At 44.8% G+C, this 144,179-nt stretch overlaps 1 protein-coding gene across 7 annotated transcripts; it reads right to left on the bottom strand.

Moving 5' to 3' along the window:
* Positions 1 to 32,068: 32,068 nt before the first annotated feature.
* KLHL5 (kelch like family member 5) lies at positions 32,069 to 108,526 on the bottom strand. Of its 7 annotated transcripts, none has more exons than XM_044298305.1 (11): positions 108,433 to 108,526; positions 70,618 to 70,800; positions 68,904 to 69,040; positions 60,105 to 60,301; positions 55,372 to 55,584; positions 53,914 to 54,100; positions 48,683 to 48,907; positions 48,359 to 48,521; positions 45,396 to 45,608; positions 43,605 to 43,776; positions 32,069 to 34,584 (listed from the first exon to the last, which is right to left on the bottom strand). In XM_044298305.1, exons 2-11 carry the CDS (start codon positions 70,758 to 70,760, stop codon positions 34,528 to 34,530), a joined length of 1,707 nt encoding a protein of 568 aa, XP_044154240.1. In that variant the 5' UTR covers positions 70,761 to 70,800; positions 108,433 to 108,526; the 3' UTR covers positions 32,069 to 34,527. The 7 variants fall into 7 exon arrangements, with proteins under 7 accessions (XP_044154240.1, XP_044154248.1, XP_044154216.1 ...); XM_044298313.1 differs by having other exon boundaries at positions 70,618 to 70,803; positions 108,433 to 108,515; XM_044298281.1 differs by having other exon boundaries at positions 70,618 to 70,803; positions 108,369 to 108,494.
* Between the last annotated feature and the right edge of the window lie 35,653 nt (positions 108,527 to 144,179).

Here is a 144,179-nt window from a genome sequence, read left to right as displayed (position 1 = left end):
CTATCCGGCCTTTCCGGATAACACGCCCCTTTGTCCGGTGCTTTGTTTGCAGGAATATTTGAGACGCACGGCTTCCTTGCGTAACCCGCTTTTCCCACAACTTTTTGTTTCTTTTCGCAGACCTTTCCGTCCGGTCACCGCTGTCACCTTATCCCGTTGGGTCAAGTGGATTTTATCTCTGGCCGGTGTGGATACGTCTATTTTCACAGCGCATTCGGTTCGGGGAGCCGCGGCTACCTCCATGACGGTCGCCGGCGCCCGCTTAGAGGATGTACTTCGGTTGGCGGATTGGTCTAGGGCTTCGACATTTAGGGAGTTCTATTTCAGACCGCCTCCTCATGCTTTTTCTTCTGTGATGTCGTCGCTTTAAACTTGCAATACGAAGCCTCCGTGTCTTGTTATAAAATTGCATGATTTTCCTATTGTATGACGTAAAGTCATGATTTTATTAAAGACACAGAGGCGAGTATTGCCCACCCTGTTTTTTCTTCCCCCCCTTTTTATGGTTGGATTCGGAAATTCATGTTCTCATATTCTTTGTTGAATGTATTTATATTATTTGTTTACTGTCTATTATATTTGTTCGGTGCTTACTCCTTTGGTGTTTTGTATTTGATTCCTCTCACCACATGATTGGATATGATTCAGTTTCCACGTATTACCGTCTTTTATTTCTGCTGTCTTCTCAGGCTGATTCCTGGTCTTCGTTCGGTCTTGGTTCCGAGAAGTTCGTCGTCCGGCTTGCCCGCTGTTCCGGTTCAGTTCTGCGGTTCAGTTTCTAATTCCGCGGATCCCAGTTGGAGTTCGTTTAGAGGTGTTTTCGGTTTCGTGTTCATTGACTGGTCACATCAAAGAAAGAGGAAGATGTGTGGAAGGAGGACCTATTTATGGACTGTTTATGGGAGGGGTTATTGGGGGGTTTGCCCTTAATTTTCATGTTAACTCTTTGCTGCTGGGTATGAAGTAAAGAAAGTGTGATGCAATACTCGCCTCCGTGTCTTTAATAAAATCATGACTTTACGTCATACAATAGGAAAATCATGCAATTTCATATTTTTCTCTGTATGGGTGATACAGATTTTGGACTAGAGCACCTGTTCCCTGTCACATAAGAGTGAGCTATTCCAACCAGCTTTTTTCTCAACATTTGATTTTATTCACCCTAATTGGAATTTAGCCCCTCCTATTGTGAACATGGATGTGTGGAACCATATGGAACACAAGATAAAAAAAGTGGATACATTTATCTTTGATGTTTCTGAAGGCGCGGATTCATCACAAACTAGAGAAAAATCTACATCTGAAATGTTTAAAGAACTTGAAAATTTACTGCTAAAACAACTAAGACAGTACTGGGAGATAAAATCTTTAAAACAGTATTTAAGGCAGAATATAATACCAATTGGCTTACAACTGACTAAGATACCAGCTCAAGATCTATGGAGTGAGGAATTTAATTCAGAATGGGATAGTTTTTTAAATACACAATCACAGGCATTAATTGAATTAATTATTAAACGCAGAACACAAATTCTAGCCACAATAGTAGAAAAAATTAATCAAATTAAAATGAATATGGAACATCTACCAAAAGATGATACATATAATAGTTGGCAAGAAAAAATCTGCAGAAGTTTGGATAAAACTGAACAGGATATTATTTTTAAAAAGAGTAAAAAATTACGAAAAATTAAAAAAATCCTACACACAAGAAAATAAATCTAAACCAAACGAGATAGTATCAGAAGTACTAAATACTACTGAAATAATCTTGGGAGATAAACCAAGATATAATATACCAGTGAGGAATCGGTATGAAAATCTCGCAGAACAATCTTTTTTAGACCGGACCCCGCCCCATCACTTAGCACGAATAAGACAAAGACGATCAGTGTCACCAACCCACAGAAAAACACCACCAAAACACCCATACAATCTGAGGCACAACAATACACAAGTAGAAAACCAACACCAACAGAAATATCCACGAACATCGAGATATGCAGAACAGCAATTTATGACACCAATACACAAACAACACTATCCGGAACAGAAAGACTTAAGAAAACACGGAGAGGAAGGAAGAAGACACAAATATTACAGAAGGGATTATTAATAGAACAAGATAACATTATCAATTTAAGCAATGCAAATCTCACACAAGCACAAATATCACTCCGTCACAAAGGGCTTAAATTTGCGCCCTCTGCGAAATTTAATAAATTCGACACCTACATTGGTATACAAAAGTTCATAAAAAATCTCTGCCTAAAGAAATATTTTATGAAAAACATTATAGTCCCACAGATACAGATGAATGATAAATTCCCACATACGGCTTTAAAAAATAAATCAAAAAAATTCCCCAGAAGTGAGATAGGTCCAGAAATATCTGGATTTCAGAAATGTTTTGAAATGGACCTAAGGAAACTCAAAGAATAACGAACATATAAAAATAATTTATCTAAAAAAGAAATACTGGCTGTGAGAGAATTGCAAGATAAATAAGAAATCACTATAAAACAATTGCTAAAATATAGCAATAGAGGGTTACAGTTGGGAATCCTAACTAAAACAGAATTCTATTTTATTATGGGAACGCCGGGCAGACTCCCGGTCTTATATTGCCTACCCAAGGTGTACAAGGATCCAGTGAGTCCCCCCGGGCGCCCGATAATATCTGGCATCGGATCCCTAACTGCAAACCTGTCAAAATATATTGATTCTTGGCTACAACCTCTTGTCAAAAAAACTGAATCATATTTAAAAGATACAACAGAAATTATAAAAGTTTTAGAAGAATTAACAGTGGAAGATGATTGGATCCTAGCAACATTGGATATACAATCACTGTATACAGTGATCAATCATGATCAAGGTATCAGTGCTCTAAAAACCCATCTGGAAAAAGAAAACTTCAAACAAGAACAATTGGAATTTATAACAGAAGCGGTGAGACATATATTAGAGCACAATTACTTCTTTTTCGAGAAGAACTACCACCTCCAGATCACGGGTACAGCCATGGGCACCAGGTTTGCCCCCAGTTATGCAAATTTATTTTTAGCATACTGGGAAAATATAATCATTAATCCCAAAAAAGGAGGGGGCAGCCTGGTGCTCTGGCGAAGATACATCGACGATGTTATCCTGATCTGGAAGGGAAGTGAAGCTACCTTACAAACATTTATTTCGGAATTGAACAATAATATTTATAATTTAATCTTCACAGCCAATATATATATATTTTTTTTTAACAAATCTTTATTTATCACGACAAGCATGGTAAAAAAGACAAGAACAATATGCGGGCAATAGCCCAACAATCGAGGAGGCATATACAGTACAGTGATGTGATGTGAATATAGGTACAGTAGCGAAAGTGAACAAGCAGTAAGGAAAATGATATTCGTTAGGCAGACCTGACATGAATAGTAAGTGTGATCTATAAGAAGGGTCAAGATCCCGTCAGGGCATGACCAGCTCTGTCAGCAAGACAGGAGTAGAGCAGGCTAGAACAGCAAAATATTAGGCAAATGCTGAGTGAGACATAACTCTTAACAAATTAAGCAAACATGGCATACAATATAGGATGCACGACACTAATGGGTATTTACTGAAGGGGAGATGTGAGTGCAGAGTCCCCCGTAGGGAGGCACATGCTCCCCGATTCCGTCTCCAACCAATTCAACCACGGTCCCCACATACTGCTAAATTTGTCGTGCGAGAGGGTCTCCCAACTGGTTAGTTCTTCAAACCTGCAGATCTCGTGAACCTTTTGAGTCCATTCCTCAATTGAAGGTACTTGTGTCGAGAGCCAATGTAGAGGGATCAAAAGTTTGGCAGCCGACAACATGTGTGCTAATAGAGAATATTTGTGCAAGGGGAAATCCTTTGAAGGCATATTGAGAAGAACCAAAGTCGGGGAAAGTGGAGGGGCCGAAGGGCAAATTTGCTGCAATATCTTACTAAGCGAAGTCCAGAACTGGGAGACCCCCCGGCACGACCACCATATATGCGAGAGTGTACCAACTTCTTCGTGACATCTCCAGCAGGCTGGGGATGTGAGAGGATCCAACCTATGTAGCACCTCCGGAGTACGGTACCATCTCGTCAGTAGTTTAAAGGAATTCTCCTGGATTCTAATGCATCTGGAGAACCCGTGAGAATTCCTCAGTAGTGAGGAGACAGACTCATCCGATAAGGTTATACCCAGATCTTGCTCCCACCTCCCAATGAAGGCAGGTCTACTAGGTGCGCCCTCCAGCAGCAGTTTGTTGTAAATTAGAGAGATAATTTTCCTCGCCGGTTTGGACGAGGCTACAAGAGTGTCGAACCAAGAGGGTACAAAATTTCTGTTAGCTATAGCAAGGTACTTTTGGCATATAAATGAAAAATGAGAGTAATGCAAAGAGGTCCAACTCAAAGCCATCCGTGATGCCCGGAGGTCCTCCAAGGATGCAACTCGCCCATCTCTCACAAAGTCCCCCACAGCAAATGCATCAAAGGCAGGCCATATTCCCATGACATCCGAATAGTTAGAAGACAAGCAGTATGGCAGCAGGTGCATGGGGAGATGGGGCGAGGGACCAGGGAAGAAACAGAACTTCTGGGCTACAATGTTCCAAGATGTTAAGAGACCTTTAAGAAGAGGTGGTGCGTCTGGACAATGCGCAGGACCCCGTCCAACCGTTCAGAGGCGGGCAAGTACATCCGGAGATATTAGTTGGCGGGCAATTTGGCAACCCAATTTTTTAATGTTGATGTTTAGTAATTCGCTCAGTAAACGGAGTTGAATTGCCCTATAGTATAGTCTGATGTCTGGCAAACCAAAGCCGCCTCTGTGTTTGGGGAGAGTTAATAGGGCATGCGCTAATCTCGGACGAGCCCGCCTCCAAATGAAGCCCGAAATAATCCTGCGCAGGTCCAGGAAGTAAGAGTCGGGCAAATAAATAGGTAAAGTCTGAAGTAGAAATAGCAGTTTGGGAAGGATAAACGTTTTAATTATATTTTTCCGCCCCATCCAAGAGACAAATGGAAGATCCAAATGTTTCAATTGTTCTTTAATATCAACCAGGAGAGGGACATAGTTTAACTGAAAGGCCTGATCTATACGGGCTGAGATCTTCACCCCTAAGTAGGTGACAGAGGTTGACCATTGAAAGGGATGATCACGTGACAGCAATGAAATGGTTGCATCAGGGACACAGACCCCCATAGCTGTGCATTTCGATAGATTTATCTTGAAGTTCGACAAATGGCCAAAAGACTCGAAAAGACCTAAAATAGGTGGAAACGCCTTTACAGGGTCCGGCAGGAGGAGCAGCATGTCATCAGCAAAGGCTGCGACCTTATGAGTCGACGTGCCCTCCCTTAGCCCGGCAATGTCATCATCCTGCCTGATAGCCTGCAACAGCGTCTCCAGACAAAGAATGAAAAGGGAAGGAGAGAGGGGGCAACCCTGCCTGGTGCCATTGGCGATGGCGAACGAAGGTGAAAGTATGCCATTGACTCTAACCCTCGCGTGGGGTGAGGAGTACAGGGACAGCACCGCACGGATGAAATGAGGAGGGAATCCAAATTTGCTCAAAGTGGCTTCCATAAACTCCCAATCCACCCTGTCAAATGCCTTCTCGGCATCAGTACTGAGAAGGGTAAGCTGCGTGTTGTTCGCCAGGGAGTATTCTATGGCTTGTAACACCCTATAAGTGCCGTCCCTGCACTCCCGACCCCCACGAAACCGGCCTGCTCACCACCTATCAGTCTCTGGAGTAATGGGTTTATTCGATGAGCCAGAATCTTTGCCCATAATTTAGTGTCTGCATTTAGCAGAGATATGGGCCTATAACTGGATGGAAGAGACAAATCCTTCCCCTCTTTAGGGAGTACTACTATGTGCGCCTCCAAAGCCTGAGTATTCATAGCGGCACCAGAAAGCAAGGCATTAAAATAGTTAACAAGTTGGGGGCCTAAAACCGGGAGAAATTTTTTGTAGTACACTATTGGAAACCCGTCAGGGCCCGGGCTCTTTCCCTGGGGGATGGAGGCGAGGGTTTTCTTAATTTCTTCAAGTGTGACAGGAGTTAATAAAGTATATTTTTCAGATTCTGACAGGGCAGGTAAGGTAAGAGAATCTAAGAAGTCAGCAACTTTCTTTGACCTTTCGTCTATTGCGTCGGGAGATACGCTCGAGCGAATATTGTACAAAGAGCAGTAATATGCAGTGAAAGCTTTAGCAACATCTGAAGTGTCAGAAACTAATGTACCTTCAGCGTTCCGCAGGGAGCTAATGTGTGTTTGCTCTTTGCGCTTTTTAATCAGAGCTGACATTATCTTATTTCCCTTGTCGCCATGGACATACTGTTTATGACGTAGTTTTAAGTAAGCGTTCGTGGCCTTGGCGTTTAAAAGGGTTTTCAGTTCGTTTCTCAATGATAAGAGGAGTTTATGATCCTGAAAAACCTGTGATTTTTTATGTGTACATTCTAATGCTGCAATTTTAGATAGAAGGGAGTTGATGTCCGCAAGACGCTTCTTCTTCAAGAAGGCCCCAATCGAGATCAACTCCCCTCTAATCACAGTTTTGTGGGCTTCCCATATGGAGGCGGGAGATGCCTCTGTGGCCGAGTTGGACTGGAAATAATCTCTAAGTGAGCGTGAGAGAGAATCCATTTGTGAGGGTGTATTGAGAAGCGTAGGGTTCAGCTTCCATGTCCATTCTCGTGAAGCGACCCCGGGCAGTGACAGGGACATAACAATAGGGGCGTGATCAGAGACTGTAATAGCATGGATATCTACCCCGTGCACCTGCTGCAAGTACCTGTCCTGGATAAAGAAGTAGTTGAGCCTCTGATACGATCTGTGTGGGTTAGAATAAAAAGTAAAATCTTTAGCATCTGCATGGACGGACCTCCAGACATCACACAGGTTAAGGTCTCTCAGGCGACTCTGAAGACTCCCCAAAGCACGATATGATATAGCTGATCTCCCCGATGAGGCATCTAAAATAGGATTAAGAGTGAGGTTCAGATCACTACCAATTAACAACACACCTGTATAAATTGCAGAGATATTTCTAACGATCTTGGTGAGCCAGGGTACAGTTTGCTTATTGGGAGCGTATATGTTGCACAAAGTGACCGCCACATTCCCAATTTTACAGCTAAAAAAAATATAGTGACCCTCCGGGTCTGCAACTATACAGGGGTCAGTGAAAGGGACATTCTTATGTATCCCAATACTAACCCCCCTAGAGGAGCTAGTGTGACATGCATGAAACCATTTGGAATAGCTGGATCTGGATAAGTTAGGAACATGCCCTGCTCTAAAGTGGGTTTCTTGGAGTAAAATGATATCAGCCTTATGTCTCCTTAGTATTTGGAATACCCGACTACGCTTAATAGGGTTGTTACACCCGTTCACATTGAATGAGGCTATATTGATAGTCAAGGCCGCCATATCATAAAATTACTAGATAACCGCCCGTACCAGCAAGATATGTCCTCGATAAGACTAACTGAAAGGAAAAGGAACAAACAAACAATACCACAAGGATGTGGACAATAATAAACATAAACTTGGATCGAGTATGAATATGAAGCGCTCTATAACGAGCGTGAGAGGGGGGGAAGTAAGGACTCAAAACCTCTAGCCTGATCTGCCCAAGTTGCCAAGCATTCCAGACAGAAGCACATAGAGTGCAAGTAAGGAAATGGTCTAATCCCGTGCAGGGAAAATATAAGGTCGGCAACAAAAAAGGAGGGGGAAATAAGAACAAGTATGTGGGGAGGCCTGGAGGTAAAACATTAGAAATAATAATGGAAGGAAGAAAAGGAAAAGGGGGGGGGAAGGAAAAAAATAAAAATAAATATATATATATATATATATATATATATATACCCCACATTCAAAAGGGAAGTTACAGGAGGAAAAGGGGAGGGGAAGGAATAAAGTAAGCATATAGCCTAGTACGCAAAGACATAGCATTATGGAGCATTATAACCAATTAGTGTGGGCCGAGAAAACTGGCCCAGGAAACGTGGTCACAGGGATCCGAGTAGAGAGGGGACAACAGGGATGAGGAGAGAGACAAAAAGGGCCTCACCCCCACACCCCCGTCCCCGCCAGTGACCAGCAAGTAGAAAAGAAGAAACTAAAGTGGCCATAAAAAGGGGCCTCAATCGTTAGAGTCCAACCGCGCCATTCTGGGTTTCTTGGGTTTCTGTTTTCCAACGGTGGTCCACAAGTAGGGAGTTGCGGGGTCATGCCGTCTTGCTGGACTGGAAGCCATGACGGAATGTCGATCGGCGGAATCTGTAAGGCATTCCAGAGCGCCGGTAAGTCCTCGGGTGAACGGACCGTAATGCGCCTATTGCCAGATGTGATCTGAACACCGAAAGGGTAAAGCCACTTGTACGGAATCCTGGCTGCGCGCAAAGCCTCTGTAAGGGGCTTCAATACTCTTCTTTTTTGGAGAGTGGAAGGAGCGACATCTTGGAACAGCTGTACCGTGGAGTCTGCAATTTTTACTTCTTCCAATCCCCTGGCCCTGTTTAAGATGGCGTCGGTGTCCCAAAAACTTAACAGGCCGCAAATAATGTCTCTCAGATTATCCGCTGGAAAAGGCTTGGGACGAAGGGATCTGTGTACTCTCTCTACTATGATATTTTTGGCGCGCTCCGCGCCCAGGAGGTAGGTGAATAGATCATGCATGGCCGCAAAGAGATTCTCTTTATCCGCAGCCTCTGGAAGGCCTCTCACACGGATGTTTTTATGGCGGCTGCGATTTTCCTGGTCCTCAATTAATAGCAGGGCCATATTGATAGCTTCTGCATGGGAATCCAGAGTTTTAGCAACGGACGCCGCTTGTGAAAAGAGCGCGTCCTGTGATTGCTCCAGGGCCTCCACCCGATTGCCTATATGGCGAATATCCACTTTGATGGACGACAAGTCCGCAGCGATCGGGGCTAAGGCTCTCTGCAGGGCCATATCAAAATAGTCTTTAGAGAGGGGGTCGGACTCACTCACCCCGTGTTGCGGCCGGCCATCTCCTTCCAGGGGCAGAGAGCATTCTCCCTGAGCAGCTTCCAGTCTGCGATTCGGCGCTTTCGGCGCCATCTTGTCCTCCCTGATGGGAGGATGTGCCGCCCGCTTGTGAACAAATTTCTCCATCTTGCTCTCCGCTCGCTCTTTCGAAAAACCTCCGGCTAGTACTCCTGCACCAGGCTTTGGCTGGATCTTGACCATGGCACGGGAATTAGAGTGCTAAAGTGTCTGAAAGCAGCTTGGTGGCGGGAGCGCTTCTCTCAAGCAGCCGCCATGCAGCACGGTCAGGCTCCGCCCCCTTCACAGCCAATATTAACAAAATAGAAACTGAATTCTTAGATTTGAATATCACTAAAAAAGAAAATAAATATGTATGCCGAACTTTCCAAAAAACAACAGCAAAAAATGGGTATATATTATACTCAAGTTGTCATTTGCCACATTGGCTAATGAAAATACCATTTGGACAATTCCGTCGTATAAAAAGGAATTGCACTGAAGATTCACAATTCCAACAGGAAGCACAAAAACTAAAAGACAAGTTTGTGGAAAAAAGCACTCTTAAAAGGTCAATGAAATACCTAGAGAGACCTTCTTCAGGAAAAAATCCTGAAAAACCCATAAAAAATGATGAGGAAACTAAAGAAAAAAAGAATATGGATTTTAGGATCATAATTCCTTTTTCTTCACAACACAAACAAATTGAATTAATTATAAATAAATGTTGGCACTTGCTATCACAGGGCAAGATAATTGGTCCTTCACTACCTATTAAACCCCAAATCACTTACACAAAAGCACAGAATTTAGGATTAAAAATTGCACCTTCTATTAAGCACAAATCTAAAAATCCGTCCCTCAACAGTTGGATAAGCCTGAAGGGGTTCTGCAGATGTGGAAAATGTCAGGGCTGTAAAATAACTAAATTTCCGAAAAAGACCACTGAAATCAGCTCATCGCAAAATACATTTTCCATGACTATAAATTTTTTTCTTAATTGTAACACCTCTAGTGTAATCTATTTGATCCAATGTCCCTGCGGAAAGCAGTACATTGTTAGAACAAAGCGGTGCATGAAAACTAGAATAAGTGAACATATACGAAATATAAGAAATGGATACATCAAACATTCACTGTCAAAGCACTTTAAAGATTTCCACAATAAAGATCCGAAAGGTATGTTCTTTATGGCATTGCAAAAAATTGATAAACATTGGCGTGGGGGAAAACATATAGAAAAATGTCCAGAGCCAAATCTAGACTCATCTTTGATTTTGGCAGCCTCATCCCAATGGGTTTAAATGCTGAGTTAGAAATTTTCGTGTTTTTGTGATTTTTGGGGTTGTGTGTTTGTCATCCGATGGAGAGTCTCATGGTGGGCTGGTTATCAGCACTGGGACTCTCCCTTGGAGACAAGCACACACCCCCATATCATCATGCAAAATAAAAGCAAAAATAGTGAAAGAATACTTCTATCATATCAAGAATTTATTAATCTGTTGCAAACAAATATATATCCACTGCAATATCTACATTCCACTATGGTATTTAAATTTTTAGATTTCATGTTGTATTCAATTTTATAAGCATTTTTAAAGTTTTTAAAGCATAATATTATTGCTACAATATTTATTTTTTATGGGATAGATTGATCGCAATATGACACACATTGTAACCAAAAAACGCATCAATAGCGGAAAAACCGCAACAGAATCGCAAGTAAAACCGCATGTCTAATAACAGGGTTAAATTCCTGAACTTTTGATTACCAAACCCGCCCTACACCTTTGGGTCATTATGGCGGTCTATAAAATAGTTGGTCCAAAAGTGGGAGATCAGCTGCCACTGAGGAAGGGGTAAGAGGTCCCCGAAACGCGTCTGGCGTAACCAGCTGATAACTCCCACCGGACGAATAAGAGGCCTCTATACAGATGATTTTTTAAAATCCAACAAATAATCGGAGCGCTCCAAATAAGAAGAAAAATTCGGATCCCATTTTCTACATCGAGTTCCCGCGATACTTTGCTGCAAGATACAAGTTTGCTTTCTGACACAGACCACGTGATATGCTGGCGTCCGCCTGAACAGCGTGGAGAGACAAACACAGCAGCAGCTATTATGTCGGGCATGTAATGCCGCATCTTGGGATACGAAAATTCTAATCCACCCAGGAGCAGGTAAGACCTGTATAGGTGGGCATCATAGTACAATTGCTACTTGTTTTCACTACCGTGGATAGAAACAAAGGTCGGGACACTGAATTGCAAATCATTGCTACTATATTCAGGACTGCTCCTTCCATCTAAGGACTTTTTGGGTTACAAGCATCAAGTGATAGTGATATGAACATATTTCATGCAAACTTTTGAACCAACAAATTTAGCCAGTCCTATCAGGAAGTTATCTTTATTTGCATATTTAAGAACCATTGTGCATTTTTTCAATATTTAATGTGTGCCAGCATATACATGTGTGATTGATTGTTTCATGATCTTTTAATAGTCTACAGTATTTTATGGATATTGATTTCGTTATTAAATTGAGTGTGATCACTATATATTGTTCATTTATTTATAACCACACATACAGAGTGCCAGTCCGTAACTTATTAGTAATTTCATATTTTTCTCGGTATGGGTGATACAGATTTTGGACTAGAGCACCTGTTCCCTGTCACATAAGAGTGAGTGATTTGATAGTTCTATTGAGTTTAATATTATTTATTTGCTAAATTAATGGTTTTAATGTAGATTACAGAGTTATTGTCCAGTGTTATTTTTTTGTATTACTATAGTGTATGTTGTTGCCTCATTGTTGGCCCTTTTAATGTTTATGTACATGTTATTGATACATATTCATATTGCTATGTGCGCATATTTACCCTCCTGGAGGGGGCTGGTGATCAACTCCTCTTCCTCCGAGTCCTGAGATGGGGTGGTGCTGGAGGGTACAGCACTTTCCACCTCCTTCACTTCTCCCACATCTGGTGGGGGTCCCTTAATAGGCTGGGAGGGTCCGGCCTCCTCCTCCTCTTCCACCTCTTCCTCCTCAACCTCCACGGCCTCCGCCGATCGCCTTCTCCGAATGGAGGAAATAGGAACTTCTGTGATCACAGAATGTTCAGAGTTTAGATACACAACTCCAAAATCTTAAGAACATTAGATATAAAGAAATTCCAATATGGCAGGATCTATATATAATTGCAGTGGCTGCCAGCTTTATGTCGCATAACTCAATAAAAAATTAACAGTATGAAAAAAGACATCCCCTCCACAGTGTCTTGATGAAACAATAGGGCGAGAGGAGACCCATGAGATGGGATTCTCTCCTGAGTGTATCATAGGATGATCTACTTCTCTACACCAGAGTCGGCTACTTCTTAATCCCATCACTAACACAATAGAACAAAGGGACAAATAAACTAACACATTCATTGGGAGTCTCAGAGCAGAGTTAACCCTTATTGCGTTTATGGATTCACACCATGCAACTTTAATGGGGAATAGGAAAGATGTGGCCTGTAAACTATACCAAAAAATCATGGTTTATAGTTCCCTCTAACCCAAATAGGTCAGAGTGGGGGTCTCCATGTCCTGGGTCCATAGCCCGTAGGAAGGAGGCTAGCCCTCAGAATTCTACTGCAGACACAGTGATGGTTCAGTCCATCACTTGTCTGGCACAAAGCCAACATATCACATCACCCAAAGAACACCATCCCCACAACGAAACATGGTGGTGGCAGCATCATGCTGTGGGGACGTTTTTCAGCAGCCGGGACTGGGAAACTGGTCAGAGTTGAGGGAAACATGGACAGGGATATTTAATCTTGAGCAAAACCTGTCCCACTCTGTGCGTGATCTGAGGCTAGGACGGAGGTTCACCTTCCAGCCGGACAATGACCCCAAACACACGGCTAAAGCAACACTTGGGTGGTTTAAGGAGAAACATGTAAATGTGTGGGAATGGCCTAGTCAAAGCCCAGATCTAAATCCAATAGAAAATCTGTGGTCAGACTTAAAGATTGCTGTTCACAAGCGCAACCATCAAATTGGAAGGAGCAGAATCAGTGTTGCAAGGAGGAATGGGCAAAAACCCCAGTGGTAAGATGTGGGAAGCTCATAGAGACTTATCCAAAGCGACTTGAAGCTGTGATTGATGCAAAAGGTGGCTCTACAAAGTATTGACTTTAGGGGGGTGAATAGTTATGCACATTGACCTTTTCTATAATTTTGTCCTATTAGTTGAATGCTTTACAATTAACCAATTTAAAAGAAGGTCTAAGTTGTGGGCATGTTCTATATATTACATGATAAAAATCCTCAAACAATCCATGTTAATTCCAGGGGGTGAGGCAACAAAAAAAAGAACGAAGTCAAGGGGGGTGAATACTTTTGCTTAGCACTGTATACATTACAGAGTGTTGGCAAAACATCCAAAAGTTATTTACGCATGTACCTGGGCATTTTTCGTCCCGGATTCTATTTATAAACCGGGGCTGTCTTCTCTTCATGTCTGACCATTTTTTTATAATGGCCAGACGGCGGTGTTTTACACCCGTTTTGCGCCACATTTCATAGGCCAGCTCCCGCACAATTCTCTGCTTCTTGGCATGGGACCTGGTGCGGTCATAACCCCGCCCCAACATCCGGTGCAAGAGAAAAATGCAAGCATATAATGGCAATTTTTAACAATAATAGTATTGAAAATAATTTACTCAAGTAAACTGCAAAAAGTATTTAATGCTTTGAGTTGGAAATATTAGATTTAGGATGCCTGCACACAGGCGTGTTTTTTCAAAACTACAGACTGTACAAACACGTCCTGCACAGTGGACAAGCGCACGGCGTCATTTGTTGCTATGACGACGTGCGCTTCCGGCCACCACCGCTGTACTGTGATACACTTGTATAATCTATATAAGTGTATTAATGTAAAGCGGTGGCGGCAAGAAGCGGACGGCATCATAGCGAGCCAGCAACCAATGATGCCATGCACTCGTCGACTCTGCAGGACGGCAGCCCGGGTTTTTACGGTCCGTAGTTCTGAAAAAACACGCCCGTGTGCATGCGGCCTTACTGTTACGGTTAGAAGACGGGATTGTATTACGACTGTAAGTGGGTGGGGTCTGAGCTATCAGAAATTGTCCAGCTAAGCAGAGATGTACCTGTCTAGTGAAGTGACGGTACGGTATGGGGTGTACAGCTGGTTCGCCTCCCCGGGATGCACCCTGGGTAACTCTAAATGAACCAGCAAAAACTGGTGGTCTGACAAAGAAAGCTTCTCCTGAGTCCTGACCAACAGGACACTAATTATAATCCATAGACTTTGTGTGTGCGGTATATAGTGTGTGTGTGCAGTATATAGTGTGTGTGTGTGCGGTATATAGTGTGTGTGCGGTATATAGTGTGTGTCTGCGGTATATAGTGTGTGTCTGCGGTATATAGTGTGTGTCTGTGTGTGTGCGGTATATAGTGTGTGTGTGCGGAATATAGTGTGTGGCATGACAATGGATGTGCAATGTGCATGTTAAATATATTTCTCTGCTTTCCATACAAATATGCTACTAACATAGTGGGTGTGATGTCACAGGAATACATAGGGCAAAAATCAATAATATCTAATGAGACCTTATAAAATGTGAAGTTTTGTGCACTTTAGAAAAATTTGATTCGCTGTAGTTCGCACTGGCGATTTTTTTATAACACTCTTTATGCATATAAAGCGATTGTTCGGACATGCAGGTGAAATGTAATCAAATGCACTACTTTAATGTAAGATTACTTACAGTCACCAGGAGATCTTCCTCTTGGTCGTTGAACTTTGTTCCAACCATCGCATCCATCTAATTGCTAGTCGGTGTAAGCCAGTTGCTGTACGCCACGCCTTCCTAGCGCATGTGCTCTTGTGATAAAAAATTTCCAAAATTTCGCCGACAAAAAAAAGAATGCTCGTCGTTCACAAATTCGCTTAATACTTCGGGTAGGTCGGTGTCCATGTTGTGGGACTATGTGTGAGCATCTACTAAGTATTTTGTGGCTGCAAAAATGACATGGAGGTTTTTCATGTTCGCCTGCCATTAAAATGAATGGGACCCGCCGCGAAACTGCGGTTCGCGAACATTTGAGCGAGTTCGCGAACCGTCCCATCAGATGTTCGTCCATCACTAGACAAGACTATATAAGAGTTGAGTTAAAGAAAAAACAAAAATCATGCAGTCACCTTTATAAAGTTGCTTTATAGACAAACATTTACTATTAACTAGAGTTGAGCGAACACCTGGATGTTCGGGTTCGAGAAGTTCGGCCGAACATCCCGGAAATGTTCGGGTTCGGGATCCGAACCCGATCCGAACTTCGTCCCGAACCCGAACCCCATTGAAGTCAATGGGGACCCGAACTTTTCGGCACTAAAAAGGCTGTAAAACAGCCCAGGAAAGAGCTAGAGGGCTGCAAAAGGCAGCAACATGTAGGTAAATCCCCTGCAAACAAATGTGGATAGGGAAATGAATTAAAATAAAAATTAAATAAATAAAAATTAACCAAAATCAATTGGAGAGAGGTTCCATAGCAGAGAATCTGGCTTCCCGTCACCCACCACTGGAACAGTCCATTCTCAGATATTTAGGCCCCGGCACCCAGGCAGAGGAGAGAGGTCCCGTAACAGAGAATCTGTCTTCATGTCAGCAGAGAATTAGTCTGCATGTCATAGCAGAGAATGAGGCTTCACGTCAGCCACCACTGCAACAGTCCATTGGCATATATTTAGGCCCAGCACACACACAGGCAGAGGAGAGAGGTCCCGTAACAGAGAATCTGGCTTCATGTCAGCAGAGAATCAGTCTGCATGTCATAGCAGAGAATCAGGCTTCACGTCAGCCACCACTGCAACAGTCCATTGTCATAAATTTAGGCCCAGCACCCAGGCAGAGGAGAGAGGTCCCGTAACAGAGAATCTGGCTTCATGTCAGCAGAGAATCAGTCTTCATATCATAGCAGAGAATCAGGCTTCACGTCACCCACCACTGTAAGAGTCAATTTTCATAAATTTAGGCCCAGAACCCAGGCAGAGGAGAAAGGTCCCGTAACAGACAATCTGGCTTCATGTCAGCAGAGAATCAGTCTTCATATCATAGCAGAGAATCAGGCTTCACGTCACCCACCACTGTAAGAGTCAATTTTCATAAATTTAGGCCCAGAACCCAGGCAGAGGAGAAAGGTCCCGTAACAGACAATCTGGCTTCATGTCAGCAGAGAATCAGTCTTCATATCATAGCAGAGAATCAGGCTTCACGTCACCCACCACTGTAAGAGTCAATTTTCATAAATTTAGGCCCAGAACCCAGGCAGAGGAGAAAGGTCCCGTAACAGACAATCTGGCTTCATGTCAGCAGAGAATCAGTCTTCATATCATAGCAGAGAATCAGGCTTCACGTCACCCACCACTGTAAGAGTCAATTTTCATAAATTTAGGCCCAGAACCCAGGCAGAGGAGAAAGGTCCCGTAACAGACAATCTGGCTTCATGTCAGCAGAGAATCAGTCTTCATATCATAGCAGAGAATCAGGCTTCACGTCACCCACCACTGTAAGAGTCAATTTTCATAAATTTAGGCCCAGAACCCAGGTAGAGGAGAAAGGTCCCGTAACAGACAATCTGGCTTCATGACAGCAGAGAATCAGTCTGCATGTCATAGCAGAGAATCAGGCTTCACGTCAGCCACCACTGCAACAGTCCATTGTCATAAATTTAGGCCCAGCACCCAGGCAGAGGAGAGAGGTCCCGTAACAGAGGATCTGGCTTCATGTCAGCAGAGAATCAGTCTGCATGTCATAGCAGAGAATGAGGCTTCACGTCAGCCACCACTGCAACAGTCCATTGGCATATATTTAGGCCCAGCACACACACAGGCAGAGGAGAGAGGTCCCGTAACAGACAATCTGGCTTCATGTCAGCAGAGAATTAGTCTGCATGTCATAGCAGAGAATGAGGCTTCACGTCACCCACCACTGCAACAGTCCATTGGCATATATTCAGGCCCAGCACCCAGGCAGAGGAGAGAGGTCCCGTAACAGAGGATCTGGCTTCATGTCAGCAGAGAATCAGTCTGCATGTCATAGCAGAGAATCAGGCTTCACGTCAGCCACCACTGCAACAGTCCATTGTCATAAATTTAGGCCCAGCACCCAGGCAGAGGAGAGAGGTCCCGTAACAGAGGATCTGGCTTCATGTCAGCAGAGAATCAGTCTGCATGTCATAGCAGAGAATCAGGCTTCACGTCAGCCACCACTGCAACAGTCCATTGTCATAAATTTAGGCCCAGCACCCAGGCAGAGGAGAGAGGTCCCGTAACAGACAATCTGGCTTCATGTCAGCAGAGAATTAGTCTGCATGTCATAGCAGAGAATCAGGCTTCATGTCAGCCACCACTGCAACAGTCCATTGGCATATATTTAGGCCTAGCACACAGGCAGAGGAGAGGTTCATTCAACTTTGGGTAGCATCGCAATATAATGGTAAAATGAAAATAAAAATAGGATTGAATGAGGAAGTGCCCTGGAGTCCAATAATATATGGTTATGGGGAGGTAGTTAATGTCTAATCTGGACAAGGGACGGACAGGTCCTGTGGGATCCATGCCTGGTTCATTTTTATGAACGTCAGCTTGTCCACATTGGCTGTAGACAGGCGGCTGCGTTTGTCTGTAATGACGCCCCCTGCCGTGCTGAATACACGTTCAGACAAAACGCTGGCTGCCGGGCAGGCCAGCACCTCCAAGGCATAAAAGGCTAGCTCTGGCCACGTGGACAATTTAGAGACCCAGAAGTTGAATGGGGCCGAACCATCAGTCAGTACGTGGAGGGGTGTGCACACGTACTGTTCCACCATGTTAGTGAAATGTTGCCTCCTGCTAACACGTTGCGTATCAGGTGGTGGTGCAGTTAGCTGTGGCGTGTTGACAAAAGTTTTCCACATCTCTGCCATGCTAACCCTGCCCTCAGAGGAGCTGGCCGTGACACAGCTGCCTTGGCGACCTCTTGCTCCTCCTCTGCCTTGGCCTTGGGCTTCCACTTGTTCCCCTGTGACATTTGGGAATGCTCTCAGTAGCGCGTCTACCAACGTGCGCTTGTACTCGCGCATCTTCCTATCACGCTCCAGTGCAGGAAGTAAGGTGGGCACATTGTCTTTGTAGCGTGGATCCAGCAGGGTGGCAACCCAGTAGTCCGCACAGGTTAAAATGTGGGCAACTCTGCTGTCGTTGCGCAGGCACTGCAGCATGTAGTCGCTCATGTGTGCCAGGCTGCCCAGGGGTAAGGACAAGCTGTCCTCTGTGGGAGGCGTATCGTCATCGTCCTGCCTTTCCCCCCAGCCACGCACCAGTGATGGACCCGAGCTGCGTTGGGTGCCACCCCGCTGTGACCATGCTTCATCCTCATCCTCCTCCACCTCCTCCTCATCCTCGTCCTCCTCGTCCTCCAGTAGTGGGCCCTGGCTGGCCACATTTGTACCTGGCCTCTGCTGTTGCAAAAAACCTCCCTCTGAGTCACTTCGAAGAGACTGGCCTGAAAGTGCTAAAAATGACCCCTCTTCCTCATCCTCCTCCTCCTCCTCCTGGGCCACCTCCTGTTCCATCATCGCCCTAAGTGTTTTCTCAAGGAGACATAGAAGTGGTATTGTAACGCTGATAACGGTGTCATCGCCACTGGCCATGTTGGTGGAGTACTCGAAACAGCGCAACAGGGCACACAGGTCTCGCATGGAGGCCCAGTCATTGGTGGTGAAGTGGTGCTGTTCTGTAGTGCGACTGACCCGTGCGTGCTGCAGCTGAAACTCCACTATGGCCTGCTGCTGCTCGCACAGTCTGTCCAGCATGTGCAAGGTGGAGTTCCACCTGGTGGGCACGTCGCATATGAGGCGGTGAGCGGGAAGGCCGAAGTTACGCTGTAGCGCAGACAGGCGAGCAGCGGCAGGATGTGAACGCCGGAAGCGCGAACAGACGGCCCGCACTTTATGCAGCAGCTCTGACATGTCGGGGTAGTTGTGAATGAACTTCTGCACCACCAAATTCAGCACATGCGCCAAGCAAGGGATGTGCGTCAAATTGGCTAGTCCCAGAGCTGCAACGAGATTTCGCCCATTATCACACACCACCAGGCCGGGCTTGAGGCTCACCGGCAGCAACCACTCGTCGGTCTGTTGTTCAATACCCCGCCACAACTCCTGTGCGGTGTGGGGCCTGTCCCCCAAACATATGAGTTTCAGAATGGCCTGCTGACGTTTACCCCGGGCTGTGCTGAAGTTGGTGGTGAAGGTGTGTGGCTGACTGGATGAGCAGGTGGAAGAAGAGGAGGAGGAAGCCGAGAAGGAGGAGGTGGCAACAGGAGGCAAAGAATGTTGCCCTGCGATCCTTGGCGGCGGCAGGACGTGCGCCAAACAGCTCTCCGCCTGGGGCCCAGCTGCCACTACATTTACCCAGTGTGCAGTTAGGGAGATATAGCGTCCCTGGCCGTGCTTACTGGTCCACGTATCTGTGGTTAGGTGGACCTTGCTACAGATGGCGTTGCGCAGTGCACACTTGATTTTATCGGATACTTGGTTGTGCAGGGAAGGCACGGCTCTCTTGGAGAAGTAGTGCCGGCTGGGAACAACATACTGTGGGACAGCAAGCGACATGAGCTGTTTGAAGCTGTCTGTGTCCACCAGCCTAAATGACAGCATTTCATAGGCCAGTAGTTTAGAAATGCTGGCATTCAGGGCCAGGGATCGAGGGTGGCTAGGTGGGAATTTACGCTTTCTATCAAATGTTTGTGAGATGGAGAGCTGAACGCTGGCGTGTGACATGGTTGAGACGCTTGGTGACGGAGGTGGTGGTGGTGGTGTTGGTGGTACATCCCCTGTTTGCTGGGCGGCAGGTGCCAACGTTCCTCCAGAGGCGGAGGAAGAGGCCGAGGCGGCAGCAGCAGAATAGGCCGAGGCGGCAGCAGCAGAAGAGGTAGCAGGGGGAGCCTGAGTGACTTCCTTGGTTTTAAGGTGTTTACTCCACTGCAGTTCATGCTTTGCATGCAGGTGCCTGGTCATGCAGGTTGTGCTCAGGTTCAGAACGTTAATGCCTCGCTTCAGGCTCTGATGGCACAGCGTGCAAACCACTCGGGTCTTGTCGTCAGCACATTGTTTGAAGAAGTGCCATGCCAGGGAACTCCTTGAAGCTGCCTTTGGGGTGCTCGGTCCCAGATGGCGGCGGTCAGTAGCAGGCGGAGTCTCTTGGCGGCGGGTGTTCTGCTTTTGCCCACTGCTCCCTCTTTTGCTACGCTGTTGGCTCGGTCTCACCACTGCCTCTTCCTCCGAACTGTGAAAGTCAGTGGCACGACCTTCATTCCATGTGGGGTCTAGGACCTCATCGTCCCCTGCATCGTCTTCCACCCAGTCTTGATCCCTGACCTCCTGTTCAGTCTGCACACTGCAGAAAGACGCAGCAGTTGGCACCTGTGTTTCGTCATCATCAGAGACATGCTGAGGTGGTATTCCCATGTCCTCATCATCAGGAAACATAAGTGGTTGTGCGTCAGTGCATTCTATGTCTTTCACCGCTGGGGAAGGGCTAGGTGGATGCCCTTGGGAAACCCTGCCAGCGGAGTCTTCAAACAGCATAAGAGACTGCTGCATAACTTGAGGCTGAGACAGTTTCCCTGGTATGCATGGGGGTGATGTGACAGACTGATGGGGTTGGTTTTCAGGCGCCATCTGTGCGCTTTCTGCAGAAGACTGGGTGGGAGATAATGTGAACGTGCTGGATCCACTGTCGGCCACCCAATTGACTAATGCCTGTACCTGCTCAGGCCTTACCATCCTTAGAACGGCATTGGGCCCCACCATATATCGCTGTAAATTCTGGCGGCTACTGGGACCTGAGGTAGTTGGTACACTAGGACGTGTGGATGTGGCAGAACGGCCACGTCCTCTCCCAGCACCAGAGGGTCCACTAACACCACCACGACCATGTCCACGTCCGCGTCCCTTACTAGATGTTTTTCTCATTGTTATGGTTCACCACAACAACAAATATATTATTTGGCCCAATGTATTGTATTCAAATTCAGCGGGATATAAATTTGAGGCCTAGTATTTAGGCGCTGGGTGACCGGTATGGATTTAGTGACAGAATTAGACTTGGAAATGCACAGAAGCGTGTGTGTGAAGTTATTCTGAATGACCCAATGTGCACCTTGAATATTATATACCCTTTTTGGGATAGATTTCAAATAGCTCTGATATAGCAGGAACCACTAAATTATGAAATTGCTAAATTGGGAATTGTACTTCAACCCAGAACAAAAAATGTGCTTTGACGGGCACTAAATAACTTTCCCAGCTACAACAGGACAGCGGTAACGAGAGATTTAGAGGGATTTAAATTTGAGGCCTAGTATTTAGGCGCTGGGTGACAGGTATGGGTTTAGTGACAGAATTAGACTTGGAAATACACAGTAGCGGGTGTGTGTGAAGTTATTCTGAATGACCCAATGTGCACCTTCAATATTATATACCCTTTTAGGGATAGATTCCAAATAGCTCTGATATAGCAGGAACCACTAAATTATGAAATTGCTAAATTGGGAATTGTACTTCAACCCAGAACAAAAAATGTGCTTTGACGGACACTAAATATCTTGCCCAGCAACAACAGTACAGCGGTAACGAGAGATTTAGAGGGATTTAAATTTGAGGCCTAGTATTTAGGCGCTGGGTGACAGGTATGGGTTTAGTGACAGAATTAGACTTGGAAATACACAGTAGCGGGTGTGTGTGAAGTTATTCTGAATGACCCAATGTGCACCTTCAATATTATATACCCTTTTTGGGATAGATTTCAAATAGCTCTGATATAGCAGGAACCACTAAATTATGAAATTGCTAAATTGGGAATTGTATTTCAACCCAGAACAAGAAATGTGCTTGAACGGACACTAAATAACTCGCCCAGCTACAGCACTAGGGACAGATTTAGCTGGATATAAATTTGAGGCCTAGTATTTAGGCGCTGGGTGACCGGTATGGATTTAGTGACAGAATTAGACTGGGATATGGCCAAAAAATAAACAGACTATTGCTGGTTAAATGCACTTGGTGTGACAGCTTCACCCTGATGTAGGCTTTAGCCAAAAAACAACCACACCATTGAGGGTTAAATGCACTTGGTGACAGGCGCAGCTTGCCCCTGATTTTGTATATGGCCAAAAAATGAACAGACTATTGCTGGTTAAATGCACTTGGTGTGACAGCTTCACCCTGATGTAGGCTTTAGCCAAAAAACAACCACACCATTGAGGGTTAAATGCACTTGGTGACAGGCGCAGCTTGCCCCTGATTTTGTATATGGCCAAAAAATGAACAGACTATTGCTGGTTAAATGCACTTGGTGTCACAGCTTCACCCTGATGTAGGCTTTAGCCAAAAAACAACCACACCATTGAGGGTTAAATGCACTTGGTGACAGGCGCAGCTTGCCCCTGATTTTGTATATGGCCAAAAAATGAACAGACTATTGCTGGTTAAATGCACTTGGTGTGACAGCTTCACCCTGATGTAGGCTTTAGCCAAAAAACAACCACACCATTGAGGGTTAAATGCACTTGGTCGCAGCTTGTGCTGGCGCACCACAAGACACAAAATGGCCGCCGATCACCCCAGAAAAATGAGACTGACAAACGGTCTGTGCAGCCTAAAAACAGTGAGCAATTGAGGATCAGCAGCTCAATGATCCACAGCTGCAGATCGATCAGTTAATCAAGTCCTTTGGAGGAGTTAATCTGCCTAATCTCGCCCTACTGTCGCAGCCGCAACCTCTCCCTACGCTAATCAGAGCAGAGTGACGGGCGGCGCTATGTGACTCCAGCTTAAATAGAGGCTGGGTCACATGGTGCTCTGGCCAATCACAGCCATGCCAATAGTAGGCATGGCTGTGATGGCCTCTTGGGGCAAGTAGTATGACGCTTGTTGATTGGCTGCTTTGCAGCCTTTCAAAAAGCGCCAAGAAAGCGTCACAAAAGCGCCAAGAAAGCGACGAACACCGAACCCGAACCCGGACTTTTACGAAAATGTCCGGGTTCGGGTCCGTGTCACGGACACCCCAAAATTCGGTACGAACCCGAACTATACAGTTCGAGTTCGCTCATCCCTACTATTAACCCATGTGAAGGATTTCTACTGAGAATACGGAATAAGATTTTGTAAATGCTACATATGCACTTTTTAGCTATATAGCCTTCTGACTGTGTGGATGCAGGGCCTGCGCTTAATATGTGTACAATATATGTGACCCTCTATGAAAATAAATATGGGATCAGCCAAGCAGTAAGTCGTATCCAGGGTGCAGTGACATCAGACTGTTCTGCGGATACTATATCTCCTTATGGAGAGCGCCAAATCAGTGTGAGGAGTCTTATAAGCAAGCCAATGTTCCTCTGGAATTTTGTGAGCAAAGGAGCTCTTAGCAAGGTGTGCAACTGATGCCACCAGATGTAAGGCAGCTATCCTGTAAGTCAATGTTTCACCTTTTGAACAGGCCTTGAGACATGACTTGGAGAATAATTAAGCCAGCACCTCATCTGCAGACAGCTGTTTCGGGGTGATTTCCCCTCATCAGTGCAGAGAATACTGTCTCAACTGGGTTAAAGGCCAAGGTCAGGATTCGGGGGATACTATATCTCTTCTAATTAGCGTGAGGAGTTGGCCTCTCACGCAGGTAAGCCAGTACGTACTCCCTGCTCTACACTGATGAGGGGCAATCACCCTGAAACAGCTGTCTGCAGATGAGATGCTGGCTTGCTAATAGCTCATTTGCATACCTTCATCGCAGACTGTTGCCATGATGTCACGTTCCAAGGAACGAGTCTATAGCAACAGACCATAACAGCCCACCGAATAGTGAGTGCACATTACGTGGTCAGTGTAGATTCACTGCTAGTAGCTGACGATTATTGCGAATTTTCAATAAATTCAGTTGAAGACACTACTTTCCAATGTCTAAGTCAACGAAACCGAGAAGGTCGTTGAGACTTCTGAGAAGTAAGTGTAAAACGAACACCAACCTCCCTGACAACAACTCATCCCCATGTTATCCTATTATTTTAGCCTGTTGTCCATATAATGGCCACCAATAGACGTCTAAGAAAATTCAGACATTACTTCCTTTGTCACAAATGTTTCCATTTTTCTTAGTTGAGACTAAGAGGAAAAGACGTTTGGAGGACTTGGAGAATTTGGAGCCTCCTACAGATCATCGACCTCCTACTAAGTATGATACTAATGAAGGTTCCTGTGTCTATTAATTGTTTTTTTTATTTTTTTTTATGGGACTTTATTTTAGATGTTAAGCTTATTGCAAATGGAAAGGACAATAAGGGTATGTCCACACGAGGTGGAAAATACAACAGAAAAGTCCCTGAGAGCATTAACTGATACTGCAGATTAGAAATCCACCGGTCCGTTCACATTGAAATCTGCAGCATGTCACTATGTCACTTTATGCTGCAGATCTCCACAGATTTCACCCTTTGCAATAAAGAGGCTGAAATCCACAGCCATTTCCACTGCAAAAACACATATAATACATGTGATTTTTGCTCTGGAGCCACAGTGAACTTTTCTTCTGTATTTTCCATCCTGTTTGGACGTACCCTAAAAGATAAAATATAAAACAGACTCCAGCTAAAAACAGCTCCCGCTAATGTTTGAGTTCCTCACCTGCCCATTGTAAAAGTTTTTGTTTGCCGTCTTCATAAGTATAATCCAAATGGAGGTTTCTATATTGTACTGGTGAGATAATCCAAATGGAGGTTTCTATATTGTACTGGTGAGATAATCCAAATGGAGGTTTCTATATTGTACTGGTGAGATAATCCAAATGGAGGTTTCTATATTGTACTGGTGAGATAATCCAAATGGAGGTTTCTTTTTTGTACTGGTGAGATAATCCAAATGGAGGTTTCTTTATTGTACTGGTGAGATAATCCAAATGGAGGTTTCTTTATTGTACTGGTGAGTGGTTATCTACATGATAATAGCCAGATCTGGGATAGCACATGTCAGGCTCCAACTTGCTGCCCCATCTTCAGTCATTTACCTCTCCAGCCTAGATGTCAGTTGGCAGAGGCACCTGCACTGTCATGAGCCAACCTAGCACTGCTTGTGTATGAAAGAATAAAATAATATGTCAAAAGAAAAAGGCTTATTATTGGACCAAACAAAGCATGTTTTTTTTTATATATTTCAAGCCCTTTTATCATTGGTTTCCTTAGTAAAGTCAAATGGATTCTGGAGGTTCCAAATAATAGTAGGGGTTAGGAAAGTTCAAAGGTAACTCTTGGATGTTTTTCAATAACCACCATATTTTACCATCCCTTCACAGACTAGAATTCATGGCCTACCTTGGGCTGATGCCTACAACAACGGCAGAACAGCCATCAGATGATAAGGAGCCAGTGACTACAGAGAAGGAGCCAGAGACTCCTGGAAATGAGTAAGTAAAAAAACATATGTTCTAATGGTTGTTTTTGGCATTTTCATCCTTACAAATGTGTATAAAACATCGGTATTATTCAAATTTAGACCCAAAAACCCAGAAGCAAAGAAGACCCCAGATAGAACGGAGGCAGCAATGGCCTTTGTGGTAACAGGACAAAATAATGCCAAAGTGAACCCACCAGAAGCTAAGAGAAGAGCCGCCCAGAAAATGTCACCATACTCTGTGTGGGAAGAGCATAATTATGTGAAAGGGAGGACGTAACAACACAACGTAGGTGATACAGGGTAATGATGATGTCTGATAGTGAAAGTCGGTGGCAGGAGGCATGTTGTCTTATCTCTCACCTCCAATGATATCTGGGGCTTATGTTTAAACCATAATTGTTTTATGGAGTTATCTAATTCTTATTTTCTAGATGGAGATACTGAAACCCAGTAACATCAGGGGTCGGAGATAGCACCAAGCTGTATACAGCTTTCTCATCAGCATTATTTATTTATTTCATGTTTAATAAAGTTTGTTTTGTTCACTTTTGTGTAGTTGTGTCTCTTCTGTATCTTAAACTATAAACCTCATTACTTCATATCGAAAATATCATCGAGTGCTTAATAGGAAAAAAAGATTAGGCCTCCTTCAGATGGGCACGTTGTGCCTGTGTCCTATGTGCTGGATTAGTCACTGGTGTTACATCTCGAGTAAGGCTACTTTCATTGTAAGTCATGACGGATCTGTTTGGCTCTGCATCGTCAGACGGTCCCAAAAATGCTGCAAGCTGCATTTTAGTGACCGTCTAAAAAACGCAACGGAGACCAAATGCAGCCAAATTGATGCCTTCTGAACGGATCCTTATCCATTTAGAATACACTTGGCCTGAACTGATCAGTTTTGGGCCGCTTGTGAGAGCCCTGAAACGGATCTCACAAGCGGACCCAGAAACGCCAGTGTGAAAGTAGCCTTAGAATAGTTACACCAGCCTAAAGAAGGTCTAATTTCTTTTTAGCTTTTCACCCCTCGTTTGATATATAATGAGACACCATACTGAAATTAGTGTAAAACCTAAAGGGGGGAGTGACACAGAAAGTGGAGAAGGGGGGAGAGATAGAAGGGTTATGTATGTCCATGAAGCTGGTGATTCTGTGACCAAACGGTACCTCCACAGCTAAAAGCTACTTCTATAACATACTTACTATCTGGATTCAGCTGCATTAAGGGAAAAAAAATGGTCACAACTGGGTGACATAGGAAGATGATGCAGAGACCGAACAAACGGTGTTCACTGGACACTGAAGTTTAGTTAAAGGGGCTTTCAGGAGGTAACTATTGATGACCCATCTTCAGAATATATCAACAATTTCAGATTGGTGTGGGTCTGATCCCTGCCACTCCCGCTGGAAGGGGCTGCGGCACTCTTCAGAAAGTGGTCACATCCATAGTTCACATTGGCCGGCTCTCCCACTTCACAAGCCCCAAACTCAGAGAGAGTCGTCAGCTGAGGAGAGAGTGAGAGCCGTAGACTACAGCAGCTCACACCACAGCCAAACCTAAAGTAGCTTATTATGTTGTAACACTAGGTAATATGCAGCACTCCTATCTCGCCCCACAGATTTCTCCCATATAGAGATTCAGATGTCTGCCAGGGTGACTGCCAACAAGGAGTTGGAGATGTACCTGTCCCGGGATCATACATAAACATACATTGATTGGGTTTTTTAAGCTAAAAACAAGAAAGGATTGCCCCAAACTGTTGCACCCCTTGGTCTCACTGGAGTACTGTACTTCTTTATTGGGGTGTATTATATCTGTAAAGGATAATTTTGACCATAATTATGTTTTATCCAATAAGGCCACTCGTTTTGTCTTCTGTCAGCCATCCAAAGTGCTGCAAATGGTGGTAAAATCAAGGCCTTTGGATAAGAGATCATGACATGACATCATTTCCCAATGATCATGTAGATTGTCCTCAATAAATAAAGCAGTATCCAACACTACGGTGCTAATGATCTGCTGCAAATGTTGTCCTCTGGATAGTCCTATTAATTACCTTAATTACATTCAGTCAGATGTTGTATCCCGATAGTTTCCACGTGGATTGTAAAAATATACCAGTTCCAATCTCATGTTAGAACATGAGCTGTAATTATTCAGATGCCAAATTGGCTGATAGCGGATATAATAGTGTTAGGACAGTGTATTGTTACTTACTGTACCCACACAGTATTCTTCCGGTCCTAGCATTAGTTCTGAGCATGTGCTGTGTCAACACTTGACCAGAATGCAAAGGAAACTACACTCAGATGTATCACGGTCAAACTAACATAGTAAGTAACAGGGAAATTATGGATTTTATATAACTGAAACAAAAATCAAAGTGCATAATTTTTTATTACAATATATTATTTCAGAATAGAAAAAAAAATGTGTGAAAATGCACATAGTACTATATCAGGAAGAAGATTGAGAGCTGAACACAAAGTAGCACAGACCATCAGAAGGTACTGCACCTAAATACATAAAACCACATGAGCCATAACACTGTCAGGGTGCTGCCACGCTTCATGGCAGTAGAGCGTTTCGGATGCAGCCAAAAAAAAAAAATACATATCCGCAAACGTAAACTACATTAATTGAAACATTGAGTCACCGTGAAAATGCAGTGCAATCTGCAGGCATCATGTTATAGGGCAGGATCATATATGGTTTTATGGGAAAAGATTCAGTAAAACTTGTAAATTATACATTTATATCTCTGCTCTTTTTATGCATCAGCCATGTGGGCGGTCCTATTTAGTGATTGACAGCCTTCCCTATATGTTTAGTTGTATACAGGACCGCCCACATGACTGATGCATAAAAAGAGCAGAGCTATAAATGTATATGTTAAAAGTTTTACTGAATGTCTACCTATAAAAATATGTATCAGTCTGCTCAGCTCCTCCTGCTCTATAACATGCTGCCTCAAGATTAGGGTTCATTCACACAACCGTTGATTGGGTCCGCTTCTGAGCCGCACTTTTTGAGGCTTGGATGTGGACCATTCACTTCAATGGGGCTGTAAAAGATGCGTGCAGCACTCCACATGCTGTTCGCAGCCGTTATTCCACGGCCCTGCAAAATTGGGCAACGCTCACGTGCGGCATCCGTGTTTTGCAGATCCGTAATTTGCGGACCACAAAACACAGTACGGTCATGTAGCCTTACACTGCATTTTCATGGTGACGGGTTCACTTTAAAGGATAACTGTCACATTTAGAACCTAATTTCAATTTTCATATATGTAGTTGCTAATAACATGATATTGCAGAATCAGTTACTATTAGACTGACTTACCCCATATTTAATAAAATTCAGCCCTTAGCAACCAGTCTGCATAAAACTGCAATCTCTCTATTCAGTTAAGATGGCCGCCACTGCCCTGACCCTGAGGCTAATACCGCCTGCCCTCACTAGCCAGTAACAATAGCCCCCCAAAAGTGTCAGTAATCAGGGCTCTAAAAGTAGGCAGTACAGGGAACAAAAATGTGGAATTAAGGGGTAATTGAATACAGAGTGAAAAGTTGAAATAGGGCCACCAAGGAGATATTAATCACCACAATCCAATACAAAAAAAAATAAAAAAAATACGACAGTTACCCTTTAATGTCACTCAAGTTTTCGTTTACCGGAAAGAAACGCAGCATAAACTCCGATTATGTTGTTGAAAAAAAAGACAGGCGCTTTTTTTGATAATTTTTTTTTATCACATTGAAAACACAGTACTGCTGCGACTTGGGGGAGCACCCCTAGAGAAGCAGACAAGGCCAGTGCACCTGTCACACCAAGGAATGGTGTTTAGGTTGTTAAACTGAACTTACAAAGAAGCCATTATCATAAGGCCAATGCTGTGTGTAATGACAGAGGAAGGCACACAGTGCAATACACAATTACCACACAAAAGCTCTGAACCTGAATAATGCACATCATATGCCTACTAAAACAAGTTTAGACCTACTTGTTGACCAATAAAATAAAATACACAGAAATAAAATAGAAAATACAAAAGGCAGAAGGTTGGTGACCAAAACTTGACAGATACCACGAGAATCAAAAGGAAAAAGTGGGGTTAGTTTTGATAAATTTTCTATATTTTTGGTTGCGCTAAATATAATCAACTTTAAATATATCTGTGAAGCAGAAACTGCTCCTATTAGGTGATGTTCAACAAAAAATATTCAACATTTTTTAAACCAGCACCTGAATCTGAATACTGTTGTAATTGCATGTAACTAAAAATGTATTATAGCTACGAGTTATTCGCTGGAATCTATCTGTATAGCGCCATCTGCTGTTTGGTCTTTTCCTAATTTCTCTGTCCTGCTTATAGAGATGGAAGCACATGCTCAGTTCCATCCTTCAAATGCCACCAGCTTTAGTAGAAAGGATACGACTCCAGAAAAAGTGCACGCCCCCTAAGCTGCATCTTGAAATAAATCTAGCAGAGCAATTAATTAGGAGATCTCTGGATCCATGTGAGATACAGGGCTGGTTCTAGGGTTTTTAGAAAGAGACTCTCATGTACTATATGATGCCCGATTTTAATTTTTTACATTAATCATGGGACAACCACTTTTAAATTAAACAATTTACACTGTTCGGCGAGGAACCCATACTAATTGACAAAGGTAGACATCCTCAGGCAAAATGCTCACCCCCTCTCCATTTCTGCAGTTTCCCTCAGGAGTGCTGCACAGATTATACTTTTCCATAGCTTTAATAACTATTTTCTTACAGGACATGGAGGAATATCAAAGATGCCAATAGTGAGTGACTGAGATGTAATGTGAAGATATTGGGCCCCAATTACCATGTGTCTTAATACCGTTGTCTTTAAATGTGGCAGAAGAGCCTTTGGATCCTCTTGGGCACAAAGCCCAGGACAACTGCTACCTCTGCTGCACCCCCTATAGCAACTCCCTGTTTTTGAAATTTGTCAATGATGGAGATTTTCAACTAGTTCTTGAAGGTTTCGACAGGGAATTAAATTCTCTTTGGTTTAGGAATTGTGCCAGATCCAGTCTCAGACTCCAACTAATGGCATCTTCTTACTTGCTACCAATATATGTCAAAAGATCTTTAGAATAGTTGTCCACTTTAGACAATAACTTGTAGGAGGGTGATGTACTGGGGTCCAAGATCATCTGCACTGGTCACCAAGCTACAGATTTACAAATATATGTCCATATAGTTGCCTTCATGTATGAGATGGACACAAAAGCTCAATGTACACAGCTTAAAGGGGTTGTCCCGGCTCAACCTTTCATGGCCGAGATGGGAAAAACCCACAGAAAGTGCCAGCCCTGGTTTGCGCTCTGCTGTTTCAATGACTCCCACAGCAGTGGATGGGATTATCAACCTCTCGGCCATCTCTCCAAAATACTAGATCCCCGGGCCAGTGTTTACGGAGTTGTTCCCATCTAACCCAAGAATGGCCAAGTTGGGACAACCCCTTTTAAATACCAAATTTTCAAGTAAATTACAAGACTGTATACTTCTTAATTATGTATTTTCGTATGGTGTTTTGAGATTATGAATAGATTTGAAATAATTTAGAGGCTAAGAAGAAGAATTTGAAAAAAAAAATCCAAGTTATACAAAAACTACAAAGAAGGAAGGAAGAGGAGCTGCACAATTTTATTTTCCCTGCAAAATGACCGTGACAGAAAAATCACTGAATCCCAGCAGTCAATGGGATCTGTTTTGAGCTGCTGGTGTTCGTCATGTGGTGCATTCTGGCAACGCGGTTATTTTCATTTTTCTGTTCCTATACAGGAAATATGAGCCCAAATGTGAACCAGGACTTAACGAGATGTCTACAGGTAGAACAAGTACTGTATATCTGTCGGCATGAGCCAGTATCCTCACCTTATGGGAGAACTTTACTTAAAGGGTTTCTGTCACCAGATTTAACCCTATTAAGCTAGCTGATATTAGCGATGTGCTCATGTCAGCTAAACCTAACTAGCCTATTCCTACTTTTATCTATGCCCCCATTACGCCAGAAATGTAACTTTTATAATGTGCTAATTAGCCTCTAGGAGCAGGGGGGCATTGTTCCTGCTCCTAGAGGCTCCGTTCTCCCACCTTTGTCGCCTCCCTCCAAGTCCTGATTGACAGGGCCAGGCAGCGCTCGCATCCGTCTGCCGGCCCTGTGCTCTGGTGAAGTCTCGCGCCATTCAGCATTCGGCGCAGTGAGGGAAGGACTCTCGCAGGCTGCCAGCTTCCTCACTGCACCTGTGCTGTTTCACCAGAGCACAGGGCTGGCTTACCGATGCGAGCATTGCCTAGCCCTGTCAATAAGGACTTGGAACAGAGCCTCTGGGAGCAGGAACAACGCCCCCCCCCCCCTCGCTCCTAGAATATAATTAGCACATTATAAAAGTTATATTTCTGGAGTAACGTGGGCATAGATTAAAGTAGGAATAGGCTAGTTAGGTTTAGCTGACATTAGCACATCGCTAATGTCAGCTAGCTTAATAGGGTTAAATCTGGTGACAGAATCCCTTTAATAAAACATAAGATACCCTGGAGATAATGCACGCTTTCTAATGAAATAAGGACAAAAATAAGACAGCAGTATGATGAGGCAGGCTGATGGTGGAGGAGAGCCAGCGTACATGTCATCTGCCAACTATTTTAATTAGGCCTTATCCAATCTGGGACACGGACCATCTTGGTCACACAAAGTGATGGCACTACTGCCACCAATCTTCTTCATTCAGCAATGTGTTCAACTAATCAGTACAGATTTCCTATCCTCTGCTATTATAAATCACTTTTCCCTGTAAAAGTATGCAATCATTACCCTATGCTAAGTGAATAACTAATCGCTACCCATGCATACTGCACAGCCCGATAGTTGGGCAGATTATCGGGGATGAACCTTCCTGCGAACGCTCGTTTCTAACAACCTGCCCGCCTAAAGATGCAGCCAATCACCCGAGCAAAACGCTAATTCATCGGGTGAACCTGTCATTCTTGCAGGCAAGTAAACTATCGTTTCTGGGCAGCAAATCATCAGCGATCTGCTGCGCTGTGTAGTTCTGGAACTGACTTCCATCTCTACTGATAGGCAATCACTTGTAAACGAGTGGACCACCTCTTTAAATAATTATACAAATTTAATGTCTACTTACTAATGTAATGCAATCTTGGGAGAATATGGCAAAGGACTGAATGTATAGAAGCCAACAGCTCCTCTTTATGGCATAGCTTCTAGCCTACAGCCTCAACATACGTTACACGTTATATATAACAAACATCTCTAATATGCAGTTACTGGATCTATTCTTGTGAAATTATAAAATATTCTTAGGTTCAGGTCCATCTTTGGAAATACTCAGTATAGTAGTGCATGTTTCAAAGGTTTTAACTGGGCCAAGTCAGGAGCTCAGCTTATTTTTCTAGGACAGTGGATCACCCCCACAAACATTTATCACCTATTCACAGGATAGGTGATAAATGTATGATCAAGGGGAGGCTCACCATCGAACAGGAATATGGGTGTCCCTCAGTCCCCTGTGTGAATGGAGAGGTAGTTTGCATGCATGACTTCAGCTCCATTCTCTGTCTACAGGACTGCCAAGTACAATGCTCAGCTATCTCCAGCAGTCCCATAGAAGAGAATGGACTGGTGACCACGCATGCGTAGACCATACCATTCAAACTAGAAAAGGAGCCCCGTTCTTTTGATCAGTGGGGGTACCAGAGGTCAGACCTTCAGCGAACCTACGTTCATCATTTATCCTGTGGATAAATGTTCATGGGACAACCCCTTACATTTGAAAATATTTTCCTACTTCATTCTACTGGAGTCTACTTCCATTTTCTGGCTACAGCTTTGGTACTATTAACAGGTCAATGTGTGCAGTCCCCTGGTGTGCAAAACCATATGGTTACAGGAGACCTTAGCAATTCTCCTTGTAGGCTTTTTTCTGGATGTTACTAGAGATGGCCTTTCCTCTTGATAGGCCATCAGTATCTGATCAGTGGGGGTCCGACATCCCAACTAATAAGCTATTCTGAGGTAGCTTGGGTGTCGGAAGTCTGATCCAGAAGTACATATTGAGTGAATGGGAGCAGAGCTGCAGTTACCAGCTTCGTCTAGGTCTAGCACCTGAGCTACCACAAAACAGGTGATAGTGGAGGTGTGGAGCGACGGATCCCTGCTGATTACATATTAGTGGCCTATTCTGAGGATTGGTCATCTATATTAAAATCCAGAAAAACCCCTTTAATTCATGTGGCCTCTTTCGGTTTCGGTCTACTGCACATTTATACCTTTTGGGTTTTGGTTTTAACAATTACCGTGAAATTCCAAGGGATGACATTCAACCACATATTTCATAAAACATTGATCTGTGAAAATCACAAATTAGGAATTAAAAAAGAAAAGAAAAACACTTTGGTCAAATAAAGGCAAACAAATAATTAACACCACCAGGTAAAACAGTTTTTTCCTTCAGTTTTCACTCTTTGCCATTGTTCCTTAGCATACCATGTGCACTTAGTGTCCTGGGGATCACCAATCCTAATGTGGGCCCCTACAAACCTTCAGGAGCCCTGATTGCACTTGCTTTGATTCCGCAAGAAGCGATAGCTTTGCACGTGACTGTGTAGATAGAAGACATAGTAAAAGTAATAACATACTTCAATATTCTGCTTTTGATAGATCAGTACAAGACTGGTTCCACGGTTTGACCTGCAAATCTGCCTTAACATGTATAAAACATCTCTGTACGTTGGTCCGATATAATGAGTTAAATACTCTCTCAACATCCATAAAGCGTGCAGGTAGAACGCAATAACTTGTGATAAATAATAGTAGTATCCATCCATAATAAAGCCATATGCTCTATAAATAAGTCGTCATTGTGTAGCTCTTTGGGATTGTGACAGTCTGTGCAGGTAACATATAAGACTTGAGCGCTATAGCTTCACGGTGACAACACACGCCCCAGCTCTACCAAGGCACAATGGTGCAACCTGTAGGAGCAAAGAGAAACTCATGTGAATCTGTGGATGTCAAATAAAAACCAATACTAAATAAGTAAAAGTAGGTTTCCCGTTTAGAAAACTCCTTTATTAGGCCTCATGCCCACGGCCATCACTTGAATAGGTCCGCAATCCGGAAGGAGTGCTTCCATGGGTTTTCCGTCCGTGCCTCTGTACTGCAAAAAAGTAATGCATGCACAACTTTTTTGCGGTACGGACCTTCGGATGCGGATTGTGGACCCCATTGAAATGAATGGGTCCGCGTCCGTAGACAGCGGCCACACGATTGATGCCTGTGCATTGCGGACTGCTATTTGCAGTCCGCAGCACAGTCAAGGCCGGCGCATGGTCGTGTGCATGAGGCATTAAACTGCAAGCCCACAGACATCATGTACATTTTTCCTCGCAGCTCTGCATTGTATCCCTTGTTTTTGCTCCTGAAAATTTATCAATTAATTATTTGATAACTGGGCGTTTCCAACCCCCTTATCAAAGGGACATGTCCCTGCATGCTTCAGCATTGGTTGCACACTCTCAGACTGCATAGGGACATGCAGGGAAAATTGTAACACCAAGTTGTTAATTTACTTATACACAGTTGAAACCAGAAGTTTACATACACTAAAAATACACATATGCATGTTTTTCTCAATATCAGACATGAAATCAGAATAATGCTTTCCTGTTTTTGGTCAATTAGGATTACCATAATTATTATTATTTGCCAAATGCCAGAATAATGAGAGAGAGTGTTTTAAGGCATTTTATTACTTTCTGCAATGTCAAAAGTTTACATACACTAAGATTACTATGCCTTTAAACAATTCTGGACTGCCCATATGATGAAGTCATGTGTTTGGAAGCTTCTGTTAGGTTTGTTGGCAACATCTGAGTTAATTAGAGACACACCTGTGGATGTATTTAAATGCACACCTGAAACACACTGCTTCTTTGTGTAGCATCATGGGTCTAAAGAATTGAGCCAAGATATCAGGAAGAGAATTGTGGACTTGCACAAGTCTGGCTCAACCTTGGGTGCAATTTCAAGATACCCGAAGGTGCCTCGTTCATCTGTACAAACAATTACATGCAAGTACAAACAAGATGGGAATGTCCAGCCATCATACCGCTCAGGCAGGAGAAGGGTTTCTGTGTCCCAGAGATGAACATGCTTTGGTCCAACACATGCATATCAACCCAAGAACAAAAGCAAAAGACCTTGTGAGATGATGGCAGAAGCCGGTAAGATTGTGTCAATATCCACAGTGAAACAAGCACTGTATCAATATGGGAGGAAAGGCCACTCTTCCAGGAAGAAGCCATTACTCCAAAAGAAACATAAAACAGCCAGATTAATGTTTGCAAATGCACACAGGAACAAAGACCTACATTTTTGGAGACATGTCCTGTGGTCTGACACTAGGTCTGAAACTAAAATTGAACTTTTTGGCCATAATGACCATCGTTATGTTTGGAAGAAAAAGGGAGAAGCTTGGAAGCCTAAGAACAGCATCTCAACTGTGAAACACGGGGGTGGCAGCATCATGTTGTGGAGTTATTTTGCTGCAGGAGGGACTGGTGCACTTCACAAAATAGATGGCATCAGGAGGAAAGAAGATTATGTGGAAATACTGAAACAACATCTCAAGATATCAGCCAGGGAGTTAAAGCTTGGGCGGAAATGGGTCTTCCAAATGGATAATGACCCGAAGTATAGTGCCAAACTGGTTACAAAGTGGCTTAAGGATAACAAAGTCAATGTGTTGGAGCGGCCATCACAAAGCCCTGATCTCAATCCTATTAAAAATGTATGGGCAATGTGGATTTCCACCCTGTATTTCACTCTTTACAATGACTCTGCAGTAAATCCACAGCAATACATCTGCATGCAACACATGAAGAATTTGCCGCTGTGAGAGATGGGAATCCATTTTGTCTCTGAGTACAAAGGGTCTTGGTGAAAAAATACAGAATGCTGACATGGCAATCACATGCCTCACTATCTGTGTCCTGTTCCCTGAAAATAACATTTTGTTTCAGTTTCATGACCTCATATAATAACTTTTCTTGAATTTGGTTTTGCGAATAAGATATGCAAGCTGTCTTGTGCCTTTGGATGACAGCCAATAAACTTGCTATAAGGAGTGTGTGTTTTGAAACAATAAACAGATTACTTGATTCAGTTTTCTCTGTGCGCACAAAAAACTCTGCAGTCTGATTTGGACCCCGGCAATCATAGGGAAGGGCCGATTGCCCTAACACCACTGTATGACAAGGTTTTAATTGGTCCTTACCCTTTAATTCCATGTAATGTAGTTTGGTTAGAGATGTCTGATACCTGGTCGTGTTCCTGAAGAATGAAGTAACTGTACATGTGTACTGCCCTTTAGGTGGGGCTAGGAGGGGCCAAGAGACTAAAAAACATTTAGCTGTGGAACAAAGAGCTCAGCTCCATTGAGGACATCATCAGGATAAGACATGTCTTGCTACCAACACCTCTCTTTGTATCATATGGGCGTTGGCCGAGTGCCATGTTGGGAGCTGGTTGAAGTGGAGCTTGCTCATTTGTTTTGAAGACTTTAGGTGACTGCTACTTTATGTTACCTTTAAATATATATATATATATATATATATATATATATATATAAGAGATAGAACGTGATGGCGGCACTGGACAGTAAAAGCCGACGGGTGCTAGGTCCAGGGATATGGCTGCTTACCCCATAATGATGATGAAGAAAACCGGACAGCACTACAAGTAAAAAGCAATTGGTGTTTATTCACCCATGTGGAAGGCAACGTTTCAGCTCAGACAAAGAGCCTTTTTCAAAAGGCTCTTTGTCTGAGCTGAAACGTTGCCTTCCACACGGGTGAATAAACACCAATTGCTTTTTACCTGGAGTGCTGTCCGGTTTTCTTCATTATATTATATATATCATTTGTACTTTATCACTTTATTCAAGTCTTGTGATGAAAAGGTAAAGTGACATCCTGTAATGGTGCATCAGCCTGTGATTCAGGAACACTGCAGTCCTCTTTACATTTCATCTACTGTCTGCACCAAGAAGGAATGTTTCTGGCTCGTCAGGGGAGGTGACAGATCCTCTTTAACATGTTTTAGTAACTACTTGCATTCCCCATGTAATAACAATTCTGGAGCACTTCTATTCTTATGACTGCATAATTCCCCATTCCTTTAATATTTCTGCTAGAAGTTATGAATTAATTACCAGCAGTTTGCAGTGAATGTCAAGATAGGTGTTACCAGTTGGTGTGTCCCTGCAGAGTCTGACACTGGCACCACTGATTGGATAATATCAGACTGTGTAAGGACACATTCTCTAATGGTAACACCCAGCTGGACCCTTATTAAAAACTGCTAGCACTTCATTGATAATTTGTAGAATGAATAATAAATGAATCACACAACATAGAGTCATAAGAATAGAGGCTCCAGAACGGTTATCACATGGGGAATGCAAGTAATTGCTAAAACAGACGTGTCAGGAGAGGTGATAGGCCCTCTTGAAGTGCACCTGCCATGCATTTACCCATGAAGGATGTGCTCATAGGGGCCTCTGTAGATATCAAGTTTAACTCCTTAAAGGGGTTGTCCGGGTTCAGAGCTGAACCCAGACATACCCATATATTCACCCAGGCAGCCCCACTAAAATGCTCCGATGCTCTTCTTTGCCCTGCGCTAAATTGCACAGGGCAAAGGCATTTTCAGGAGATCCGCTGATGTACAATGTAGATTGTAAGCCATCACGGGCAGGGCCCTCTCTCCTTCTGTACCAATTTGTAACTCATCTTGTTTATGATTAGTGCAATTGTCTGTATTATGTATGTGCACCCCTTATCATATGTACAGCGCTATGGAATGAATGGCGCTTTAATAATAAATACTAATAATGTACCGGGCTCTCCATAGGGCTGCCAGATGGAGGCTTCCACCCAGCAGTGAGCCCGGTGACGTCACAGGCACTGATGGGTGGGCTTTAGCGCTGCCTTAGGCTGCTTTCACACTAGCGTTCGGGTGTCAGCTCCGTTTGAAGGGGCTCACGAGCGGACCCGAACGCAGCCGTCCAGCCCTGATGCAGTCTGAATGGAGCGGATCCGCTCAGACTGCATCAGTCTGGCGGCGTTCAGCCTCCGCTCCGCTCGCCTCCGCACGGACAGGCGGACAGCTGAACGCTGCTTGCAGCGTTCGGGTGTCCGCCTGGCCGTGCGGAGGCGTGCGGATCCGTCTAGACTTACAATGTAAGTCAATGGGGACGGATCCGTTTGAAGATGCCACAATATGGCTCAATCTTCAAGCGGATCCGTCCCCCATTGACTTTACATTGAAAGTCTGGACGGATCCGTCCGAGGCTATTTTCACACTTAGCTTTTTTTTGCTAATATAATGCAGACGGATCCGTTCTGAACGGAGCCTCCGTCTGCATTATTACGATCGGATCCGTTCAGAACGGATCCGATCGAACGCTAGTGTGAAAGTAGCCTTAGCCTGTAAAGCGGCTAGGGCAGCCCTAAAGCCCGCCAATCAGAGACGGTGACTGTAACGGACCGTTTCCGTGGACAAGGGGTTAAAATCCGTTTAGGCGATATGCCCCTTTCCGAGAGACAGGCACAGCTACTGCAGAACACCAACCTCCCGAACTGGATACAAAATAGCACTCCAAACTGGAACCTCGCAAGTAGCTGCCGGCAGACGAACAGGAAAAGCGTATCCGTCAGCTTACACTCCTGGCAATCAGTCTCCAACAGCATACAGGGAATCCCCCCAATAACGAGACAAGGCTCCGTCTTGAGGGCCAAGCAGTGCTCTGACTGTACTTCAAGTACAGCCTCTTTTATTGATAAAAACCAAACATAGTACTGCCCACAGGGTTTTGAAATCCAACCAATCAGTAATTCACAACACACACAATGTAAATACAGCAACCAATCGTTCCCGCCCCCTAGAGGACCAGAAGGGAGACTGCGACACAGAACAGATACAACATATCCCCACAATGCATCATGGTTTCCTTCTCTCTGCCTGGGAGACGACCGAAGACAATCCAATTATCTCTCAGGACAAAGGGGAGATCGCCAATACACATGTGGAGACGACAGGATAGACATCACCATTTAAACACACAATGGGACAATGGGACAATAGAACCACACCCAGCATATTCCTCCCAAGCTGACAAGTTACACTTATTATAAGTTGTTACAACTTTGTGAGGTTACATTGTCCATACATATAACTTACATCAATTTAAACAGTATAACTTGGGGGACAAACCTATCCAAAATTCCCTGGAATAGGTTCAGGGGTTTAAAAGTTACTATGGGCCATAATCCTGAGGCAAGAGGCTTTTAAACAGCCCCCTCCAAAACCCAGTGGCGAGGTTGGTTTCGCCACACATCTTCCCCCCCCCCCGGGAAGACTAACCAGATACCTGACCTCACGCCGGTCGGTACCTGAGTTAGTCTGGCAGGCCACCCACAACAAAATACTGGACCTGCTGAATTTCGTAGCCTGTCTCTGTCCAGTGAATCCACCAAGATTATATTTGTAGCTGGTACTCCCGGTCTCTGAGTTGCTCCCTGGCTTGGAGTGGAGGTTGCTTTGTGGGCAGGGATCTGCGGTACTCTGCCCTGGTGCCAGCACTACCACGGAAGAAGCCTGGTTGGAGTCTGGTTGTTGGAGGGGGAAACCGACTGTCTCCCCTTTGGCTAAACAGCCCTGTTGCTGGGGGACAGGACCGACTGTCCCTACCCCCTGTGCTGTAAGTGCAGAGACTACGGTCCCATCTGCAGAGTTGTGGGGCTTACTGTCTCCCCCTGGTGCGTTAAGCTGCCGCTGGGGAGAGGGGGTAACAAGCTCCTCTCCCATACATACTTCCAGCCGATGGGGAGGGCGACCGACCGCCTCCACTCCCAATACAGTGTCCTGCTGCTGGGGAAAGGAGACTGGGCTCTCTATTCCCTGTAGGACACTCTGCCGCTGGGGGACAGGACCGACTGTCTCTGCCCCCTGTAACTCCGTCTGCCGCTGGGGAATGGAGACTCGGCTCCCAATTCCCAAAAAATCATGCTGCTGCTGGGGGGCAGGAACAACTACCTCTGCCCCCTGTAACTCAGCCTGCCGCTGGGGAGGGAGGCCGCTGCTCTCCCCTCCCTGCACTTCACACTGCCGCTGGGGAATGGAGACTAGGCTCCCAATTCCCAAAAAATCATGCTGCTGCTGGGGGGCAGGAAAAACTACCTCTGCCCCCTGTAACTCAGCCTGCCGCTGGGGAATGGAGACTAGGCTCCCAATTCCCTGCAGGACCGGTGGAGAGACCTCGGTCCCATCTCCACCGGCCACCTGGGGTTCTTCCCAGTAAACATCAACAATATCCTCCCAGCTGAAAGGCTCTGGACCTGGGTCTGACTTCTTGCTGTCCTGCTGAGCCTTCCCAATGGAGTGGAAGAGATCTCGGTAGTCCTGCTCCAGTTCCCACTCCAGGGTTGCTAGGTGAGCCAGGTCTTGCTCTACCTCATGGGGGTCATCCCACTCATGCCTAGCCTCCCTCTCATAGAAAATGTCCTGAAGTCTGGACTGTGCAGGGCTCCCGAAGTCAGGCTCTGCAAAGGACTCCCATAACAAGCCAGGACCATCAAACTCCTCTCCCTCTGGCTTGTCATGCTCAGCTGTCCAGGGTATAAACTGTGCCACATACCACCAAAGCGCCTGGTAGGCATCCTCCAGCCATAGCTCCTGCCATACCCGGTGCTCTAGTTCCTTTACCCATTCCTCCAGGGGCTGCTCTCCCAGGAAGGACATCCGCAGGGCCACTTGCTTCTGCAACCGCTGCTCTTCACTGGGGAGACTCTCACCTCGCTGGTATTGTACATTATCCAGGGCCTGGTACCAGATGCCTTTCCTTAATGCATCCCGGCCATCCAGGTCCTCCTCCTCGTATAACACTGCTGGTTCCATCCTGGTGCTTTTAGGGTCGCTGTACTGGGACATGCGTTGCCCTTAAATAGTAGAATCCACAGAAATGGTGTCTCCTGTAGCTGTCCTTCTGGCTGTAGGAACGATCCCGCTGCTTGCCACCAATGTAACGGACCGTTTCAGCAGACAAGGGGTTAAGATCCGTTTAGGCGATATGCCCCTTTCAGAGAGACAGGCACAGCTACTGCAGAACACCAACCTCCCGAACTGGATACAAAATAGCACTCCAAACTGGAACCTCGCGGATAGCTGCCAGCAGACGAACAGGAAAAGCGTATCAGTCAGCTTACACTCCTGGCAATCAGTCTCCAACAGCATACAGGGAATCCCCCCAATAACGAGACAAGGCTCCGTCTTGAGGGTCAAGCAGTGCTCTGACTGTACTTCAAGTACAGCCTCTTTTATTGATAAAAACCAAACATAGTACTGCCCACAGGGTTTTGAAATCCAACCAATCAGTAATTCACAACACACACAATGTAAATACAGCAACCAATCGTTCCCGCCCCCTAGAGGACCAGAAGGGAGACTGCGACACAGAACAGATACAACATATCCCCACAATGCATCATGGTTTCCTCCTCTCTGCCTGGGAGATGACCGAAGACAATCCAATTATCTCTCAGGACAAAGGGGAGATCGCCAATACACATGTGGAGACGACAGGACAGACATCACCATTTAAACACACAATGGGACAATAGAACCACACCCAGCATATTCCTCCCAAGCTGACAAGTTACACTTATTATAAGTTGTTACAACTTTGTGAGGTTACATTGTCCATACATATAACTTACATCAATTTAAACAGTATAACTTGGGGGACAAACCTATCCAAAATTCCCTGGAATAGGTTCAGGGGTTTAAAAGTTACTATGGGCCATAATCCTGAGGCAAGAGGCTTTTAAACAGCCCCCTCCAAAACCCAGTGGCGAGGTTGGTTTCGCCACAGTGACGTCACCAAACACACTGCTGGGAGGAAGCCTCAGCCTAGCAGTGTTTATTTTAAATTAAAAAAAGCCCTTTTCCTGCGCGATCCAGTGCAGGGCAAGATAAAACATTGGAGCATGAAATGCTCCGATGCTAACATCAGGGGAGGGCTGCCTGGGTGAAATTCTGGGTATGTCCGGGTTCAGATCTGAACCCAGACAACCCCTTTAAGACTGAGATTGTTTTAGTCTAAATTACATGTTTTAGCAATTTTGTGCATGGGGTGAATTAATGGCCCTATAACTTTTTTTATTTCTTGGGCTACTAAAATAATTTTTGCACCCTTGTTTTTTTTTTTTTTTTTCATGACACATCGGTTTGTTTTTACCTTTTTTGCTTTAATAGAAATGGTTTTTATTGTTCTTTTTAGATTTATTACCTGTAATGTGCTAAAAAAAAAATGATACTAAAATATATTAGAATGGCTTTCAGTTTTGGTTTAATATGTAATATGTAGTATTGGATTATGAGACAACTATGGCAGCTGTTTCAGTTGACATGGGTAGTGTCTTTTTTTCTATTTTTATTATTTAAATTTTTATTTTTATTTTTTGTTTAGTATGTCCCTCATGAGGTCATAATAGACCTCTAGGGGGAATTCACGTTTTTTTGCAATTAGTCACAGGTAGAGCTAATCTGGGGCTGGTAAGACCCAGGAGCTCTGCAATGCTGAGGTTCACCCACCAACCCTGTGATCCCAGCCTTGCCATTGCCTCTATTCACCGCAAACTAGGAAGCAATAGAGAATACAGATATGGTTAGAAAGCAACTCTGTCTTCTACCTTGGGTCCTACTGATATTAGATTGCTTTAAACCCATGCTGTACATTTACAATGGCATGGGTTTAATGCCCAGCACCAGGCACTGTACATGTAGTTAAGAGAAGACACAGCTTACGGTGTGCCTTCTCTCACCTACAGCATATTGTTTAATCTTCTGCTAGAAGAAATATTTTTAGAATACAGATACACTCTTATCACTCTATATAATAAAAGGAGTCATTGCTAAAAACAGTTTTACTGACCTGTGTCCATTCATTTGTTTGTGGGTCATAAGCCTCCACATTAGTGAGATAGCTCTGCCCATTATATCCACCTACAGCATACAGTTTGTCGCCCAACAGACAGACACCGACTGCATCCCTGCTAATGCTCATGGAGGCCACCGAGGTCCACGTGTCTGTTTTGGGATCAAACCTATAAAATGATAACATGTAATCACATCAAAATCTAGATGCATGACCAAATGTGTGCAGACGTACCTAAAGATTACCAAGTTGGGCCATTTAAGCCACACAATTCACTATCTGCTAGTCTGCTGGGCAATGGTTACTAGGGCACTTCCTGCCCAAATATATAATGTCTACCATAATATTTTATGATGATCTGTGGCTGTTTTGCATGGCTGAGATTCAATACAGCAAAATCTTAAAACAGATTTGTCAGCACAGAAAGTCGGTGGAGGTCAAATTACTCTATATCTTTCTGATCCAGAGAATGAGCTTCTTTAAGATCTGTTCACATTTTGTTTGTGCCCATAGGCCTCAATGCAACCATCATATGCCAAAAGAGTGCCCCTTTGGCATACGCTGGTCTGGTATGTATCAGCTTTCCTGCTACGCTTTCCTATATAGAGGAACAGAGTAAAATACATATACCAGTTGATATACTTTTTTTATTATAGTCAATGGATGATGTATGCCAATACAGCGGCATATGTCTGAGGTTTCCATTGGAGAATGCTCCTGGCAAATACCTTGAAGAAAACCAAAAATGGGATTTAAACACAGAATAAATGCTGTGATCCATTTAAATTTTTTCTTGGTCGGTGGTGCTCCCAGACATCCGCTGTGCAGAAAACTGCGGTCCAGCTTCTTTCAAGTGAATGCTACTGTGTTGAAGTTCCTGTCACAGTCAACCCCTTAAAGGGCTTGTTCCTTCATAAAACCTTATAAACTATCCATAGGATAAGGGATGATCAGGAGGGGTATGACTGCTGGGAGCCCCAACGATCATGAAAATGGGATCCTGGAGTGACCAAAATGAACGGAATGGTGGTCACGAATGCACACTACTGCTCATTCATCTGTATGGAAATTCTGGAGATAGCCAAGTGTTGTGCTCACCTTCTCCTCAGCAGACCCATAGTGTTGAATGAAGAAGCAGTGTGCATTTACGACCATTGCTTTATTCATTCCAGGGACTCTGGGACCCTACTCATGACTGTTGAGAGTCCCATCAGTCAGACTTTCACAGGTCAGACACTTATCACCAATCGCATAGACAGGTTATTATGGAGGAACAATCTGTTACCTATCAGAATTATGCAGGAATAGCATGTAGGGTCTAAGACAATCCATATAAAATAAGGTATTTAACTAATACATACTGTCAGAGAGACTTCTCCCTGTTCTCAGCATGTCATTGTAGCGGTGGCCTATGCTCTACTAGGGTATATGGGTGTAACAGAGGATGGTCCTGTACTACAGCCCCCCACTTCTATGTGTCAGTCAGAAAGCAGATCTTTTAGAGGGTTTCCCACTTTGGCTGTCCCAATGTAAACGTGCATAAAGTGGTGGGTCAGTAATTTGAATTGCTGCCACAGGATGCCATCTTTAACATGGCAGTGGTCATGAATGTATGTTCTGATGCAGCTTCCCTCAATGATAACAGCTGATTATCGGGGTTAAAGAAGTTGGACCCCCGGCACTCAGCCAACTTCTTAAACTGGGGTTTTCTACCTCAAGTATGACACTGGTCTAAGAAGACCACACAAGTACTTAATATGCAGAGAGAAAATAAACAAATTAAGTTACCTTTCTACACAGTCTGAAAGTCGACATGTTAAATTCGAAGCTGGGGCATCATGTCCACCAATCGCATACAAGAAACCATTCCATGTGGCTACCCCAACTCCCCCTCTTCTTTGGGACATCTGTGAGCACAAGGTCCACTTATTGGTGTGAGGATCAAAGCATTCTACAGACTTTAGGCAAGAACTTCCATCCCGACCACCGACTGCAAAAAGCCTGGAAGAAATTTAAACCAAGATGTGCCATTTCCTTGAGAATTGAAAATAATCTAAAAGATGCAATTAATATGAACATATGCTTTAAGGTTCAATGCAAAACAAAGTCTGACACTACATCAGCTATAGACAGAAAATATGCATCCCTAAACATCATTGTGGGATTTAGTAGATCACCAAGTACAATCAATGTTCTTTCCTGTACATTATTCACTGTCATTCTGATATCCTAGATATAATATCATTATAAGCCAACATTATCATTATCAATATCATTATAAAAACTCATTATTGGTTATATGATATAAATATATACACTCAATGACAAAAAAAAAATAAAGAACCCAGATAGAAATGTCAGATTGCTACAAAGCTCTCCATGTGATTATGTCTCAGGCAGATATGTAAATGTGTACACAAATGGTCCTATTAGACAATGGGTCGTGCCACAGAACAGCGTAAAAGTGCTCCCCCCACTGCCCTATAAAATGTCTCTCAGAGGCTTCTTTTGGGTCGTGTACCTCTTGTTAAGAGATCATTTACTGCTAGACAATACACAAAGACATTTTGTTCAGTTGACAGAGAGGGCGTATCATTGGACTGAGAGAAGCAGCATGGTCTTTTCGATGAATTGCCTGCCATCTAGCCTGTTCTGACCTAGCTGTGTGGAGGTATTAGTTCTATGAGGGCACACAGCAAACATAACTCAGACAGAGTTTAGAGTGTCACAGAGAGTCATCAGCAGGTTGCAACAGAGATACAGAGAGACTGGAAGAGTCACAGAAAGACATAGAAGTGGACGTCCTTTGGCCACATCCCACACTGATGACCGCTTAATTGTGAACAATGCCCTGCGGAACCGGATGATGAATGCCACACAACTCCAGCCACATTTAAAGGAGGTGAGAGACACCCAAGTGTCATGTCAGACCATTCAAAACTGTTTACATCAGTGTGGTCTGCAAGCTAGATGACCTGCAAGGGTACCTGACCACACCACCAGGCACAGGCATCATTGTCTTGCATGGGCCAGGGAGCATCTACTCTGGTACTACTCACGCTAAGCAGATATCATGGCTGCCAACGATGTTGGAGACATCAGGGAGAGCGCTATGCATCAGCCACTGTTGTCACCAGACGAGCCTATGGTGGTGGTAGTGTTACAGTGTGGGCAGGTCTAGTCAATACAGAACTGCTCTACACTTTGTGAATGGTACAGTGACAAGCCCATACTACTTGAATAACATCATTAATCCAGTCATTGTGCCTCTGCATAAACAACACAGGCCTAATGTTATCTTCATGGACGACAATGCGCCAGCTCATTGAGGATGCATCATTAGGGAACGGCTGCTGGAGACTGGGGTACCTCAAATGAAGTGGCCTGCACTTTCTCCAGACCTGAATCCCAATGAAAACATGGGATCAGCTGAGCCGTGTAGAGGCTTGTAACTCTGTACCCCAGAACCTCAATGACAATCACATAATTTGATCAAAAATAGGATTTTTTTGCTTACCTGTAAAATCCTTATCTCGCTGAGTTCATTGGGGACACAGAAAACCATGGGTATAGCTGTTGCCACTAAGAGGCGACACTAAGCAAAAAAGTGTTAGCTCCTCCCTTCAGCTATACCCCTCCTGCAGACACTGAGCTAATCAGTTTGTACGACAGCAGTAGGAGCATCCCGGAGAAGCCAACAGAAATCAATAAAAAAGGAAGAAAGACGGAGATGGGTCCAAATCAAGAACCGGAGAGACCTATCAAGGAGAGCCAGCAATGTGTTTACGGGGTGGGAGTTGTGTCTCCCAATGAACTCCGCGAGAAAAGGATTTTACAGGTAAGCACAAAAATATCCTATTTACTCGCTCGTATAATTGGGGGACACAGAAGACCATGGGACATTAAATAGCAGTACCATGGGGAGGGAACAAGACCAGAACAAATCCAAAACCTTTCATAAGGCCCTGCACAGAATTTTGGGGGAAGGACGCACCAAAAAAGCGTGAAAAAATGGGCAGGAAGAGCGTTTCCCAGTAAGGCCAGCCAAAGAGCGGTTGAACACACAGAGGCCCCAGCTGGGCACAAGAAGAACAGCACAGGAGACATAAGCCACGGCTTAGGAGACTTCTGAAGAAGTGGAGAGCACACAGAATATCCAGAGATGGACCAGAAAGAAAACAAGTCAGTCACCAGAACAAATGGAGCAACTGCAGGAATACCGGAGAGAGAAAACAAAACTTGGGCCCAGAAAATTTGGGATCAGTACCCCAGGAAAAAAACACCCTAGAGTGATCAACAGACATGACATGGCATGGCATGAAAAAAAAAAAAAAAAAAGCTTCGGCAGACCAGCAGGAAAACATGTCTGCCTCCTACGGACACTAAGTTAAAACTGTCTGCAGGAGGGGTATAGCTGAGAGGAGGAGCTAACACTTTTTTGCTTAGTGTCGCCTCCTAATGGCTACAGCTATACCCATGGTCTTTTGTGTCCCCAATGATACGAGGGAGAAATGTGCACTTAGAACCTCAAACTCAGACATATTGTACTGTAAATATAACTGTAATGCCATTTACAATAATTCATATAGCAGACGGGAACCTGCACATTTATTTCACATTGCCTGGATGTTCTGCCTAGATTTGCTTTCTTCCAGTCCATACATATGACATAGACTGGGAAGTTTTTGCTTGAGATTTAGAAATCTTTATTGAATACACTATACAAAAATTAAGAGTGTAGATTTACTCACTTTCCACCCAAGACCGCTACACCAACAGTGCTCCTTGGAGATGACATACTTGCAACAAAGTTCCATTGCCTGGCCTGAGGATCCCATCGTTCCACCGTGTTGAGGTAGCTCCAACCATCATGGCCACCAACAGCATACATGGGACCTTCTAAAACAGCCACACCTATTATAACACAGCCAGGAGATAAACCGGTGACTGTTAGTAGCACTGCTGCAGCAAGTAGATTAGATAGGTAGATAGATAGATAGGGTACTAACAAAAGGTTGGTAGTCTGTATTTGTAACCTGCCGCTATCTGTACAAACACTGGATGTCTGTGCTTACCCAGACCGTGGCGATGCGTAGACATGGGAGGCATGACACTCCACGTTTTGGTTTTAGGATTATAACACTCAACAGTATTCAGTGTCTTCAGTCCGTCCCTCCCTCCGACAACATACAGCTTGTCATCCAACACTGCAACACCAAACTGCAGCCTCCGGCCATTCAGGTTTGCTACTGGGGTCCACATGTTAGTCCGCAGATCATACTTTTCAATACTAGTAGCTCCTAGATATCAAAAAATTATAATTATTATTACTAGGCTATATGGTCAAAACAGTAAGCAGAAGTATAAAAGCAGGTGCCTACATGGGAAGGGGGTCTATAGGGGCATGTGTACTGGCTGCTGGTCAAGACGAGCTGGTGCTTACCTGGGGATGGGGTCTATCGGCGCACATGTGCTGGCTGCTAAGAGGCTAACAAGCCACCCTACCTTGGCCTAGGGCAGCAAACTGAAACTCTACCATGATTAAAGGAAAACCGGGCTACAACTCTAATAAGGTCATCAGATATAGAAACCTGGCATTAGATGGGTTGTTGTCTTCTTTGTTCTACAAACAGCACTATTCTTTTCATGGGTTGTGTCTGGTATGGCTACTCATCTCTTCTGTGAATGGGGCTGGGCTGCAATACCACACACAACCTGTGGTCCAGTGTGGAAGGCAGCCTCGTATTTTAATCCTGGAAACTTTTTTTTTTCATTTGAACCGAAGTAAGGAATACAGGAAAGAAGAGAGTGGGAGAATAAAAGGAGGAGGAAAGTGGGGAGAAAGGAAGGGAGAGAAGGAAGGAAGAAAGGGAGAGAAGGAGTCAGCTCAACCAGCAGTGAAAGACACGATTCAGACTTCCTTGAAATATAGAAATTTTAAATTCAGGCCAGTAACATCCAAAAAAGAAGACATATGCACACTTTTACAGTTATAACAAGTTATCTCCTAACCACAAGATAGAGTATAACTATCAGATAGGTGGGAGCCCTACCCACAAACGGAATCCCACTGATCTGATAGTTATCTCCTATCCTTTGTTAAATATGGAATAAATGTGCTGCAAAAAGAATTACATTGCTAAACATAAATAATCTTGTAGTGGATACGTACGAAAAAAACACTTTAGAGCCTCTGGCGCTACGTTTTGGGGGATACAAAGGAGGACTGGGAATGTAAAGCTGCCCTGGGGAAAAAAAAAGGAGCAGCAGTGGGCAGGAACTCCACCAATCAGCTCAGTTACGCTCAGTGACAGACACCAGCACCACCAAGGAAGAAGCAGGAGCCGCTGTGAGAGTCAATCACCGCCTGTGTATGCCACCGCCACCTCTTGCCCCTGGTCTAGAACACAGAAGTAGCAAGCATCCATACAGCCCAAAGACTAGACTCCAGACCTGCACCTGTCAAAGTCCTATCTTGTCAGAGGAGTCAGTGCTCAGTGCAGAGCTGTGGCGGACCAGCACCAGTATACTGTATATACAGTGGTCCATTCTCTAGCAGTATACTGTATATACACGATGATGCCAGAAAATGGACCAGTGTATATACAGTATACTGCTGGGAAATGGACTGGTGTATATACAGTATACTGCTGGGAAATGGACTGGTGTATATACAGTATACTGCTGGGAAGTGGACTAGTGTATATATATATATACAAACCGGATTCCAAAAAAGTTGGGACACTATACAAATCGTGAATAAAAACTGAATGCAATGATGTGGAGGTGCCAACTTCTAATATTTTATTCAGAATAGAACATAAATCACGGAGCAAAAGTTTAAACTGAGAAAATGTACCATTTTAAGGGAAAAATATGTTGAATCAGAATTTCATGGTGTCAACAAATCCCCAAAAAGTTGGGACAAGGCCATTTTCACCACTGTGTGGCCTCTCCCCTTCTTCTTACAACACTCAACAGACGTCTGGGGACCGAGGAGACCAGTTTCTCAAGTTTAGAAATAGGAATGCTCTCCCATTCTTGTCTAATACAGGCCTCTAACTGTTCAATTGTCTTGGGCCTTCTTTGTTGCACCTTCCTCTTTATGATGCGCCAAATGTTCTCTATAGGTGAAAGATCTGGACTGCAGACTGGCCATTTCAGTACCCGGATCCTTCTCCTACGCAGCCATGATGTTGTGATTGATGCAGAATGTGGTCTGGCATTATCTTGTTCAAAAATGCAGGGTCTTCCCTGAAAGAGATGACGTCTGGATGGGAGCATATGTTGTTCTAGAACCTGAATATATTTTTCTGCATTGATGGTGCCTTTCCAGACATGCAAGCTGCCCATGCCACACGCACTCATGCAACCCCATACCATCAGAGATGCAGGCTTCTGAACTGAGCGTTGATAACAACTTGGGTTGTCCTTGTCCTCTTTGGTCCGGATGACATGGCGTCCCAGATTTCCAAAAAGAACTTCGAATCGTGACTCGTCTGACCACAGAACAGTCTTCCATTTTGCCACACTCCATTTTAAATGATCCCTGGCCCAGTGAAAACGCCTGAGCTTGTGGATCTTGCTTAGAAATGGCTTCTTCTTTGCACTGTAGAGTTTTAGCTGACAACGGCGGATGGCACGGTGAATTGTGTTCACTGACAATGGTTTCTGGAAGTATTCCTGAGCCCATTCTGTGATTTCCTTTACAGTAGCATTTCTGTTTGTGGTGCAGTGTCGTTTAAGGGCCCGGAGATCACGAGCATCCAGTATGGTTTTACGGCCTTGACCCTTACGCACAGAGATTGTTCCAGATTCTCTGTATCTTCGGATGATGTTATGCACAGTTGATGATGATAGATGCAAAGTCTTAGCAATTTTTCGCTGGGTAACACCTTTCTGATATTGCTCCACTATCTTTCTGCGCAACATTGTGGGAATTGGTGATCCTCTACCCATCTTGGCTTCTGAGAGACACTGCCACTCTGAGAAGCTCTTTTTATACCCAATCATGTTGCCAATTGACCTAATTAGTGTTAATTGGTCTTCCAGCTCTTCGTTATGCTCAAATTTACTTTTTCCAGCCTCTTATTGCTACTTGTCCCAACTTTTTTGGGATTTGTTGACACCGTGAAAATTTTAATCAATGTATTTTTCCTTTAAAATGATACATTTGCTCGGATTAAACGTTTGATCTGTCATTTACGTTCTATTACAAATAAAATATTGACATTTGCCATCCCAACTTTTTTGGAATCCGGTTTGTATATATATATATATATATATATATATATATATATATATATACACACACACAGTATACTGCTGGGAAATGGACTGGTATATATATACACAGTATACTGCTGGGGAACGGACCGGTGTATATACAGTATACTGCTGGGAAATGGACCGGTGTATATACAGTATACTGCTGGGAAATGGACCGGTGTATATACAGTATACTGCTGGGGAATGGACCAGTGTATATACAGTATACTGCTGGGGAATGGGCCGGTGTATATACAGTATACTGCTGGGGAATGGGCCGGTGTATATACAGTATACTGCTGGGGAATGGGCCGGTGTATATACAGTATACTGCTGGGGAATGGGCCGGTGTATATACAGTATACTGCTGGGGAATGGGCCGGTGTATATACAGTACACTGCTGGGGAATGGGCCGGTGTATATACAGTACACTGCTGGGGAATGGGCCGGTGTATATACAGTATACTGCTGGGGAATGGGCCGGTGTATATACAGTATACTGCTGGGGAATGGGCCGGTGTATATACAGTATACTGCTGGGGAATGGGCCGGTGTATATACAGTATACTGCTGGGGAATGGGCCGGTGTATATACAGTATACTGCTGGGGAATGGGCCGGTGTATATACAGTATACTGCTGGGGAATGGGCCGGTGTATATACAGTATACTGCTGGGGAATGGGCCGGTGTATATACAGTATACTGCTGGGGAATGGGCCGGTGTATATACAGTATACTGCTGGGGAATGGACCGGTGTATATACAGTATACTGCTGGGGAATGGGCCGGTGTATATACAGTATACTGCTGGGGAATGGACCGGTGTATATACAGTATACTGCTGGGGAATGGGCCGGTGTATATACAGTATACTGCTGGGGAATGGGCCGGTGTATATACAGTATACTGCTGGGGAATGGGCCTGTGTATATACAGTATACTGCTGGGGAATGGGCCTGTGTATATACAGTATACTGCTGGGGAATGGACCGGTGTATATACAGTATACTGCTGGGAAATGGACTGGTGTATATAAATGAAAAGCACAGGAGAGGACTGGAGACATGACACACTGTCAGTGACATGCCATCAGTGAGCGTACAATTACATGGACTGCTGGTGTTTTGTAGATTTTTTTTTCACAGCGTGGCTTTCAGTTACACATGCATGCATATGGGGGAGTTAGGAGGGGTAGCTGATGGCCTAGGGCAGTGATGGCAAACCTATGGCACGGGTGCCAGAGGCGGCACTCAGAGCCCTCTCTGTGGGCACCCGCGCCTTGGAAAAAGTCTATGGTGTACCAATATGCTTTAGACTTTTCCTGCCATTCATCAGCACAGGACGCACTATGAACAGCACAGGCAGCGCATTGTATGTAGGCTATTAAGCTATTATAGCTAAATGCTAAAGTACATGGAAGATATACTCTATTGGTATTCAGGTTAAATTGCCATGTTGGCACTTTGCGATAAATAAGTGGGTATTTGGTTGCAGTTTGGGCACTCGGTCTCTAAAAGGTTCACCATCACTGGCCTAGGGAGTGTTTATCTGTTAGCTATTTAAATTGTATGCACATGAATGGGGGGCACTAAAGTGCCCAGAGCAGCGTGAACTCTAAATAGGGCCGTGGTGATATGCCAGTGCTTCTCTCTTTTCATTCTAGCCATTGGTAGGTTTATCAGTACTCAGACCCCCCCCACCAATAAAAATCTTTGTCTCTATGACTTATGAAAAGTTTTATGAAAATTCAGTGCCCCTCTAAACATTGATTTTCAGCCATATAGAATCAATTCATATATTTGCTCCATTTTCTGCAATCATTAAATAACTCTAGAGTATGGTGCTGTGAAGATTTTCCATCCTGCACTACACTTGGCATTCATTTCTTATACCTTAGAAAGTTCCTGAACTGCCAACAGTCCTATTATACAGTGCCAGTTGTCATTAACTAGTTCAGGCTCTCAGTTTATCACACATTTCTCTATATTAACGCTACATGGTACAATTACTTCTCTACTAGACTAACACTCTCTTACCTTTTGTGGCATCCATCCCACCGACAGTAAACAGCATCCCTACAGTAGACTTCCTGGGTTTTGTACGAGGGCTCTGTAACATAGGCCTCCTCTCAGGCAATAAATGGTATTTCATGGCTTCCATAATTAGTTTCTGGCACTCAATATCATCCCTGAATAGTGCATTATTCTCCATGTCTGCAAGAAACTATCAAGATACCATTTTATTAGAAATCTTATAGACCAGTGCATCAGTGTATCTCATAATGGGTTATACTTTCTGCTAAGGTCCCATCAAGGAGTTTCAAGGGTTCCAGGAAATGAAGATACAAAAGGACATATATGAGAGGGCGTCCAACCATCTTGGCCATCATGTACGGTTGGAAAATCGATCCACCTAAGCCAACCAACTCATCACATATTGATAGAGTGCTTTGTGTTGGCTCCATGACCAGCTCCAACTAGCTGCAGAATCCCATATCCTTAGTAAGCAAAGTTCAAAGTATTAGTGCCAACACAGTTGAATATTTTTTTCATGCAGAAGACTGAATACCTGGCGGTCTACTGGAAAACTTCAGAAACCTCTGGTGGCACTTAAAGAGGTTGTCTGTTTTTTTATATTGATGATCTGTCCTCAGGAAAGGTCATCAAAATGAGATCAGCGGGCGGCCGGCTCTTGGCACCCCCACCCATCAGCTGTTTGAAGAGACTGCAGGACTTGTACTAGTGCTGCCTTTTCTTCATTGTTTAGCTGCACAGCGGTGAGCAGGTGTAATTACAACTAAGCCGTCCCATTCACTTAAATAGAACGGTTCCTTTCTGTACACTTGAATAATTCATTATAATATTAAAATGTATTTGTCACAGTGTGGTTATTAAATTCAGACATTCTTTGAGTCAGGTCATGGCTTTATATTGGTAAGGTGGTACAGTGATTCTCAATTAACAATGGCCTCAGGATACAATATTTTCAACATACAGTGGTCTTTTCTGGGCCATCGTAAGGAGAAACCAGACTCCAACATACAATGTCTCAGACTCCAACTAATCAACATGGCCCTTTCTATAGTAGAACATCTTTACTGGTTGTCTAGTAGCTCCTCTGCGGTACTACATGTCCTGCACTGCCCCTGTCTCTGCCAGGAGGAGCAGCTCCATGTATGTACTATGCAAGACCCTGAAGAAGCTCCTGCCCTCACCATAGAAAGTCATTTACAGCTTCCAGCATCTATTCCTGTCTGTTTCACTTAAGGACTTGGTTTATATGTCTTGGCCATCTGCTTATTTTTCTTCAATATTTAAATTTCTCGTATTCTGGGAAGACATTCTGGAGCTTTGGAACCAATTACTGGTTTTCCATAGTGTTATGGACTTAAGTTAAAATGGTTTCAACTTACAATGGTCATCCCGGAACCAATTAATATTGTAACTTGAGGGACCACTGTATTTCTATTCAGGTTGTTAGTACAATACTTTTACCTGTGGCTCTAACAGAGGCAAGCGGATATAAGCCAGCAGCTTACTAAGTTCTCTTCCTCTCGACTCTACATCGTGCCGGACCCAGGTCAGCAAAGCATTCAGAACGGTTTCTTCATTAGGAATATTCATATCATCACTTGCTAGTAGTTTGGCAATTTCTGTCCCAGGCAACATTAGAAACTCTTGATTTCTTATTACTTCCATGAAATGTTCCTGCAAATTAAAGTGGCGGTGACATCAAAAGTTTTCTATTTATTGAGTACACTGGGGGAGGTTTACTAAGCTAAGAGTCAACATTCTGGCTTCATTTACACACAAAAAAATGTAAAATTACCTGCTGGGCACCACATAGCTTATGGGGGAGATTTATCAAGACTGGTGTAAAGGCAACCAATCAGATATCACCTTTCATTTTTCACAGCGCCTTTGGGAAATGAAAGGTGGAATCTGATTGGCTGCTATGGGCAACTAAGCCAGTTTTCCTTTACATCAGTCTTGATAAATCTCGAGCTTTGTGTTTTAGATCCTTTTTTGCAAGGGGCATCTCTTTGTGGTGGAAACTATATGTCTTATGATCTACCGGCATGCGGCAAAATATTGTAAAGTAAAGTGATGGAAAGGTAAACTAAGTGTCTAAAGGTGCGCCAAATTTGTCATCCAGTATTAGGGTTAGTAATGCCACCCCACTGGGTCCAAAGTTTATGGTGAAGATTAAGCTATCTTTAAAGCATTGCAAACCCCAAACCCCCAGTATATGCCCTAACATCCAAATGGTTGTCCAAGGCTAGAAAAATTAGCCATACTTTTTAAAACATCATACATTTTAGGAAATAGTGGCTTTTAGTTGTGGAATGGTTGCAATAAAATTGTAGGATTGTGTAACCAAACATTTCACAGTTCTTGCAAGACTTTTCCCCCCATTACAGTGAACATCAAGTTTGCAGAATTTTACAGCAACTATTCCGAAACCAAAGCCGTAACCTAAGGGATTCCAAATTTTAAATGCAATGAGTCGTAGAAAACGACCTTCTGTTTAAATCACGTGTTCATGTTATGTGTATATTTTTATTTATTTTTATTTTCCAAGTCTATATACCTTTCTCCTCTCCTAACATGCCTGTCTTATTAAAGGGTTTTCCTGGATTTTAATATTGTTGACCCATCCTCAGGGTTCCCTTGTTAGGTTACCCGCTCGCCATCGGCATTGCAGCAGTGAGCAGATGTAACTAGCAGTCGTATCATTCATTTCAATGGGACGGCTCCTTCCTATTCAAGTGTATAGGAACAAGCTGCCCCATAGAAGTGAATGGGATGGCTTGTAGTTACATCTGCTCACTGCTGCGATTAGTTTACCCAACTAACAAGGGAAAGCTGCGCTTGCACAGAGTGTGCCTTCCCTTCAACCAGCTGATCGGTGGGGATGCCGGGTGTCGGACCCCCCACCGATCTGATATTGATGACCTACAGGTCCTTCTCAGAAAATTAGCATATTGTGATAAAGTTCATTATTTTCTGTAATGTACTGATACACATTAGACTTTCATATATTTTAGATTCATTACACACCAACTGAAGTAGTTCAAGCCTTTTATTGTTTTAATATTGATGATTTTGGCATACAGCTCATGAAAACCCAAATTTCTTATCTCAAAAAATTAGCATATTTCATCCGACCAATAAAAGAAAAGTGTTTTTAATACAAAAAAAGTCAACCTTCAAATAATTATGTTCAGTTCTGCACTCAATACTTGGTCGGGAATCCTTCTGCAGAAATGACTGCTTCAATGCGGCGTGGCATGGAGGCAATCAGCCTGTGGCACTGCTGAGGTGTTATGGAGGCCCAGCATAGCGGCCTTAAGCTCATCCAGAGTGTTGGGTCTTGCGTCTCTCAACTTTCTCTTCCCAATATCCCACAGATTCTCTATGGGGTTCAGGTCAGGAGAGTTGGCAGGCCAATTGAGCACAGTAATACCATGGTCAGTAAACCATTTACCAGTGGTTTTGGCACTGTGAGCAGGTGCCAGGTCGTGCTGAAAAATGAAATCTTCATCTCCATAAAGCTTTTCAGCAGATGGAAGCATGAAGTGCTCCAAAATCTCCTGATAGCTAGCTGCATTGACCCTGCCCTTGATAAAACACAGTGGACCAACACCAGCAGCTGACATGGCACCCCAGACCATCACTGACTGTGGGTAATTGACACTGGACTTCAGGCATTTTGGCATTTACCTCTCCCCAGTCTTCCTCCAGACTCTGGCACCTTGATTTCCGAATGACATGCAAAATTTGCTTTCATCCGAAAAAAGTACTTTGGACCACTGAGCAACAGTCCAGTGCTGCTTCTCTGTAGCCCAGGTCAGGCGCTTCTGCCGCTGTTTCTGGTTCAAAAGTGGCTTGACCTGGGGAATGCGGCACCTGTAGCCCATTTCCTGCACACGCCTGTACACGGTGGCTCTGGATGTTTCTACTCCAGACTCAGTCCACTGCCTCGCAGGTCCCCCAAGGTCTGGAATCGGTCCTTCTCCACAATCTTCCTCAGGGTCCGGTCACCTCTTCTCGTTGTGCAGCGTTTTCTGACACACTTTTTCCTTCCCACAGACTTCCCACTGAGGTGCCTTGATACAGCACTCTGGGAACAGCCTATTCGTTCAGAAATTTCTTTCTGTGTCTTACCCTCTTGCTTGAGGGTGTCAATGATGGCCTTCTGGACAGCAGTCAGGTCGGCAGTCTTACCCATGATGGTGGTTTGGAGTAATGAACCAGGCTGGGAGTTTTTAAAAGCCTCAGGAATCTTTTGCAGATGTTTAGAGTTAATTAGTTGATTCAGATGATTAGGTTAATAGCTCATTTAGAGAACCTTTTCATGATATGCTAATTTTTTTAGATAGGAATTTTGGGTTTTCATGAGCTGTATGCCAAAATCATCAATATTAAAACAATAAAAGGCTTGAACTACTTCAGTTGGTGTGTAATGAATCTAAAATATATGAAAGTCTAATGTTTATCAGTACATTACATAAAATAATGAACTTTATCACAATATGCTAATTTTTTGAGAAGGACCTGTATCCTGAGGTTAGTTCATCAATATTAAAATCCTGGAAAACCTCTTTAACATGCCTTCCTCATGTAACAGCAATTCGGTAGCATCTATACTTATGACTCTCTGGTTGTGTCATTCCTCTATTATTCCTATTAGATGTTTCTGAATGAATTGCCAGTTGTCTGTAATGAAGGTCCTGCTAGGTGTTACTAATTAGATGGGTGTTTTATTAGATAGAACTTTATTGCAGACTGCTGGACATTCATTCATAAAAAATTTTTTTATTGGGGTCATTTATCAAACTGGTGTAAAGTAGAACTGGCTTAGTTGCCCATAGCAACCAATCAGATTCCACCTTCCATTTTCCAAAGGGAGCAGTAAAAAATGAAAGGTGGAATCTGATTGGTTGCTATGGGCAACTAAGGCAACTGCTTTACACCAGTTGGATAAATGACTCCATATATGAAAATAAAAGCATATTACAAAAAGAAAAAGAAAAAAAGAATGTATGTCACTATCTTATTTTAATTGGCAGAGAAAAATTAAAGGCGACGCATTCCCTTTAAGATATTACTTTGCACTTACACAATTTTGAAGCATTACGGTGCTGGAAGTCCTTTTTTCTACGAGCCTTGTGTAACAGATGGATAGAACGAGACCTGCCAGGAACACAGTGTTCCATAGGCACAAGCCGGTCAGAAAACTTTCCAGGATTATTTCCAGAACAGTTTGCCATCTCAGAAGATCTGGCACTGTAGGATGTAATCCACACTCTTCAATCTGAACAGTCGACTACACTAAATGTGATCAGAACTGAGCAGGTGGCTCGTCATTACATACATGAACATCAGGCATTTCTCCTATCCTTCCACCAGCAAAATAATCAACATTTGTTAATTGCTTTACATAAAATGCAACGGCCTCAAAAATAGGTCTGAATATATATTTTTCATGAACGTTATGGTTTCCATAGTAACATGAGTTTAAATGTAGAAAATTTATTTTAATGAGATTGCATTGATTTTCTGTACACCACTTATATAAAAACACAAATGTCATAATTAAAACCTCATTACTAGAATAGGAATGCAGAGCACTCCCTTAAAGTCTGAAGGAATGGAAGCATGTATGGGCGAATATGTCAAGGGGCCCCTGTTCTTGTACTCATAATATATAGAAAAACTCCAGTAATATCACGATTCGTCTTTTCTTAATCTATATAAGTTGCTTTATTGAATCTGCGGCTGATTTTAGGTTTCGGCCTATTTTGGTCTTTATCATACTGGTGCCGCTGTCAGAGGGAAGAGAAGATAGTCTGCGCTCAGAAGGAAACGCGTGTGTCCGTACCGCGATATGCGATATACATTTTCTATATATTATTTGATGGGGTGGGAACCCGACTCCTAGTAATCTACACACATAGTAAGCAGTGTGCGACTAAGCAACTCCTCAACATTATTCTTGTACTCAGTAATGGTCCCAGAGGATGGACCACCAACAATCAGACACTGATCACCTATCCTGTGGACATCTATGGTCGGTAAGGAGCATGGTGGATTATTTCAGGCTTGAATAACCCATGCTGACAGAAGTTCTTGGTGATCCTACCACATGTGACACTAGAAGCTCAAGGATAACATTGGCTTGTGATCTATATACTGGTGCACTGGTAATTATCATGGATACTCACCATTGTGTAACAGTGAGCCGCTTTAAGTAAATCAGCACATCCTTGGGCATCAGCAAAAGAGCGGATACCAAGGCAGTTGGAAGGATGAAGCTGCTTCATTAGGAACTTACAACAAGCCTCCACAACCTGAGACAACTGCAGGAGACAAGCAGTGGACAGGAGACTCTCAACGTTGTCTTCTTTTAACTCCAGACGACCTGCAGGGAGGATGTCATCACCCAAAAAAATTGTAAAAAATCAAAACTCAATCTACGGTATTCAAAATATGCATAAGCACATATCAGTTGCATGCTTCTGCCCCTTTATTTTAAAACTATGAAAGGGAATTTCGGTACCCAAGGCCACAAATCAACATTTTGCTATGACACTCCAAAAGTAAAATGACATGTACACTTTAAAAGGACAGTTCAATCAAAACTTTTTCATTAAGACCCTGTATGTAATAATTATTATATTTACACACACATATTTGCTCTTGACCCAATTTGGCGACTTTCAAGATGGCGGCCATGTTCTGGACAGCTTAAAACATAGGCTATTACTTGGTGGGGACTAGGGTTTCTCCACTTTCTGCTTTTCTTGCTCAAAAAGGGGTGAGGCTTCATGAGAGAAGGGTGTGACCTAAGATACACCTTTTTGTGCCAACATTGTGCCTCAATTCTGGTGTAAGCCAAACAATAGTTGGTATAGAGTTAGACAAAGGTGTCTACTCCTGCACCACATTCATCATCCAGCCTAAGCCACTGTAATAAATCTTGTATAGGTCTAGGCAGCCTGTCTGAGCTTACATCATTTATAGCATTAGTAAATACGGGCCATTGTTCCCTTAGAGCAGCCCCTCCTTTACACCTTATATTCCTTGTACTCTCCTCTTTCTTCTAGATTCTCTCCCTATGTTATGTTCAAATTTATTGTGGAAGTGATGTATAGTTGACTAATATATGTTTTAGCTGTGACTGCTATTTTGCTTGATGTATATCTGAACTTTTGATCAGATTTTTTTTTTATTGGAATACAATATGTGTAAAATATGTTTGACCAAAAAGCTAAATTTTGAGGTATGGAATGCTGACGAACTGCAATACCAGACAACCCATGGCCAAACCTGGTACTGTTTCTGGAAAAATGTAGATTTTATTTTATTATCCTGGACAAACTTTTAAATGACAGTGGACACCTTTGGGGGTATTTTTTTTAAATATCGCATTCTACTTATTTTGGGCTAAAATCTTTTTTTAATCAGTTTTTATTAAAAACACTAACATGTTTTCCTCTACATCAGGGGTCAGCAACCTCCAGAACTCCAGGTGTTGTGAAACTACATCTCCCATTATGCACACTTGCTTGTGAACTCCCACAGAAGTAATACAAGCATGCTAGGAGATGTAGTTTCACAACAGCTGGCGTGCCGATGTTGCTGATGAAGTGTGCTGACGACTCGATGTGTAGCTCTTGTCTCTAGTTCACTGACAGCTTATAAACTAATTGAAATTAAAATGTCATCAGTCTAGTGATAATATGGCTCAAATGAGTGTTTCAGAAGAGGCACTGGCGCTTGCAGTAGTGCCATGGCCTTCTGTCTTCTCACCGAGGACAGCGCAGTCCATTTGACCACAGCCTCCTCTGTTGTGCTTTTTCATAAGTATATAACATTTGTACCTAAATATCCTAATTCTACTGGATTTGATTATACAGGGTGGGCCATTTATATGGATACACCTTAATAAAATGGGAATGGTTGGCGAAATTAACTTCCTGTTTGTGGCACATTAGTATATGTGAGGGGGGGAAACTTTTCAAGATGGGTGGTGACCATGGCGGCCATTTTGAAGTCGGCCATTTTGAATCCAACTTTTGTTTTTTCAATAGGAAGAGGGTCATGTGACACATCTCGTATCTACACAGCATATGCTGTGCAGCACCTGCAACTACGGATACTGGAAGCCTGTGCTAGCATTTCTCCTGCGGTGTTGCTATCAGTGTGTGAAGAGTGGGAGAAGAGGGTTGCATTGACAATCCAACACAATGGGCAGCACATTGAACACATTTTATAAGTGGTCAGAAACTTGTAAATAACTCATGAAAGAATAAAGTTACGTTAAAACCAAGCACACCATTGTTTTTCTTGTGAAATTCCCAATGAGTTTGATGGCAAATTTGGCGAGATAAACGGGAAACAAGGCGCTCATAGGGTAGTAATTTTTAGTAGATAGTTTTAGAGAGAGTTTTTTTTATCAGTAATTGCACTCACCTTCTGGTGTTGTGCTTGTGTCAGCACAACACTTGCAAAGGCGCGGGGGGGGGGGGGGAGTAAAAGTTCGATCCAGATGAGGTATGCTGCCGGTATCTTTCTCAATCCTTGGAGTCGCCAGTACTCCAGAGGAGTGATGTAGAATACTGTGAAAGGGCTGTGTACTAGCTTGTACACACTGATACCTTTTGGCGCAAAACCACAATAGCGAATGTCGTCTTTTTAGAAATATTTATTTGTTCAGGTGACAACGCGTTTCAGAGTAAAAATACTCCTTTATCAAGTCTTAGGGACCGGGTGTACACAATTGGCAGGGCTGGTCCAATTACTGGTGCCGGGTCCTGTTTGTGTTTTAAATTTAATATCTTCACTGCAAAATGACAATAATAGGCAATCCCTAAAATGTTAAATAGTAAACACACACGATAAAACCACATCAATCAATATGAAATAAATTCCTAAAATCAATATTTCTGTGAAGGGAAAAAGGTTAGGAAATTCTGGCGAAGAATTTCCTATAAGAATACGGGGCTTCAGAAACATGTGGAAAAGGCCTGTCTAAGAAATAACCCAAGCCCGATTTAAACCTCCGATAAGTACAACCAGCTGACCAGCAGGGGGAGCTTCGTATGTAGGATGAAGTCAGACCTGGACATTTAACCCTTACTAGTATGATATTAGTAGCTTATGCAATAGTGCCACCTAGGTATAGATAAGTAACATTACACCAACAGCAGAAATGCATTCTGGGCAATACAGTGACAAAAGTGGGGGGGAAATAACAGTGCGTCTTATGGGGCAAATGTTGCATTTTTCAGAATTTTCAATGATATGCCGCGCGGAGGGTGTATAGGCTGAGAGGGAGGAGGGGCTGGGGGCCGGCATCTGCTTTTATAATGACAGCGGGGCCCGTGCAGTGACTGTATTCTACCACACGGGACCCGCTCACTGTATATAATCTTATCTATATTTGCAGGCATTGTTAATATAGTTCAGGGTAATCAGCGCCTGTATACTTACAAGCGCTCGTAGCAGAGAGGAGGGAGGAGGCAGGCCGGGAGGACGGCCGCTGGCAGCGTGAGCCTGCGCCGCCCACTTTATGAGCCTGCCTCCTCCCTCCTCTCTGCTACGAGTGCTTGTAAGTACGGTATACAGGCGCTGATTACCCTAAACTTTTATATATACTTTTAAATATATTTTATATATTAACAATGCCTACAATTATAGATAAGATTATATACAGTGAGCGGGGCCCGTGAAGTAGAATACAGTCACTGCACGGGCCCCGCTTTCATTATAAAACCAGATGCGACCCCCACCCCCTGTATTGGGGGTCATTCACACCGCAGGGACACTATTATGAGGGGGATCTGTGGATGACACATAGCATAAGATGCTATATATGTGTCATCCACAGATCCGCCCCATAACAGTGTCATCCACAGATCCCCATAACAGTGCCATCCAGAGACCCTAATAAGAGCCATCCAGAGATCCCCCATAACAGTGTCACCCACAGATCCCCATAACAGTGTCACCCACAGATCCCCCCATAACAGTGTCATCCACAGACCATCATTAGTTCAAAACACACCAAAGGCACACCTTTTGGTTCAAAATATTTTTTTTCTTATTTTCCTCCTCAAAAACCTAGGTGCGTCTTATGGGCCGGTGCGTCTTCTAGGGCGAAAAATACGGTAATACGTTTTTGGTCTAATAAACCACACACAATTGAGAGGGGGCGAGAGAGAAAGAAAAGGAAGACGAAGGAGAAAGAAATGAGAAAGGAGAAACACCCCAGGAGAAAAATCCCAATGATCAGAACAGACTTTAGAGCTGATTTCCCTTAGACTCTGCATATCATCTGCATTCTCGGGTAACATATAACTTTATTATGTGTAGTATTGATTGAATTGATTCGCCTGATGTTTAGTAAACTCCCCGCTTTAGTGCGGATGTATAATGTTAAAGGTGCTACATCAATATTATCACTATTAAGTAAAGATGCATATTACTGAATAAAAGATCTAATATCGATATCGGAGAAAACTCTCTGATTGGAATAATATATTCCATAGTCAATATCAGGCTTGATAATTTATAAGTTGTGTAGCAATACTACCCGATACCCGAGATTGGTCATAGTTTTAGCAGAGCAAGGGTTCATATCTACCCTAATCACTATTGAGTTTTCTGTGTAGATCAACTGATAGTGTATCTCATAATTGTGGTTGGGACGTGATATTACATTTTATGTTTGAGAGGTACTGTGTATACGCTGGTATTCGTGTTAGAGCCATCTAGTGGCAAATTTAGGGTACTGCATATCACTGTGTGTTATTGCATATTATTGAGTTTTACATTGATTAAGCTTTGATTGTATTTTAAGTTATTGTATAATCATTAATATTTTTGCATAGACGCTTGTACCATGTTTTACTGATTGCACAATATAATTAAATAACCGACAAGCTCTTTTTGAGGTGTTTTATATGTCCACCTCTAGGATCAATTCCCTTCTTTAATCCTTTCTTTTATATAAAGCATTTGCTTTATATCCCCAACACCTGACAGTGCAGTACATTGGATAGCTGCTGGTATTGCAGTGCTTGGTACTGCGGTTCAGCCCTATTCACTTTAATCGGGGTGAGCTGTGCCTAGGTCATGTGACCAATGATTGTGATGTCTCATGGCCTAGGGAAAGCTGGGATAAGGCTGCAGAGGCACTGAGCGTGCCAGTGCCTTCTCAAACAGCTGATCGATGAGAATCTCGGGTGTCAGCCCCCCCCCCCCCCTCCAACCGACCAGATACTGATAACCTATTCAGAGTCATAGGTCATCAATATAAAAAGTGTCGGAGAACCCCTTCAATTAAATATAATTAAAGGCTATGTACACCTTTGGGGACATTTTTTATGATTGCATTTTACTCATTTTGGGCTAAAAATAATTTTTTCAATAGGCCTTTAATAAAAATATTAAGCGGTTCTGTAACAAAGGGTTCATTATTTTTCTAGCTGTGTGACTGGTACTTTTACTTTGTGCTGGTCATCTGATAACCCCTAACTCTAAATGACAAAAAGGTCATAAACATTTTAAGCCACAATCTTATCAGTATAAGAACTGAGCTATAATGAGTGTTCATAACATCAGCGATCAGGAGCCCATCAGCTCCCTACTTGACAGAGCAGAGAAAAAATACAGATCCTGCTAGTAAATAAACTCAAAACTGTGCAGGGAAAACGGCTCATAATTTTTAATAAAGACCAATTAAAAAATGATTTTAGCTCAAACTGAGTACAATGCAATAATAATAAAAATTGCCAAAAGGTGTACATAGCCTTTAAATCATGAATATACCTAGGTTGTAATTGGAATTCCTTTGCTTTGACTGCACTAGAGTATCCTAATTGTGGCCAGATGTATGTTGTGAAGACATATAGATCTGGGTCAGAATCCTATTGGCCCATTTGTACTTTTAGGTTGTAAGGGTAACACCCAGGTTTTTTCTGCTAATGAAAGGGGTCTTCTGCCATTTGCGGTCTGAAGAGGAAGAAAAAACACCATGAGTCGCGTTGTCTCATTCTTTTATCCCTAGACTGAACTTTAAGATTTTGAGCATTGCAGATAACATAGTTAAATTCCTTGTTTAGGGATCATCCAAATATTCGACCATAACAAGGACAAGATGCAGATTTTTTTTTTATAAAGACCAACTAGAAATAATAATTAGCCCAAAATGATTAGAATGTAATAAATAAATAAATGCCCCAAAGGTGTCTCTGGCCTTAAAGGGGTTGGCCGAGTTATTTTTCTGTTCTTTGTATGTTTGTAACTAGGCAAATGAAAAGACTTTATAATTCACTTACTTCCCTGCTCTGATAATGTTCGTGCACAATCCTGAGAGAGCACATATATGTGTCTGTAGACGAGATGTCACTTTGCTGGCCACGCCCCCCCCCCCCCCCCCCCCCCCCCCGCACTGCCGGCTGCTGCTTATTGCTCTCTCCCTGGATTCTTAACCCCTTCAGCAGCACAGACTCAGGGCTGAAGGCTTTACTGAGTAGCTGCAGGCAGTGAGGAGACAAATGCTGGGCACATGAGCTGACAGAGGAGTTCTGCAGAGCATTGCACAACAGGTAGGGGGAAGATCCTGTGTGTATCAGCAGTCTCAATGTACAGCTGGGACGTGTAGTCCTACACATACAACATGCTGCTGAGTCTCCCAGCAGGCAGACATGTCACTCAGGGCAGACTTATTCACTCCCTTTGCAGTGCAGGGGGAGGGGCAGAGATTGTTGTTATTGCAGGTAAACAAAGGGCCAGAAGAGAACCAGGAAAATGAGGAAAAATAATTAGTTTTACTTAAAACTTGCTTAGCTCAGTTATATATTGCTGCCCATCAGATTTACAATGCTATATTTTTTTTTTTCATAACTTGGACAACCCCTTTAATGCACAATATCTAGTTTGACATAATTTAATGACTGATTCACATTAGTTAAATATTACTTAGATTTATGCATCAAAGCAGAGGAGAATAAATTAGCTGGATCACTGCTCAGCTCCAGCTCTGATTTAATGGACTTGGTCTAAGAGCAGGAGGGTGTAAAACAGGTCACACGATAAAAAGGAGAGAATCAAAGTAGCTTGTCTTCTAAAATAACAGAGACGCTAAAAAAGACATGCAGTCGCTGCAAGGGTTTATGGGGAAATGGGTATTTTCACACATCTACTGTATAAATAGATACACGCAGAGGTAATATGCAAGTCACATACAATAAACCCCGCTGGGGAAATAAGGTACATCAAGCTCATTCAAAGTCAAGACAGGCGAGGCTACGTGACCTAATTGTGTCTCAGAAGCCGTTCTGTTAGTTTTGAATGCGTGAACTTGGACATGAACTTTTCCAGCTTGAGAGAATTTTTCATTTTTTAACACATTAACTAGTAAAAAGATCTCATGTTGGTGAAAGGGTGTTAGGAGCTATGACCACATCAATTTCTAGAACATAGAGCTACAGAGCTGAGGCATGCCTCCAAATGCAAGCTGATAGTATTAGGTTTCACACTTGTATTGCTATGGAGGTATGAAGTACGTCCTGACTATAGACGGCCGACTCAACTAGAATACAAGGGTTAGCTGATATATTAGCAAGATGTTAAAGTCCAGGTTTACCTTACATCTACTGAAGGCGCACGAGTATCTTTAACAATGAGTGAGGATAAGGCCTGTTAACACAAGCAGACTAAGCAGGCAATTATTGGGAACGAACTGTTTGTTCCTGATAATTGCCTGCTCGTCAGAGGAGGTAAGCGCTGCATTTACATGTAGAATTCACCTCTACTGTATGGGGATAGGTGATCGCTGCAAAGACAGCTTGTTCCCTACAGATTCATTGTTTCTGGGCAGCCGATCACTGTTTACACAGCACGATCTGCTGCCCAGAAACAACTATTTAAGTGTTAGCATGAGCGATGCTTTCACGCAGTGAACAAGAAATTGGATATGGGCTGCACATTTACACAGTGCAATTATAGGGAATAAGTATTCCTACGAACGTTCATTGCCAATAATTTGCCAGATAATTGGCAACTGTAAAAGAGACCTTAAAGGGGTTGTGCAGGCCATTTATATTGATGACCTATATCTGTCCTGGGTGTTGGACCCTCACGATCAGCTGTTTGAAGAGGAGGTGGCACTCCATGCAATGTCATCTAGGAAGAGAGTGTAATTACTAGTACTCACTCCATTCACTTGAATGGAGAGAGTACTTGTAATTACACTGCACCGCTGCTCCAGAGTAGACGATGGGTAGTTTAATGAAGAGTAAGCGGTGCTTGGCCGCATCCTCTTCAAACAGTTGATCGGCACGGATCTCGGGTGTCGGACCCCGCCGATCAGATAGTGATGACCTATCATGATTATAGGTCATCATTATAAATGGCCTGCACAACTTCTTTAAAGGGTTCATAATATAATCAGTTATTTGTATCTAGTTACTCCTTGAGACAAATCTTTCTTGATTCTTTGACTCAAAATTTTACAGATCTGCATCTTGGAGATTTCCGGTCTCTTCAGTTCTGATCATGAGTATGTGTTGATGTGTGGGTATGTATATAACTTTTATTTCGAATAGGTGTAGTTTGAGATTTTATGCTTTTACCCTGAAACCTTACATTCTTGACAAAAAAATTGCACAAAGACGCCTATGCCTGTAAATTGCTTAGTTTCATTTTCTCAATATGTTTGGTTTCGACTATCAGGGAAAGGAGATGTTTGTGGCGGAAAAAAACCTGACTGTTCTGCTTTTGACACCCACAAAAGCAGCTATTTTGATAAACAGATGGTTTCATTTACCTTTATCTGAATATATGACAGTTGTGCTCACAATTATATAAATGGTATTGTGTCTTTTGCTCAGCAGCAGTTGTTCTCAGCCTGGAGGCCCGATATTCCCTGATCTAATTGTTCGCAATTCTCTTGTGGAAATACAGTTCAGTTGCACGGTGATACTTCTATTCACATCTCCATACAAATATATTACCTGTATATGAATACTGAACTAAGGCCCAAAGAGCGTTGGGTTCGACACCCTCCATTTTAATTTCCTCCTGCTTCGCTTCTCTGACGTCACTGGTAAACATTGCTGCAAAGTAATCCGATACAGAGGACAGAACCAACCTGAAAGGACATAATAAAGATCTGCATCAGACTGCTCAGGTATTCTTCTCTCTATATTAGCTCATTTCAAGATCTATGATACTTTTCTGGCAATTTGCCAGGATTGTCCAAAATTTTCAGAGCCAACTTCAGCAAATTTAGCAGGTGCAGAGTCAAAAATGGGTAGGACTTATGCCACCCATAAGTGGCTGGGTTTTGGATGTTTGCAATTATGAAAGTCATAGGATATGCCACAAATGATTGATCATCAGGACCCCACTGACTGCTAAACCAGGAACAGCCATACCGTTGCCACCCATCCACCATACATGGGTTCTCTTGGTCAACCTAGCTATTCATTTATATAATATCCATTAACACGTAATCAACTGAACACAACTTTTATTACCGGTATTAAATGGCACCGGTTTAAACATATAAAGGGGCCCATCCACTTTCGACAAGCATTCAGGCGACAGCTATTCCTTAGTTCCAACATCCCAATGCGTGCATGTGTTTCCAATGGGGAAAGGGGAGTAAGATGCTGCCAGACACCTCTGACAGAGTCAGGAGTCCTCCCATACACGTCCTTAATATATCAATATATCTTTATTAAAGTTGGAGTTCATTTTTTCCCTTGCATTGTCAGGGTAAATTATTAACCCCTTCTACCCCAGAGGTTTTTTTTTTGTTTTTGCATTGTTTTTTGTGGTCCCTGCCATAACTTTTTTTATTTTTCCTTTGTAAAGTGGGAAGCGGGGAAAAAAAACTCCAAATGGGGTGAAACTGGAAAAAAAAAGCAATTCCGCCACAGTTTTAAGTTTTTTATTTATTTATTTACGACGTTCGATGTGCGATAAAACTGACCGGTTACTTTCATTCTACAGGTCAGTACAAATCCGGTAATAGCTCATATTTATAGGGTTTTTTTTGCATTTTGATACTGATAAAATAATAAACTAGAGGAATAAAAGTTTAATTTTTTCGTCACGATATTTTGACCCCTATAACTTTTTTGTACTTATGTGTACGGAGCTGTGTGGGGACTCATTTTTTGTGGGGCGATCTGTACTTTTCATTGATACCATTCTGGGGTGTGTATGACTTTTTGATCACTTTCAAATTTTTTGTAGGAAATTAAGCGACCAAAAACTTACAATCGGCCATTTCCCACAAAACAACAAATCTATTCTCATAGAATAGATTGAAGTTTATGAGAAAATTACTCGTTTTCTATGGAACCCTGCTACAGGCAAGGAAATACTGAGCAGCAGCCTCCTGTCATTAGTGACAGGGGCTGCTGAACACAAGCTCCAGCTCCTCCGATCGCCGCACAGGGGAGCTGGAGCATCACGGGGCTGGTCTGGAAAGGGTTAAAATAATACAATTCTGTGTTCCTGCATTCACTGCTAGAAGCCAACTGCATACATAGCTCAACATGTCGCTATATTTGCTCATGTGTATGACACGGTGGCTCAGGGGTTAGCACTGGTGCCTTGCAGCCCTGGGTTCAGTGCAGAAGTGTATAACATAATCTGTGGGAGGTTATCTATATAAACCATGGTAAGTTGGTGTACCAGCTTGTGAATAGCACTTACCTGTGTGCAGGGATTTTCCGATCGCCAGCGATCAGGATGACATCACAGAGCTGTTCGTGCCGCAAGTAGTTTTCCATCTTCTTAAAGGTCTGCTCGGCATGGTTGAGGGACTGGAAGTACTCATCTGGGGCACAGGACTCCATTGTGTGGCAGGAAGATAACGTTTGGCTGCTGTTTGAGGTCCTGCTGGCAGAAAAAGAAAGATCTCAATTGGAATTACAATAAAGCTATATTTAGTAGGTTAAACTGTTTGATGAAAAATCATCATAGAAAGAAAAATGTCATATTTTAGGCATTACTGCAGAATCTGAACTGATCTCAGCTGGCAATAAAAGACCACAAATATTTCCATGGAAAACAGATCGGGAAAGTTTAGGCTAAAACTGGAATTCATATATAATGGAGACATTAGAACTATGCCATATATCCAGAACTAGATAAACAACATCCGTACCTGGTGTGACGTCACACAGAAGATTTTACTCCATTGGATTACTAGCGCGGCTTCCCTCGCGCGCACGTGTCACCGGCCGGGACCGCGCGCGCTGGCTGAAGACCTGCTAAACATATAGCTGAACAGCGAAACAGCGCCACCACTCCTGTTTAGAGAAACACCGCTCGCAACAACACAGGCAAGTCTCTCGCATCACCGACCTAGATTGGTGTAACCCCTTTATTACTATCAAGCAGCAGCAGGGAAGACAATAGCCATTAACAATTGGTAAAATACACTATCAAAATAAAAAATAAAGCTAATTAATACATAGTATCTCTAATGTGTGTATTACTGCTGAATATAGAGGTTAATACACTACGTGCAGAATTATTAGGCAAATTAGTATTTTGACCACATCATCCTCTTTATGCATGTTGTCTTACTCCAAGCTGTATAGGCTCGAAAGCCTACTACCAATTAAGCATATTAGGTGATGTGCATCTCTGTAATGAGAAGGGGTGTGGTCTAATGACATCAACACCCTATATCAGGTGTGCATAATTATTAGGCAACTTCCTTTCCTTTGGCAAAATGGGTCAAAAGAAGGACTTGACAGGCTCAGAAAAGTCAAAAATAGTGAGATATCTTGCAGAGGGATGCAGCACTCTTAAAATTGCAAAGCTTCTGAAGCGTGATCATCGAACAATCAAGCGTTTCATTCAAAATAGTCAACAGGGTCGCAAGAAGCGTGTGGAAAAACCAAGGCGCAAAATAACTGCCCATGAACTGAGAAAAGTCAAGCGTGCAGCTGCCAAGATGCCACTTGCCACCAGTTTGGCCATATTTCAGAGCTGCAACATCACTGGAGTGCCCAAAAGCACAAGGTGTGCAATACTCAGAGACATGGCCAAGGTAAGAAATGCTGAAAGACGACCACCACTGAACAAGACACACAAGCTGAAACGTCAAGACTGGGCCAAGAAATATCTCAAGACTGATTTTTCTAAGGTTTTATGGACTGATGAAATGAGAGTGAGTCTTGATGGGCCAGATGGCTGGATTGGTAAAGGGCAGAGAGCTCCAGTCCGACTCAGACGCCAGCAAGGTGGAGGTGGAGTACTGGTTTGGGCTGGTATCATCAAAGATGAGCTTGTGGGGCCTTTTTGGGTTGAGGATGGAGTCAAGCTCAACTCCCAGTCCTACTGCCAGTTTCTGGAAGACACCTTCTTCAAGCAGTGGTACAGGAAGAAGTCTGCAAGGTAAGAAAAACATGATTTTCATGCAGGACAATGCTCCATCACACGCGTCCAAGTACTCCACAACGTGGCTGGCAAGAAAGGGTATAAAAGAAGAAAATCTAATGACATGGCCTCCTTGTTCACCTGATCTGAACCCCATTGAGAACCTGTGGTCCATCATCAAATGTGAGATTTACAAGGAGGGAAAACAGTACACCTCTCTGAACAGTGTCTGGGAGGCTGTGGTTGCTGCTGCACGCAATGTTGATGGTAAACAGATCAAAACACTGACAGAATCCATGGATGGCAGGCTTTTGAGTGTCCTTGCAAAGAAAGGTGGCTATATTGGTCACTGATTTGTTTTTGTTTTGTTTTTGAATGTCAGAAATGTATATTTGTGAATGTTGAGATGTTATATTGGTTTCACTGGTAAAAATAAATAATTGAAATGGGTATATATTAGTTTTTTGTTAAGTTGCCTAATAATTATGTACAGTAATAGTCACCTGCACACACAGATATCCCCCTAAAATAGCTAAAACTAAAAACAAACTAAAAACTACTTCCAAAAATATTCAGCTTTGATATTAATGAGTTTTTTGGGTTCATTGAGAACATGGTTGTTGTTCAATAATAAAATTAATCCTCAAAAATACAACTTGCCTAATAATTCTGCACTCTCTGTATATTTAAGTGGGCGTTATCCATATTATCTTTATATCATACAGCACGGAACAATCAGCGCGGGTCTAGTTGTTTATCGCGGGTGAGGAAATTAACCCTCTCTAGACGAAGCAGCGAGGCACTCTTTGGAGTGCTAATTAGTGCAGTATTCTCCCCCTACTTACTACGGCAGCGCGGGTTCCATAGAAGTTTTTAGACTATATATCCAGAACTGTCTATATAGCCAGTGGTCATGCACCAGGCAACTTTGATATAAGGACATGTAAATGGGTGTCCAGTGGGCAGTGCTCATAGGGTTTTGCAGTTTTTATATTCTACTATGTTATGTGAATTGTATGCAACTCCTGGCTGAACCATAAGGTTAAGCCCAGGTCCTTGGTAACCACTGGTGGGAAAGGGTGGTCCGTACCCCCTGGGTTTGGCTCCTTCCTGTGTGTTAGTAGTCAGTCTGTGCGTGATAGTGTGTTTGCAGTCAGAGTTTAGGGCCTCCCAGGAACTTACCAGAATGAGTGAGGAAAAAGGAACATTATTCTGAAGGTTGAGCTGCCAAATCGGAGGGTGCAAAGGAACAAACTGTGGAGGTAATGCTCATATAGTGCCTAATAGACTCCAAAGTCCTTGGATGGGTTTTAAAAGCCTCAGAGAGAAAGATTACAGATCTGTTTTAGGCTGAGTTCACACAGGCGAGATTTCGGCGCGGGTGCAATGCGTGAGGTGAACGCATTGCATCCACACTGAATCCGGACCCATTCATTTCTATGGGGCTGTGCACATGAGTGGTGATTTTCACGCATCACTTATGCGTTGCGTGAAAATCGCAGCATGCTTTATATTGTGCGTTTATCACGCAATGCAGGCCCCATAGAAGTGAATGGGGCTGAGTGAAAATCGCAAGCATGCGCAAGCAAGTGCGGATGCGGTGCGATTTTCACGCATGGTTGCTAAGATGACAGTCTATTCACTGGATTATTTTCCCTTATAACATGGTTATAAGGGAAAATAATCGCATTCTTTAATACAGAATGCTTAGTAGAAGGTCAATTGAGGGTTAAAAAAAAAAAAAAATTAACTCACCTCCTCCTCTTGATCGCGTAGTTGCCGATCTCTTCTTACTTCTTTAATCATGAGCTGCCGGCTAAAGGACCTGTGGTGACGTCACATCACATGGTCCAATCACATAGTCCATCACCATGGTGATGGACCATGTGATTGGACCATGTGATGAGCTCATTGACGTCACCACAGGTCCTTTGACAGGTCCTGAAGAAAGAACAGGAGACCGGCAGCTACGCGATCAATTGGAGGAGGGGAGTGAATTTTTTTTATTTTTTAACCCTCAATTGATCACCTACTATGCATTCTGTATTAAAGAATGCTATTATTTGCCCTTATAACCATGTTATAAGGGAAAATAATGACATCTACACACCACCTAACCCAAACCTGAACTTCAGTGAAGAAGTTCGGGTCTGGGTACCACATTCAGTTTTTTATCACGCGCGTGCAAAACGCATTGCACCCGCGTGATGAAAACGGAATCAAAACTGACTGCAATTGCGCAACTACTCGCGCGGGTTTGCCGCAATGCACCCGGGACACATCCTGAACAAATCCGTTTGGCCCGTGTGAACCCAGCCTTAGGACCTACACCCCGCAGTAAGCATTGCAGAAACATTTGTAAAAACTGCACCCCTAGGCTGGATAAGAGTGTTAAAAAGTTATCTGGGGTCTCTTCAGGGAAGGTGATGGTGACATAGCAGTTGGTCCATTTAGATTTCTAGGGCTCTCTTTGATTGGAGGTGCAGATGAAATTGCCAGTTCAGGTGGTCTAGGGTTTGCAGGTGGCGGAAAGCACATCATGGTCAAATAGTGCTCGATATTAGACCCGATATCGGACTTGTGCACTTTCCTCTCTGACTTCTGCCAATTTGCAGGCTCCCTAGTGCTCCCTCTTCTAAGGGTACATTTTTAAAAATTCGGCTTAGTACGTGAGAGTCCGTTTGCACGGTTTTGCTAGCTTTTGGTGGGCAGCATTTTATTTTCTGGGGCTCCAGCTGCAGTTATAATTGCTACTGTTAGAGAGCAGCATGCAGAGGAGTGCACTCCCTCTTCCCTCGGGGCAAACCCTGGTGTGAGGGCTCCTGCCAGGTGGTAGTTGGGGTGCCCTTGCTGTTAAGTGTTTTTGGCAGGGCAGGAGTGTGGAAGCAGATGCAGTGGCTGGAGAATGGTGATGGGGGTCAGTGATCAGGCGCAAATAAATAAGTTGGTGCAAATAGATAAGTCTCTTTTTACTAAAGGGTAGAATAGGAGTAGTAGCACAGTCAACAATATCAAGGCAATGATCGTAATTCCTCTCCAAAAGCAATGTATGGATAGTAGCAATGATGGGGGTTGTGGTGCTCCTTCTGCCTGTCTTTCTAAAGTCTCACTGCAGACTCTTACGCGTGTGACTGAGGTTCTGGGCATATTTTCTGTAATTCCCAGGCGGAGGGGTACTGAATTAAGATATGGCTGGCCAACCTGTCTTAAAGTTTGGAAGGGTGCATTAATAAATGTTCTCTCTCACAGCAGCAAAGTCTGCTGACTGACTCCAATACTCAGCCTTGCAGATTCTGAACCTTCTAGTTTATTTTCTCTCTAGAACACTTTTGTAGTAGAGTAGCTTGCTTTGGTAGATGCAGTCTCAGAGATTATGGTTCTCTGAAACTCAGGGCTAGCTCTGGGGAGCTTCTCCAACAAAGATCCTCTCTCTTCCTCAGCTAAGCACAGACTCTCAAATGGCTGACTATCCAGGGGGTAGAACCAGGCAACCTAAAGAGTTTGAGTCAAGGTGTTAACCCTGACTTATCCATACAGTGCTATTGGGTACACAAATTCAGTAAATTAGACACAATTACAACAATTAGGTTAATTATTAACCTGAAATAGGCCTATATTAGGTGTATTTCAGTCGCAGATTGCGGCACAATGGTTAGTTGTGCCGCAATCTGTGACTTTTCTCTGCTCACACCAGGTCTAAAAAAGTGGGCGTGGAGTGGACGGGCCGGCAGGCCCATCTCATTCATCATTTTCTATGCCTGTTTTCGGCGTAGAAAATGGTCTAAATGTAAGACAGCAAGGAAGTTGTCTTACATTTAGAAGAGACGCTGGATGCGCCGAAGTTATGTAGACGCTGGCGCCTCTTCATAACTTCGGTGATCCACCGCCAGCACAGGGCTTTATTAAGACCGGCGTCTAAAACGCTGATCTAAATAAATGACCCGCTTAATCTTTTGCAGTGAATTGTAGGGTGCTGTGAATGGGTGACAAGAGGAAATGAATTTAATCTATGGCATGTAGTAGTAGAAGCAGTGGCCTACAACTGAGCTAATACCAGGAAGGGGGTTGTCTCACTTCAGCAAATGGCATTTATCATGTAGAGAAAGTTAATACCAGGCACTTACTAATGTGGTTGTCCATATTGCCTCCTTTGCTGGCTGGATTCATTTTTCCATCACATTATAAACTGCTCATTTCCAGTGGTTACGACCACCTCTGCAGTGCAGAAACAAAGTGACTGGGATGGGAGCTGCTGCGCCTTTGTGCCTATGCACTCTCCCAGACACCAGAGCGGCCAGTCCTATAATGTGCAAGCATGGGGACCGATTGCAGCGGTAGCCGTAACCCCTGGAAACGAGCAATGTATAGTACGATGAAAAATGAATCAGGCCATCAAAGGAGGCAATATGGAGAACCACAATACATTAGTAAGTGCCTTGTATTAACTTTGCATGATAAATGGCATTTGCTAAAAAGAGACAACCCCTTTAAAGAAGAGGGATATATTCCATCTTGTTATGGATTTTTATTTTATTTTTTGATTGTTGCTGTTTTTATTTTCTGTATATGATTATGGGACAGACTTCTTCCTCAGCTGCTCTGTTCACAGCAGTTCAGAGACTTGCTTTACAGAAGCCACAAGCACATAGAGAGCTGCTGCCTGCAGGTGACTCAATGACTTCTATGGAGAAGTGGTGTGGGCATGCTCTTTGACCTGAGCAGAGGTCACTGTGCAGGGAAGGGGGGAGGAGGTGATCTATGACCATCACCTATGGTCATTGGTGAATCTTGTGTTATCTGTCTCCAGACTTATAATTGGAGTTTTGTTTCTCATTGTAATCTGTCTGTGATGATAAAGAGATAACTGTTGAGAATTGAGCCCTGCAGGGCTTAAAGGAAATGTGTCACCAAAAATGTTATCTGCCAGTTAAAATCAGATAGTAACACATCTCCTTTTTTTCTAATGTGTTTTTATTTTCTGATTACAGATTTATTCATTCTAGTTTCTGAACACGATTATGGGGCGGCCATCTTGCCTCAGCTGCTCTTAACAGCATTTACACAGCATTAAAAATTGCTTTACGGCAGCCCCATGGGCCATAGACACAATGATCAGGAGGGGACCTCACTGACTTCTATGGGAGAGGTTTCTCTGCATGCTCTGTGACCTGTGCAGAGGACATTGTACAAGGAAGGAATAGAGGAGCTCTAACAATCACCTATTGTGAATGGTGGATCCTGTCTTATCTATACACAGAGGCGATATCGTTATAGGCAATACTGGAATAATAGATAAGTAGATAACTGCAATAAAGTGATCTGTACAAACCAAGAAGTGGCACCAATTATTAGACATAGTAACCAGTGCGAAAACTGCAGGATTTTATCTTTTTGTATAAATACATGGAAAACATGGAAAATTAAAAACATCAAACATTCTTACTTTAATTATCAGACAGTAAATTACAAGAATTCAGGATTTTCTTTTTAATTTATCATGAAAAAAATGATAAAATTGAAAAACAGAAGCAGAAAAGCACTTACAGTACGCTCATTATACACATATGGGATCGATGACAACATGGTGCAAGCTCTATGCAGATTTTGAAGGAATTCCTTCAGAGCATAATATCCAATACTCATCCAAAAACAGACAAAACAATACAATGTGCCTATAATTAGGTGTCCTCAATCCCAGACGGACCATACTTGGTAATGTACAGAAATATCTCAGTAAAACACTGTAAATGACACGTTCACTTTGTTTTTATAGGGTCACTTTTGGGCATAGCAGAAATGATGAGACAAGCTTTCACTGGGATCTATTGTAGGGTTTCACAACTGTTATATCAGGACAATAAAATCGGGTACAACTCATTTTATTCGCACTGCTTTTTTTAGGTCGTCTGCTATATGTTTATAAAAAATATCTTCATAGATCATACATTAAAGCAACCCTCTGGTTTCCTGTAAAATGCTAACATTGGGAATGTATAATATCTTATGCACTCCTTTTTAGTCCTCTCGGGTCCCCTCGGCATTTATCTGCAATGGTCTCCAGCCTCTCAGACTACCCTATGCACGCTGCGTTGCTAGTGACACACGCCTGTTGGACTGGTCAGCCCTGCTGACATTAGTAGCGCTGGTCAAAAGGAGATCCCGCTATTTATTTATCTAGGATCTTTTCATAAGCCGCAGCAGTATGGAGGACATTATACAGCAGTAATGAGCAGTGTAGCTGTGAATCCAGCCTTGGTGTGAGATACAAACGTTACTAGAGTCAGCAGCGTCTGTATGTGCCTCTGTCTCTCCAGCAGTTCCTCCCTCCGTTCTCTATAGATCGCTATGGGCAGCCAATATAACCAGATTTTTTGGGTAAGCTGATACTATGATAGTCTGTCTCATTTTATAATAAAACGTTTCTTATACTTGATGCAATATTGATTTAAGCAAAAGTTTGTTGAAAGTACAATGACTGTTTGATTGTATTCTCCCGAAAGCTTATGTAATATAATAACAATGATTCCCACTCACAAAAACAGAAGACATTTAAAGGGGTTGTGCCAATGTTATTCCATATCCACAGGATAGGGAATAACAAATTGATCAATGGGGATCAGACTGCTGGGACCTTCACTGATACTAAAAACGGGGGTCCCGTTCCCTAGTCCTCATAGATCAGCTGATTGAGCACGCGCCCTGCTCTATTCATTCATTCTCTATGGGACTGAAGTGGATTGCCGGGTACAGAGCTTGGTAGGGCACTTGGAAAGATGTGGGCACATACTGGTTTTTTTTAAGTTTAAAGTTTATCGATTGCAAAAGAAGATTGATGGTCCCTGCCTCTGGCGATGTCTACACTGAACAGGCTGCGATGAATAGCGTATGCTCAAGAGTTCAGTGCAGTTACAGTGCTGGGGTGGGATGGGGGACTTTAACACCAAGACATCGAGCCCTTGCTGGGGGTGGAAATGCGCTTGGGGCACCTGCAATGTGATTTACTGGATTAAACTTATTTTCTGTGCAATTCAAATGGTATGAATTGCGAAAAAAAAGGTATGGGTACAGATGCTTCTAACTGCCCTACCAAGCATTGTCCATTAGTAGGCATAGTTCAGACTCCATTTAGAGGCACATGTACACGACCATTGCATGTTTTGCGCATTTTGCGGAACGGAACAGCCGTCCCCTAATAGATCTGTCGTATCCTTGTATGTAATGCGGACAATAATAGGACATGTTCTACACACAGAGTCCTTCCATTTTTGTGGCCCCACTGAAGTGAACGTTTTTGCATATGGAACAGACACGAGAAAAAAATATTCTTGTGTGCGCAAGACCTAAGATAGAGAATAGTGTGCTTTCTGCAGCTCATTTTTCCCCCATATTGTCTGCTATGCTACCCAGTGCCCCCGAAAATAGTACTGCAAAAACTGTGACTCACAGATAATGTCCTAAAATATTATAATGCACCATAAAGATTGAAAACAAATAAATATTATACTGCCCCACAGATACTGACATTAGAAATAATAGTTTCTCCCAGGCAGTGTACCCCAAAAGTTATAGGGCTTCACAAGGCAAATCAGAAATACTAGAAACACATATTATGTAGTAGGATCTTTTCAAGAAACCCCCCCCCCCCCCCCCCTCATGTTAACAGAACCAAACTGGTATTCTGACCTGCATGAACTGCTTTCTGAGTTAATGTCCTCCTCACTGCCACCATCTTCCGTTTCTGGTTTGTTAAGACAATGTCCTGCTTCAGAGGCACCTGCTGCAAGTTCGGCTGAGGAGGCAGCGGGCTCAAATGAAGATGCCATGGTGCATGGAAGCAAATGTTGGTAGCCCTGTTTGATGTTTCTCCTGTATTCTACTGATGGCAAGGGCAAAGGAAGGTTACTTGAGTCCAAAAACTTTCTGTCCTCACCCCCCGAGCTCTGACCACCACTCAAAAAGTCTCCTTGCTGGGCGGCACTGACAGGTGCTGTTTGGTGACCAAACCACCTCCATCGGATTTTTAGTATCTGCTTCACATCAAAGTCCTTGCGAGAGCCAGACATTGTCTAACAGAGCAAACGATTGTCTAGGCAACTAGGGGAGGAAGAAAAAAAAAAACCCCAAGATCTACATATTCAACCTCAACAAAATGAAGGGACCAGCTGCAGGCGAACGCAGGATCTGAAGACAATGGGGAGATTCCTTTTCTGGGATGCTAGATAGTAATCATCATCACTTGAAGTCAGCACATGCCGTCTATGTGCCTCCAACATGAAAATATTAAAAGCACAGCACTTTCCACCGCATTCTTCCTGTGCCTCTGACTATTTCGCTTTCAAAGACACTGACAGCGTTCATTAAAGTCTTTCAGATGCTCAACGCCTCCTCCCTCTCCATACCCACATTCTCGTGCTGCATCTTCTGCGGCCACAAAAGCTCGAATGCACCAACAATTAGGCTCTCTCTCAGCATCAATAATCCCGGATGAACGTCCACAAATATCTGAAGTGAAAATGATCGAATGCACATGTATGTATATACAGTGAGGTCTCGGAGTCTGCCGGACTTGTTTACATCTAATGGACAGTTAATTAATATTTCAACATAATGGACCAGATCAATACGTTACTCATTTCTCCAACCAGAAATGGCCATATGCAGTCCAGCCTGCATCATTAGCAGCTGGAAAGTCAAAATCATTTTTACATGTCAGACTCTGAGAAATAAAGTGCACTGCCAGACAAATTTAAAAGATTCTGAAAAGATATATTGCTATTTATATTACAGGTGAACGAACTTCTTGAAATTCATTGTGTCCAATTTGTTTATTTTTTTTTGTTTTTGATTTGTGCCCGAACTGATTATAAATGAATTAAATATGTTAAATATGCTTCAACTGAGGTCTCCTAGGACTCTTTTAAATTTTTATGAATTTGTGTTCTCTCTCTATCCCCCCCCCCTTTATGTTCTGTAATGCAATCATAGCAGTAGCAAATAATACCAGAGTGACACTGACAAATATAGGTATAGGTAAAAGCATGGTTGACGGAGTTGAGAAACAGCCGGTTTAAAAACATATTTCATATTACAAACCTTCCAGAAATTGTCCATTATTGGGGACAAATGGTGTTTAACCCGTTCGCTACCAGCGCCGCACATATACGACTGCTGGCGCGCACTCGCACGTGCAGCAGCTGACATGGCTGGCAGGTCTTTGCCGTTCCAAACAGCAGAGACCTGAGGCTAATTCCTGCGACCGGCAATAATGCTTTAGATGCCGTGATCAAGTGAGCATCGGTAGCTGAACGCTGTAAGCCTCGCTGACAAGGCTTAGGGCCCTTTCACACCTGCGTTATAGTCTTCCGGCATAGAGTTCCGTCGTCGGGGCTCTATGCCGGAAGAATACTGATCAGGATTATCCTAATGCATTCTGAATGGACAGTCCGTCCTTCAGGATGCATCAGGATATCTTCCGTTCCGGAACGGAACGTTTTTTGGCCGCAGCAAATAGCGCAGCATGCTGCGCTTTTTGCTCTGGCCAAAAATCCGGAACACTTGCCGCAAGGCCGGATCCGGAATGAATGCCCATTGAAAGGCATTGATCCGGATCCGGCCTTAAGCTAAACGTCGTTTCGGCGCATTGCCGGATGCGACGTTTAGCTTTTTCTGAATGGTTACCATGGCTGCCGGGACGCTAAAATCCTGGCAGCCATGGTAAACTGTAGTGGGGAGCGGGGAGCAGCATACTTACCATCCGTGCGGCTCCCGGGGCGCTCCAGAGTGACGTCAGGGCGCCCCAAGCGCATGGATCACGTGATCACATGGATCACATGATCCATGTGCATGGGGCGCTCTGACGTCATTCTGGAGCGCCCCGGGAGCCGCACGGATGGTAAGTATGCTGCTCCCCCGCTCCCCACTACTACTATGGCAACCAGGACTTTAATAGCGTCCTGGCTGCCATAGTAACACTGAAAGCATTTTGAAGACGGATCCGTCTTCAAATGCTTTCAGTACACTTGCGTTTTTCCGGATCTGGCATGTAATTCCGGCAAGCGGAGTACACGCCGGATCCGGACAATGCAAGTGTGAAAGAGGCCTTAGTGTTCATGCTGCAATTCTTATTTTGGCCCCCAGATGGCAAGTGTAAGGCCCCTTTCACACGAGCGTGACGGATTAGGTCCGGATGCGTTCAGTGAAACTCGCACCATTTTGCAAGCAAGTTCAGTCAGTTTTGTCTGCGATTGCGTTCAGTTTTTTCCGCGCAACATCTCTTAGCAACCACCAGTGAAAAACACATTGAATCCACACTTGTTTGCAGATGCAATGCGTTTCTCACTAAAGCCCCATTCACTTCTATGGGGCCAGGACTGCGTGAAAAATGCGGAATATAGAACATGCTGCGTTTTTTTACACAATGCAGAAATGATGCATGAAAAAAAATGGTTCAGGATTCAGTACGGGTGCTATACGTTCACGTTACGCATTGCACCCGCGCAGAAAACTTGCTCGTGTGAAAGGGGCCTAAATCTCATTTTAAAATTCCCTGATACAACAAAATAAAAAAATTAAGAATTATAGGCTCACATATGAGCTTCAAAATGACCCAAATTTTTTTTCAAATGTAAAAAAAATATATAAAAAAATAATATATATATATATATATATAAAAGTTTTAATCCCCCCTTTCCGTATAATTAAAAAATAAATACCTAAATAACAATAAATATAAACATCATGGGTATCATCGCGACCGAAAACGCCCATACTAATAATATCTTTTTTTTAAATTACAATACGGCGAATGGCGTAACAGAAAAAAGGGTCAAAATGTCCGATTTACTATTTTTTCATTGCTTCTTTTACCCAAAAAAGTGATCTAAAAGTCACGCACACTCCAAATGGTATCAATAAAAACTACAGATTGTCCTGCAAAAAATGAGCCCTCATACAGCTATGTGACCAGAAATATAAAAAAGAAGTTTTGGCTCAAGGAAAATAGGGAAGAAAAATGAAAACGCAAAAAAAAATTTTGTTTGTAGGCAGACAGACAGCGGCATGATGGTGCACATGTCAGCATCGGCAGATCTATTTATCACCCACAGCCAGAGGTGTGTGAAAATCCTCACAGATTCAAGCCTTGTTCATTTTGACAAATGTTATGTTTTGTAAACTGGCAGTGTCCATTTGGGTGTGATGATGCTGCTGCCTACCAAGCTGAAAACCCTCTCTGAGATGACACTTGAGATTGGACAAGAGAGTACAAAGAAAGCATACTGGGGCAGAAGTCCATGGGGTCAGTGAGCACAGTATGCGCAGGAGAAAGGGCAGAGTCTAGTTAGGACTGAACCTGGTTGTTCAGACAGCATCTCTCCATTTTCTGATTTGTGTCAGCCTGGCACGGCACATGGAAAAAATGCTCTATCATGTTGATCATAGTGAACTGGCTGCTTTCACAGCTACAGCTGCTTGTGGTAGCGGAGACAGTGGAAGGTGGATGATTCGGCTGGGAGGAGTGGAGGGGCCTCCTGGCCAGACACACACAGACGGCAGGCAACTGCTCACCAAAAGCTGTGCCAAATCGAGTATACTGTGTATCCTGGTAGTAAAGTAATTTGGCCTCTTAGCAACAGGAAAACGTTCCCCCATTTTGCTTTGATGGCAAGGGTCTAAAGGCATGGCTATCCACTAATTATCAAATTCCATAATATGATCAGTACATAAGAAACCAAGCACATAGCTTGTCGTGTTCGCCAGTGTACCCAAGGATCCATTTCTGGATCTGCACCCATTTAAATGATCATCATTGCAAGCATCATCAGCAGCCTTGTCCTCCTGCACAAGTGACTCCTCATCCTCTACCCGGCCTCGTTGCTGCTTATGCTGCAATAAAAAGACATGTACTTTCCCTGCCCATAACAGCTGCTTCAGGTGTACACAGCAGCGTGTACCTCTTGCCGCACCGTGATAATTGCAAGGGTTGGCCCATGTTCTCCACCATGTGAAATACAAGGCAGGGAAGGCTATTTTGGAGAAATAATGTCAGCTAGGAATCTTCCAGCAAGGATGAGTGCAAGCTCTCAGTTCATTAAAGGCAGCATAATCCACTAAGAGGAACAGCAGCGACTGCACCACCAGCAAATGGGCATTAAGGCTACTTTCACACCTGCGTTCAGGTGTCCGCTCGTGAGCTCCGTTTGAAGGGGCTCACAAGCGGCCCTGAACGCAGCCGTCTGGCCCTAATGCATTCTCAGTGGAGGCGGATCCACTGAGAATGCATCCGTCTGCCAGCGCTCAGCCTCCGCTCCGCTCAGTAAACGGACACCTGAACGCTGCAAGCAGCGTTCGGGTGTCCGTCTGGCCGTGCGGAGGCGAGCGGATCCGTCCGGACTTATAATGGAAGTCAATGGGGACGGATCCGCTTGAAGATGACACCATATGGCTCAATCTTCAAGCGGATCCGTCCCCCATTGACTTTCAATGTAAAGTCTGAACGGATCCGCTCAGGCTACTTTCACACTTAGACATTTTTCTAAGTTATAATGCAGACGGATCCGTTCTGAACGGATGCAAACGTCTGCATTATAGGAGCGGATCCGTCTGATGAAACATCAGACGGACCCGCTCCGAACGCTAGTGTGAAAGTAGCCTAAGCTTGCGCACCAGTGGATTCCTGACCACAAAGAGATTTTTACTGACTACACACTGCATTATTGATGGCTGTTGACAAAGTAACAGTTGACAGTAACTGATGATCTCGATGACAATGACACTGTACTGCAGATACGGCCTGGCTGCAAGGACACTCTTGTTGGTCGACCATTTCTTTTTCCCCACATTATCTGGTAATGCAGCTTTATGTGCTGCAATAGAGCTGTGGCGCCTACGTTTGTGTTTGAACACCCAACCATATTGCACATAGCAAAGCTTTTGTCTTCTGGCAATTTGGAGAAAAACTGACAGCTAGTGGCAGCTGAACTTGGCTTAAGGGACACTGACAGGCCCAATAACCATAATTAGCTGTACATATCCATGCACAGGTCTTCTAATGTGCATTTAAAACATATAAGTATCCCCCCTGTCCACATTCTGAATACTGCAAACTTGTGTTTTATAACCTGAACTAATCCCTGTTCTTTCTGCCCAAGGGGCGGGGTTTCAGCTTCTCTGGGCACAAGAGAAGCTGAAACCCCGCCCCTTGGGCAGAAAGAACAGGGATTAGTTCAGGTTATAAAACACGAGTTTGCAGTATTCAGAATGTGGACAGGGGGGATACTTATATGTTTTAAATGCACATTAGAAGACCTGTGCATGGATATGTACAGCTAATTATGGTTATTGGGCCTGTCAGTGTCCCTTTAGGTCTGACAGGTTTTGAGCCTGCACCCACTGTATCACCAGTTCCTGAGCTGACCATTATAGAAGCAGATCTGGGCCTGGCACTTTTTTGGGAGAGTCTGGCTGTATGTTGCTGCCGCCACCACACTCATCTTCCACTAATGTCACCTGTCTCCTCAGAACCAATCCAGCATCCAGGTCCTGTCCAACACAATCATCGGGCAGCACAGCGGCTCAATAGTTAGCACTCGTGCCTTGCTGCACTAGGGCCCTGGGTTCAAATCTGACCAAGGACAACATCTGTATGAAGTTTGTATGTTACCTCCCACACTCCAAAAACATACAGATAGGCAGGTGGTCTTTCTACGTAATTGACCCTAGTGTGGGTGGATCTGAGCATCTATATCTTTGCATTATATTTTTCCTCTGTATGTTCTAGTACTGGTTTTGGCTTACAAGTACCGATCATGTGGGATGATGTGAATATCTTTATGAATATAACGGTTGTCAGGGTATATTCGTATGTGCGTGTTTCTGCATTTTTTTTCTTCTTGCAGTTATCCATGAAAAAAAAAAAACACATCTGCAAAATTTTATATATTAATGAATGTCAGTCTGTGGTTTTTATGGAATTTTTTCTTTCAAATTACATATAGTAAAAAAAAAAAAAGCTCCCCCTAAAAAACAATAGGTGAATAATAAAATGTTAAAGTGATGCATGTGTATATTAAGAACATAGTGTATAATGATTGGACACATTTGGAAAAGTCATACATGAGTTGAGCGCCTTATCTGGTGCAGACGTTCCAGCTGTAAAAGGACCTTTTTCTAGTGTTAATGACACAATGTGACTGTTCTGGAGTCCCCGCTGTGTCTACGTATACGTTTCTTTATAAAACATCAGAAAGAAGTCAAATGGGAAGCATTTAGCAATACAATTAGGAAGAAGTCTGCATGCTCATCATTCCCGGTAAATGTCAGGCTCCCCTAAAAGTTAATCATTTTAATGGTAATATATGACATTATTGCGGTCAGAAGTTTGCAGTTCTAATCAATATTCCTTCTAAGGGTAACGTCATACTGGCCATTTGTCACTGGTGGTTTTCCACAGCAGGAAAAGAAAAAAAAAACATTTTCATGAAATATTTATGAGAGATTCTGCTGAAGATGAAAATGAATTCTCTCAAATATGGTGCTACTTATGGGTTTTATGTTGCATTTCAAAATGTAAAGGCATCAACAAAACCCAAAGTATATTCTACGACTATTGCACAGGAGAGAAATGGGAAGGGATGAAAGAGCTGCGTTAACACACAGTAACATAAAAAATATATGGTATAGACAATGTAAAGGATGTTAAAGAGGACCTGTCACCAGAAAAATGCAATGCAATCTGAAAGCACCATGTTATAGAGCAGGAGGAGCTGAGCACACGGATATCTAGATCTGTAGGAAAAGATTCAGTAAGGCCCCTTTCACACGAGCGAGTTTTCCGCGCGGGTGCAATGCGTGACGTGAACGCATAGCACCCGCACTGAATCCTGACCCATTTATTTCAGTGTGTCTGTGTACATGAGCGTTTTTTTTTTTCACGCATCAGTTCTGCGTTGTGTGAAAAACGCAGCATGTTCTATATTCTGGGTTTTTCACGCAGCCCTGGCCCCATAGAAGTGAATGGGGCTTCAGTGAAAAACGCATTGCATCTGAAAGCTACTGTAGTGCGGGTGCGATGTGTTTTTCACTGATGGTTGCTAGGAGATGTTGTTTGTAAACCTTCAGTTTTTTATCACGCTTGTGAAAAACGCATCAAAACGCATTGAACTCGCGCAGAAAAAAACTGAACAACAGCAGACAAAACTGACTGAAATAGCTTGTAATTCATCCGGAGCCGATCCGTGACGCTCGTGCGAAAGAGGCCTAAAACTTGTAATTTATACATTTATATCTCTGCTATCAGTACAGGGCATTGTACAGGGGCCAAGAATCGAGACACTTCATACAAACACATAACTGGCTTGTGTAAAGAGGCAGCCCTGAATATTCTTTGTAAACATGTATACACTGCTGACAAACAAGGAAACTTTATGGGGAGTAATGATCGTAGTATTGATCATTCTTCCCCATACTGTATATCAGCGATCAGTGCTGCATGTAGCTAAAAAGTAGGCAATGATCGGAAATTTATTTCCTCATTCTCAATCACTCTGTCGGCCCCATAAAAAGAGCCCTTAGGGTCTCTAGAGTTCTATTCACCAGCCTGATCTGACACTGGGCATGCTGGTAGAACAGCTGCAGAGTCAAGTGTATGACACTAGAAGACTCTCATACTCGGGTCCTATTAAAATGAATAAACCAAGTGCCGGAGACTTTAGGATCTATACTGTGCAGGGGGTGAAGGGGGAATGATTGGCAAATTTGTGGCAAATATATCTTCAACTGTCCCAATTATCTGCATGGGGCCCAACCCTATGCACACTGTATTCTTAGCAGCCGCGTTGCAGGATGCTACAGCTTTATCACATTCAAATGAACAGAACGAAGCTGCAATATCCTCCATTGCAGCTAAGTAGATGGGCCAAGGTAACCACTCACGTAAGTGACAGAGCTCCTTCTGATCAGCGGGGGTGCTCAGAGTTGGAACCACAGCAATCTGATATTGATGGCCTATCCCAATTACAGGGAATTAGGGGTTATCCCTCGAAAGGTATCACTATGCAATGAATGGAGCATTTCAAGTGAAGTATTATTGCAATTAGTGTTAGGTCTCTTGCACACGAACGTACTGGTTCCGTTCCGTGCATTGGGGACCGCAATTTGCGGTCCCTAATGCACGGGCAACCTCCGTTCGGCGGCTGGGACGGATTCAGACCAACTCAACTTGAATGGGTCCGTGATGCGTGATCCGTCTGTTCTGTTTATTTTTTTGCGGAATGGAAGCACGGACAGATACCACTGAGGCACTCTGTATGCTTCCGTGGGGTTCCGTTACGTGCTTCCGTTCTGCATCTCCGTGACTGCGGACCCAATAAAGTATTGCGGCCCCGCGTATGCTGGTCGATTGCTTCAAACACTTTGTTTTAATGCTGTACGAAGACCTGTAAACAATAAATAAACATATTACATATCGCCACGTCCGAAAAGTCCAAAACTATTAAAATATATATAAAAAAAAAAAAATCTATGCGGTAAACGCCGGAACATAAAAAAAAAAACTGCGCGATTTGCCATTTTTTAAAAAGCGGAATGCATGCGGCTTTTTGGGCGTTTCATTTTTTTCACGTGGTATCGAATGTCGCAATACTTTTTTATGGTATCGAGATCGCATCAAAATTTTGGTATCGCAACAACCTTAGTATAGAGGACGCGGCAGTTACGGAGAGACTCGTTTGCATATATTAAAACTTCCTTTTTATTAGCAATGCAGACACATATGAACATGGGACCAACACAGATGCCTTCAGCTGCCAGGTGCACATGTAACAGGTCAGCCAGTGTCATAGGGACAAATCTGCTGACAGATGCCCTTTACATTCACGGGAGAACCCGTTTAAGTAGGCAAGACCCATGAAATGTATATTTGACAATTTGAGAAAACTTTATAAATACCTATTAATTCACTTTTCCATCTTATTACTGATACATTTTTCATGACTCTCAGACTATGGTAGAAATCATTATTACATATTGTTCTGTGGTTTGGAAGAAGATAAAACATTAATGAATCAATGGCTGTGGATTTTAATATTCTGCTATATGTATTACATAACCTGAGATATATTGTGTGACACTGAGCTGGAGGAATGAGATTTACAGTACGGTTTGCGGCTGCCCAGATTCCGCACTCTGCAGGGTATAAATCATTTATGCTCCTGTGCCCTACTTTCAGTCACCCTACAAGCCTTGCTTCCAGAGAAAAATACCAGCAAACTCAAGTAGAATATATTAAAGCGGTTGTAAAAAATATTTAGGGGGCCGGACAACAACTTTCACTGCCTTTTATAACCTGACCACCCATTCCTGTTAAATCTGAAACGCGCAGGATAAACAAGGTCTGAGGGTCAGTACCTCTGGTCCGTGCAATGTTGCTTTATTTTTAATTCAGGGAGAGTTATTCTGCATCTCTGTACGCAGCAGTTAATGACGCAGTAATTATAATAAGTGAATTCTAGGGATATGTAAAAATTGGGTCTGTGCTATACAACAATGCTTGCAGTAAGGAAAGGACGGGTTCTAAGGACCCACATCGATCGCAGAAAGATGCACAGAGTCCCACTCCTAGTTCACCACATCCAGGGGAGGAAGTGGCAAGAGACTTCAACACGCGGACGCTCCCATGGAGCGCGGCTGGGCATGGAAGTCAGGAGAGAGATGGACGGGGCTGCGGCGTGCGATGGACGGGCTGCGGCGTGCGATGGACGGGGCTGCGGCGTGCGATGGACGGGGCTGCGGCGTGCGATGGACGGGGCTGCGGCGTGCGATGGACGGGGCTGCGGCGTGCGATGGACGGGGCTGGCGTGCGATGGACGGGGCTGCGGCGTTCGATGGACGGGGCTGCGGCGTTCGATGGACGGGGCTGCGGCGTTCGATGGACGGGGCTGCGGCGTGCGATGGACGGGGCTGCGGCGTGCGATGGACGGGGCTGCGGCGTGCTGACGGGGCTGCGGCGTGCGATGGACGGGGCTGCGGCGTGCGATGGGCGGGGCTGCGGCGTTCATGGGCGGGGCTGCGGCGTGCGATGGGCGGGCTGCGGCGTGCGATGGACGGGGCTGCGGCGTGCGATGGACGGGGCTGCGGCGTGCGATGGACGGGGCTGCGGCGTGCGATGGACGGGGCTGCGGCGTGCGATGTCTTCAGTTCAGGACCGGAACGTTTTTTGGCCGGAGAAAGCATGCTACGCTTTTTGCTCCGGCAAAAAATCCTGAACACTTGCCGCAAGGCCGGATCCGGAATTAATGCCCATTGAAAGGCATTAATCCGGCCTTAAGCTAAACGACGTTTCGGCGCATTGCCGGATCCGACAGTTTAGCTTTTTCTGAATGGTTACCATGGCTGCTGGGACGCATGGTAAAGTGTAGTGGGGAGCGGGGGAGCAGTATACTTACTGTCTGTGCGGCTCCCGGGGCGCTTCAGAGTGACGTCAGGGCGCCCCACGCGCATGGATGACGTGATCGCATGGCATCGTGATCCATGCGCATGGGGCGCTCTGACGTCATTCTGGAGCGCCCCGGGAGCCGCACGGACTGTAAGTATACTGCTCCCCCGCTCCCCACTACTACTATGGCAACCAGGACAGCCGTTTTCTTGCTCAGGAGCACTGGAGCAAACGGCTACAAGGAAGATGGGAGGTTTTCCCGCCTGGAAGGTAAGCGGTGGCCGACGGCGAGCATACAAGTGAGATAGGTGTGAGCGCGCTCCCAGGGTTATCAGAGTGCGCACACAGGGGTGGATTAAGTATATCATAGGCCGGGGGTGTTTACAGGAAGAGGCAGAACTTCCGTGCATGCAGCCATTCTAGCTGGTGACTGCATGCCAAGAGGTTCTGTGCTGCTTGTGGCTTGCTGGGAACAGCGTTTTAACCCCTTTCCTGCTGAAAATAAGAAGAAAAAAAGAACATCTGGAATACCGTAGCTGCACAGATTTTTTTTTTTTCACTTGCAGCTGTTCCAGATACCCTAAACCATCCTCCGTCCCTGTCCCTTTTTTAAGCAGAAAACCCATATTTATTTTTTTGTTGCAGAAAATACTTTTTTTTTTTACAACTTTTTTTCTCTACTCCTTTTCTCTATATTTCAAATTTATTACAATTCCCTTCACGTGTAAAAACACTACATACACACCCCACACTAAATAAAGGTTAACACATTTCACACCCTAATAAAATAAAAATGGCCCGTCGGTCCCAACGAGTATACTCAGCTGAAGAGGCATACGCCATGCTTGCCTCTGATACCGAGAGTGCCAGTGAGGGAGAAGAGAATGCCACTTTCCTCTACTCCTCTACCCCCTCATCACCATCATCATCTGCTGATAAGGGACCCTCTAGAAGGTGCTCAAGGGTAGCAGCGGCAGCCCCCCAGAGTGAGCCCACATGGACCCCACCCCCTGATGATTATCAGCCCCAAATTCCTGAGTTTGTGGGCAACTCAGGAATTCATATAGATTGTGCGGGCTTCACTGAGCTACATTTTTACAAAACCTTCTTCTCTGAAGATTTTATAAATTTTATGGCGGCCCAAACCATTTTAAAACGCCCAACAATTTATTTCCCAGAACGGTACTTCGCCATACGCTAGACCCCTAGGTTGGACCCCAGTAGATGCAGCAGAGATGATGACGTTTTGGGGACTCGTGCTGCATATGGGTGCAGTAAAAAAATAAATAAATAAATGTTAGGCAATATTGGAGTTCAGACATTTTCTACCAGACTCCAATTTAAAGTCAGACCATGACCTGGAAGCAATTTGAGTCAATTAGGAAATTCCTACACTACAACAACAATGCACAGTGCCCACCCCAAAATGACCCAACATTTGACCGTCTGTTCAAGGTTAGGCCTGTCATTGACCACTTTAACACCAAGTTTCCTGAGGTGTACAACCCAGAGAAAAATGTCAGTGTAGAGGAGTCCCTATTACTGTTCAAAGGGAGGATTAGATTCCGCCAGTACCTGCCTAGCAGACGGGCAAGGTATGGCATAAAAAATATACAAACTCTGTGAGAGTAACTCCAGGTACACCCACAAATTCCGCATTTATGAAGGGAAAGATTCCAGGATAGACCCCCCAGAATGCCCCCCCCCCCCCCCCCCCATCCTAGAAGTTAGTTGGAAGATTGTGTGGGACTTACTGCACCCACTGCTGGATGAGGGTTACCACCTGTATGTGGATAACTACACTGCTCCAAAAAATAAAGGGAAGACCTAAACAACACAATGTAACTCCAAGTCAATCACACTTCTGTGAAATCAAACTGTCCACTTAGGAAGCAACACTGAGTGACAATCAATTTCACATGCTGTTGTGCAAATGGGATAGACAACAGGTGGAAATTATAGGCAATTAGCAAGACACCCCCAATAAAGGAGTGGTTCTGCAGGTGGTGACCACAGACCACTTCTTAGTTGCTATGCTTCCTGGCTGATGTTTTGGTCACTTTTGAATGCTGGCGGTGCTTTCACTCTAGTGGTAGCATGAGTCGGAGTCTAGAACCCACACAAGTGGCTCAGGTAGTGCAGCTTATCCAGGATGGCACATCAATGCGAGCTGTGGCAAGAAGGTTTGCTGTGTCTGTCAGCGTAGTGTCCAGAGCATGGAGGCGCTACCAGGAGACAGGCCAGTACATCAGGAGACGTGGAGGAGGCCGTAGGAGGGCAACAACCCAGCACCAGGACCGCTACCTCCGCCTTTGTGCAAGGAGGAACAGGAGGAGCACTGCCAGAGCCCTGCAAAATGACCTCCAGCAGGCCACAAATGTGCATGTGTCTGCTCAAACGGTCAGAAACAGACTCCATAAGGGTGATATGAGGGCCCGACGTCCGAAGGTGGGGGTTGTGCTTACAGCCCAACACCGTGCAGGACCTTTGGCATTTGCCAGAGAACACCAAGATTGGCAAATTCGCCACTGGCGCCCTGTGCTCTTCACAGATGAAAGCAGGTTCACACTGAGCACATGACAGACGTGACAGAGTCTGGAGACGCCATGGAGAACGTTCTGCTGCCTGCAACATCCTCCAGCATGACTGGTTTGGCATTGGGTCAGTAATGGTGTGGGGTGGCATTTCTTTGGAGGGCCGCACAGCCCTCCATGTGCATGCCAGAGGTAGCCTGACTGCCATTAGGTACCGAGATGAGATCCTCAGACCCCTTGTGAGACCATATGCTGGTGCGGTTGGCCCTGGGTTCCTCCTAATGCAAGACAGTGCTAGACCTCATATGGCTGGAGTGTGTCAGCAGTTCCTGCAAGACGAAGGCATTGATGGTATGGACTGGCCCGCCCGTTCCCCAGACCCAAATCCAATTGAGCACATCTGGGACATCATGTCTCGCTCTATCCACCAACGTCACGTTGCACCACAGACTGTCCAGGAGTTGGCAGATGCTTTAGTCCAGGTCTGGGAGGAGATCCCTCAGGAGACCGTCCGCCACCTCATCAGGAGCATGCACAGGCGTTGTAGGGAGGTCATGCAGGCACGTGGAGGCCACACACACTACTGAGCCTCATTTTGACTTGTTTTTTTAAGGACATTACATCAAAGTTGGATCAGCCTGTAGTGTGTTTTTCCACTTTAATTTTGAGTGTGACTCCAAATCCAGACCTCCATGGGTTGAAAAATTTAATTTCCATTTTTTTGCGTGATTTTGTTGTCAGCACATTCAACTATGTAAAGAACAAAGTATTTCAGAAGAATATTTAATTAATTCAGATCTAGGATGTGTTATTTTTGTGTTCCCTTTATTTTTTTGAGCAGTGTATTATACCAGCATACCCCTATTCAGGTCCCTAACTGCCAGAGGTACTGTGGCTTGCGGCACAGTGTGCAAAAATCTGAGAGTTCTCCCTAGATCCCTGGTATGGCAACCATTGAGAATGGGTGAAAGTAGGGTTCTCCGCAATGACAGCATGCTGGTGGTTAAGTACAAGGACAAAGAGGGACATTCTATTACTAACCACCATTCACACTAATGTCAGCTCCCCTGGTCCAGTACGAGGTACCAGAACCACTACCCACAAACCAGTTTGTATCCTAGACTACAACAGGCACATGGAAGGGGTGGATCTTTCAGATCAACTTATGAAGTCCTAAAGTGCCACAAGAAAAACGAAAGTGTGGTACAAAAAGCTGGCCGTACACATTGTACAGATGGCAATGTGCAATGCATACGTGCCTATTTCATTCTGCAGGCCACAGAGGAACTTTCCTTCAGTTCCAAGAGGTGGTAATCAAGGCCCTAATTTTTCCAAGCCAGGCCGGGGAGGGTCCCAGTACTTCCGGAAGTTATGGTGTCCTTGTTGTACCAGTTCCAGGTCAAGTTCCCAAGAATAGCAAGGAAGGGAAGGACCAAAAAAAGATGCAGGGTGTGTTCCAAAAGGGGGGATAAGGAAATACACCATTTAACACTGCGAATCCTGCCCTGAAAAAACTGGCCTATGCATGCAGGAGTGTTTAGGAATCTACCACACATCCATGGAGTATTAATTTCATCCTTGATGTACCCTGTAGTTTTACCACCTTATATCTCTGATTTAGTCCGCATAGCTTACATATCTACTTTTCACCAACCACTACATATTCATTTCTATGAAACACCTGTTAGGTGAAAAGTGCCATTTCCACCCCCTAAAATGTTTGTACGGGTGTGCTCTTTCCAAAATGGGGTCACTTCTTGGGGTTTTTCATTTCTGATGACCTCAGGAAATTTAGTTAATGTGATATGGCACCTAATTCTGTGAAACGCCAAATACCATTCCAGCTAAATCCGCTCTCCAATAGCTATATGGTGCTCCTTCCACTCTGAAGCATGCTGCGTGCCCATACATCAGTTTTTGAGCACACATGGGGTGTTTCTGTAAATACATGATTCAGGGTAATAGATTTTGAGTTTTGTTTGGCTGTTAACCCTTTCATTCCCATTTTCCTTTAATTCTCGTGGGGCACCTAAAGGGTCAACAAAGTTTGTAAAATCAGTTTTGAATACCTTGAGGGGTGTAGTTTCTAAAATCGGGTGATTTATGGGTGGTTGCTAATATGTAAGCCACATAAAGTGACTTCATAACTGAACTGGTCCTGAAAAAATTGGGGTTTGGAAATGTTCTTAAGCTTTGGGGATGTGGCTTCGGCATGGAGGTGTGAAGACGCACGCACTTAGAGCTCTGTGACCACCAGCAGGAGAACTGAAAGGGAAAGCACCTCAACTACCTCAAATGGGCCATGTTCAAGGGGAGGAGCTCCAGGAGTCAATCTGTGGCCCCTCCTGAACAAACCATCGGCAGGTACATGCGCTCCGGACCGCCAGAGCCGATGCGCACAGAGGCGGAAACAATGGCGGCCTCAGCAGCAGCACTGTGCTCCTCAGCCGCGTTGTTCGTCCCAGCAAGCGAGCGTACAGAGCCCTCTCAAGAACAAGAGGAGACAAACTCACTCCCACCTCCTGCATCTATCCCACTGCACATAGGGGCCCATCAAGGCAAGCACGGAGTCGATGGGACCATTTCAGCACAACAGGCACCCAACAGCATGGAGGACCGGCAGTGTGAGCCCAGACCAGCAATGCAGCATGTTACGCAGGTACCGACCTCCTGCCTGGCAGTGAGAGAGACACCATCGCCCAGCCAAAGCATGCCAGCTATATTTTCAACACCCTCACAGCCACCTGAGGGCACATACAGGGGCGCCCCCCCCCCCCCAACCAGCCACCTTGGATTGCACACTAGTGGAGTTGTGGAAAATGGTGAGGGGCCTGCTCACCAGATCTGACCTTGAAGCCCAGGTGGCTCGCATAATAACCAATGCAGGCTCAAGCCCTACAAGTAGTACGTGAGACCATACAGTCTCTGAACGACAGAGTAACCTCACATTAACAACAATGCTCTGCTTCAGCCTCTACAGTGTCCTCTTCATCTACAACTTTAGCCTCTCATACTACTCAACTGAAGGACTTCTATGAGGTGAAAGAGGATATTCTTCATGGAGCTTGGGACAAAAGAGAGATTCTCTTTGGAGATACCCCAGTAACTATCCTACCGGATGTCTCCCGCCTAACTCTTTACATGCGGAGACTAGTCCGTCCACTGTTGGAAGCTGCAAAGGAATCAGAAGCCTTGTACTGTTGGGGCCACCCATTTCATATTATTTTGCGCAAACAAGGAGGACAGTCCATGTCTATCCACTCTCCGGAGGATCTCCCAGAAGCCTTCAGATTCTTAAACATTCCACCGATTATGGTTCCTGACTGGATATTACCACCGCTACTCCAGGCCCTGGCCCCGAGAAGTGAGCAGTCATGGAGAAACCAACCACCTCTACCTTAACGAGCAGAGAATGGCCGCCCAGGTAACACATGGGGGCATACACAACGCTTCTCAACAAGGCAACAACGATCGCCACCCCGCTGAAGAGGAGACATGGATCCGGCAACTGAGAAATTTCCTGAACGGGACAAGTTAGCTCCCTGTTAGACTACCGGTCAGCCTGACCCAGCAAAGACTTTCTTCAAACACGCTACCCCTGCACAACTGCGGAGGAGAGGGATGGAATTGGGGTGAAGTTCACACCACCAGTTTCCTGTTACCCATACTTTCCTCGTATTTCCCCCTTCACATGGTCACACATCTGCCAGACCAGAGTTTGCCCAAATAGTTAATGTTGGTCAACGAATGCTCTCTTAATACACTTTTTTCTGTTCGGTCAACCATTCCACCATCCCCCACTAGGGCACTGTGACTCTGTCCCCTTGGAGGTTACTACCAGAGTGGACGACTCACAGTTATTTAGCGCTATAGCTAATCGTTTGATCTAAAGGAGAGACTTAGTCTCATCTCCGACTCCTACCCTTACCCCAGACTCCTTCCACCAGCCCTCTCCTCCCCCCCTCCTTTTTTGGGGGGATTATTTACCAGCTTAACAATATGTCCGATGTTCTAATATTCTGTCTCAATGCACAGAATATTCCAGAAAAAAGATCCTCCCTCCTCAGACCACTGTGGAAGAAACAAGCACATGTCACGTTCATACAGGAAATGCACTTTTGCTCGGACAGTATCCAGTCCCTCCTCCATGTGTACCACAGCACCTCTTCAGATTCCAAGACCAAGGGTGTATCTATTCTCATTTCCAACACTGTTTCCTGGGAACTGACGGATACTCGCACTGATGGAGCGGACAGGTACCTCTTTGTGAAGGGTAAGCTGGTGGTTACGGTGACTATCTTAGCGGCAGTGTATGCTCCCAACACAGGACAAGTCAGTTTTTTAGATAGAGTGCTTACGGCCCTAGAAGAGTTCACCGAGGGCGTCCCGATAATGGGGGGGAGATCTTAACCTTAAACTATAAATTGGTGTGGTATTAAAAGGCAGGAAGTACTCCACCCCATATGCAGTAGTGCATCTATACTGGGGGGAGGCAGATCCTGCACTTTTGGTCCGCTGCTAATGGCAATCTCCAGCAAAAATGCAGTGGGGGATGCCCGCAGCGTACCACAATGGACATCCTACACGGGATAGCAAATGTGGGGATATAATAAACAATATAACATTAACATGTACAAAAACAGGTGCACTCTGCGGTCTGACTAAACCCTAATACTGGTGTTAAAATTGAGAATTTAGCCAATATATCCTCATGTTTAAGGACATATCTGAGCCCGAGCACCGCGCCAAGGTATCTCAAATAGCTCGGGACCTAACGCTGACCTACCTGTGCCGTATGGGCAATACCAGGAACCAGTGGGAGAATTGTAGGAGCGCAAAGTCCGACTCACAGCAAACTTTCAAACTCTGAGTTTGCTGTGAGTCAGACCTTACGCTCCTGTAATTCGCCCAATGGCTCCTGGTATTGCCCATACGGCACAGGTAGGTCAGTGTTAGCTACTTGAGATACCTTGGCGCAGTGCTCGGGCTCAGATATGTCCTTAAACATGAGGATATATTGGCTAAATTTTCAATTTTAACACCTGTATGAGGGTTTAGTCAGACAACAGAGTGCACCTGTTTTTGTACATGTTAAAGATCTTAACCTAACTATCGACCCGGCCATCGACTCTTCGAAAGGTCAGTCAAACTTACCTCACAATCCAGATTACGGGAACTCCTCTATGCCCATCAACTAGTGGATAACTGGCGCGTTTTACACCCAACGACCAGGGATTATACATTCTATTCCAATCCCACAACTCATACTCTAGACTAGACTACTTCCTCATGCAACACACTAAATTAGAACAATTACCAAGAGCTCAGATCGATTCCATCACCTTCTCTGATCATGCCCTAATATCGATGACACTTTCACTACCAACTTTCCAAGCCAGAGCCTGGCACTGGTAACTGACCAACTCTCTCTTACAATACCTACAGGTCATTACAAAGGTCCGGAAAGACCTGACTGAATATTTCGCCACTAACGTAGCTCCAGAGAGCAACCCCCTCACCATCTGGGAGGCACACAAATGCTTTATCAGGGGCACATTCATTAAGATGCGGACCAGTCTTAAAAAAGAAAGAGCAGCAACACTCACCAATCTCATAGCTAAAATACATCATCTAGAACAACTTCCCAAATCCACGCTAGACACACAAATAGGAGCGGAACTCTCACAGTTGAGGGAACAAGTACAATCCTTATGCATGTCTAAATCAAAAGTCACCTTGGTTAAATGCCGCAGGCACTATTATGAACATGGGAATAAACCCAGAAGGACCCTAGCACGGGCATTGCCAAGACGAGAACACATTCTTATATACCATTCTTGACGGATAATACTGGCCAACGAGTGACACTATCCCTAAAGATAGCTGAAACTTTCAAACATACTATCACTCATTATATAACCTACGTGCGTCCACAGCCCAGAAGTCAGAAGAGATTATACAATCGCTCCGTACATACCTATCGGCCTAGGGTCTAAGTCGCCTCTCCCTGGAGACCCCTTATCACTTGCTGAATTGACATCGGCCATCAAAGATTCCTAAACAGGCAAAGCTCCCGGTCCGGACGGCCTGCCCTTGTCGTACTATAAATCCTTAATTGATATACTGTCTCCACAGTTTTTGTCCACCTTCAATTTGTTTGGCTCCACTCGCATCCTTCCTCCAGACACACTCAGGGCTCATATTACAGTCATTCACAAGGAAGGGAAAGATCCATCTCAATGCCAAAGTTATCAACCAATTTCCCTTATTAATGTCGATCTAAAATTGTTCTACAAAATCTTAGCTGCCCGCCTCATCCCGCACTTGCAACAAGTTATTCACTTAGACCAAACTGGTTTCATGCCCATGAGGGACGCCCGAGATAACACCACTAGGGCCATAAATATGATATATCACGCTATTACATCTAAGTTGCCCATGTTCCTCCTCTTACCCGACGCTAACAAAGCATTTGATAGAGTAGACTGGACATTCATGTTTGAAACATTGAAGCATGTAGGACTGGGGGAGACAATGATGGCCCATATCCACAACCTATACTCTAACCCCACAGCATTGGTTAAGGTGAATGGCCAATTCCCAGTGCCCTTTCTTATAAGAAATGGCACGAAACAGGGGTGTCCCCTATCTCCCCTAATATTTATAGAGCAGCTAATCACAACATATCGGGCATGTAAATTCAGGGAACCTCACATAAAGTAGCAGCCTACACGGATGACCTACTATTGTTCCTCACCAACCCCCGAATATCATTACCAAACCTTCTACAGGAACTTAAACAGTATGGGCAATTATTAAATTTTAAGGTAAACTTTCAAAAATCAGAGGCGTTAAATATTACACTCCCCACTAGATTGGCCAAGGAACTAGCGGATCATTTTCTATTTAAATGGGCAAGATACTCACTAAGATACCTGGGAATACATTTAACTTCCAAACTAGGTGACCTTTACTCAGTAAACTACCCCGCTCTCCTTCAGACAATAAAAGCGGACATGGACCGTTGGCACAAGGGCACATTCACACGGTTCGGTCGCATCTCCATTTTTTTTATTAATATTTTACCTAGAATGCTTTATTTCAAGCCATGCCTATACACATCCCCAGATTAATTTTTCATACTTTACTAACAATACTCACATGCTTCATATGGGCAGGGAAAACCCAGAGAATAGCCCGGTCTGTCCTATTCTGCCCCAAACTTTGGGGAGGAATGGGCCTAACGAACTTCATTGCTTACCATAGAACCACACACCTACTGGGAAAAGTGCCGCCACCAGACGAATAAAAAATGGATAACTGTGGAGCAATCCTTCCTACCCACCCCATTGTCCACAACGCCATGGTTGGGGTCTCACATACCATTAGTAGCGTGACCTCATCCCACAATAGGACCGACCCATCTGGCTTTTTCCCCTATCGATTTTGGGCAACTCTATGTTCCCCACTTTGCTAGAACATTGGACCGATTATTGTTAGATAATAGATTTAGAGCACACCATTTTATGGTGTCTGATTCATGGCTCTCCTTTAAGTCTAATACTGACGTCTCGGATACACTCAGTCTGCCGACCTGGCAATCCCAACAGCTGCAACACTTTCTTACCACACTGCAGTACCAACAGCGGTTACATATAATAGAGACAAAACCGACTTTGAACAAATTTGCGAGACAAGAGGCACAAAATCAGACATGCACTTTTTCGACTGTATTGACTGCTGATCTCACATCCCAATCAACCGCCTCCAACCTACATACTTAATTGAGAAAAAGACTTGGCCCTTACCTTTTCACCAGAACAGACTATACACATTTACACATAAGACCTCCATTGCTAGTAACATACAAGAAGCAGGGTTTAAAGTTATTTCCAGAGTACCCACCAAGCTGCACTCCATCTTCCCTACAGTGTCTCCGCTTTGCTGACAATGCGGGGGAGCTAGGGGGTCAATGTTGCATGTTTTTTGGGAGTGTCCTGTGCTTGCCGGCTTCTGGAGTGAGGTATGGCATATCACATCTAAATTCACCTCCCATGTTCTACCTAAGACACCGGCCTTCTTCCTGCTCCATCATTGCGAGATCCCCGTAACAACATGTAAGAGGCCGGTGGTGCGACATTTGGTCAGTGCCGCGAGAGCATGTATCCCCTAGTATGTGGAGACAAGTTTCTGCCCCCACAATGACAATGTGGATTAATAAAATACAGGAGACCGTGAGGATGGAGGATCTAACAGCTGCACTGAGAGGTACTGACCACAAATTCCATAAAACATGGCAAAGTTAGATTGCATTTCAGACTACTACTCACGACAGAGAGGGATTCTTTATCATTTATTTATATACAGAAAAGGGAAATGCAATAATTTAAAAAAAGAGAAAAACGTATTTTTTTCTTTCCTCTCAGCCCCCCTTCCTCCCTCCCTTCCCAATCCATGACACTGAAACTATGCTAATGGTTCTAAACTCCCTTACCAATACTTTAGGATTCATTTAGACCAGGCATGCCCAACCGGCGGCCCTCCAGCTGTTGCGAAACTACAACTCCCAGCATGCCCAGAAAGCGTACAGCTATCAGCCTACAGAAAGGCATGGTGGGAGTTGTAGTTTTAAAACAGCTGGAGGGCCACAGGTTGGGCATACCTGATTTAGACTATACGCACCAACCTGCGCAATATACATTAAATTTCTTGTTCTTATAGAAAACCTTTGTCCTCTTGTTTATTAACTCTGACATTGGTTGGGCTACGTCCCACGCTTGATTCATCTGGATGTTTTATAAAATATTGAAAACCTAAATAAAGAATTTACAAAAAAAAAAAAATGTAAGATTTGCTTCTAAACCTTGTAACGTCCCCCCAAAAAAAGGAAATGTAATTTTCAAAATGATCCAAACATGAAGTAGACATATGGGGAATGTAAAGTAATAACTCTTTTTGGAGGTATTACTATCTATTATAAAAGTAGAGGAATTGAAATTTGCTAATTTTTCAAAAATTTTGGTAAATTTGATATTTTGTTTTAGAAATAAAAATGAATTTTTTTTCACTCAATTTTACCACTGTCATGAAGTACAATATGCGACAAGAAAACAATCTCAGAATGGCCTGGATAAGTAAAAGCGTTTTAAAGTTATTACCACATAAAGTGACATGTCAGATTTGCTTAAAATGGCCTGGTCCTTAAAGGGGTTGTCCAGGTTCAGAGCTGAACCTGGACATACCTCCATTTTCACCCAGGCAGCCCCCCTGACATGAGCATCGGAGCAGTTCATGCTCCGATGCTCTCCTTTGCTGCGCTAAATTGCACAGGGCAAAGGCATTTTTCTGAGTTCCGGTGACGTACCGGGCTCTCTATGGGGCTGACAGGAAGCCCGGTGACGTCACCGGCACTGATGGGCGGGATTTGGCTCTGCCCTAGCCAGTAAAACGGCTAGGGCAGAGCTAAAGCCCGCCCCTCAGAGCCGGTGACGTCACTGAACACACCGCTGGGCGGAAGTTACCGCCTGGCAGTGTGTTATTGAAAACACAAGAGCCTGTGCCCTGCGCGATCTAGCGCAGGGCACTGGAGCGCATCGGAGCATGAGATGCTCCGATGCGAGGCTCAGGGGTGCTGCCGGGGTGAAAATAAGGGTATGGGGACAACCCCTTTAAGAGGAAAAATGGCAGGGTCCTTAAGGGGTTAAAAGGGGTTTTCTGGGAATAATTACTTTTTGTCTAATGCCCTTAGTCCGCCTCCTACCTCCGCTGTGTCCATGTTGGGTTCAGCAGTGATGTGCCGCTTGTGGTCACGTCACTGCTGAAGCCAGGCACTGGCTGCAGCGGTGCATGTGACCATGCAGCACCAGATGTAAACATTGCAGGGAACAGAACATGGAGACACCAGAGGCAGCACGGAGGACCATAGCAGCGGGAAGTAGGCAAGTGTGAAGTTTCAGGAGGCATTAGATAAAAAGTAACCATCAACTTATCACCGTGCTACATAAGAGAACCTCTTGAAACCTCTGTCCCAGGGTTACCGTATATTTGTCAGTCTTAAACATGTATTCTCTTCTTTTCATCCAGCTTTTATTTACTCCCTATATAATCTGCCTATTTTTTTGTTTGTTTTTTTCCACCAAACCTTTCACTGGGCCCTTAAAACAAACTTGGCCAACTGAGACGTCAATAAAACCATTGTTACTTGTCATTACTCAGTAACTTGTAATGAAATATTAGTATTTATTTTTACTTTTAACAGGCCGAACTGGATGGACAGATGTCTTTTTTTGGCCTTATAAACTATGTTTATATCCTATGTATAGAGGCACTGTCACATCACACTAAAGGTCCCTTTAGACGGGACGATACAGCAGGCGACTGTCGGGAAGGGAGAGTAATAAAAATACATAAAATACTCACCTTTCCACAGGCAGTGCCAGGAGCACTTACAGTACTCTGCACTGAGGGCAGCAGGACCTGACGTTCCCAGTGTCACATGATGTGGGGGGTCCTGCTACCTCCAGTGCAGAGAAAGTGTTCCCTGGTGTGCAAGTAGTAACCCCTGAAAGGCCCTTTTTTTTTTTTTTTTACATAGTGTACCCGTTTTAAATGGCCATCTGCTTTGTCCATGTATCCTTAGCCCTCATGCACACGTCCGTATGTATTTTGCAGTCAGCAAAGAGCGGATCCTCAAAAAATACGGATGACGTCCGTGTGCATTACGTATTTTGCGGAACGGAACAGCTTGCCCCTGATAGAACAGTACTATCCTTGTTCATAATGCGGACAATAATAGGACATGTTCTATTTTTTTGCAGAACGGAAACCAAATGCACGTGGAGTAACTTCAAGGGCTTCTGGCACCCCCCAAAACTCATTTTTCATTTTTGGCCATGTTAAAATCCTTATAGGATGACTATTCCCTATATAGGGCTCTTACCTTGTTCTGTGGCTTGGTTTTACTAAAATATGCAAATGACTTCACTACCAGCAAGTAGGGCGTCTACTTGCTGATAGCTGCCGCATCCTCCTTTTAAAAAAACGCCCCCTCCTCCAGTTGATTGACAGGGCCAGGGAGTGCTCTCCTCCTCCGGCTGGCCCTGTCTGCAATTCAAATTCCGCGCCTGCGCCTTACGTGTCTTCATTCGGCGCAGGCGCTCTGAGAGAAGGACGCTCGCTTCCTCAGCACTCCCGCAGTGCGCCTGCACTGATGACGTCACCTCTAAACCTGAAAGAGAAGATGTAATCGGCGCAGGTGCACTGAGGAAGTGCTGAGGAAGCGAGCGTCCTTCTCTCAGAGCGCCTGCGACGAATGAAGACACGTAAGGTGCAGGCGCGGGATTTGAATTGCAGACAGGGCCAGCCGGAGGAGAGCGCTCCCTGGCCTTGTCAATCAACTGGAGGAGGGGGCGTTTTTTTAAAAGGAGCATGCGGCGGCTACCAGCAAGTAGACGCCCTACTTGCTGGTAGTGAAGTCATTTGCATATTTTAAAAGCACGATTTTTTATTAAAAGGGTAAGAGTCCTATATAGGGAATAGTCGTCCAATAAGGATTTTAATATGCCCAAAAATGAAAAATGAGTTTTGGGGGGTGAAAGAAGCCCTTTCAGTTTAGTTTTTTTGCCGACCCATTGAAATGAATGGTTCCGTATATGGGCCGCAAAAAAAAAAAAAAAAAAAAAAACTAACATGGAAAGAATATACGTTCGTGTGCATGAGGCCTCAGACGGTTTTCATGAATCCCCCCAATATGTCTCCTCAGAAATCATACCTACTATCCCATCACTTTTCAAAGCTGGCAGGCAAGAATAAAACTTACACATTTTAAAGGGGTTGTGCTGCCATTGATATTGATGACCTATTATCAGATTAGGTGGGGGTACTAGGTGTTGGACCCGCGCCGCTTCGATATTGATGGCCTATCCTGACAATATTAACGGCTGAACAACCCCTTTAATGCAAATTTGTAGCAAGTCATCAATTGCATCAAGAGTTTATGCATAAAGTTGGTGTACACTGTAATGTCAGCCATTGTCTTTTATGGTTGTATTGTATGTCAATAATTACTGTTCTATGGTCCATCAAAGCAATTGTTTAATTCTATCAGGACGGATACAGGTCCTAAGTGGCTAAAAACAGCCGGCACTTCATGATAACAAGTGTAAAGAACAGCAAGTCACACATTATATAGGAGGAGATTCATCAACACTGGTGTAAAAGAAAACTGGCTTAGTTGCCCATAGCAACCAATCAGATTCCACCTTCTATTTCCCAAAGGAGCTGTGAAAAATGAAAGGTGGAATCTGATTGGTTGCTATGTGCTATGGGCAACTAAGCCAGTTCGCCTTTACACCAGTTTTGATTCATCTCCCTCTTTATGTGCTCATAGAGAATAAAATGGCATTTACAATTAACAGTGAAAGTTATTCATATCATAGAAGCATGGAAATGACATGAAGCCGATGAGAATGCTTCTGTACAAAGAATTTCACAGTATCGGGCACTTACAAAATTGTGGCCCCATGTGAATGTGGAACTACAGCTTGCTACATTCACCAGGTCACACGACAAATACCATCTAGTTTTTCTGTATTAGATTAGTATACGGTTTTTCTACTGCTATTCACATCACTATACTATGGCGTCACAGCTACTATAGAACTGCAAGTGCCACGGTGATCAAGAACATCCTGAGGTCCACATTTTGAAATTATGAGTTAACGCTATATTCACACTAGAGTTATAACTAAGGGCCCCTTCACACTGCTGTATTTTTCTGTCCGCATCCGTTGCACAATTCTGCGGATCAGAATCGGACCCATTCACTTCAATGGGGTCCCAAAAGACGTGGATGCCTGTCCTGCACCAGTCCCGTCCGTTCTGTGTCCCCACAAAAAAAAGATAGCTGTCCTTTTCTATTTCTATCATGGAGAAGGATGTCCCGTTATGCAAAATGCAGAAGGCACACGTTCACAATCCGCGTTTTGCAGCTCCGCAAAAACGGATGCAGTCGTATGAATATGCCCTAAGGGGGGACATTTATCAAATTACATAACCTTAAAAATGTTGCATGTGATGCCAATTGCATTTGCGTTTTCTGTGACAGTTGGTGTTCTTTTCACAGTGGTCTATGTTTAAAGGGTTTTTCAGTATCTGATGGTGGGGGTCCGACACCCAGGACCCCCACCGATCAGCTGTTTGAGACGGGGCACCTGTGCTCACAGTAGTGCCATGGCCTTCTCTACGCTCACCGAGCACGGCACCATACATTGTATAGTGGCTGTGCTTGGTATCACAGGTCATCACCATTCACTTCTCTCGGGCTGAGATGCACCTAGGTCATGTGACCAATGAACGTGACGTCACTGGCCTAGGAAGAGAAGGCTGCGGTGCTACTGGAAGCGCAGGTGCGTTCTTAAACACCTGATCGGCGGGGGTCCCGAGTGTCCGACCCCCACAGATCAGATACTGATGATATATCCTAAGGATAGGTCATCAGTATTAGGCCTCATGCACACGGCCGTTTTACGTCCGTTCCGTGCATTGGGGACCGCAATTTGCGGTCCCCAATGCACAGGCAACGTCTGTGTGGCGACCGGGACGGATCGAGACCCATTCAACTTGAAAGGGGTCCGTGATCTGTCCACACTGCAAAAAAACAGAACAAGTTCTATTTTTTTGCGGTGCGGAGGCACAGACAGAAAGACTGCGGAAGCTCTTTTTAGTCGTTCCGTAAGGTTCTGTGCCTCCGCTCCGCATCTCCAGTTTTGCGGACCCATTCAAGTGAATGCGTCCACATCCGTGATGTGGTGTGCGCATGGCCTGTGCCCCGTGTACTGCGGAACCGCCGCATGCGGTCCGCAATATGGCCACTGCCGCACTACGGCAGTGTGCATGATGCTTTAAAGTCTCAGAAAACCCCTTTAAGAGCCAAAGGTGAGATTATGGCACATTTATTACATGTTTTTAACTTGATGGAAATGGAAAGGCTGCGAGCATAGCAAAAAGCACCAGATTCCCAGTTATACCCTATTCTTCATTAGGTCTAAAAGTTGGGGGGAAAAAAACAATTTTCCGTATTACAACTGCAAAATCACATAGCAGACTATTCTGGTTGTCAGAACATGACGTACAGGGGCGTGCCCTCGATGGTATCTGCCCTCAGACAAATCTCTGACCATTAAATAAGAACTTTACCATTTTCCATAAAAGTGATGAAACTGAATTTTGTTGAGAAACCTGCCAGTGTGAACAGATCATCAGAGTTAAATATGTGCCCTTCTGAATACAACTGTGTCCCAAGTGACTACAACCACCATTATTTACTACCAGCCAGACTTCATAGCATTATAACTAAGACCGTATTTTACATACCCAGTAATATTCTGCCCTTACAAATATAACTAAGGCCTCCAAACAGATGTGGAACTACAGATACCAGCATGTCCAGAGCTTTTACCCTCCCCCCTATAATACGTGTTGAGGGCATCAATACAGGAATCGTCAGTTGCTAATCACAGTCCTACAAGAACCAACACAATACTTCTATAACATCAGTGATGGCTCTGTTCACACAGGGTAATGTGTGCCCTGCAGTTTCCTGCCATTCTGAATGTCCCCTGCTACTGTGGAACTACAATCACCAGCATGCACAGAGTTACAGAACTGCTGGAGAGCTCCAGGTTGTCAGACTGTAAACTAAGACAAGATCACCTTGTCCTGAATATATCTGGAGACCAAAGGCAAGTGACAGCCCCTGACCCCCCAGCAGCTGTGGAACTACAACTACCAGCATGCACAGAGTTACGGAACTGCAGGAGAGATACAGGTTGTCACACTGGTATCATTTTACCTACTCAGCAAGTGTAGAACTACAAGTCCCAGGACTTGCACAACTGACAAGTGTTTCTCACAACAGCAATGCCATGCACAACATAGAGTCAATAGTCTGCCAGAAATGTGGCTCTTCAGCAAGAGTAGAACTAGAAGTACCAGCCTACCCAACACTAAAGAGGGCCAAACACTGATGCTGTGTAAACTAAGGAGCGGATACAAACTATCAGCAGCACAGGAGGACTGGCAGACATCCCCCTCCAGGGCTGCCCCGGTACCTGCCCAGCACAGTAGATGGGGTCAGGGGTCTGCTGTGGTCCGGGGGTCCACCGCGCTCCATACCTCCCCTCTCCATCCGCCTGTGTCTTCAGTTCTGGGGAACTCCATGCAGGATCTCGCAGCACAACAGGCACCAGGGGGACGGACGTCAGTGACGTCATGGGATGAGGAAGTGCAGTGTAACTGCGTGCACACAGCAGTGTCACCGATACAAGAGCAATGCCCTGTGCTGCTGTGAGCAGGAGGCTGCTGCTGGCACCTCTCAGAGCGGGCTAGGGCGCGTTCTTTGGGGATGTTACAGAGACAGCCGTGATAATGTATAGAGACTGCTGGTTCACTTCTAACCACGCCTGAGACCACAGAGACAGCGTGATAATGTATAGAGACTGCTGGTTCACTTCTAACCATGCCTGAGACCACAGAGACAGCCGTGATAATGTATAGAGACTGCAGGTTCACTTCTAACCACGCCTGAGACCACAGAGACAGCCGTGATAATGTATAGAGACTGCTGGTTCACTTCTAACCATGCCTGAGACCACAGAGACAGCCGTGATAATGTATAGAGACTGCTGGTTCACTTCTAACCATGCCTGAGACCACGGTAGTGTCTAAACTCCAGACACCAAACGGACCTTCTGACGTCACACTATCACGTGACATTTCTAGGTCACGTGGGTCGGCAGCCAGCGCGCGCTTCAGAAGTTATATTACAGCAGGAACTTGATCAGGCATGGCTGCTCTCGCTCTGCGCACCAGCGTCTTTAGCACTGACAGGGGAGAGTGTCTGCCTGAGAGGTACATGTGAAGCCTGTGGAGGGGGCCTGACAATTCTAGGAGGTGTGAGGAGGGGCTACTATAGTGTGGGATTGTATGATGGGGGGGACTATGGTGTGGGATTGTATGATGGGGGGGACTATGGTGTGGGATTGTATGATGGGGGGACTATGGTGTGGGATTGTATGATGATGGGGGGGCGGTGCGGGATTGTATGATGGGGGGGGCGGTGCGGGATTGTATGATGGGGGGGGGCGGTGCGGGATTGTATGATGATGGGGGGGCGGTGCGGGATTGTATGATGGGGGGGCGGTGCGGTGCGGGATTGTATGATGGGCGGTGCGGTGCGGGATTGTATGATGGGGGGGGCGGTGCGGGATTGTATGATGATGGGGGGGGGCGGTGCGGGATTGTATGATGATGGGGGGGCGGTGCGGGATTGTATGATGATGGGGGGGCGGTGCGGGATTGTATGATGATGGGGGGGCGGTGCGGGATTGTATGATGATGGGGGGGGCGGTGCGGGATTGTATGATGATGGGGGGGGCGGTGCGGGATTGTATGATGGGGGGGGGGTGCGGTGCGGGATTGTATGATGGGGCGGTGCGGGATTGTATGATGGGGCGGTGCGGGATTGTATGATGGGGCGGTGCGGGATTGTATGATGGGGCGGGGCGGTGCGGGATTGTATGATGGGGGGGCGGTGCGGGATTGTATGATGGGGGGGCGGTGCGGGATTGTATGATGGGGGGGCGGTGCGGGATTGTATGATGGGGGGGCGGTGCGGGATTGTATGATGGGGGGGGCGGTGCGGGATTGTATGATGGGGGGGGCGGTGCGGGATTTTATGACGGGGGGGGGGGGGGTGCGGGATTGTATGATGGGGGGGGGCGGTGCGGGATTGTATGATGGGGGGGGGGCGGTGCGGGATTGTATGATGGGGGGGGCGGTGCGGGATTGTATGATGGGGGGGGGCTGTGCGGGATTGTATGATGGGGGGGTCGTGTGGGATGGGATTGTATGATGATGGGGGGCGGTGCAGGATTGTATGATGGGGGGGGGCGGTGCGGTGCGGGATGGGATTGTATGATGATGGGGGGGCGGTGCGGGATTGTATGATGGGGGGGGGCGGTGCGGGATTGTATGATGGGGGGGGGCGGTGCGGGATTGTATGATGGGGGGGGCGGTGCGGGATTGTATGATGATGGGGGGGCGGTGCGGGATTGTATGATGGGGGGGGGTCGTGTGGGATGGGATTGTATGATGATGGGGGGCGGTGCAGGATTGTATGATGGGGGGGGGGGGCGGTGCGGTGCGGGATGGGATTGTATGATGATGGGGGGGCGGTGCGGGATTGTATGATGGGGGGGGCGGTGCGGGATTGTATGATGGGGGGGGGGGGCGGTGCGGGATTGTATGATGATGGGGGGGCGGTGCGGGATTGTATGATGGGGGGGGGGGCTGTGCGGGATTGTATGATGGGGGGGGGTCGTGTGGGATGGGATTGTATGATGATGGGGGGCGGTGCAGGATTGTATGATGGGGGGGGGGCGGTGCGGTGCGGGATGGGATTGTATGATGATGGGGGGGCGGTGCGGGATTGTATGATGGGGGGGGGCGGTGCGGGATTGTATGATGATGGGGGGGGCGGTGCGGGATTGTATGATGGGGGGGCGGTGCGGTGTGGGATTGTATGATGGGGCGGTGCGGGATTGTATGATGGGGGCGGTGCGGGATTGTATGATGATGGGGGGGCGGTGCGGGATTGTATGATGATGGGGGGGCGGTGCGGGATTGTATGATGATGGGGGGGCGGTGCGGGATTGTATGATGGGGGGGCGGTGCGGGATTGTATGATGGGGGGGCGGTGCGGGATTGTATGATGGGGGGGGCGGTGCGGGATTGTATGATGGGGGGGGCGGTGCAGGATTTTATGACGGGGGGGGCGGTGCAGGATTTTATGACGGGGGGGTGCGGGATTGTATGATGGGGGGGGGGGGCGGTGCGGGATTGTATGATGGGGGGGGTCGTGTGGGATGGGATTGTATGATGATGGGGGGCGGTGCAGGATTGTATGATGGGGGGGGGGGGCGGGGCGGTGCGGTGCGGGATGGGATTGTATGATGATGGGGGGGGCGGTGCGGGATTGTATGATGATGGGGGGGCGGTGCGGGATTGTATGATGATGGGGGGGCGGTGCGGGATTGTATGATGATGGGGGGGCGGTGCGGGATTGTATGATGATGGGGGGGGCGGTGCGGGATTGTATGATGATGGGGGGGCGGTGCGGGATTGTATGATGATGGGGGGGCGGTGCGGGATTGTATGATGGGGGGGGCGGTGCGGGATTGTATGATGATGGGGGGGGGCGGTGCGGGATTGTATGATGATGGGGGGGCGGTGCGGGATTGTATGATGATGGGTGGGGAGGTGCGGGATTGTATGATGATGGGTGGGGCGGTGCGGGATTGTATGATGATGGGGTGGGGAGGTGCGGGATTGTATGATGATGGGGTGGGGTGGGGCGGTGCGGGATTGTATGATCATGGGGTGGGGCGGTGCGGGATTGTATGATGGGGGGGCGGTGCGGGATTGTATGATGATGGGGGGGCGGTGCGGGATTGTATGATGATGGGGGGGCGGTGCGGGATTGTATGATGATGGGGGGGCGGTGCGGGATTGTATGATGGGGGGGGGCGGTGCGGGATTGTATGATGGGGGGGGCCGTGTGGGATGGGATTGTATGATGATGGGGGGGCGGTGCAGGATTGTATGATGGGGGGGGGGGCGGTGCGGTACGGGATGGGATTGTATGATGATGGGGGGGGGCGGTGCGGGATTGTATGATGGGGGGGGCGGTGCGGGATTGTATGCTGGGGGGGCGCTGCGGTGCGGGATTGTATGCGGGGGGGCCGTATAATATTGGAACGCGGGGGGGGGGGCGTATAATATTGTATGCGGGGGGGTAGGGCCCCGTATAATATTGGATGGGGGGGGGGGGGCGCTGTGTGATTTTGTTTGCGGGCTGCTATCTGGGGGGCCACGTTGTATGTCACACGTGTTACTGAATAGAACAGGTTTCCATCTTCTCCGCACCCGATATTTATTCTTATATATTTTCTACTGTACAAGTCGAAGTGAAAGCTGCAGGTTTTACTGTTTAATAAAAACTTATTGTTGAACCCCAAAAAAAGGTATTCTATATATTTATGTTCATTTCTCTATTTTTATTATTTTTTATTGCAGTTCTGTATTCTCGGCGCTTGTAGCTGTGCATAGAGACGGGTGCAGACGTCTGTAATGGTCAGTGTTGAGTGAAGCTTCCGATGCTTCATTCAAAACTTGTGAGTAATACTGTGCAGTGATTCGTCTCTGTACAGTCTTAGAATGTATGGGCTCCGAAGAGCCAAAGTCAGTTATTAACAAAGTTGTGCGAGACCCCATTGAATAACGCGAGTAGTGGATTTTTAAAGTGGAAAAACACTTTGACCCTGGGTTCACACCTGAGCGTTCTGAAAGGAGCGCTCTGTATGCCCGATTGTACCAGCGTTTGCAATCGCGCATACAGAGACAAGCGAACGCCCATTGTCGCGCGTTCCCGAAAGTCTATGTACAGGAACGCGCGACAAAACGCCCCAAAGAAGCTCAAGAACTTTTTTGAGCGTAAGGCGTTTTACAGCGCGTTCAAACGTGCTGTAAAACGCTCAAGTGTGAACCAGGGCCATAGGGAAGCATTGGTTTTCATGTGTTGAGCGTTTTACAGCGCGTTTGAACGTGCTGTAAAACGCTCAAGTGTGAACCAGGGCCATAGGGAAGCATTGGTTTTCATGTGTTGAGCGTTTTACAGCACGTTTGAACGTGCTGTAAAACGCTCAGGTGTGAACCCAGCGTAAAACTTTAAACAGAACTCTGCTTCGGTTCAGAGGTTCTAGACGGGACCGAAGCAGAGTTCGGTTTCAAGTGCTTTTCCACTTAAAAAATCAACTACCTGAGTTATTCAATGGAGTCTCATGCAACTTCATGAATAACTGACTTCGGCTCCTCGGAGCCCATACATTCTAAGACTGTACGTAGTCTAATCACTGTACAGTATTAATCTGAAGTTTTAAACAAAGTGCCTTCGGATGAAGCCTCCAACGCTCACTGCGCTTGACACTGACAATGGCCTAATGGACGCTCACATTACACCGCCCTGCTGATCTGTGAGGAACAGCATTTACTGCTACAAGGGGGACTCCCTGTACAGTGCTTTAACCCCTTTCTGACCACCCAACGTAAATATACAGTCCTGATCAAAAGTTTGAGACCACTTGAAAAATGGCAAAAAAATCCTTTTTAGCATGGCTGGATCTTAACAAGGTTCCAAGTAGAGCTTCAGCATGCAACAAGAAGAAATGAGAGCGAGACCAAACATTTTTTGAGCATTCAATTTAATGAAAACAACGAATAATCTGAAACCGGCTGTTTTTCAGCTGATCAAAAGTTTAGGACCACACCTCCAAAAAAAAAAAAAAAGAAATCCAACTTCCAAACATAAACTCCGTAATGAGTAGCTCCACCGTTATTGTTTCGGCATGCTTGATGCAAGCGTTTCCATGAGGTGAGTGGGAACATTTCTCCAAGTGGTGAAGACGGCCGCACGAAGGCCATCTACTGTCTGGAACTGTTGTCCATTTTTGTAAACTTCCCTTTGCCATCCATCCCCAAAGGTTCTCAATTGGATTTAGATCAGGGGAAAACGCAGGATGGGCCAAAAGAGTGATGTTATTCTCCTGGAAGAAGTCCTTGTCCTGCGGGCATTGTGTACTGTAGCGTTGCCCTGTTGAAAACCCCAGTCGTTACCACACAGACGAGGGCCCTCAGTCATGAGGAATGCTCTCTGCAACATCTGGACATAGCCAGCGGCCGTTTGACCAGGGCTGTGGAGTCGGTAGATAAATGGTCCGACTCCTCAGTTTTTGGTACTTCCGACTCCTTTGTATTTAATATGCGAATGTCATTACCACAGAACTACTGGCCAGGAAGCCGCTGCCTTCTCCGCTGTGTGCTGATCTGCTGATGATCGGGCAGTGGGGGATCCAGGACGGGGCATTTATTGTAAAACATGATTTCCCCAGTAGAATCCCATAGTCATGTTTAAGCTAACAATCGAGTTTACAAGTTTTTATAGCCTTAGCTGAATGGCAGCAGTTTTTCTGATGGTTTACAGCTTCAGTCTTGAGCTATTGACCATCCATTCCCTTATACAAGTGTCTCTAGTCCTGCAAAAAACATATTTACTTAATCAGCTATCAGTGAGAGGCTAGGAGGTTAACCATGGACGTTGCGTTCCCTGTAACAGCGGAACACAACACAATGGAAAGTATAAGTATTGCCGCTCCTTAACTGTGCGTTGCCTGCCATATAGTGAAGCATATGAAAAGCATGCTTCTTCATGGTCACTTAACGTGTTCGTTTTGCGGTAACGTGACGCACTGCATGCACGGGCCTTTATTCTTACAGTAGAGAAGTACCATATTTATCACAAAAGTGGGGGGAAAATAGCAGTGCGTCTTATGGGGGTGAATGCTACGACCGTCCGGTGAATAGGCTGAGAGGGAGGAGGGGCTGGGGGCCGGCATCTGTTTCTGTAATGGCAGCGGGGCCCGGGGCAGTCACTGTATTCTACTACATCGGGCCCCGCTCACTGTAGTATACGGTAATCATATCTAACTTGTGGGTATTGTTAAAGTATTCCAATCATCTTAAAAACTTCTTGGCAGTCAGGAGGCCGGGCGGGCGCTCGTAGCGTAGCTCACTGCGTCACGCGCCTGCTCCGCCGACTTTATGAATGAAGCAGGCACCGGGCCCCGCTGCCATTACAGAAACAGAGGCCGGGCCCCATTCACTACACAGGGACACTGTTATGGGGGGGATCTGTGGATGACACATAAGATAAGATGCTATATATGTGTCATCCACAGATGCCCCCACAATGATCCCCCATAACAGTGCCACCCACAGATGCCCCCATAACAGTGCCACCCACAGACCACCATTAGTTCAAAAGCACACCTTTTGGTTAAAAATATTTTTTTTCTTATTTTCCTCCTCAATAACCTAGGTGTGTCTTATAGGGTGAAAAATATGGTAATTAATTATAACTTTTTGTGAATTGGGACATTTAAACTTGCTTTTTTTTATTTTTATTCCAATTTAAATCTAGTAGGGATTGGAGTCGGTTCATTTTTTGCCAACTCCGACTCCAGGTACCCAAAATTGCCTCCGACTCCACAGCCCTGCATTTGACGCCCCTGCACTTCTTGAAGCTCCATTGTTCCACTGAAGGAAAAAGCACCCCAGACCATTATGGCGCCCCCTCCACTGTGGCGCGTAGAAAACATCTCAGGTGGGATCTGCTCGTCATGCCAGTAACGTTGGAAACCATCAGGACCATCAAGGTTAAATTTTTTCTCATCAGAGAATAAAACTTTCTTCCACCTTTGAATGTCCCATGTTTGGTGTTTCTTGCAAAGTCCAAACGAGCAGTTCTGTGGCGTTCAAGGAGACGAGGTCTTTGAAGACGTTTTTTGTTTTTGAAGCCCTTCAGTCTCAGATGCCGTCTGATGGTTATGGGGCTGCAGTCAGCACCAGTAAGGGCCTTAATTTGGGTCGAGGATCGTCCAGTGTCTTGACGGACAGCCAACTGGATCCTCCGGCTCAGTGCTGATGAAATGCTTTTGGGTCTAACACTTGACTTTTTTTTGTTCCATAACCCTCAGGATCATAAAAAATGATAATTCCAAATGACTGTCTTACTGCGTCCCACCTGTGTCCCCCCCAGCTTATGCAGTTCAGCAACCCGACCACGTTCAAAAAGGGAGAGTTTTTTTGCCTTTGTCATCACAACGTGTGACTACCTGACAGAGAATGACAATGAATCCACAGATTTGGCCTTTTAAGGCCCCTTTCACACGGGTGAGATTTCCGCCCGGGTGCAATACGTTCACCTCACGCACTGAATCCAGACCCATTCATTTCTATGGGGCTGTGCACACGAACAGTGATTTTCACGCATCACTTGTGTGTTGCGTGAAAATCGCAGCATGCTCTATATTGTGTGTTTGCCACGCAACGCATTCCCCATAGAAGTGAATGGGGCTGCGTGAAAATCGCAAGCAAGTGCGGATGCGGTGCGATTTTCACGCACGGTTGCTAGGAGACGATCGGGATGGAGACCCGATCATTATTATTTTCCCTTATACCATGGTTATAAGGGAAAATAATAGTATTCTGAATACAGAATGCATAGTATAATAGGGCTGGAGGGGTTAAAAATAATAATAATTTAACTCACCTTAATCCACTTGATCGCGCAGCCGGCATCTCTTCTGTCTTCTTCTTTGCTGTGTGCAGGAAAAGGACCTGTGGTGACGTCACTCCGGTCATCACATGATCCATCACCATGGTAAAAGATCATGTGACGGACCATGTGATGACCGCAGTGACGTCACCACAGGTCCTTTTCCTGCACACAGCAAAAAAGAAGACGGAAGAGAAGCCGGGCTACGCGATCAAGTGGATTAAGGTGAGTTAAAAATTATTATTTTTTTAACCCCTCCAGCACTATTGCACTATGCATTCTGTATTAAGAATGCTATTATTTTCCCTTATAACCATGTTATAAGGGAAAATAATACAATCTACCGAACACCGATCCCCGAACTTCTGTGAAGAAGTTCGGGTTTGGGTACCAAACATGCAGATTTTTCTCACGCGCGTGCAAAACGCATTACAATGTTTTGCACTCGCGTGGAAAAATCACGCATGTTCCCGCAACGCCCGTGTGAAAGAGGCCTAAAGGCATGTGGTCCGAAAATTTGGATCAGCTGAAAAACAGCCTGTTTCAGTTTAATCGTTATTTTTAATTAATTGAATGCTCAAAAAATGTTTTGTCACACTCTCATTTCTTCTTGTTGCATATTGAAGCTCTACTTGGAACCTTGTTAAGATCCAACAATGTAAAATATGATTTTTTGCCATTTTTCAAGTAGTCTTAAACTTTTGATCAGGATTGTACCTCGGTGGGTGGGTATTTAAATATGGTGGCCGCTCGTGAGCACCATAGCTGCTGGGTGCTGTTTTAACCCCTTAAGGACCCATGACGTACATGTACTTCATGAGGTCTGGGGGAAGATCGGGGTGGAATCGCTGCACCATGGGTGCTCTTACCGGCAGGCAGCTATGCCCTGCAGCTCCAAGCGCTGCGATTGGATGATCAATGTGTCGTCACATCGCAGCACAGGAAGCTGTCAGCAGCTGCTGGGAGGAGGTCAGAGGACAGTGGCCGGTGCTGAACTGGTCAGCACCGGTCACCTCCGAGGTGAGGCAGGGAACACCAGTGTTTTGGGTCCCCTGCCAGCGCTGCGATTGGCTGAAACAACGCTCCAGCCAATGGCAGCGCTATAGCTGCACAGGAAGAGGCAGAACGTCCCTGCAAGCAACCATTCTAGCTAGTGACTGCTTGCAGATAGGTTCTGTGGCTTGCTGGGACTTGTGCTGTACCACCACTACGAATTTAACGCCTTTGCTGCTGAAAAGAAGAAAGAACAACAACATCTGGAATGGCTGCACAATTTTTGCAGTCCCCCCCATCCTTTTTTTAAGGACACCATTTGGTCCGTGCATTTATTTATTTTTTTAACCATTTTCCAGCTCTGCGTCACTTTTTCTGTTTGCAACCTATGACCGCCAAGTGCTTTTCAGTGCGTACCTGCCTGATCAGCACCTGCGGACTATTTGTGCAGATTTTTTGGCAAATTCTTTTCATATAAAATTTTTGGGGGTTAAAAAAGAACTGGTAGTTAGGGCTTTATATAAATATATATAGAGTTATATATTTCTATATAGATATAAGTAAAATATTTTAGCCAATGTAGTAACGTTTTATACGATCTTTGGTGCTCTGCAGCGCGCACAATCAGTAGTGTGCTCAGTAGCATTTGCACATTTGAGGTTTTTTTTCTTTTTCACATTTGTGTGTGAAAAAATAACTGCAGTTAGTGGTAGTTAGTTTAGTTAGTTAGATAGATACATAGATATCTCTCTCAATTTCAGTTAGTCAGTTTAGATTTCAGCACGAACGCACCATCTGTGTACGTGCATTTTGCAACCACTGAGCACCGATCAGTAGTGTCCATTACTGATCGCGTCTGCTCAGTTTGCGCTGCAAGTAATTTTTTATTTTTTTTTGCTGAAAATGTTTTTATTTTTTTTAGAACTTTTCTTCTAAATTTAAATTTCAAATTTATTACAAGCCCCTTCACGTGTGAAAACACTACATACACTCCCCACACTAAATAAAGGTTTACACGTTTCACACCTCAATAAAATAAAAATGTCCCATTCATCCCAACGACTATATTCAGCTGAAGGGGCATACGCCATGCTTGCCTCCGATACAGAGTCTGCCAGTGAGGAAGAAGAGGATGCCACTTTCCTCTACCCCCTCATCCTCATCCGCTGATGAGGGACCCTTTAGACCAGGCATGCTCAACCTGCGGCCCTCCAGCTGTTGTAAAACTACAACTCCCACAATGCCCTGACGTAGGCTGTTTGGGCATGCTGGGAGTTGTAGTTTTGCAACAGCTGGAGGGCCGCAGGTTGAGCATGCCTGCTTTAGAAGGTGCCCCAGGGTAGCAGCGGAGGCAGCCCCCCAGAGTGAGCCCACATGGACCCCACCCCCTGACCATTATCAGCCCCAAATTCCGGAGTTCGTGGGCCACTCAGGAATTCTGATAGATTGTGCGGACTTCGCTGAGCTAGATTTTTTCAAAATCTTCTCTGAAAATTTTGTAAATCTAATGGTGACCGAAACCAATTTAGACGCCCAACAATTCATTGCTCAGAACCCGAGTTCTCCATACGCTAGACCCCTAGGTTGGACCCCAGTAGATGCAGCAGAGATGATGAAGTTTTGGGGACTCGTGCTGCATATGGGCGTAGTAAAGAAGCCAAACGTTAGACAATATTGGAATTCTGACATTTTCTACCAGACTCCAATTTTCAGTCAGACCATGAACCCGAAGCGGTTTGAATGGCAGCTAAAACCCATGTCTCTGTAGGTAACACATAGAAAAGGTCTATCTGGTGTATGGGAAATAGACAGTTCTCTGTGAGCAGGCTAAACGCCATGTCTGAAGAGGACCTCACCAGCAGGAGAACCTCTCTGTATATAACACATAGAAAAGGTCCGTCTGGTGTATGGGAAATAGACAGGTCACTGTGAGCAGGCTAAACTCCATGTCTGAAGAGGACCTCACCAGCAGGAGAACCTCTCTGTATATAACACATAGAAAAGGTCCGTCTGGTGTATGGGAAATAGACAGTTCACTGTGAGCAGGCTAAACTCCATACCTGAAGAGGACCTCACCAGCAGGAAAACCTCTTTGTATATAACACATAGAAAAGGTCCGTCTGGTGTATGGGAAATAGACATTACACTGTTAGCAGGCTAAACTCCATGTCTGAAGAGGACCTCACCAGCAGGAGAACCTCTCTGTATATAACACATAGAAAAGGTCCGTCTGGTGTATGGGAAATAGACAGTTCACTGTGAGCAGGCTAAACGCCATGACTGAAGAGGACCTCACCAGCAGGAGAACCTCTCTGTATATAACACATAGAAAAGGTCCGTCTGGTGTATGGGAAATAGACAGTTCACTGTGAGCAGGCTAAACTCCATGCCTGAAGAGGACCTCACCAGCAGGAGAACCTCTCTATATATAACACATAGAAAAGGTCCGTCTGGTGTATGGGAAATAGACAGTTCACTGTGAGCAGGCTAAACTCCATGTCTGAAGAGGACCTCTCCAGCAGGAGAACCTCTCTGTATATAACACATAGAAAAGGTCAGTCTGGTGTATGGGAAATAGACAGTACACTGTTAGCAGGCTAAACTCCATGTCTGAAGAGGACCTCACCAGCAGGAGAACCTCTCTGTATATAACACATAGAAAAGGTCAGTCTGGTGTATGGGAAATAGACAGTACACTGTGAGCAGGCTAAACTCAATACCTGAAGAGGACCTCACCAGCAGGAGAACCTCTCTGTATATAACACATAGAAAAGGTCCGTCTGGTGTATGGGAAATAGACATTACACTGTTAGCAGGCTAAACTCCATACCTGAAGAGGACCTCACCAGCAGGAGGACCTCTCTGTAGGTAACACATAGAAAAGGTCCATCTGGTGTATGGGAAATAGACAGTTTTCTGTGAGCAGGCTAAACTCCATGTCTGAAGAGGACCTCACCAGCAGGAGAACCTCTCTGTATATAACACATAGAAAAGGTCCGTCTGGTGTATGGGAAATAGACAGTTCACTGTGAGCAGGCTAAACTCCATGTCTGAAGAGGACCTCACCAGCAGGAGAACCTCTCTGTATATAACACATAGACAAGGTCCGTCTGGTGTATGGGAAATAGACAGTTCACAGTGAGCAGGCTAAACTCCATGTCTGAAGAGGACCTAACAAGCAGCAGATCTGATGGGGCTCATGCTGAGCTTTCCTTTGACCATGATGATGATGGTGAAATCACAGGTTACCGCCAGAGTATTGCAATCTGGATGTATAATTTGATGGTAACATTTCACAGATAACACTTGATGAATAGAAAATTTGAGCCGATACTTTCGTTTTCTCGGACACTGGAAGGCGGACATTTCTCAGTGATTAGAGGCTCCTCTGCAGCATCATCTGAGCTCAGACCCTGTTCTAACAGGACTCGGGGTGAAGGGCGTCCATGATATGGATTCACGTTTTATAGTGATATTAAACAGTTAGGCCTCCTGCACACAAAAGTTTTTTGTTTCCGTTTGGCAAAAGGCTTTTTAAATCCCATATATGGAAAAAAACTGAATGTACTCCGTATGCATTCAGTTAACGTTTTTCAGTTCAAAGATAGAACAGGTCATATTATTGCCCGCAAATCATGTTCCGTGGCTCCATTCAAGTCAATGGGGCTGTAAAATGAACGGATACAGAATGCATCCGTATGTTTTCCGTATTTGTTCAATTTTTTGATAAACCGTCTATTGAAAATTTTATGCCCAGCGGAATTTTAGAATGTAATTACTGTATATGCCTTGTTTAAGTTCCTCAAAAAACGCAAACCAAACAGAAAAACGGAACGGAAACTGAGACAGTACTGAAACAAAAAAAATTTAAAAACGTATCCTTTTAAAACGGACTTCAAAACCATCCGGTCTTCTGCAGGAGGCCTTATAAGGATTAAAAATAAAAATGATATTTTCTACCACTCATCTGTTCAACTTTATTTGGCAAAATTATTTGTAATGGATCACATACCACAAAGGGTTAAGAAGGTCCTTACAGAGTATGGAGTTTAGCCAATTCACTTTGAATCAGCTAAATCCCATCATAGTTCTGTACCTAACCACTAGGGGGCTAAGAGGTCCGTACCGTGTATGGAGTTTAGACGGCTCCTATAGAGTTGGCTATTCCCCATACTTAGTAAGGACCAGGTCCGCACCGTGTATGGAGTTTAGCCAAATCAATGTGAGCTGGCTAAACACTAGCTCTGTTCCGGACCCGTCCACTAGGGGGCAAAAAGGTCCGTACCGTGTATGGAGTTTAGACAGCTCATAGAGAGCTGGCTATTTCCCATACTGCAAAACGACCAGGTCCGTTTGGTGTCTGGAGTTTAGACACAACCCTGAGACCACAGAGACAGCCGTGATAATGTATAGAGACTGCTGGTTCACTTCTAACCACGCCTGAGACCACAGAGACAGCCGTGATAATGTATAGAGACTGCTGGTTCACTTCTAACCACGCCTGAGACCACAGAGACAGCCGTGATAATGTATAGAGACTGCTGGTTCACTTCTAACCACGCCTGAGACCACAGAGACAGGCATGATAATGTATAGACTGCAGGTTTACTTCTAACCACGCCTGAGACCACAGAGACAGCCGTGATAATGTATAGAGACTGCTGGTTCACTTCTAACCATGCCTGAGACCACAGAGACAGCCGTGATAATGTATAGAGACTGCAGGTTCACTTCTAACCATGCCTGAGACCACAGAGACAGGCGTGATAATGTATAGAGACTGCAGGTTCACTTCTAACCACGCCTGAGACCACAGAGACAGCCGTGATAATGTATAGAGACTGCAGGTTCATTTCTAACCATGCCTGAGACCACAGAGACAGCTGTGATAATGTACAGAGACTGCTGGTTCACTTCTAACCACGCCTGAGACCACAGAGACAGGCGTGATAATGTATAGAGACTGCTGGTTCACTTCTAACCACGCCTGAGACCACAGAGACAGCCGTGATAATGTATAGACTGCAGGTTAACTTCTAACCACGCCTGAGACCACAGAGACAGCCGTGATAATGTATAGAGACTGCTGGTTCACTTCTAACCACGCCTGAGACCACAGAGACAGGCGTGATAATGTATAGAGACTGCAGGTTCACTTCTAACCATGCCTGAGACCACAGAGACAGCCGTGATAATGTATAGAGACTGCTGATTCACTTCTAACCACGCCTGAGACCACAGAGACAGCGTGATAATGTATAGAGACTGCAGGTTCACTTCTAACCATGCCTGAGACCACAGAGACAGCCGTGATAATGTATAGAGACTGCAGGTTCACTTCTAACCATGCCTGAGACCACAGAGACAGCCGTGATAATGTATAGACTGCAGGTTAACTTCTAACCATGCCTGAGACCACAGAGACAGGCGTGATAATGTATAGAGACTGCAGGTTCATTTCTAACCATGCCTGAGACCACAGAGACAGCCGTGATAATGTATAGAGACTGCTGGTTCACTTCTAACCACGCCTGAGACCACAGAGACAGCCGTGATAATGTATAGAGACTGCTGGTTCACTTCTAACCATGCCTGAGACCACAGAGACAGCCGTGATAATGTATAGAGACTGCAGGTTCATTTCTAACCATGCCTGAGACCACAGAGACAGACGTGATTATGTATAGAGACTGCTGGTTCACTTCTAACCATGCCTGAGACCACAGAGACAGGCGTGATAATGTATAGAGACTGCAGGTTCACGTCTAACCATGCCTGAGACCACAGAGACAGCCGTGATAATGTATAGAGACTGCAGGTTCACTTCTAACCATGCCTGAGACCACAGAGACAGCCGTGATAATGTATAGAGACTGCAGGTTCACTTCTAACCACGCCTGAGACCACAGAGACAGCCGTGATAATGTATAGAGACTGCAGGTTCACTTCTAACCACGCCTGAGACCACAGAGACAGCGTGATAATGTATAGAGACTGCTGGTTCACTTCTAACCACGCCTGAGACCACAGAGACAGGCGTGATAATGTATAGAGACTGCTGGTTCACTTCTAACCACGCCTGAGACCACAGAGACAGCTGTGATAATGTATAGAGACTGCAGGTTCACTTCTAACCATGCCTGAGACCACAGAGACAGGCGTGATAATGTATAGAGACTGCAGGTTCACTTCTAACCATGCCTGAGACCACAGAGACAGCCGTGATAATGTATAGAGACTGCAGGTTCACTTCTAACCACGCCTGAGACCACAGAGACAGCCGTGATAATGTATAGAGACTGCAGGTTCACTTCTAACCATGCCTGAGACCACAGAGACAGGCGTGATAATGTATAGAGACTGCAGGTTCACTTCTAACCACGCCTGAGACCACAGAGACAGCCGTGATAATGTATAGACTGCAGGTTTACTTCTAACCACGCCTGAGACCACAGAGACAGCCGTGATAATGTATAGAGACTGCTGGTTCACTTCTAACCATGCCTGAGACCACAGAGACAGGCGTGATAATGTATAGAGATTGCAGGTTCACTTCTAACCACGCCTGAGACCACAGAGACAGGCGTGATAATGTATAGAGACTGCAGGTTCACTTCTAACCACGCCTGAGACCACAGAGACAGCGTGATAATGTATAGAGACTGCTGGTTCACTTCTAACCACGCCTGAGACCACAGAGACAGGCGTGATAATGTATAGAGACTGCTGGTTCACTTCTAACCACGCCTGAGACCACAGAGACAGGCGTGATAATGTATAGAGACTGCAGGTTCACTTCTAACCACGCCTGAGACCACAGAGACAGCCGTGATAATGTATAGAGACTGCAGGTTCACTTCTAACCATGCCTGAGACCACAGAGACAGGCGTGATAATGTATAGAGACTGCAGGTTCACTTCTAACCATGCCTGAGACCACAGAGACAGCCGTGATAATGTATAGAGACTGCACTTCTAAGACCGAGATCTCAGAGACAGCTGAAACTCAGTTCTCAAGCCTTTTATATACTGTATTTCTGCATAGACTAGACTACAACTCCCAGAATGCAATGCAGGGAGGATCCTTGCTTTCATAAACAGTGCTGGTTTCTATTAACCCACTAGAGGCTGGAAGAGTTCAGGCACTCATGTGGTGGTTACAGTAGAGGGATACAATTTGCTGTGGTGGCATCCAGGGACCATTCCGCTTGGAAGCAGGAGGAGCAGAAGGTCAATGATATGTGACAAACAGTAGCCTAAACAAATCGCCACGTAACCCAAAAACTAATCTATAAAGGAATAAATCCGCTCGGGGTATGGTGCCTTCAGCCTGGTGTGTGGGATGCCTGGAGTATATTCCCCGGCAGTTTGTTAGCATCACTGTGGTTGTGAGGGGGTTGAGCAACATGTCGCAGGCGTTTTTTTCCAAAACCTTCATGAAAAATGCACAAATGTTACCAAAACCCAACAATACAGTGATGTACAGAAATTGATGGGTAGCGGCCATTGTAGTTTCAGACAGGCATTGGGGCAGATTTATGAAGCCTGGGGTTTCATTGTTAGAACAGATTTGACTTGGCGCTGTTCCTGAGGGCGCTGTCCTGGCAGTCGCCCGCTCTTCATCCTTTTTTTTTTTTTAATCCGACCATTTTATTAATGTCACAAAGAATAAAAACATCATACATTAAAAATATGTCGACTCCCAACTAAACGGTTTACATGCATATTGACAGATACACATATGATATAAATCTTACCTTTATACCCAGAACCCCCCCCCCCCCCCCCCAATATTCCGGTATCAGCTGCATCTTTACCCCATAATATTGTTCAATTGCACAAATTCCAGCCACGGCTCCCATGGCTTCTCATATTTGAGGAGACATCCTCTTTTCTGGAAGACATCCTTTTCATATACATGCATATTGACAGATACACATATGATATAAATCTTACCTTTATACCCAGAACCCCCCCCAATATTCCGGTATCAGCTGCATCTTTACCCCATAATATTGTTCAATTGCACAAATTCCAGCCACGGCTCCCATGGCTTCTCATATTTGAGGAGACATCCTCTTTTCTGGAAGACATCCTTTTCATATACAAGCATATTGTTAATCTTACACTGAAATTCTCTGGGTGTCGGGGGGTCAGCCTGTATCCAGTGTAGAGCTATCAATTTCCTAGCCACATATAGCAAACGGCCTGTAGCCACCCTAAGCATGTTTTCTGTTCCCAATTCTGACACTTAGTCCAAAATGCACACCTTGGGATCCCGTGGTATACGCACTGTGAAGGCTTTCTGTATAAAATTGATTACCTTATCCCAGAAAGAGTTTAATACCGGACATTGCCATAGCATGCGCATCCGATCTGTAGACTCCATATAACATCTAGGTCTAGGACATTTAGCATCTGATCTGATGCCCATCCGATGCAAGAAAACTGGTGTCTTGTACACTCTATGAATAATAAATAATCATGATAGCCTGTCACGGTCCCTCAGGTGACTGATGTCAGGAGGTCTAGGAGATTGGCTGAGCGTGGAGGAATCTAACAGCCTCCTTGATTTCTTTTGATTCAGTATTGATAGGGTTAATGACCACTTACCTTGTGTCAGCCGTTGCTCAGTGGTAATCAGTTCTACCCTTAATAGTCTGATCCCACCCTTCTGACTATGTGGTAGATAGCTTCCTTTCAGTTTGGCAGAGCTGGTGTGAGGCCCTCTCTGGTGTTCCTGTTCATCCTTCACTACTGAAGTTAAGTGTCGCGTTTGTATTTGTTGTTTCCTTTTGCTTGTTGTAACCAGGCCTCAGGGATACGCTGGTTCATTCACCTGGGAAGGAACCGGTAGTTTCTGTCCCTTTCACTACCTCTAAGGAATATCAGGGCTCCTAGGGTGTTTAGGTTCCGGCGTATGTATTTTCCCACCTTCGGGGTCTATACATACTGACAGGAGTCAGGGCCAGTTCTAGGGGTTTCCTAGGAGGTGGCCTTTCCCTTCTCCCTAGCGTTGAGGCCTAGTTGTTTGTCCTCTCCCTTCTGTTGTCTTTCTGCTGTCCCTCCTCTTCCTATTATTCGTGACATTATCTACCGCCATAAAAACGCCATTTTGTTTAGGTCAGTGCAGCTATGGATCCTTTGTACTGCTCAAACAGCTGCAGGGACTGATATTGGAGGTAGTAGACCTCCACGCGATAGTCTTACAGATTCCGAGACCACAGTCAACTGGTTCCTATGGTGGGTACCAGGCCTGCCCTGAACCGAAGGTGGCTCTCCCAGACAGATTTTCCGATGGTTGTGACAATTTCATTCGGTTCAGGGAATCGTGTAAGTTGTACTTGTGGGTATGATCATTTCTTTTGTTAAAGATGTCTTGGGCTTTTTCATTGCCGACCGGTAGTGATGAACGGCAGGGGTCATATTCGAATTTGTGATTTATCGCAAATATTTTGTAGAATATTCGTCGAATATTCACCAATTCAAATATTCGTTATATTCTTCATTCTTTTTTTTTTCTTCTCGAATATCGGCAAGGTAATGATGGCGTAATATGCAAATATTACGCGATCAATACAGGCGTGTCTTTAAAAAAAATCACTGATCACAAAAATCTCGCTTAGGCCTCATGCACATGACAGTGTTTTTTCACGGTCCGCAAAAACGGGGTCCGTGATCCGTGACCGTTTTTTCGTCCGTGGGTCTTCCTTGATTTTTGGAGGATCCACGGACATGAAAAAAAAGTCGTTTTGGTGTCCACCTGGCCGTGCGGAGCCAAACAGATCCGTCCTGAATTACAATGCAAGTCAATGGGGACGGATCCGTTTGACGTTGACACAATATGGTGCCATTTCAAACGGATCCGTCCCCATTGACTTTCAATGTAAAGTCTGGAGTCCCTTTATACCATCGTATCAGAGTTTTCTCCAATCCGATGGTATATTTTAACTTGAAGCGTCCCCATCACCATGGGAACGCCTCTATGTTAGAATATACTGTCGGATATGAGTTAGATCGTGAAAACTCATTTCCGACAGTATATTCTAACACAGAGGCGTTCCCATGGTGATGGGGACGCTTCTAGTTATAATATACTACAAACTGTGTACATGACTGCTGCCTGGCAGCATCCGATCTCTTACAGGGGGCTGTGATCAGCACAATTAACCCCTCAGGTGCCGCACCTGAAGGGGTTAATTGTACTATCATATCCCCCTGTAAGAGATCAGGGCTGCTAGGCAGCATGGGGCAGACCCCCCCCCCCCCACAGTTTGAATATCATTGGTGGCCAGTGCGGCCCCCCCCCTCCCTCTATTGTAATAATAGGTTGGTGGCACAGTGTGCGGCCCCCCGCCCCCCCCTCCCTCTATTGTAATAATTCGTTGGTGGCACAGTATGCGCCCCCCATCGCCCCCCCCTTCCTCCCTCTATTGTAATAATTTGTTGGTGGCACAGTGTGCGCCCCCCCCTTCCTCCCTCTATTGTAATAATTCGTTGGTGGCACAGTGTGCGCCCCCCATCGGTCCCCCCTCCCTCTATAGCATTAACAACATTGGTGGCAGTGTGCGGCCTCCCATCTCCCCCCCCGATCATTAGTGGCAGCGGAGTTCCTATCGGAGTCCCAGTTTAACTCCGATCGGTAACCATGGCAACCAGGACGCTACTGCAGCCCTGGTTGCCATGGTTACTTTGCAATAGTACAATAGTAAAAGATTCATACTTACCTGCGAGCTGCGATGTCTGTGTCCGGCCGCTCCTCCTACTGGTAAGTGACAGTTCATTTAGCAATGCGCCGCACAGACCTGTCACTTACCAGTAGGTGGAGCTCCCGGCCGGACACGAACATCGCAGCAGCCAGCAGGTAAGTATTAATCTTCTACTATTGTACTATTGCTAAGTAACCATGGCAACCAGGACTGCAGTAGCGTCCTGGTTGCCATGGTTACCGATCGGAGCCCCAGCGATTAAACTGGGACTCCGATCGGAACTCCGCTGCCACCAATAATCGGGGGGGGGGGGGAGATGGGAGGCCGCACACTGGCCACCAATGTTGTTAATGCTATAGAGGGAGGGGGGCCTAAGGGGGGCGCACACTGTGCCACCAACAAATTATTACAATAGAGGGAGGAAGGGGGGGCGCACACTGGCCACCAACGAATTATTACAATAGAGGGAGGAATGGGGGGGGCCGCACTGTGCCACCAACGAATTATTACAATAGAGGGGGGGGGGGGCCGCACTGGCCACCAATGATATTCAAACTGGGGAGGGGGGGGTCTGCTGCCTGGCAGCCCTGATCTCTTACAGGGAGATATGATAGTACAATTAACCCCTTCAGGTGCCGCACCTGAAGGGGTTAATTGTGCCGATCACAGCCCCCTGTAAGAGATCGGGTGCTGCCAGGCAGCAGGGGGCAGTCATGTACACAGGTTGTAGTGTATTCTAACTAGAAGCGTCCCCATCACCATGGGAACGCCTCTGTGTTAGAATATACTGTCGGATATTAGTTTTCACGAAGTGAAAACTTAGATCTGAAAAAGCTTTTATGCAGACGGATCTTCGGATCCGTCTGTATGAAAGTGACCTACGGCCACGGATCACGGACACGGATGCCAATCTTGTGTGCATCCGTGTTCTTTCACGGACCCATTGACTTGAATGGGTCCGTGAACCGTTGTCCGTCCAAAAAATAGGACAGGTCTTATTTTTTTGACGGACCGGATCACGGTCTCGGCTGCAAAACGGTGCATTTTCAGATTTTTCCATGGACCCATTGAAAGTCAATGGGTCCGCGAAAAAAAACGTCACACCGGCCACGGATGCACACAACGGTCGTGTGCATGAGGCCTAACATTGAGTCGGCTAAACGACTGAATCCAAGGCAGGCCAAATGGTAGCTGTTTTTCACCAGATTTAACTTCATTGTCACCTACCGCCCTGGGGTTAAGAACATCAAGGCGGATGCTTTGTCGTGTAGCTTTCCTGGGGACGGTGATTCTAAAGATCTTAGTCCTATTTGTCTGAAGGAGTAGTTATATCTGCCCTATATCCTGATCTTGAGGCTAAGGTGTTGGAGGCCCAGGAGGGTGCACCATCAAGGCGGATGCTTTGTCGTGTAGCTTTCCTGGGGACGGTGATTCTAAAGATCTTAGTCCTATTTGTCTGAAGGTGTAGTTATATCTGCCCTATATCCTGATCTTGAGGCTAAGGTGTTGGAGGCCCAGGAGGATGCACCGGACTCTTGCCCTCCAGGGAAATTGTTTGTTCCCTCAGACTTGCGTCACAAAGTCTCATCTTGCACAAATTTTGGTGGCCTGGTTTGCGTAAGTGTGTTGAGGACTATGTGTCAGCCAGTTCTACCTGTGCTCGTGCTAAGGTGACACATACTCGGCCTTCTGGATATGTTCTTCTATTACCCACCCTGTCCATACCTTGGACGCATTTGTCCATGGACTTTATCACAGATTTACCTAATTATTCGGGAAAAAACGTGATCCTGGTGGTAGTTGATTGGTTTAGCAAAATGGTGCATTTTATACTGTTGCCTGCTAAACCTAGGGTTGGACGATATCAAAAATATTCCCACAATAACGATATTAAGAAATTTATCGCGATAACGATATATATCACGATAAATGCCCATTTAGAAGAAAAAAAACACTTGGGGCCACAAGAAGACATTATACTGTATGGGGGAAGCCACGAGGAGACGTTACACTGTATGGGAGCAGCCACAAAGAGACGTTACACTGTATGGGGCAGCCACAAGGAGGCGTTATACTGTATGGGGGCAGCCACAAGGAGACGTTAATTGTTATACTTTTATATGTCATTTTTCACCATTTCGGGTATCTGTAACTAGTCAATTGACTTCTAGTAACAACAAAACCATTACAGGGTTAATTCTATACAGAACGAGTGGTTTATAGTAGGGATGTCCCGATACAATTTTTTTTTAGACCGAGTACGAGTACCGATAGTCTTGTTTAAGTACTCACCGATACCAATTATAACAAATAAATAACACATTTATTTTGTGACCACTGACAAACCAAAAGTCCAAAAAACAGCCCCCAGCCTCTGATCAGCCACCCAGCCTCTGATCAGCCTCCCAGCCTCTCCCTCTTATCAGCCCCCTCTGGTAACCCTGTTGAAAGAAAATCCCAGCAGACGTGTCTTCAATCAAGTGTTGTTTTATTTCATCAAATCAATCCTGGACGTTTCGGCTAGCATGCCTTCATCAACAGGTACAAGTATACAGAATGACCAAAAATATATAATGGGATAAACTCCTCCCCATGTGACATCATCACCAACTCACCTCACCTGCACAGGTGGTGGGAGGGGTGAATATCTAACAGAAAAAGGCCCATCAGTAAAGCCCATCAGTAAATCTCTACAGCTGGGTATGTGTCTCAAACTACACTTCACAACAGTATATATATAGAGACGATCCTCCAAATCAAACATATGTATGCATATCTCAAACATTATTTCATATTTCCAGGTATATGAGATCCCTCAACGAATATTTGAAGTCTGAAAAATAAAGGTGTATATATAAATAACACTATATCAAATATGCATGATCTCATAGTCCCTATTAAGGCCTCTAGGATGCAGAGTGTCCAACGTATGGATCCAATATGCCTCTCTGCGTAATAACTCTTTAAATCTCCTCCTCTCCTAGGTCTTTTAACCTGTTCCAATACTTGGAATCTCAATTGAGCAATCCCATGTTTGCACTGTTCAAAATGAAATGGGATAGGTAACATTAAATTCTTAGTACGAATAGTGGATTTGTGTTTCCCAATTCGATCCCTAATCGTCTGTGTGGTCTCGCCAATATATAATAAACCACAGGGACATTTTATCAAATAAATCACATTGGTGGATTCACATGTGAAAAAACCTTCAATTGTAAAGGGTCGCCCACTATGAGGATGATAAAATGTAGAACCTCTAATTATATGGGAGCATTGAGAACAGTGAAAACATGGGAATGTGCCCTTACGTTGAGTTGCTAACACCAATTGTTTTAAAGTCTTCTTTGTGCTCCCAAAATCAGAATGTACCAGTTTGTCCCTATAGCTGGAATTTTTCTTATTGCATATTAATGGAGAATTTTTAAACTCCTCTATAGTAGGATAAGCCTTCTGTAACAGAGGCCAATGTATCCGAATAATATTGTCCAATTTCCGGTTATAGGGATGAAACTTATGTATCAATGCTACTCTAGATGATGTATTTTTAGGTGGTTTGTCAGAATCAATAAGTTGTTTTCTAGTTTCACTAAGGATTGAATGGGGATAACCCCTTTGTTGAAATCTCCTGGTCATCTCATCAATTCTGACAAGCTGCATATCAGGATCAGATACAATACGCTGTACTCGCTGATATTGGGATTTAGAGATTGCTCGTTTTAATGCTGGTGGGTGAAAGCTTGAGAAATGGAGAATACTGTTCCTGTCCGTATCCTTTCTAAACAGGTCTGTAGATAGCCTGCCATATTGTCCTTTATCACCATTGTGTCCAGAAAACTAACTTTCTCATTATCGTAAATTAAGGTAAATTGTAACCCTTTATGTGCATGGTTCAAATGATCGAGGAAGGTCAATAGGGTCTCCTGTGACCCCGCCCATATGTAAAAAATGTCATCAATAAATCTCTTCCAAACAAGGACATTGTTTAAATACCAACCAGTGTTATATACATGTAATTCCTCAAACTGTGACATATATGCATTTGCATAGGGCGGGGCCACATTCGACCCCATCGTGATCCCACGCTGTTGTAGGTAGTAGTCATCCTCAAACAAAATAATTTTCATATAATACAAGTTTCAACAATTGCAAGAAAAATTATTGTTCCTCCTGAGTAGATTTACTACTACCTAATAATGATTTAACTGCTTCAATACCAGTAACATGGTGAATAGAGGTATACAAACTCACCACGTCTATAGTTACCAAGAGACTATCAGATGGAACTGATTCTAAACTGGCAATTGTGTTGAGAAAATGTTGCGTATCAGATAAAAATGATTTTGTATCCTTAATTAAAGGGGTCAATGCTTTTTCCAACACAATTGCCAGGGGTGACAATATAGATCCTACAGAGGCTACAATTTGTCGCCTTGGGGGGTCAATTAAGGTCTTATGCACTTTAGGCAAAACATAAAATACCGGAGTAATCGGTATATGATTAATCAAAAACGTATGTAATTTATCATCAATAACCCCTAGGGATAAATATTGGTTAACAATTTGCATAATTTTATCTTTAATACGAAAAACCGGATCACCCGATAATTTCGTATAAGTGTCTTCATCTGAAAGTTGGCGCATAATCTCTGCAACATATTTTCCCCGATCCATCAGAACAATTGCGCCGCCTTTATCCGCGGGCTTTAGGACAAGATCTTTATCCTCCACCAATGAGCGGATAGCCATATTTTCTTGCACTGTCACATTATGCGAAAACCGCAATTCACCTCTCTTTATCGAATCCAACTGGCTCTGGATATCCTTATTAACTAGATGAACATAAGTCTCAATAGGATGGTACACTTTAGGAGGCATAAACCAACTCTTAATCTTGAGACCTAAATAAGATAGGCATAGGCCAGAGTGTCCCTCCTCGATCCCATGCACACCATGCGGTTTTTCCTGAGGTTCTACAAAGTGCGCTTTAAGTCTTAATTTTTGAAAAAAATGGTTCAAATCAATATCAAATTGAAAAGAATCGAATGGAGTGGATGGACTAAAAGAAAGTCCTTTCTGTAATGCATTCATTTGATCGATATTAAGGCTCTTGGAAGACAGATTAATTACGAGAGACGTGCTCTTACCTGAGAGCGCGTCTGCACCATTTGGCTCACTCCCATCCCCTCGCCAGCGTCTCCGATGCTTCCGGCCTGCACGCCTCGTGTGTCTCCTCCTCCTCCACGCGGACGCCGACCGCCCCTCCGAAAAAAAGAGCGAGTCTCCTGTGGTCCCGTGGATTCGTTTCCCGAACTGGAGGTATATGATCCCGGTCTTGCAGGATCATTTGAACCATGCACATAAAGGGTTACAATTTACCTTAATTTACGATAATGAGAAAGTTAGTTTTCTGGATGCAATGGTGATAAAGGACCAATATGGCAGGCTATCTACAGACCTGTTTAGAAAGGATACGGACAGGAACAGTATTCTCCATTTCTCAAGCTCTCACCCACCAGCAATAAAACGAGCAATCCCTAAATCCCAATATCAGCGAGTACAGCGTATTGTATCTGATCCTGATATGCAGCTTGTCAGAATTGATGAGATGACCAGGAGATTTGAACAAAGGGGTTATCCCCATTCAATCCTTAGTGCAACTAGAAAACAACTTATTGATTCTGACAAACCACCTAAAAAAAATACATTATCTAGAGTAGCATTGATACATAAGTTTCATCCCTATAACCGGAAATTGGACAATATTATTCAGAAACATTGGCCTCTGTTACAGAAGGCTTATCCTACTATAGAGGAGTTTAAAAATTCTCCATTAATATGCAATAAGAAAAATTCCAGCTATAGGGACAAACTGGTACATTCTGATATTGGGAGTACAAAGAAGACTTTAAAATAATTGGTGTTAGCAACTCAACGTAAGGGCACATTCCCATGTTTGCACTGTTCTCAATGCTCCCATATAATTAGAGGTTCTACATTTTATCATCCTCATAGTGGGCGACCCTTTACAATTGAAGGTTTTTTCACATGTGAATCCACCAATGTGATTTATTTGATAAAATGTCCCTGTGGTTTATTATATATTGGAGAGACCACACAGACGATTAGGGATCGAATTGGGAAACATAAATCCACTATTCGTACTAAGAATTTAATGTTACCTATCCCATTTCATTTTTAACAGTGCAAACATGGGATTGCTCAATTGAGATTCCAAGTATTGGAACAGGTTAAAAGACCTAGGAGAGGAGGAGATTTAAAGAAACTGTTATTACGCAGAGAGGCATATTGGATCCATACGTTGGACACCCTGCATCCTAGAGGCCTTAATAGGGATTATGAGATCATGCATATTTGATATAGTGTTATTTATATATACACCTTTATTTTTCAGACTTCAAATATTCGTTGAGGGATCTCATATACCTGGAAATATGAAATAATGTTTGAGATATGCATACATATTTTTGATTTGGAGGATCGTCTATATATATACTGTTGTGAAGTGTAGTTTGAGACACATACCCAGCTGTAGAGATTTACTGATGGGCCTTTTTCTGTTAGATATTCACCCCTCCCACCACCTGTGCAGGTGAGGTGAGTTGGTGATGATGTCACATGGGGAGGAGTTTATCCCATTATATATTTTTGGTTATTCTGTATACTTGTACCTGTTGATGAAGGCATGCTAGCCGAAACGTCCAGGATTGATTTGATGAAATAAAACAACACTTGATTGAAGACACGTCTGCTGGGATTTTCTTTCAATATCCGAGGAGATTTCTTCCTATTCTGTGCAACGTGCAAACTGAGTGAGTGCCGACTGTTTCTTTTGTGATTTCCCTCGGGTAACCGAACCCCCCCTCCCAGTATTAATCATTGGTGGCGGTGGCCACAGGGTCCCCCCCATCCTTGGTGGCAGTGGGCAGTGCGCCCCCCCAGTATTAATCATTGGTGGCAGTGGGCAGTTCCGATCGGATTCCCAGCAGTGTAATGCTGGGGCTCCGATCGGTTACCATGGCAGCCAGGAGTTACGCTACTGAAGTCCTGGCTGCCATGGTATGTTAGTGAGCAGCATTATACTCACGTGCGCCATGGCCGCCGGGCGCTCCTTCTTCTGTCTGTGCGGCACATTGCTAATGCTTATAGCATTAGCAATGCGCCGCACAGAGCTATGAGAAGGAGCGCCCGGCGGCCACGGCGCACGTGAGTATAATGCTGCTCACTAACTTATCATGGCAGCCAGGACTTCAGTAGCGTGTCTCCTGGCTGCCATGGTAACCGATCGGAGCCCCAGCATTACACTGCCCACTGCCACCAATGATGGGGGGACGACCCTGTGTCCTCCAATGATTAATACTGGGGAGGCAGGGGGGGCGCACTGCCCACTGCCACCAATGCAGAGACTTAAGAACATTCCCGGCACCCGACCTCTGAGAGGACGCTGTGATCTGCCCAATTAACCCTCAGGTGCCACACCTGAGGGGTTAATTGCACGGATCACAGCGTCCTCTCAGAGGTCGGGTGCCGGGAATGCGAGTCACAGAATTCCTTCCCCCACGCCGGCCGAACTGCTAAGAGAGCCGCCGTAAGCGGCCAGCAGGTATCGGGGGCATTTGCACGCGTACAAGTACTCTGCAAATGTCCAGTATCGGTTAATGCAGTATCGGTTAGTGGGCGGCCGCGGACGCAGATTTAGAAGCGGTCAGCGCACATGACCGCTTCTATGACGTCACGAAATACCGCGGTATTTAGGAAACAGCGATATCGCCATATTTATTATTTTTTTTATGCCGCAATATATCGTGATACCGGTATATCGCCCAACCCTAGGTAAACCTAATGCCAAAACTCCTGCACAGGTGTTTGTTGATAACATTGTGAAACTACATGGCATTCCATCTGATGTGGTGTCTGAGGCACTGACAGGAGTCATTTATGAGGGGAGATATGTGTCACCCAGAATGTTGCAGGAAGTATTCTAAAGCGGCTTTCTTATACCAGAAATGTGTCACAAAGGTGTCCCGCCTTGGTCGAGTAAAAGCCCTAGTCCAGGTGTCCACTAAAGTAGTTGGGGGACACTATATAGTTAGTGTAGCTGGTTCAGCTAGTTCAGGGCCGGCTTTTACTGGGAACAGGCAATGTGTTGGGTGGGTGCATGTTCCCCAGGTTCCAGTCCGGGACTTGAGGCATGCTCATGTCCAGGGATCCCATTTAATCCTGCTGCTGGATCTTAGGTGTGTCTCAGTCTGGAGGAAAGGCAGACAGTGTGAGGTAAAACTGTCAGTGTGCTACGACTGCTGAACCCGGCTGCGATCCGGATGTACTGACATGAAAAGCCTAAATAAAGATGACTTTTGATGAACAGTTTGGTGTCGCTGCCTTTGAACACTGGTCTTGTGAGTAAGGTTCCCCACATGTCTGATCGGGGGACTCAGTTTTTTCCATATTCTCAAAAGCGTTCTGTACTCAACTAGGGGTACAATCGTCCTTTTCTTCGGCTTTTCATCACCAGTCGAACAGACAGATGGAGCGCACCAATCAGAATCTGGAGACTTACTTGAGATATTTTGTTTTGGAGAACCAGGAGGAGTGGTCTTCATTCTTGTCATTAGCTGAGTTTGCCATTAATAACCGTAGACAGGAGTCCACTGATAAGTTTCCATTTTATGGGGCATATGGATTCCATCCGCAGTTTGGCACATTTTCTGGTTCTCAAACTTCGGGTATTCCTGAGGAGGAATGATTTTCCTCTCCTTTGTCTTCGATTTGGCGGAAGATTCAAAATAACCTGAAAAAGATGGGCAACAGGTATAAGCATGTGTCTGACAAGAGAAGTATGAATGGTCCGGACCTGAGAGTGGGTGATTCTGTGTGGCTTTCCACAAGAAACATTAAGCTCAAGGTACCTTCTTGGAAGTTCGGCCTAAGATTTATTGGTCCATATATGATCACTGCCATTGTTAACTCTGTAGCCTTCCATCTTGAACTTCCTCAGGCATTGAAAATTCATAACATATTTCATAAGTCGTTGAAAAAATGTGTCGAACTTGTTGAGCTGTCCTCCTTGCCTCCCGCTCCTGTCATGGTGGACGGTAATTTATAATTTCAAATCAGCAGGATTGTGGACTCCCGAGTTTTCCATAGATCACTCCAGTATCTCGTCCACTGGAAGGGTTACGGACCAGAGGAGAGGATGTGGGTCCCAGTGGCTGATGTTAATGCAAATTGTCTGGTGAAGGCCTTTCATAGAGCCCATCCTGATAAGGTCAGTCCTGGGTGCCCGGAGATCACCCTTAGAAAGTGGAGTACTGTCACGGTCCCTCAGGTGACTGATGTCAGGAGGTCAAGGAGATTGGCTGAGTGTGGAGGAATCTAACAACTTCCTTGATTTCTTTTGATTCAATATTGATAGGGTTAATGACCACTTACCTTGTCTCAGCTGTTGCTCAGTGGTTATCACTTCTACCCTTTATAGTCTGACCCCTCCCTTCTGATGATGCGTTAGATAGCTTCCTTTGAGTTTGGCAGAGCTGGTGTGAGGTCGTCTCTGGTATTCCTGCTCGTCCTTCAGTACTGAAGTTAAGTGTCGCGTTTGTATTTGTTGTTTCCTTTTGCTTGTTGTAACTAGGCCTCAGGGAGACGCTGGTTCATTCACCTGGGAAGTCTCTGTCCCTTTCACTACCTCTAGGGCACAGGTGTCAAACACAAGGCCCGCGGGCCGAATCCGGCCCGCCAGACCTCGTCATGTGGCCCGCGTAGCCGCCGCCGGCCGCCAGCCTTCACCTTTTATTATCACTTCCTGCAGGCGGCCCCTGCAGGAAGTGATAATAAATCGCATAAGGAGCGCTGTGTATTACCGGTACTTACAACTACAAGCGCTCGCCGAGAGGAGGGAGGAGGCAGGCTGGGAGGATGGGCGCTGGCAGTGTGAGTCATACGTCACGTGCCTGCGCCGCCCACTTTATGAATGAAGCAGGCGGCGTGGACACATGACGTATGACTCACGATGCCAGCGCCTGTCCTCCCGGCCTGCCTCCTGCCTCCTCTCTGCCTACCGAGCGGCGAGCGCTTGTAGTTGTAAGTACCGTAATACACAGCTCTCCTTATGCGATTACATACAATTACAATTAACTATTAGACATAGGATTATACAGTGAGCGGGGCCCGTGTAGTAGAATAGTGTATTGAGCGTCATTCACTACATGGACACTTATGGAGGGGATCTGTGGATGACACATAGCATAAGATGCTATATATGTGTCATCCACAGATCCCCCCCCCCCATAAGTGTCATCCACAGATCCCCCCCCCATAAGTGTCATCCACAGATCCCCCCCATAAGTGTCATCCACAGATCCCCCCCATAAGTGTCACCCACAGATCCCCCATAAGTGTCACCCACAGATCCCCCATAAGTGTCACCCACAGATCCCCCATAAGTGTCACCCACAGATCCCCCATAAGTGTCACCCACAGATCCCCCATAAGTCCGATACAACCGGCCCTTTGAGGGTGACCAAACTGCTGATGCGGCCCCCGATGAATTTGAGTTTGACACCCCTGCTCTAGGGCATATCAGGGTAACTAGGGTGTTTAGGGCCAGTTCTAGGGGTTTCCTAGGAGGTGGCCTTTTCCTTCTCCCTAGCGTTGAGGCCTAGTTGTTTGTCCTCTATTGTCTTTCTGGTGTCCCTCCTCTCCCTATTATTCGTGACAGCACCGCTTCTAGTATATTAGATCATTGATCTTTCGGAATTACACATACATCTTGTTCCCATTTTTGTATCCTGGTCAATGGATGTGACTCTAGGTATTTGTCAAGCAACAACCTATATACCATGGATACCAACCCTCTCCTCTCTCCTCCTGAAACTATATACTGTAATTCTGTATCCCGCTGTGACACCATAGTACCTTTCTTGATCATGGTGTTGTAAGCATGTCGCATTTGTAGGTATTGATAGAAACGTCTAGGAATGCCATAGACATCCTGGAAGCTAGTAAAGGATCTAAACACTCCACCCTCCAAGAGGTGTCCCATTGTTATCACTCTTCTTTCCTTCCATTCATCAAACCCTGTCAGCAAACTGAATTCAGACAAAACTGGGTTACGCCATTTTGAGGCATATTCTGTAATCTCAGAAACCCCTCTTAGGTGCTTGATATATCGCCAAACTGAATGCATTGTACGTCGTATGGGAATTTCTGATCTCTCTGACCTCCCATCTAGTCCCTCCAGTAACATCATTAGATCCCCTTTCTTTCAGATGATGCCTAAGAATCTGGCTAGTTATATCCATAGACCCCAACTCTAGCCATACTTTAAAGTGTTGACTTTGGGCTGCCAGAAAGTATATCCATGGATTGGGAACTGCCAAGCCCCCCTCTGTTTTAGAATACTGCAGGGTCTCGAGTTTTATTGTAGGTTGTCCTTTACGCCATATATATTCCCTAAATATCGAGTTAATTTTGTTAAACCTGTCCCCTTGGCAGCCAGACCTGGGGCATTATGGAGAACATATAAAAGCTACGGCATCAATACCATCTTAAGAAGGTTCGTCCTCCCCACCACTGACAAGTAAAGTTTACACCAGGCCTTAACTTTATTGCGAAATTTAGTTAGTAGTGGAGTAAGATTCAACTCCTCAAAATCCTTAATTTTAGGGGATACGTTAATACCCAAATATTAAACTGTCTCTACACATGGGATATTTTTGTCAGTTATCATCGGTGATCTTGAGCATTAGCGCAGATTTATGCCAGTTAATCATTAAACCAGATAGCTGTCCAAACCTATCAATAAGGACATTACAGCAACTAGTGATGTAGATGTGTTGCCCAAAAACAGCAGGGAGTCATCTGCATACATCGCCACCTTATTGTGTACTGTGCCAGTAGCGAAACCCCTGTATAGAATGACATTTACGCACTGCAGCAGCCAATGGCTCTATTGCCAGAGCAAACAATAACGGTGACAGAGGGCATCCCTGCCGAGTTCCCCCTTGTAATTGAAATCTCATGGACATGCCCCCGTTACCCTGATTCTCGCTTTTGGGCTTGAGTAAAGTACTTTTACCCAGGATATGAATTTTTGCCCAAATCCCATTTGGTTAAGCACATTAATTTCCATTCCACACTATTAAAGGCGTTGGCCGCATCTAATGAGAAGATGGCCCTATCTCCCATAGGAATATGGAGGAATATAAAGAGGAATAAAAACCACCAAGGATTTCCAAAATGCTACTAGTATCCTGTGTAAACTTTCCCTCCGAATCCATTAGCCAGTTATACAAGTAGATCCCTGCTGTACTTTAAATATCAGATAAAAGCATGTGCCTCACTCTTTCTCCTTCTTCAAAAAACTTCTGTTTGTAAAAGAGGCGTTTCCTCTCCATACCTGAAGGAGAGGACATTTTCTATGGACGGAACCTGAGTAAAAGCTTCCGCCGCCTGCATTTCTGCGTGCATTTGGATATCTACCTCCCTAGACCTAGATTTAATCCTACTGATGGATTTAATTAATATCCTTCTCAGATGGGCTTTCATGGCCTCCCATTGGCGCCATCTTCTAATTCTGACACCCTGCGCTCCACCTCAGTAGTGCGCTCTGCCACTTTATTAAAATCATTTCGAATTAGAATTATAGAGATGTCCTCTTTGAGACTCCCAAATTGTAGGTTCAGGCTTTTGAGTGTGGAATTGCAAGGTTGGCTCTGCATTTTCATCCCACTGAGGCCTCTTTCACATTGGCAGTGTGCGCCCCGTTGCCGTATTGCGGACCGCATTTGTGGATCCGCAATACACGGGTGCCGTTCCGTGGGCATTCCGCATCACGGATGTGGACCCATTTACTTCAATGGGTCCGCAAATCCGGATATGCGGAACGGAAGCATGGAACGGAACCCTACAGTAGCACTACGGAGTGCTTCCATGGGGTTTCGTCCCGTACTTCCGTTCCGCAAAAAGATAGGACATGTTCTATCTTTTTGCGGAACGGCTGGATCGTGGACCCATTCAAGTGAATGGGTCCGCGATCCACTGCGGCTGCCCCATGGACTGTGCTCCTGCATTGCGGCCCGGATTTTGCGGGCCGCAGCACGACCACGGGGCGCACACGCTCATGTGAAAGAGGCCTGACTCTGCTCCTTATGGTCTTTGCTATTGTGCTTTCTTGAATCTATCTGTGACTCCTGGTCTTGTTGTTCTCGTCTGAGGAATTTTCATTGTCATTTTCATCTGAGGCTGAGTTTGCCTCCTCTGAGCCTCCCCACCTCTCCTGCAGGGTCTTTTGGGGTTCATGCGCGAACTTCTCAAGCCGCGCTGCAGCCGACATGCTTCCACCCTTCTCCTCCCCGGCTCCATGTTGGACCTGCACCTCCCGCTTTGGTTTCAGCTGGGTTTTACATTTTTTCGGCATGTGAGCGGTTGGGGTAGGTGATCCGCACCTCTACTCTGTTAGAGGTATCTTCAAGTTGTGTGAAGCGGCAATGCTGGGACAGGCTGGAGATCAGGATCTTGGCCGGAGCTCCTGAGATGCACGTCTCGCTCCATGTGCCGTCAGGCCCCGCTCCTCCCGGTCTTCATCCTTTAAAGGGAGTCTGTCACCACATTTGAGCATATTAGACTGATCGAATAGCGTTATATGTGCCATCGAGAACTTAAAAACGGCACCTTTGTTGTATCTAATGGAGTTTTCTTTCAGCCAAAAATGAGCTTTTAAGATTTTGTAAATGCGCCCTCTCAAGTGCCCAGGGCGGCGTCTCAATCGTCCGAGCCCCAGGCAGCACCTCCTCAACGGCTCATAACCCCACCCTCCGTGTGCCTCTGCCCGCCCGTTTACTCTCCTCCTCTCTCCTTTTCCACTGCGGCTGCGCGGTCAAATTCGTAGCGGGCGCAGTGGAAAAGGAGAGAGGAGGAGAGTAAAGCACACGGAGGGCGGAGTTATGAGCCGTTGAGGAGGTGCTGCCTGGGGCTCGGACGATTGAGACGCCGCCCTGGGCACTTGAGAGGGCGCATTTACAGAATCTTAAAAGTTCATTTTTGGCTGAAAGAAAACTCCATTAGATACAACAAAGGTACCGTTTTTAAGTTCTTGGTGGCACATATAACGCTATTTGATCAGTCTAATATGCTCAAATGTGGTGACAGACTCCTTTTAACCCTTAGGCTACATTCACAAGTCTGTGGAACACGGTCCATGAGATAGCGGACTGCTTAGTGCAGGAGCGCACGGCGTCATTGGTTGCTATAACGCCGTGCGCTTCCTGCTGCTGCCGCTGTACAGTAATACACTCGTATCATCTATACCAGTGGAACACTGTACAGCGGCGGCAGCAGAAAGCACATGGCGTCATGGCGTCATAGCAACCTCCTGCACTTAGAAGGATGCCAGTCCGGTATCTCACAGACCGTGTTCCACGGACTTTTAAATATAACCTTATAGAGGGATCTGACTCCGCAGCAGGGAAACCACCAGGTCAGTACCTGCGGGAGTAATCTGTTAGGCCGCTTTCAGATGAGAGAGTGTCACGCTCCGGACTCTCATCCCAGCTCCCATCCTGAACTTCCAGCACTGCCAAGGTCACATAGCATTATATTGATTTATGATGCTATTTAACCCTTAGAGGTCTGGAATGTATTGGATAACCCTGAGAGCATTATGTAAGTGTAGAACTGTAAGGGTTGCATAGCATCAAAAGTTAATATAATTCTATGCGACACCATCAGTACTGAATGTTCACGACGGCAGCAGCAATGCGAGTCCAGAGTGTGACATTAGCTCATCTGAAAGCGGCCATAGGGCTCATGCACATGAATGTATTTTCTTTCAGTTTTCATGCCATTCCATGTTTTTTTTTTGTGGATCAATTCACTTTAATGGATCCGCATAAAAAAAAAAAAAAAAAAGAAATTCCTTTGTGTGCATTCCGTTTCCATATGTCCACATGGCCATTCCGCAAAAAAATAGCACATGTCCTATTATTGGATAGGACTGTTCTATTAGGAACCGGGCGTTCTGTTCCGCACAATGCGGACTGCACATTGCAGGTGTGCAATTATTGAAGAACAAGAGCATATTAAGGGAACCTTTCTGAAGCATTTTTCTGAATTGTATAATACCGATAAGGTTATATCAGATGAATTCATAATTGGACTCTATTTCCCTCCCAATTCTTACTGATACTCAGGCTGCATTGAAGGCATGTTCGGGAAATTCTTCCCCGGGTCAGATGGGCTCCCATATAAATTCTAACGTAAATATCGGAAGATTATCCTCCCTTGTTTATTGAGGGTGTTTTTAGGAATTTTTGAGGAGGGTAGCCTTCCAGAATCAATGACAGAGGCTGTAATAATATTAATCTAAAAAAAAGGGAAGGACCCCAGTGCTCCAGACAGAAAAAAAAATACCTAGTAGCCATTGGCTCCTGAACTGAAAAATTTAGGAGCCAAATTAAATTTTTAGTCACCAAATCGAAACCGAATAAAAATTTTGGTATGGTGACAACGCTACGCCGATCAGAGGGTTGTTTTGATACCAAAATTTTGATTCGCTTTCGTCATCATAAAAAAGTATTGCGATACTCAATACCACACAAAAAAACACCAAAAAAAGCCGCGTGCATTTCGCATTTTATGAAACGTTCGGCCCATAATTGAACAGTCCGATCCTATTTTTGGGGTTGACTAAAAAATGGCGAATCGCATGGTTTTTATTTATTTCTGTTACGGTGCTCACCGCATAGGAGATTTTTTGGATAATTTAATAGTTTGGACTTTTTAGCACCAGCGCTATGTAATATGTTTATTTATTTATTGTTTATATATTTTATATGTAAAATTGGGAAATGGGGGATTTAAACTTACATTTTTAGGGTACTTTCACACTAGTGTTTTTCTTTTCCAGCATAGAGTTCCATCACAGGGGCTCTATACCGGAAAAGAACTGATCAGGCATATCCCCATGCATTCTG

Source organism: Bufo gargarizans, chromosome 1 (assembly GCF_014858855.1).
Source record: "Bufo gargarizans isolate SCDJY-AF-19 chromosome 1, ASM1485885v1, whole genome shotgun sequence".
Lineage (NCBI taxonomy): Eukaryota > Metazoa > Chordata > Amphibia > Anura > Bufonidae > Bufo > Bufo gargarizans.
The sequence above is the reverse complement of the archived record's forward strand: the minus strand, read 5'-3'. Positions and strand labels throughout refer to the sequence as shown.

Excerpts from the sequence above, each read along its gene's own strand:
- KLHL5 (XM_044298273.1), bottom strand. The coding sequence starts at position 80,357 with ATGTCTGGCTCTCGCAAGGACTTTGATGTGAAGCAGATACTAAAAATC. Across the intron at positions 69,041-70,617 it reads CGGAAAATCCCTGCACACAG|GTTGGTTCTGTCCTCTGTAT; the intron begins GTAAGTGCTATT and ends ATGTCCTTTCAG. Across the intron at positions 34,585-43,604 it reads AAACAAATGAATGGACACAG|GTTGCACCATTGTGCCTTGG; the intron begins GTCAGTAAAACT and ends TTGCTCCTACAG.